We start from the raw sequence: 125560 nt of genomic DNA on the forward strand, positions 1-125560 counted from the left end.
ATCATCAAATTTCAACGTTCATTTGCCTGTTATGTGGATGTCCTATTCAAGTTCTGTTATTATATCATTATAGGTCAGGTACTTTAAAAACTGAAATAATAACAGAACTTTCACAGAACTTGAAAATTTGCTTTACAATTTGAGGAATTTTTCAAATTCTCTGAAACAATCCGTCCTAAATAAACACGACGATTTCACATTCGAAAAAATAATCTTTACTGAACCATACTCAAAGTAAGGCTTCCTTGAAAACGGAAACGGAACGCACAAACAAATTTACAAAAGGATGAAATGCAAAACGGTCGAGTTAAAACAGGACTTCGATAAAATATGATTTGAGATTTTCACGCCCAAAAGTATTTTTGTTAATTGTTTTTGGGGTGTTATGCCGTGTTGTCCAATACACTGCAATGCTGTCCGAAACGTTGGGTAAAGAAGGAGTTAGCGCAACACGGCATAACACCCCAAAAACAAATAACAAAAAAAAGGACTTCGCTAAGCTCAAATATGAATATGTGCCTCCCATCTCCCTTCAGAGAGGGAGAAGATCCTCGTATATAAGCCTGTTGATATCTTCTATAGATGCATTATTATTTCAATCAATATTTTTGTTATTCTTGTATTGTTTCCTTGTTCAGAGTATGTTTTTAGTTATGAATAAGAATCCGCAGTAATAATACTTTAGGTCCTTGTGGAGCATTTATTGTCGAATAAAATAATATATATGGAAATTAATTAGCATATTTTCATATAGTAGATATTTAATCTTCTGATTATACATTGTGATTTGTACAAATAAATTGGAAAGTTTTAGGAACCATGTCAAGTTTCAACATGAAAATGATTTGAAATATACATTTTTTTCGAAATCACTCAATGATTAGTTTACCAATCGCAATCAGCAGCTTGGCAATTACTTGCTGCACGCTGCACAAATATGTTAGCATGAATCTCATAAATTTCAAACATTTTCATCGCCAATGTCCTCACAAATCTCAAAAATATGAACCCGTAAACCGTGCAAACATTTATTAAAACTATTTAGAAAAATTTCCTTTGTTTCGCCCTTTGAAGATGAAAATATGAATAATAATTATGTTGGTTTTGAGATGAGTGATATAACATTTTCCTACAGCCCAGTAAATCCGCCCTTTCCCGGATTAATAAAATTCATTCAACACATTAAAATTGATCGCCCCCCTTATCGGGCAGGATAATAGCGCTATACATTGTAAACTACTTAAGAAAGTGCTTCGGCAATGGAGGTGATTATGAAAAAGGAAAAAGCTCCGGCCGTGAACAAACTTAAATAATAACTTTAGCATATCTTATATCCTGCGGTGAGGTGGATGGGAGATGAAGTATTGGTTCATTGGTTGGTAGACGGTACAATAGTACGAGGTTCACGCTGCAGACGCTTCCATTGCACAACCGAATCACGCGATTTGAGAACGCAAAAAGGTGAAAATAAAAGGGCGGAAAGGTGAGTTTGATACCGATAGGTACGAATACGCTTTGAAAACTACGACACATAGTAAAAAGATTCTTTCCGACGCAAACGAAACCAAAGATACACCTAAAGATGTATCGCACTCTTTTGAAAAACTTGAATTTGTTGATGGATCTTTGAGATCAGCGCTGGGTGCTGGTAAACAAAATGCACATTTAATATAAGGAATGAAGCACTTACAACGAGATTTTTATTGTGACATGATAGTGGAATGCCTTTTTTAACAACTCGGTAAGTATTGAACACCGGAATAATATGTGAAGATCATAACTTTCACCGGTCTGACCGCAGAGCAGACCTTGCATGAGGGATTTCAAGGACGTTGTTTTTGTATTGAAAGAAAATTCTCGTTCGTTCGTGAGTCCTGCGGTTTCTTCTGCTCTCCTGGATCTAGATCACATAATATTGATCATAGCAGGGAATATCGATAGTCAACAACAGCAATATTAATTATGCTTTAGTAGATAATTTAGGTATCATGTTACCACGATACCTGTTTATTGTCTTAACCTCCCCGTAAATATTTTCTTCACATTGAAAAATGACACGGACAACGATGACAAAGGACCGAGGGAAATTATATTTCTCAGGGTCTCCAGTGTTTTAATGTTAAAAAAAACTGATGAATAAGCAATTAAGTTACTCATTGTGAATAAGGATAAAATAATGAAATCTGTTATATTTATTTGGCCTTAATAAATAGCATAATATCTATCACATTTCTCTTAGCTTTACGTGATTATTTGATGGTTATATTCTAAAATAATAATTTTAATTATTTCGTGACATGTTATTAAAAAGGAAAAATGATGAATTGGTTGAAAAAAATATATTTTTTGAAATAACGAACAGCATATACGACTTAGCTTACGGAGATGAACTGGGAAAATTGTAACCTTGTTTTCCTTTATACTTACTTACTTTTTTTAATATCGCACAAGAGTCCCAACTGCTCCCAACCGCCTGGAGCTAGTTATACTATGGCATCCCAAATTGGGGTATGTTGTTTAGTTGAAGGTAGTATAAAGGATATGGGAAGAGGAAGGTGGGGAAGTACCTGGTTATTCAGATCTGGTCACCCAATCTGGAACGTGCCGTAATTGAGAATTAACACAAATTCATAAAATTAAATTTTCAATTCGACCTCCGTATTACTAGACTTGCCCCTTGATTACGGAAGCCGTCAAGGCAAAAAAAAATTATTTATGCAAGGGGTCGTTAAAGTGATACAATAAATACTTATGAAATCTCGTAAATCTAAAGCAGAAATCAGATTTTCTGATTAGCAGGTTTTCTATACACGCAACTATTATTTAGCGAATTCATTTCCATCGTGAGAACGTTCATCTGTAATTTTAGGAAGCAAAACATTAGCTGCTTATTCAACCATTTAATTTTCATCATAAAAGATGAAAATACTGTAGTAATCAAAGATAAGATAATACAAGGTAGGAATGTTTACGAAAGTGCGATTTTTAAACCCTGTTTGTGGTTTCCAGTCGCTTGAACACCTCACACCAACTCTGCTGCTTTGTTGTAATCTTAATTGGCGAATCTACCGAACATAATTATAATAATTAATAAAAATAGCTGTCACTCGTTATCGTCAGAAGATAAGCATTAAGTATTAAGTTATTTTTATAAATAAAAAGCTATGTCCGTATATGTGGGTCCTATAGATTCAAAAACTACTTGCCCGATTTCGTGGAAAATTTAAAAGTTTGTACTTATTAGTGACAAGAGTGTTTAGAGAGTGGTTCGAATGGCAGAAGAAGTCGGGGACGCCCGAGGAAGACATGAATCAAATAATTATTTGTAGAAAAATGAAGCGTATATGATGAACCAAGAAAGAGGTATTAGTAGTTGGGAAATGAGGTGTATGTCATGAATGAAGAAAGGGATGTAAGGAGAATGTATGACGTGGAATTAAATGATAGAAGAAGTCGAGGAAAACAGGCACGATCGAATGAAACAAATACTTTAAAAAAGTAAACTTAAAACTATTTACAAGTGGATGTAGGTACTCCGCAACCGTACTTCCAGAACTCGCAAGAGCATTCTCGAACTTTCCAGAACCTTCTAGACTCAAAGACACACTCCGCCAATCAGTTTTGTACCTTACAGAACCTTCTTGAACTTTCTCCTCCCAGAACCTTCTTCCAGAGCATTCGAGAACTTTCATGAACTTTCTGGAACCTTCCAGACTCTCAGGCACGTTCTGAAATAATCTGAAGCATTCGCGGCCTTCCCATAGCAAATACATTTTCGCCACCCATTCCCACCCACGCTCAGCCACCCTCACTAAATTCTTTTACTTTCGATGTGACACCAAGGACTATCTACCACCATAACCACCGGTGAGTGGCTTTGGCTGGTTGTGAAGAAAATTGGGCGGGTAGAGAAGCACGGGTTTCTTTTTAGAATATTAGATTAGATAATATTACTTCCATCTTAAAAATATACACACTTCGATTCACAACCTCGAAACTGGAGACCAAACAAATCATAACCTCAAGCAACGCCGGGAAAACGTCAGCTAGTCTGTTACACAGTTGATGTTTAACTTATTACCTCGATAACAAAGCAAACTCAATGCATAGTTAACTTTATCAGCGTAAATTAAAACCATAGAGCGTGCCACTCTGCAGTTCTACAGCCAATAATAATAAATTTAACTAACGTTGCATAGCTTTGCGTATCAACAAAATATTGCGGCCTTCCAAACAGCCTCGTCCGCCTAATTTTAGAATTTATTAGGTATTGTAACTGTTCCTGCATTAGTATGCCTTCCGCCTATTATTGCTAAATGCCTTACCATCGCACCAGGCACAAGTGGCAGTAAGCACCATGCAATCGGAACCTGCCTAAGTTGGGAGATTAAATACTCGCAGACAATCAACTTACCAAATAAATAAAATCGGAACATATTTATAGGCAGGGAACTCAGGGTTGTGCTTGTTATTTATTGGTTCACGAACTAATAATGTTCTCGAATAAACAAGTGGAAACCAAATAGATATTTCAAGTGTTTGGTTATCTGTAAGCATTATTACATTTAACTTATTCTGATTACAGGTGTATTATGCCAATAAGTGATATACTTGTAGTTCTCCGAACAGTCAACCTGGCGTCCAAAAAATATGTTTCTAATTTTCTCTTAGAAATCCTGTTAAAAAGGTGATTGAAATCCATTTCCTAGTAAAATATTAGTGTATTCAGAATATATCGGAATACGTGTCAATTCAGGTGTCCATTTTCTGATAAATATAATAACGAAACGATTATTTTATTGTGTTTATTCGCATTATGTTACGTAAAAATTCTAATACCAATATTTTTTCTGAATACGTGTTTCGACATTCTAATAACAATATTATATGTTTTTCTGAACACGTGTTCAGGCATTCTAATAATATATTCGTGTTTTATCGAAGGTTTTTTAGGAAACCTGTCAATTCATTCGTTAAAGGCCTGCAGTCCCATTTTTAACAAGAATACGAATAATTTGACCAGATTTTTAATAAATTAGTAATATTTTATATTAGTAAGTTTTCTCCGTGTATATAGGTACTTAAATATCCACCTAATTAATTATTATATACATATGGAAGTAATATAAATAGATTATCGGTAGGTATGTGGCTTCAGCTCTCAGCTTCAGGTTTGATAATGCCTTCGGAAGGCGTAAAAGCTGTCACCATTAATGATAAATACACAGCAAAACATGTTTATTAATAAGCTTGATAAAAATTTAAAAAAAAAACAAAATAAATTGTTTTACCAAATTCGCGATGATGAAATTCTTCAGACACGTAGGTACAATAATGCGAATAAACACGACGATTTTAGATTTGAAATAATATTTTTTACTAAACCATTAAAACTACCACCATATTGGTGAAACGGAAATGGAGCGTACAAACAACACTCAGACGAAATGCAAAACAGTCGAATTAAATCAGAAGAAAATAATGATGTACGCGCAAAATGTGATTAGATGAACGTTAGAACAAATAATCTTAACGTGTGAAATATTCTATTCTTTATCCCTCAGAGGGGCGAATCCTGTTCTACTTAAGGAAAAGGAATTGTCCTTAGACTTAAAATTATCGACTTTTTTCGCTCGACAGAATGGAATCGCAGTTAACGAACAAGTCGTTAATTTTAAGCTTGATGACAAATCCTTATCTAAAGTCGATAATTTTATTTCATTTTATTTATTTATTTCATTTTATTAACGCCTAGAAGGCTTTTACATATACATGTTATGGGTTTTGTTGTTCAGTAGCATTATAAAATATTTTAATTACATAGCATAATCAATTGAGTATGAACTTACATAACAATGTGTAGGGTTATTGTTATGGTGTTATTATTTTATAAACATAAGCAAGCAAAGTTTATTGTACAAAGTACGTCGGTTGAATATTTTACAGAACATAGGTTAAACTAATACATAAACTTGAGAAAAATATAACAGATATAGGTAGGTAGTTAAGTAGATACAATTCAAGTATATAGTTATTGGAATTTGGACAATGAGTTCGATAAGTTTATATAAATATAGTGTAGTTACAAGAGTACAATAATGTAAGTAGGTAATACACACAAGACAAGTAAGTTTGTTATTATTATTATAAAGATAAACACTACAGTTTGTTGTAAACCATCTTTGTAATCATCAATCTTTATTTTGCCCGATTGGGAATTTTACAAAACAAAGCTTAGTTAATGAAACAATAAAATATGCGTTTGAAAAAAAAAATTATGAATCTGTTACAAACATTCTAGTATACTGTATTTTAGTTTGTATACTGATTGGTGATGATAAACATCAATTGAGCTATACTTATTACCGAGTATGTGAAGTCTTTGAATAGGTGAGTTTTGAAAATAATTGTTAGCAGATATGGGAACATTATATAGAGCGGTCTGTCGAGTGTCGCGCGTAGGTACACGGAGCGATATAAGACTCGTCAAATCAATGGCGTCCAGTCTGCCATTCGAAATTTTGAAAAGAGATACTAAGTCGCACACTGTGCGTCTCAATGATAAATCGGTTAAATTTAGTAAGTTCATGAGGAAAGTGTAATTAAGATATTCGTTTGGAATTCCTAATTTATAATTAATAAATCGCAGAAATTTATGTTGCACTCTTTCAATTTTTAATTGGTGAATCTTATAAAATGGAGACCAGATTGTTGAGTTATACTCTAGATTACTTCTAACTAAACCAGTGAATAGCAGTTTGAAGGAATTTATTAATTTAAAATCTTTCGCTGTCCTTAATATAAAACCCAAACATTTCATGGCATTGTTGGTTATTTCGTTTATATGAGGAACAAATGTTAGTTGCCTGTCAAAAATAATACCAAGATCCTTAATATTCTCAACTCTTTTTAGGAAAATGTTGTTGATGCTATATTGATGCGTAATGGGATTTTTGATTCGGGCAAAAGTTATCGTTTGACATTTATCGATATTGAGAAATAGTTCATTGTGGGTGCACCACTCTTGTAGCCTCACAAGATTAAATTGTAGTACGTAACAGTCATGAATATTTGTAATGGTTTTATAAATTTTGAGATCATCTGCAAATAAGAGAATCATGACTCCATCAAAAACCGTAGTTATATCATTGATAAACAATAAAAATAGTACTGGTCCTAAATGAGACCCCTGTGGGACGCCGGTAAAGACTTCGAACTGGTGTGAATAGTGTGAGTTGAGTTTAACACATATTTTTCTTTTATGCAGATAACTCTCAAACCATCTCAAAATATTCCCTGTTATTCCAAGGGCACTAAGTTTATGTATGAGAATTTTATGTGAGACTTTGTCGAATGCCTTACTAAAGTCAGTATACACTACGTCTGTTTGAAGACGCTTTTGCATTGTATTAAATAGGTATTCCTGATAGATCATCAAGTTTGTAAAAGTAGATCTTTTTGCCATGAAACCATGTTGACGATGTGAAATAACTTTGTTAATCTCAGGCGAGAGTTTAGAAAGCAGAGCAGATTCAAATAGTTTAGGGATTGACGATTGGATACATATAGGTCTATAGTTAGAGATATCTGATCTATTTCCTTTCTTAAAGATTGGAAATAGAAAACTGGTTTTCCATTTTTGTGGAAAGGTACCAATTTTTAGAGACAAGTTAAAAAGTTTAGTTAGAGGTAATGTTAAAACTGATAAGCATTTTGATAAGAAAATTGGAGGAATGTTATCGGGACCAGCCGATTTATTAATATCAAGGGATTTTAATTTAGTTCTAATATCGCTTTCTTTGAATATACATTGGCTAAAATCGATCTTGTTGTCATTGTTAGCTGTAGTTGTATCGAATAATGGAGAGTTGTTTGCAGTATCATAGACTTTGCTGAAAAATTCAGCAAACAGATTGACGACTTCTTGGGGGGTATCGGCCATTTTATTATCTAAATACATGTTTGACGGAATACTAGAGTCATTATTATTGAGCATGTTCGCAAATTTATAAATGTTCTGAGGATTAGCTGCTGCCAACTCTTCGCAGTTTTCGATACACCTTTTGTAACATAACTTGGACATATTTTTAGTTGTCTTTCTTAGTTCACAAAATTTTACATAATCTTTAGGATCACGTGACGATTTATAAACTTTATGAGCAATTTTTTTGTCTCTAATTATTTTAATAAGGTCGTTGCTAAACCATTTTGGGTAGTTGTGCACAGTGATTTTAGTGACGGGTACAAACAATTCAATTGCATTATTTAAAATTAAGTAAAATTTGTCTACCATTACATTTAGGTTTTCTTCAAAGTCAAGAAAGTTCCAGTCAGTAGACAATAGAAGATTTGTGATTTGCTTAAAATCAGCTTTGAAAAAGTTTAATTTTGTTGATGGAGATGGATTTTTTTCTATTTTTGAACTGTAGCATTCGATCGTTAAAGGAGGGTGATACTTGTCGATTGGGAGAATATCTTCAGCAGATGCGGATACTTTTACAGAAGAAGAATTGGAAAACACTAGATCGAGAAGACGAGCGTTAACATTGTAGACGTAGTTTAACTGCCGGAGACTTAAAAAATTTGACATCTCGATTATATCATGGGAACCATGATTGATGTTGTCCGTGCATGAAGTTTTATTGTTTTCTGTGTCCCACGTTACATTAGGTAGATTGTAGTCTCCTGTTAATATCAAAGTGGCATCTGGAAATTTTCTTCGTATTGTTTCAGCTTCGAGGTAGTGGTCTTTGTATAATTGAGCATCAGAAGAAGGGGGTATATATAAGCAGCCAACAATAATTTTTTCCTTATTGGTAGACACCATGATGAATAGTTGTTCCAGATGAGTGTAGATGCATTTGAGTTTTCTTGAGTTGAATTTCTTATTTACGGATATTAACACACCACCTCCTCTAGTTTTATTGCTATTGCTTCTATCTTGTCTGTACACTGTGTGTTCAAAGAAACCCAATTCCGTAGTATCAATGTTTTTGTTCAGCCATGTCTCAGTGAAAGCGTAAGAATCGTAATCCAGAGTAGGTAAGGTTGATTTCAGGTCCTGTAATTTTGTTCTTAGTCCACGTACGTTTTGATAAAATATTTTTATTTTAGAATTTAGTTTTTTGGGTTCGATTTGACTATCGACGGATTATTATTTATGTATTTTATCGTGATATCCGTTTCACCAGAAGATTTTCTATTTTCCAATTCTTTTCTTAGGTCACTCAATTGTTTCCGCTGCATAAATGACTGATCTTGGTAAATACGTATATTATTTTTTAATGCGTGTTTCTTGCTTAATAGTACTTTCGGCCATTTAGCTTCCGGAAACTCGATTTTAATTCCTCTTGGTTTATCGGCACGCCTTTGACCCAATCTGTAGATTTTCAAGTCAAGATTTAATGTTGACATATCTAAATCTGAAATTATTTTTTTCACTGACACTATGTCGCTATTTATTGATTCAGTCTGAGATAACGATGTATTCTCCGGAATATTATGAATAATCAAATTTTTATCTCTGTAACTTTGTTCTTTGATTTCGGCGAGGATATCACAGACACTCTGAGTTTGTGAAACTGAGGGGGTGCACACATTAGGGGTTGCAGTTTTAAGAGCTGTTAATTCACCCTCAAGATTCGCCATTTTAACAGCCATTTGGCCAATTGTTCCTAATATGTCATTGGTTCTAGGAATAATTTTAGCGATATGTTCTTTCGTGAATTTATTATTGGGATCCATAATCATGTTGGTCAGTAAGTTCACTGCGTCCTTTGCGAGACAAATATATGCCTGAGCATCCATATTAAGAATGGTTTTTGGAAAGAAAAAGTTGTAATTATTTACTTGCAGATGTGGCTAATGGGACAGCCTAGATATCTCAGCGCACTCGGAACCAATATGTTAGTAGGTACTATACTGGCCAATACACTACTCACTGCGGCTTCGGTATAGGTAGATACCCACAAAGTTAACAATAAAAATACTAAATTGTTTGACACTTGGCGTATTCAAATATTAGTTTTGGATTATTATGAGTTGGTTAAGTGTGAATTAAATAATGCACAATGCAAGCTCTTACACTTCGCCACTTCGAGGTACCAAAATTTTACAGTGAATTTCGGTAAAACTCTTTAAATTTAAATATCTTTGTAATGACAATTTTTTGCGTCTGAACAGCAATAATATAAACTCCGATATTAATGACAGTTCCTTATTCTTACGTAAAACCGGAATCCCACTAACCAAATTGAAATAGGTAGAGGTACCAACAATAGCTTAAAATGACCCTTCGCACAATTCATCTACCTCAGATAATTCCCAAAAACTGAAGGTTCCAAAGTTTCACTTACTACGGGCAGTAAGGACTTTTGGGTGGTCTCGACCCACCAAAAAGCTGAGTGTTGTGACCCTCACCAAATCCGCATTCCCGGCATCCATACAATCTGAATTTTTATAAAAATGGGTCATTTTTCCAGGATTTGACACCATTCTAAATATGTCTTTCTTGGAGATTGCTTTCGGAGCATTGAGCAGTTTTGACTGACCAGTGAACAGACTGAACAACCCTGAGGACATTGCATTCGTAATGAAGTTGTTCAAAATAGACGGATGAGCACCACGGTGAGTCACCGCGCTGCACTGTACTGTCCACTGAACAGATATGCCGATAGAAGCGTGTTATAAGGAAGCTCAATTTTACCTTACTTCTGTAATTTTTTAAAAATAATATTATAAAATGAAATTATTACTCGACCAATAATTAGCTAATAACTTCACTGAAAATTCAAATCTTTATAGCCAAAATCATGGGACTTGTGTATATGCAGTACCTTTTAACTTCTCAGAACTTCCTCTCCTTCATATTCTTAAAAAAGACCCTCCACACAGCATCCCAAAAGATGACATAGAACCCTAGGGAAATTATAGCGTCTCGTGTGTTGGGGTTAATGTAAAAAAGTACCTCATTCCAAAACCAAATTGTTCCAAAGACAGATTACTTTTACAGCCCATAAAATGTACAATTTTACGTCTTACAACCTTTGAAGACAGACCATGTTGCGTCAAAACATTAACTCGTACAAAAATCTTGGCTAAAATACAATGATTTTGTCGTAACGGTATTTGTTCTTATAAATCTTTAGTCATCTGCAGTATTATTTATTTCATTACATTTTCTACCTTGTTTCCTTTTGTTTAAATTTTAACGATTGTTAATGCTTAATTTTTGAACGTCCAAATCGAACAGTTAATTTATTCAGTGTCAAATTTTTATGTTTTTACTTCGCTTATAACTTCTTTCCTTATCACTTTTCCTAGAAAATCGAGATACATAGTATGTTATCTTTAATTTTAAAATATTACATCATAGACACTCATGTTAAAAAATATTGTGGAATTTTATTGTTTTCACTTACTTTATATTACCTCGTATTTTTATACCTTGTATTTTATAATATAACGAAAACTTTCAATGAAAAAAATAACAGTAAATTAGTTTTATTGGCCCATCTGGCGCCCAGGAGTCGGAAGATCTGGTGGTATTAGATTTCTTTCAAATCGGAATATATGTATGACACTTCTTGGGATTGTGCATTCAGTGGTGCTTGGTGCTGGAGATCTCAACACTCAACAGAACAGAGTATAGACACTGCGCACTGCTTGTAAATAGCTCGCGTGGCTGACGTATCGGTCACCGAACACTTTTGATCTTTCAACTATTATTTCAAGATCTAAATAATAGTTGATTCTTATATTCTCCTGCATAACGTCAAATTTCAAAAAAAGATTTGTTTTCAGATCGTTCTTGTTAAAAAAAACCGTTATGTTTATACGAGTATCTTCGCATGATTGATTCAACTTGCACTTTGATGATTTTCTTGCTGAAGAAGTAATAATGTAATGAGACTATTATTCTCATTACAAGGTATTCAGAACCGGAGAAAATAGGAAACGTATCTCCTTTCTCTCCCGACTACCTTAAGCCTCATAACACTCAGAATGACATAGTCTCACTGGTTCTACTGCTGTTGGGATGCGGTATTCCCAAAAAGGTAACCTAGATCAAGTCTGCATTTGATTCATACTGTTGATATTTTTGTTTATGTATTATTATTATGTGTTTATGTAACTAGGCACATATCTACCTACTTCGTAGCATTTCTGGGATCAATGTCAATGCATAGTGCGTAAAAATTAAATATTTTTAAAAATACGATACATATTTTTCTGTCTATGTCAGCTTTGAGGATGCTGGGTGGAGCGTATTTTTGTAAAAAAGAAAAGGGCCTTAAAGAGACCCATGTCGTAGGAGGGAGGAATCACGGAGGCCACCAAACAGTTCCGTAGCCGAGCTGTTGAACTCAAGAACTAGAAACTACCCGTTCTTGTTCTATTGCCACACAGGTCAATCGTGTAAAAGTTTCTCCTGACCATGCACTGATGACGAAAGGATCAATGACGCTAGTTCCTCGGAGCTTCTTCCGGTGAAATACCGGCGGAACAGGGACAGCATCCCCACCTGACGCCTGAGCCCTAAAGATTGCAATCCGTTTGTTAAGATAGGAGAATCTCTCAAACGGACCATTTATAATAATTTAACAATCAACTACGAGCGAGTTCTTGAAAGCAACATGTATTTATTTAATCTGGAGACAAACAAGAAACGAGTTTTTGAAAACATTTTCCACTTGTCTTGCTATTTAAATACCATTATATAGTTCCACGGTGACAGGACGCAGGATGCTCCCATTACCCGTAATTCCAGGACATTTATTTAATGCCATTTGTAAAGTGATATGTGCATAAGTAATTTCTAAACCGGTTAAAGATAATGTCGTGAGGAATAATCATCGTGTATCACCATAACCATAACATATTTCATTGCACTATGAAACTTGTGTAACAATTCCAATGCTGAACTTTTTCGTGTTATACAGCATACCGTGCTTGTGTGAATGGTAGTCCCAGATGAAAAATCTTCCTTCTCGCACGCAGTGGCGTAGCTAGGTAACCAAGGGCCCTGGGGCAAATTAAAAAATGGGGCCCCACTGCTATGTGAACTGATTAGGTTAACAATATGAAATATACAAACACTTTAAAAATGCTGACCTACTTAAGCTATTTTTTGGGCACTGCAGACTGCAGGGCAGGTAATAAAAATATTAAACAGTAACAACATAAATTACAATTAAAACTTGGTGTAGGTTTGGCTAATAAAACGAAATAGAGAAGATTCAAGGGTTTATTATATAAAGGTCGGGCCTACCAACTGACTAAATAACAATTATATTTACAATTTTTTCCGAGCTTTAGTTTTCGCAAAAGTATCAATGACTTCGTTTAAATCCAGGCTTGATGCGAGTTTGTTTTCAATTGCTATTAGCGATAAATGTGTTTGGCCCATCTTATTTCTTAAACTATTTTTTATTATTTTTAATTTGCTAAATGACCTTTCAGCTGCTGCAGAAGTGACAGGAATTGTAAAGAATAATATCATTGCAGTAAATACTTCCGTTAGGTCGCATTCTAGCACTCCATATTTGCTCATTATTTCCTTACATAATTGGTGAACAGTCCATGCTTGAGTTAGTTGAGGTAAAACTAGATGGTAAATATGAATAAATTGAAGTGAAAAACTAGGGCCTATTATAACTGAATATTTTCTTTGGAATTCGTCACACTTTTGTAATAAAGTTGCTTTATAATAAAAATGTTGGTGTTAGAAAATCGAATATATGACAGACTGCACTCATACCAATAAAACGTGCATTTAATTGAGACATTACTGTGTCTAGTACATTATTGAAAATCTCAATTTTAAATATTTTTTCACGGTTTGGAAATCGGTGATCAGCAGCTAATTCATCAAAATTTTTTAAACTTTTCTTTGCCTTTTTTTCTTGAAAATGGGTATCAATACCATATTTTCTTACTGGCTTTGCACTTGAATAATTCGAAATCATTTCTCTAAATTTGCAACTTTGCTTTGGTCTCTGCTAAAACTTTACTCGCCTCGCCCAAATTGATTGAATGCATTTTTGTAAAGTTTTGGATGCATAATTGATGTCGTTCAATACACTGTGCATGAATTCGCAAAGCAACACGAACTCGAAATTTAGCATTTTTGTTTTAATACTCTCTGCTTCACTACGCTCATCTTTATTAGGACTCTTTAGAACTATTTCTGATAACGCTTTGATAATATCAAAATAACGAAGTTTTATTGCAGATATCGTATTGACCCTACTGGACCATCTAGTCGGATTTAGTTGTTTTAGAGTGGTGTCCGATTCGCCAGTGAATTTTGACAGTAGATACCAACGTTTGATGCTGTTTCCTGAATTTAGGGGAATTCCCTAGGCATAACTTTTGAATTTCTCTCAACTGAGTTGTCATGATTAAAGTGGGGTTGTAAGTTGCAACCTGTCATATTTATTTTGAAAATGGGAGAAATTTCCAAAAGTTCAGTTCGATCAAGATTTCTGGTAAGGATTCGAGGGCCCCCTGAGCTTGAGGGCCCCGGGGCACTGCCCCGCGTAGCCCCTAGGTAGCTACGCCGCTGCTCGCACGTTATACATGAAAACGAAAAAAACATTAGAAGATGACGTCCATGCGACCTCAACCTTATTCGGTATTACAATGGAAGATGCTCTGAGGAACTAGCGTCGTTGATCCCTTCTGCACCGGTGCGTAGTCGGGATACACGCCAAACGCGCGCCCAACATTTATACACGGTTGACTTTGTCACATGAGAACGGGTCGCTTCTACGATTCGTTCTTAAGTTCAACAGCTCGGCTGTGGAACGAACTGCCGGCCTCTGTGTTTCCTCCCTCCTACAACATGGGACTCTTCAAGACCCATGTTCACTTCTTCCTCTCCACAAAAAGACCCTCCACACAGCATCCCCAAAGATGACATAGGCCCTGAGGGAAATTATTTTCTTCAGGGCCTCCTGTGTGGAGTTAATATAAAAAAAACCTTATAAATTTTGTGAAAAAAAAACATGTTCGACCTTTGTTAATAACTTACTTTTGAATAAGTTTTATAATAAATTATAAGCCTTATTATGAAGGAGTTCTTCATATCTTTTATTTACTTTGGTTAGTAGAATAATTAGGAAAAAAACATTTAATTTTGCATTCTGTCATATCATTTGAAATGTTATATTATTTTGTAAAAAAAAATATTATTGCAATTAAACTATTGTTACAATATACTGCCAAATTACCCATCTGGTAACTAAAATACATATTTTTTCTTTCTTTTTGAAATATTTTGTGTTTGTGATTACTCTATGTTTTCTTCACTCAAATGTAAATTGTTAACCTCGATACAGGTTTAGTCCTAGTGAGGTTGATTTTTATAAGAAAAAACGTGATTTATGTATGGTGAAATGAAATAAATAAATAATCTTTTTGTGCTCTACCCAAAAAAGCAAAAATATTTAGGTAATGTTTATATTGTAATAATGACAAGTCACAAAGTAAATGTTTTTTAGAATAAATTATAATAATTATTACATTACAATAAATTGTTACCTGCTAATTGTCGCGCCAGGTCAAAGTGCAAAAAGTTGTCACGAACAATTTAGTTTTCAATCCGATACCTACCTCCACATCACGACTAGAGATAAACTCGTCGAATGGACGGACCAATCTATTGTAATTAAAGGCAATCCATTTCTCAGATTAAATAATCAGTCTGTTGGTATCAGGGATCACGCCCTCAGGGGGTTAGATGAGACCGGTCCAGCTTTATTTTATTTAACTTTGGGTCACGTTTTTAGTGGTCGTGCAAAAAATAAGTAACATTATGTGAATCGAAACTTTGATAGGATTTAAAAATAGCCTACATACGAAAAATAATTAAGAAAATCTGTATGGTATCTCATCTTAACTATACGCAGAAAATTTGTTCATTTTTTATTCCCCTAACTCTTGAATGGTGAGCTCTGGCGACATGAAATTTCAACAGATTTTCGATTTGGAATTTCTAGGTTAACGGTACACGGAGAAAACTTACTGATATAAAATGTTCGCGCCGCACAGTGGGCTGAAAATCGCCTTTCATAGACATAGAGACTTGAATTTTCAAGGGTATTTTTTGTCTAGAAATGGATTCTGCTGATCATTACTATGCTATAAAATTTCGTATGAAGCAATTGCGTGTACAAATGAAGGGGTTAACATTTTTTTAAGAAAAATTTGTATGGCACTGACATTAAAAATGAGGTTATCTCTGGAATCATAAGGTTGGCCATTATATCCTTACACACAGATATACTACTATTTATTTGACATAATTCGTATTGTGGCGCAATTGCGATTTTTTTTTTAAATCCTCAAAGTTGAAAAAAACACTTTTTAATGTTCATGATTCTTGAAAATTCAAGTGTTTATGTCTCTGAAAGGCGATTTTCAGCCCACTGTGCGCCGTTTACAGTTGGTTCGTTCATTTCCCATGATTCGTAGTTAGACAGATTAGTAACAGTTACAACGGACATCTCAGTGGCACGACCATGCCTACCCTAACCTTATATTTTATAGACCTAGTTTTTATCAAAATAATTAGATAGGACAGTGTATACCAAACAACCTAAACAAATAAAACTATAAAGGACTCCTTTATGAGAAGGGGACAACGGGGGAATACCTACGTTTCCTACCCGCATAGCCTGAACTTTAAAGCAAGCATCTTATGATTTATTTGACAGCCATAAACGAGTAATTGAAGTAATATAGTGTATAAGTTTATCATTTTTATCTTGGCCTGTTCACTCACAGATGAAACTTTAAACTGCCCTTTATTAACGATGATAAGCGGCGAGGCAGGCGATAAAGTATGGCCAATACTTGGCTTAGCGAGTTGGTGTGATGCAATTAATTAAGTTTCATACTTCGTTGTGCAAGTGGCGACAGGAAAGCTTAAATAACTATTATCCGTCAAGCTATCGCTGAAAGAATTTGTTTTAGGAAGGTACCTAATTTTAACGCGTATATTTTATGGCTATACCCCGCAACCATTCCCGCAACGCTTTGCTATGGCTCAGTCAGCCTGTGCAGATAGAGAAACAATAGCCCGTGTTGCTTTTACATCCAATAGATGGCGTAAAAAAACATACTTTTACCTGTCATTGGTAACATCTATATAATATAGGCTTTGATTATATAAATGTCTAGATAGAGTGTCGCACTGTTATTCCGAAAGAAAGAACAGGCCAGATTTGAAATACTTGTGTGCGTGTCACGCACACAATGTATGTATATTATAAACCAGGGGTCTCCAAACTACGGCCCGCGGGCCGTATCCGGCCCGCCAGTGTCTTCCATCCGGCCCGCGACATCTTATGACCAGTGTCATGAAGGACCCGCGACAGCTAATGGCTAAGACCTTGCTCAGAAGGGGCGAAAACTCCGCGATATTTTTAAATAAATATGCTCGTTGGCGAGGTACTTGGCACCAATACATTGCGTCAACAAGTATCGCGCGAATATATCAAGAGGATTTTTTTGAAAAATCTTTTTTTGATTCGCAACGATATCAAGGTCTGAGAAACGAGTATCAAAAATTATCTTCAAAGCTACGTTATCTAAAGCTATATTTTCATCCCTGAAAATTCTATTGTCTACCCCCCCCCCTCCCTAGGACCGAATATATGGGTGTCTAGAAATTAAAACGGTTTTGGCCCTCCGAACTCACTGGAGTAGTCAATGTGGCCCTCCAGCTGAAAAGTTTGGAGACCCCTGTTATAAACAATGGATCTTTGGAGAATGTACATCATTTTATAAACCAGCGGTTGGTGATAATACTGATGATGCATTATTTTTAATTATTAATGTTTATTAGTAACAACAACACGTAGGTAATAACTAATAACGCCAGTAACAATGACATAACTAATAATGCATCAGGGCTATTTGCAGAGTAATTAAGATATGGTGTGAAATGAAGTCATTGTAATGCGCTTGCAATGTGCAAAATTTTATTCTGTACAAACATAACATAATGATGCCGATTTATGAATAGATCTACAAATTTAGATCACTCGTTGAACGATTTGAGCGTTCAGTCCAGTTTCGCTACATAACTCAGAACTCACAGAAAATCCGCGCAATCAAATAATGAACCAGGAAGCAAATTTAATGAAATGAAACGAAATAAACTTCTCTTCGATTGTGATTTACTGATAATGAATAAGACTTGTGTTAAAATGCATAAATTGTTCCTGAATCAAAAAATACTGTGTGGGGTTATACTAAATTAACTTTAAAATTTGACGAATTATTTAAACTCTGTAAAACAATCCATCCTAAATGTACCTATTTTATTATATTTCAACATGCTAAATGAGGAACGACTTTCTGGATTTGCAGCCCTCATAAGAACCCGGGTGGAAGGATTAAGGGACAAGATACACAACTCTAAACTACACAAGATACAAGAAGACTCGAGAAAATTATTGCTCCATCAATTTCGAATAATGCTAGTCTTTTTTATTCCGCTTATTATATTACATTTTTATTTTTACTTGTATTTTTTTTTAAATTTATATTTATTTTTTATTTTAAACGCCCAAAGGTGCGGTACATCTTTTATGAAAAATTACAATGAAAATTTCATAGTTATAGTAAAATATAAGTAACACAGAATAAATAACAAGTAAAGGTAGAAAACATAAAAAAATTAAAAAAGTGACAAAGCGTATTGATAAAACGTACAAAATTGTTATTAAATATGTATAAAACAAAGTCACTATCCAAAATTCCCGGGTTACGAATAACCTGACAATATTTGAAAATCTCCTACTACTACCACAGTAAGCTGAAAATGTTGCTTGTGTTGTGATGGAGGACTTAGCCAGCCGAGGAATTGAACACACTACACCCGAGTGGGACCCAAGCGCGATGTCAACTCGGCCACCGACCGGTCATATTTTACCAAAAACCGGTGTATTTTTGTTTAAAAAGTAAGTTCAACAGGTTAGATTTTTACGTCGCTGATTCTCGTTCTGAGTAGCCTAAATAGCGATAAATCGCCTTCGTTGGCAACACTGGTGACCGCGCGCAAGCTGCATTGTTTGTTTTACCACGGGCCCGCGACACTTTTTCAAATTGGCGGGTTTTTTGAAAATGGTTCACGCGGGCCACTTATAATTCGGGTTGGGCAGCTTTGATTCTAAACTATGCAACGGAGTTTGATAGGGTTTTCACTATTATTTAGAGATTTTTTTCCGGACGGTTTACATATACAATACATGGTGATTATATTTATTGAAAGTAGAGAAAAGTCTAGCAACGCCGGGTACACGTCAGCTTGTTAACAATAATGTTAAAAATAGTTAGATCTAGTTTGCATATACGGCGTTTGAAGTTCAAATTATTGCCAAACACATCTGCATCGTTAAATATTTGTTACGAGGACTATGTAAACGTGTATTGGGGAATGCAAACTATAGTTGGGATAAGATGTATGTAAAATGTTATTGTTATTGTTTGTCTAGTAGTTCGTGTAGGTACATGCAGGAGTTCACAACGATCGACTTAAGAATTTAACAATTTTAGTAAAAAGGTTAGGTCGTTTAATTATATGTATTTTTTTCGTCACATTCCGGAAAAGAATAAATTATTATTATGAAATTAGGGTAGGTAAGTACTTGATTTTCCTGTATATTCTAAAGCAATGCAGGTTTTAAAGCTTACTAAAAATGTTTGAAAAAGGTTTTGTAAAAAGAAAATGGAGGGAAAATGCAGTTTAGGTCGTCTTACAGGCAAATCGAATAATAAAGCACAGCGCCTAGAGAGAAATGTATATATTTCGTAGGTATTACACTTTTCAAATACTAATTACCTATTTATTATTTTGAATCGTTTTCTCACTGGACGAGTAGGCAAGCTCGACCTTCGAACAAAACATAAATCGGTAGGTACTTATGTACCTCAGATCATAGATTTATAAATAATCGAGGTACTTAACTACTTTCATGATTGTGCTGCATCTTTCACCGGTGGGTAGGTACTCGTGTAAATACACTCGCCTATACAATAAAGTAGGACATTAATTTGTGAACATTTAAATGACTGCACAACACTATCGTTTAGGTAGGTATCTGCTTATCGGGCTGTCGCGGGCGAACAATGTAACACCTGCTGTTAAATGAATGGGCGTCGGAGTGTTAAATAACAAATAATAATAAATCTTCGGTTCTTTGAACCCAATTTATGCAGGTAGGTAGGTACCTAACTGCAGCATGACTCTTATTTACGTACTTTTTTTATTTACGCTTCCGTTCCATTTTCCATGGCTCTCGCAGTAATACCTACCGCTCTGTCCATGTCAACATTCAAAAGGCTGGACTGGCAACAAAATTCCATACAAAATCTGACAATACTTAGGTACCTACGTTGCCCTTATCCGCCCTTGTAACGGGCACAAATATAAGATATGGGTTCGAACTTTCAAAGCCGTTTTTCCAGGATCTATGGTTCTGAACAGATTGAAATTTTGGTTGAATCAGTAAGGAAATCTCGGTAATGTGGCATTTGTATAAAAATCATCATTCTAACGGGCCCAAATGCAAAACTTGGGTTCGATGTTTCAAAGCCCTTTTCTCAGGATCTATGGTGCCGAACGGATTGAAATTTCGGATTCGTACTTAGAATTATGTTGTGAAGGAGGGATCAGAGTAAATTTCGGAAATTTGGCGTTTTTAAAAAAAATCACCGTTCTAACTTGAACAAATGCAAGACTTGGGTTCGAACATTCAAAGCCGGTTACTTAGCATCTATAGTGCCGAACGGATTGAAATTTCGGATTCGTACTAATTATTATGTTGCGAAGAGGAATCATAAATTTACATAACATTGTTACTTCCTATAAGATATTCAGATTATTATTATTGGCACACATAATCTAAAATAACACTAAAAATCTACACGCTAATAAATAACAACTATTGATTGATAGTGATTACTAGTATAAAGTATTTCTACTTATGAGCCATGTTTTCAGCATATATCGGAATCTATTTGGGAATTTACAATTTTTTGTTACTTGGCAGCATGTTGAACATTTTGGGCACGTTATATTGTAGGGTTCGCTGTCCGTATTTATTGTTATATTTTGGAACAAACACGCCTTCATTCTTTGTGAACCTAGTGTTTTGTTCGTGTTCCAATTTATTTTTATATTCAAGTAAGTATTAATAACTTCATCATATGAAAATAAAGGCGTGAAGTTAGAAAATATCAATTTCAGATAGAACACTTTTTAAAATAATTTCTTTAGATTGGATTGGATTCCGTGCATTTTTACCCGCTAGGATAGGGAGGTTGGCGAGCGAGTATTGAGTAGGTAGGTAGGTACCTACCTACTGTACCTCTTTGAATCTACTTACTAACTCAGTAGATGGTAATAAGTAATAATTTTTCGTCGCCTTGGTCCATATTTTAATTGATGAAAACATTTGGATGTCACTTATAATATTCATTTCTTCAATCAACGCAATAAAAAGAGTAATGTCGGCTCTCCCGCCTCAGTCACGAAAGTAATAAATTATAAAGATGCCTTTCAATTTAACAACAAATGGTCTAGTCGTCGTGTTTGCAGGGGGATAATCAGATGACGTAATGAGCTATGATAAACCGCTCTTGGCCGAAATAACTTTTTTTAATTGGATAAGTACCGTGGAATTTGAGAATTAATACAATGAAAGCGTTGCGGAGATATATCATTATATCGCCTTTCTGAGAGTTAAAAAAAGCTATTCTGACATGGTATGTTTATTCTCCCTTCACACAGAAAAAAACAAGATACGACGATCTGTATCTTCTTGTTTTATCCCTTGTTACAGAGGTAAAACAATATAGGAAATATTGGCTTTGAATGGGTGTAGGTTTGGTCCCACCCAGAGCCGGCCCTGAGCCAAACGGCCGGCGCGGCGCCTGGCGCGAGTAAAAATTAGACGCTCCTTGTCAAAACCAATAGACGCCTAGGTAAGTGATCATTGTAATCAATAATATTTAGATGATTTGTTTTTTGTGCAACGCCAAAAAATAATCTCTAATTATTTGTGAAAAATAATCACAAAGGCGATGGATTAGGACTGTTAAGTATTATCAGCGCCTTGACAATGCGGCGCCCGGAGAGGACTGCTCCAATTGCGCCCGCATAGGGCCGGCCCTGGTCCCACCCACCAAACTACAAAACAATAAATAGTTGCATTATATTTAATTAATTACCTATCAAATCCTTCCTTACATTTTTACATCATATCTAAACGATAATTTTAATTACCAATAAAACATTTTCAGAGCCGATAATTTTTTAAGCTTCAGTCAGGGCCCTATGCGGGTGCAATTGGAGCAGTCCACTCCGACACAAGTAACAGTCCTAACACATCGCCCTTGAGATTATTTTTTACAAAAACAGCGCTAGACAAAACTACACATCATCCGAATATTTTTGATCACAGAGATCACCTACTTAGGCGTCTACTGATTTTGACAAGCGGCGCACAGTGGGCTGAAAATCGCCTTTCATAGACATAGAGACTTGAATTTTCAAAGGTATTTTTTTGGCTAGAAATGGATTCTGCTGATCATTACTATGCTATAAAATTTCGTACGAAGCAATTGCGTGTACAAATGAAGGAGTTATCATTTTTTAAGAAAAATTTGTATGGCACTGACATTAAAAATGAGGCTATCTCTGGAATCATAAGGTTGGCCATTCTATCCTTACACACAGATATACTACTATTTATTTGTATTTTTTTGACATACTTCGTATTATGGCGCAACTTGCGATTTTTTTTTTAAATCCTCAAAGTTGAAACAAACACTTTTTAATGTTGATGATTCATTTTAATGCTTAAATGCTTTTAGGCTTGCAGTGTAAATAAAATATTGTAAACTAGACAAAGCATACTCATATGTAAAGCATTTAAGCATTAAAACGAATCATCAACATAAAAAAGTTTTTTTTTCAACTTTGAGGATTTAAAAAAAAAAAATCACAATTTGGCCACAATACGAAGTATGCCAAAAAAATACAAATAAATAGTAGTATATCTGTGTGTAAGGATATAATGGTCAACCTTATGATTCTAGAGATAGTCTCATTTTTAATGTCAGTGCCATACAATTTTTTCTTAAAAAAATGATCACTCCTTCATTTGTACACGCAATTGCTTCATAAGAAATTTTATAGCATAGTAATTAATGATCAGCAGAATCCATTTCTAGCCAAAAAAATACCCTAGAAAAAGTCTCTATGTCTATGAAAGGCGATTTTCAGCCCACTGTGCGGCGTCAAAATTTACTCGCCCCAGGCGCCGTTGGGCTGGCCCTGGCTTCAGGTTCGGCGTCATCGTAGATTATTCTATATTCTTGTCAGTAGGACCAACCTGCCAATGGTTCTCCCGGTGGGGAGCAGTGTATTATTACTCCTGAACCCACGGCCCGGTCGCCGAATTGCCAAGGCGCTGATAACAACTCACACCTTAGAGTCTATATAAATAGGACAAACTTTCCGCAAGCCGAGCTGCGATTTACGGTAAAGGAACAAAGCAACTAGCAGGCGGGGTTTTTGCTTACAAGTTTTTTTTAAAGGCATTATAAAAGAGTATTGTTTTTATACATAAATATAATTCATTTACCTGGCGCAAAGCGCAATGGTGGTTGTTGGTTTAGTCAGTTCGTGAAATTCGAAACTTCTATTTCTTGTTATAATACCTAATTAATGAATTGAGTAAGAAAATAATTCAAAAGCTTCTTACAAATTACTTTCAAAGATCATTTAAAAACCACCAATTTCCTTTAAAAAATCTGAGCGGAATGGAGTGCAACTTCCTCCATCCTGGTTATGTAGAATATCTGACAGGAATGGGGTTCAACTTCCTCCATCCTGGTTATGTAGAATATCTGACAGGAATGGGGTTCAACTTCCTCCATCCTGGTTTTGTAGAAAATCTGACAGAGATCGGGTGCAACTTCCTCCATCCTGGTTATGTAGAATATCTGACAGGAATGGGGTTCAACTTCCTCCATCCTGGTTATGTAGAATATCTGACAGGAACGGGGTTCAACTTCCTCCATCCTGGTTATGTAGAATATCTGACAGGAATGGGGTTCAACTTCCTCCATCCTGGTTTTGTAGAAAATCTGACAGGAATTGGGTGCAAAGGAAAAAAAAACAAACAAACTTTTTATTACACATATAATTCATTTTATAACAAAATTTGCGCATTTTAACTTCAACGTGACGGACACTGGAAGAATCCAATACTTAGTAATATTCACAATGAAATTCTTTATTACATAAATTGAATATTAATCACGTTTTGTTCTTCAAAGAGGGCGTATAATTTTCAATTGGTCATTTTCAAAATCTCAATCCTTTATCGAAAATTATTTTAGAATATAAAAACATGTTCCCAAGGGTAGACATAAATTTAAATACCCTTTTAAAAAGGGTTATTTTTACACTTAAAATAAATTATTAAAAAATTCAAAACACAAGATAATTTTTTTAAATATATAAAATAAAGAGAATTTAGTATCCTTCTACATCATCTTGAGCTCATCCTTTTTATTAAATTTTATAAAAGAATAAGAGTTCTACACATTATAATTTTTTCTCTATTTAACAATTCTATTAACATTCATAATATTGACTATGATAATATTGAAGGTACCGAATGGAATTTTTTCTAACATTTTACAAAGCATAATATAATTTTTCAATACACATGATTTACCTATTGCAAACTGAAAATGTCTTTAGCCCATGAATATGTTCACTATGTTTAACAACAATAGATAAATATCAATAACTTGTGAATCTTAGTTACCATTTGATATAAAGAAAACATGATATGATTGAATTATTCACTTGATTTACAGGAATAAAAAAATACTTAGGTACATATTTTATAAAAGGTATATATAGGGTAGTTTCATATTGGTGACTCAGCGGCGGGATTTAGCAGCACAATTCAGCCACGTACATCGTTTTGTATGTAAATTGTATGCAGACAAAACAATGAATGCAGCTGAATCGTGTTGCTAAGTCACCAATGTGAAACTAACCTTATTTTACAGCAATCTGTAATGCCCTGTTCAGATTGGGAATAAAAGAGCTCATCTTTTTATATGCAGTGAAAATCACTATAAACGACACCACTGTTGCTAAAATACAATGAAAATTTTTTTACGGATTAAAAATGGTTAGATAAGATTCCTGGGAACTTTTTTAACCAAGGTTGAGTGTGGTGTAAGTAGAATTTGGTGTTATCTATTATTTTTTATTTCGATGGTGATCATCATAATAATTAATATATTGTGGTAAAAATGGCTGTCTTAAACTTTTGGCTAACTTGAGTTACGAAGCAGTTGAAACATGACATGATTACAGCAGCTCAACTTGATCCGAATATTATAGTTTACAGAAAGCAAAGGTTGAATAGTTAATCTGCAATCCAATACTTAAGAAATCTAGGTTTATTTTGTTTTGTAGTTTTGTCGAAACTCGTCATGTATTGCACATTCCTATTTATATATTTTTAATTATCAACATTAAAATTGCTATAATGTATGAATCTCAAAACAGAGTTTGGAGGTTAGTAACTTTTGCATGTCAGACAACAGTATAATCTTTATTAAAGCCAATAATCATCATCGTATTTTAGAATGAGATGAGTTGAGTTTTTAGAATGAGATTTTGTAAGCAGTAAAATGTGGAAAACAGGTATTAGGGTAACTTTATAAAAGGGACGCCCAACCTTTTTTTTATGAAAGCTACTTTTTACCCTAGTTTTCATGGGGATGGACTTCTAATAAGTAGCTTACAAATTTTTTGCTGTTACTTTTGTTTAGTTCTTCAAAAATTTTGACGATTATGCCGCTTCATTGACACATTTACTGCCAAATTTAGAGAAACTCTGCGCACGCCAATTGGTGTTGTTTTTATGCTGGCCCTGCGCTTGAATGAATCAAAAATCGTTGTTAGTGCGCGGTTTTTTACTACTTACACTAGTTTTTGACAGAGTTTACATGGTGAAGGCTCCAAGCCTTCGCGGGCTGTCCAAGGCTGGCAGTGAACATGTTAACAGATAAGCACGAATTCAACAAAACAAGTTGTAACACGACCAAGAAATAATTTTTTCATCCATTTTTGTGAATTTAAAACTTATGAAAATAATTATTATTTTTAAAATTCACAATATTTATTATCGAAATCGACCAAAATTAGCTTGATCAACCAAGTAGTAGGAAACCCCTGCTTTATGAGAATGAGTAGTTAAATGATATTTTAAAAACAGCGCAATATTTGGTTAATTTAAGGAAGGCTCTAGGCTAGTTAATTTCTTATAGTAATTAGGCCATTTTTTGGAACACAATTTTTTTTATTATAAAGTGACACTGGGTTTAAAACAATTATTTAAAAAAAACACGAGTCCTGCAAATACAAAAAAATAAGTTAGTAAAAGAAGTACCAAATTGGTGAAATATGTACCTACTTTTAATTGGTTACAAAAATAAAAGGAAGTACCTACACAATGCACCAAACTAAAATTATTTGATTCACCGATTCATCCACCTTAAAAATGTAAAATAATGTTTATATCAACTTAGTATAAATTGAGACTTGTACAGTCCGTTATATATTAACAGAATTAGATGAAAAATAAACCAAGGTAGTATGTCATTTTTTGACTAGATCATAAAGTACAAATCTGCGATCTCAAATAAATCATATTAAAATAAAATAACAGTAATACATCATAACTATTACATAATAATATGGATTAAATTAAAATGCCCATAACTCAAGCATAATATAAATGATAATTTCCAAATTAAAATGTTTAGTCAAATACAGAGGTAAATCTTTACATAATGAACATTGAAAAAATGCCATAGAAAAGCTGTTGAAGTTAGTGTAGGTAAGCTATGGTGATGCTATAAACTGAAAAATTATCAAATGACGTAATATGGGGTGACTTTTGAATTAGGGGCCACTTGATCATTGCAGATATCTGCATAATTTTCGCTTCCACTCAGAAATTACTCGCTTTTTACAATTCTTTTCTGGCAATGTGGGTACAATGACGCTTCGAAATTAATTTGGCACATTATGGCAAGCGATCGCTCAAGATGTTTTGCAAACATGCCAAAATTTACCAATGTCTATCGATATAGCATTTCATAACTTCTTGAATATCCAAACACAAATTTTTCGATTAGCTTATTGTTGTAATAAAATGCTTTTATTCACCCCTTTCCGAAAGGTGACTTTCAGCATTTTTTTTTTACATATTTTAACGGTACATCTAGTCAGTGTTCCCGAAGCTCCCGATTTTTCGGGAGATCTCCCGATCTACCGGAATGGCATCAATATCTCCCAATTTTTCAAAGCAAGCAGCGAATCGTCGTCACTCATCGATTTTTTGTTTATGGTCTGCTCAACAGGCAAAAAAAAAAAAATTCCCCCGAATAGGGTATTAACAAGAATAATTAGAGAATACTGATTATCTAAGCATATGTATGTATTAGACCTACACAAACCGATAATCTATGAATTTTACGAGCGAGAGTTTAGAATTTATTACGTCACGCCTCGATTAGCTTTTTTGGTTCTTCGTTCCTCGTACATATTATTTTTTTTTAACATGTCGAGTTCGAATTCAGATTCTGATCGCGGTGCAGGAACGAGTAGGAGCATGGGTGCTAAAAAAAATATTCGCAATATTATAAGAAAGAGTGGGAAAGTTTATCCAGTTATGAAGGCTGGCTCGCTCCCAGTAAAAAAACGCAACTTTTGCATTCTGCACAAGGATATAAATATTTGTTCAGGAAGAGATGCGTTGACAAGGCATTCGTCCTCTCAATCGCATATAAAAAGCAGGAGATCTCTTTTGTCTATGTTTACATGTGAAGCGTGATACGAAGAAAAAACTCTTGAGGTGATTGGATGGTTGCTTATTAAAATTGAAAATAAAAAGATTGTTTCGTTTCATTTAATCGTAGACACATCCCGACGACAAAAATCGTTACTTGTTTGAATGCCGCCCAATTTTAATGTACATAGATAGGTATTCAATAAATTTTGACGTCTCTTGAACTGACAGTTCAAATTTCACAAAAAATGTTCTGTGTTGACAGACGTAAAAATAAGTCTCCATCGAATGATACGGAAAATTGCGTCATTCCATGGGCAACATCTACAATTATGCTGCTTCTTGATTTTTTAGATCGTTGTTAATGGTCTGCTTCGGAAATAGTAAACGGGATTCGGATTGTTGACAAGGGAGAATTTTTATTATAATAGTTCTAGTCATCTCCCGATTTCTTCAAATTCCCGATTTTTAGGCGAAAATTCTCCCGATTTTGAATTTTTAGTTTCGGGAACACTGCATCTAGTACATATCCAATAAATATAACGTAAAATTTTCTGACACAAATGATTTTACAAAAAAGTTAATTAGTTTCAAAGCTAAAAATTGATCAGTCACCCCATTTTACGATACTTTTGAGAAGACATTGACAGTTTCGTGCAAATTTAAACAGTGTGCTAGTAATTGAACAAAGTAGTAAAGAACCAATATCACAAACATCTTTTATGGAGTTCTTTGAAACACCTTATATAGTCACCATCTTAGCTATACAACAATACTATGTAATAACAGCACTCTATTTCTATGTGTTCTTTTCGGTGTCGAATTACTGAGATAATTAGAGGTCAATCTGTTTACTGCAGGAGCCAATATCATTTATTCTGTACCGATGGTGTGGATGTTACAAGTTTCAAAGAGAAGTTCGATGTTTTTACTGAGCTTAATGCTACCTAAAATATACACATAAAGAATTAAACAATAAAGCCTTGAAATAAATAAAATATAATACAAATAGATCGTAACGCATAGGTAGTAGTTGATGGCACATACATTTGAAAGTAAATGTTAGCATCGCTCGATGACAAATAAAAAATTATCAGTTAAAAAAATATCAATCTATCAGATATTAAAGCGCCATCTGTTGGAACATTGTGAACCAACACAATGTGAGTATTTATGTACACTTTTCTTTACATTATACACAAGCTCATTTTAAAATACAATTGTCATATTTTATACAAGGTATAAAAATTAAATGAACATAGAAATTTGGAAGCATTAAATCATCTAAACAACTAACAATGCCGACGCTAGTACATATTCAGAATGAAGGACCAGTGGTTCCCAAATACGCTGCCTCCTATACAAATTCACTTTCTATAAACCAGCCTCTTGACGAACTCCCCTGTGCTTTTAGCAGCACTTGGGAATCAATTTTGGAACCACTAATCTTTGTTAAGGACATACTAAAAATAATTCATAATCTGCTCTTTCATAGATGGCGCTAATTAAATTATTTTAGGAAAAAACATCCTTTGCAAGTTATATGCTTTAAAATGTTAAGATGAATTATTTGTTTGCGCCCATACATACATAATACATATAAAATTTTTTTTGCATATACATACACACAATATTGTATCGGTGATTCAGTGCAATATTGTATTTGTATGCCTTTCTTGGAAAAATTGAGTTTGTACACGGACAAAACTATTTATTGTAAGGGTTCAAAGAAACAATTCATCTTAATACTTTAAAGTGTAACTTTCAAAAGGCGTTTTATCCTAAAATAATTTAATAACACCATCTATTAAAGAGCAGATCATGAATTTTTTTAAGTGTACCCTTAATTATAATATTTTGGCTTTTCTCTAATTCCCAATCTAATACAAGTTTGTTTTAAATATGTAAAAACAAGATGATAATTTCCAGAATCTGTGGTTTCAGTGCATGGGCAATGTTTGTTGGGGAATGTTGTGGTACAGAAGGAATGAGGGATGGGAAAGAGAAAGGATAGGGAAAGGCAGTGAAAACCTGTCTGTAAATAGGGTATTTTTTGCACTAGCAAGATCATTCAATACTTTAATAGTTGGTACAGAAGGAATGAGGGATGGGAAAGAGAAAGGTTAGGGAAAGGCAGTGAAAACCTGTCTGTAAATAGGTTATTTTTTGCACTAGCAAGATCATTCAATACTTTAATAGTTACATAGCACCAAAAATAAAAGTTTTCCAGTTGTTGGGATTGAATCACTTACATAACCACTAGAGCGATGGCTGCCTAAATTTAGGTAGACAATTTTATTGAATTTATTTTGTAATTCCCGCAAACAGCTCAGAATGTTCAGTCGCTAGTTAGATTCAGTTTCTACCGATTTTCGATAGATGGCAGCAGTTGTCCTTTCTTGTATTTATTCACAGATTTTAGTAAAAAAGACGGTAGCAAATGTCTAGAGTTAGAATTATTTTTTTAACTTCGGTTAAAGGTGACGTCGTTTAAAAGTACCGTGGATGTTTATTTCTCTAAAATTCTGTTATATAAAATAGATCAATGTGTTCGTTATTAATTTCCCTGTTTAGTTAAACTTAATTTAAAAGTCAGTGCCAATGTGTATTTTTGTTAGCTGCGTTTCTGTTTTTGGAGTGACAAGTATTTAAATTTATTTATTTGTACAATATTAACTCTAAATACGTTATCTGTGTTTAAATATTAATTCCGTTAAGAGTAATTCAAAACAAAGAGATTTAATTTTTATTATTCTGTGACAGTTTTTAGTCTGTTGTTTTCAATTGAAAAATGTAATGTCACAATGAAAAAAACTACATGAATTTTAACACTTTTTGTAAGTTTATTCTAAAATTTAAAAGTAAGAATAGTAATGTGTACTGTTATCACATGTCTTATTTTAAACCTTGTTTCTAGTTCTTTTACGAACCAATAAAACATGTTCTTAAATATCCAGTAATAAGTACAAGATTGGGCGATTTTTGTAAACTAACAAACAAAATTCACGCATTTATGAATTTTATGTTTAAATTTTTTTTTAAATTATTATACCTGTGGTATAAACAATAAAATATAGGCTTTAAACCACAGTAAGCAGTTTATTTGCTTCCATATTATTATTCGGAAATATGAATTTTTTAAATAGCGCAGGCGAATTTAAAACCGAATGCTCGGAAACCTCCATCGCTCGAGTCATATTTTTTTAAATACGTCATCGCTCAAGTGGTTATATGTTCCATTGAATGTATATTCATTTCATTTTTAAATTAATTGCTAATAAATATTTGCTAGTTCAAATAAACAAACCAACGCAAAACTTTGATTTTAGAATGGGAGTTAAAGCACCATTTACATGAACATTCTTAAAACAACCGCTTTAAAAATATACTTCTAACAACATTGTTCAGCATTTAGACGAAGATAAATACAGCTCAACTTGACTATAGAGATATCGATAGGTTAAAGACATTGTTAGCCTCAATATCGACTGTACTTTCCTCTTAAGAAATTTGCAAGCAACGAAGAATTTGTGACAACGTAACTGAGCTGACAAGATGCCCGCTATTTGGTTCCGTGACACGTGGTGAGCTATTGTACAAGTCAAGTTGTCGAGTGTTTGCGTCTAATGCGGGTCATTGCTGCTGACGCTGGCCAGGACGTGGACCTGCTGCGCCTTGCCACTGTGGTAGACCTGGCCGGGACAGAAGGGCTCCAGTCGGGGGTGGTGGGAGCTGCTCATCGTGTCGGCTTTGCGACCATCTGAAATTAATAAGTGATGCAGCTTGATTATTAACCCATTATTCATCACATTTGATCAGTTTGAAATGATTTCTGTGTATTTCATATATGCACTATACACATTTTTTTTTTTAATTTTCCCTAAAAACAAATACTGTTTTAGAAACTCGATAAAATTATCTTTCCAGTGTATGCATTTAAAATAAACATAATTATTTCTAAATAATAAAATTTTAATATCAACGTGAAAAATGTTGTCAAAAATGCTAACCACATTTTTACTTAATTTTTTACTCCAATCATAGAAAAATTGAAAGAACTCGATATTTCGAAAACACATTCATTTTGTTTGGAGAATTTTTAAGAAAACTGTATCTTCACTTTTATCTCGTTCATATAATAAAAGAAGTAATTTTTAAAGTTAAACTGATTGTTGCGATAGTGGCGTGAAATATGAATTATTCATTTTGGTTATTTTTAGGATTTTATTAATGGATTCCAGTATAAAATCCTTTAATAAAATCCTAAAAACAACCAAAATTTTAAAAGGAATAAATTATTAAATGGATTCCAGTATAAATATTTCAGGCAAACTGGAAAGAATTATTATTTCTCTTTCTAACGTCAAAAAAATTATGTATTATCGCATGATAGAAAAAAGATAAAAATACTTTTATAAAATATGGACACCTGGTCATATATGACCCTCAAGCGCTGGAAGGATTAATGGAAAACTTCAAAGCAAAACCAAGAAAAATATAAATAAATTGCACTGCCAAAAAATAACGTAATTTATGCAATTTTTTCAGCTATCTTTCCCTGGAAAATGGATTATTTATTGTCACCAAGTTTAATTTGTAGAACTCCATTTTAGTTTAAATTTTTTTTATTTTTTATACTCTTGATAGAGGTTTTTAACTTTTCAAGTGACAAAAGTACCCATCAGATACAATAAAATTATATCTGTTGGGTGCGGTGTATCCAACTGATACTATGAAAATAATAAGAACGGGTTACCTCAGTAAGGTCACATTCTTTTCGACTTTTTAAAAAATTATAAAAAAAATTATTTATATTAAAAAAAAAATTCTGTTTGTGGGAATTTACCATCGGCACACTACAGTAGGCACTTCGAAGGTTAATAATGCCTTCGGAAGGCGAAACAGCTGTCACGCTTGGTAATAATTACACAGCAGAACTTGTTTATAAATAATCTGATTTTTTATAAATTATTAAAAACAAATAGCTTAAAAAAAGTATTTCAAAAAAATGAAAATACATGCCGGTTTATATTATTTTTAATGGAGATGGGAGGAAAATGCACACAATAATTATAACACTGTTGTTTAATGGACATGGTAAATGGGCCAAGAACCTCAATATCATTTTGCAGCATTTATTTATTTATTCAAAAAACAGTTTTTATCATAAAAAACATACTCTGCACATCTCACTAGGGCATTCCTGAATCAATATTATTATATCCAGTGAAGGGTTATGAACTATTCAAATGCAAAATCAAAGTAACAGCTTTCATCCTACATATTTCTATGTAACAATGTGTCTTCAATACCAGCTGAAAAGCTGCAAGCCTACAGTGTTGCCAGGCTAGTCAAAAGGTGATATTTTGACAGTGAATTGTTGTCTCACGTCAGGGTGATACTGAGTCTATGTACGTAGGTACCTTTGATGGAAGTGGGTTGGCTGGCAGCGATGTATTTGGACAGCCGGACGGCCGGCAGCGGCAGATGGCCAGCGATGAGTGGCATCACGTCCAGGGTCACAGTCTGAGGTTCTGTGTTCTCCATTGTTATCACACCTGGATGAATAAACCATTTCAATCAACGTAAGACATATTAAGTTAGGATAAATAGATGCCTTTACAAAAGATAAGCAAAAAGGTTTTTAATAAAATACATTTCATCTCAAGAGCAAGTGACTTTAAAATACATAATAAAGTAAAATAATATCTTTAGGAGTGTTTAATTTACCCGCAGTTCTTCCACAAACGGCCCACATGGTTTGGTCTGCTAACACTTCATACATAAGGGAGTTGTGATCAGTCTCATTCACCTAAACAATAAACAGGAATATTATAATATACATGACTATGTAAGATGACATGTTTTATTATGATTATGTAAAGGTGGGTCTCCTGCAAAGCGTTTTCACAAGTATTACCACAAATACTGAACAAATGTATGTGCAAACATTAGAAATGGGGCATGTCTGTACACATTTTTGTATGCAGTTGCACAGGAGATCCGTCGCCTTAAGCAGAATAAATCATATTTATTTTAATTTTATTTTATATATATAAATTACAAACGATACAAAACAAAATGAACCTTTGTCTGTCCGACTGGGAAGGATTACCGTTTCAGGACAGCCAAATTGTGTATTTAGTACATAATATTCTTACAATGGAATGGCGATGCTGTCAAAACAAATTTTGAGAACATTGTTGATTGTATTTGGAGTGGCAGGATGGTTTCTTTATCCTTGAAAGAATCGCAAAGATGTAATTTATTACCAGGGTAAATTTGGATAACATTAGTAATTGCATTTAAAACAGATGAATGGTTTCTTTCGGGACATCACAAGTATGAGATTCTTTCTAGGGCATTTTGGAGAACATTTACAATTGTATAGTTAGAATTTCCACATTTATAAATTAGTATCAGACATATGAATCCTTTAGTACTATATTTTTAGAATTTCTTAGGTGATAGAAATTACACATTACATATACCTATGAAGAACAAGGAAGGAGTCCAGGAGACTTCAGCAGATATTTTCTGACATGCTTTATTTCATATTAATACGATATTAATTTTTATTCTATAAAAAATTAAAGAAAGAATTACGATAATGAAGGCATTTTCATTGTATTTTTCTGTTGAGGAAAAAAAACATTTATAATGATTTAAAATTTTTGATTTGCCGCCAAAATGACATGTACATTTTTCTTCGTGAATATGGCATCCAAATGACAAACATCCTAAACCGACTAACTTCGGTGACAATCATCTTACCAGCCATTAGCTTTTTCTACGTCATAATGATTTTGTAGCCTGTTGGAACCGTTTCGGAATGTGCGGTTTTAGATAATTTATTAAATCAAAAATTATAGATAGAAATAATAAAATTGAGGAGCTGAGGCAATAACAAGTTATGATGAATATTTTAGTTTTAAGTAAAACATGTTCAAAGTTTTTTGAAATGTGGAGAATTCATTTATAACTTGTAACTAGTGTTCAAACTTTTGCATGTAGCTCCGTCTGTATAAAACCTACAGAAGTAATATTTACACAAATGTGAAACTGCACAAGAGCCCCAACTGCTCCCCACCACCTGGAGTCAGTGAGAGTATGGCATCCCCAATTGGGGTATGTTGTGATGTTGAAGGTAGTTGCGAGGGAAAGGAGAAGGGGAAGAGGAAGGTGGGAAAGTACCTGGCTATTCAGATCTGGTCATCAAACACAGTCAAAGCCATTTCAAGCAATGTTTCAATTCTGAATGGTGGTCTTACACCGGGGCGACAATGAGAGTATCTCGCACTCTGGCACGTGCCGCATATATTCTACATTTTATTTTAAATGAGTAAATTGTGAAATAACACTCAATCAAATAAAACTTATTTGCGCATGCTGGGATTTGAACCCGAAACCTCCAGCTTGCTAGTCGAGAGCCTCACCCCTCGACCATGGAGGCCGTGGATTGGAGATACTAAAAGGCGATGGGAGCAAAGCACAGCTTGTATGCGTTTAACTTGTTATTGCATCTTTAGTAAGATCATCAGAATCAGAAAAATAAACTTAAAATCCTCCGCACATTCACATTCACAGTATTCATAGTCGAAAATACCCCCATTGTACAGAAAAATGCAATGGATAAGGAACCCAGATTATGGAATACAAGAGTTATTAGTTATTATGTAACATACCTTCTGCACCGACAGTTGCAAGAAGCACATCTGCGAGGCCCGGCAGAACTCGGATCCCTTGGTGGGCTCCACCCGGGACCTGACGAGGAACAGCGTGGTGTAGTCCTGCATCTCGAAGGGGCAGCGGTACTCCAGGGGGCTCTCTGCCTGCCCCCCCTCCACCTCCCCGCCAACCACCGAGTATGACATGGAGAACATGGACTTGATGGGCATTGGCTTCTCCAGCGGGTCCATCTGCAGTTCCCACATGAAGGAGACGGTGATGCCGCTGGCGCCCATTATCTGCGCATTGAATAATTTATTAGAACATAAGTGTGAGAAAACTGTTCAAATTTGTCTCAAATCATACTAAAGTAGAACCCCATTGACGTAGGCTGCATTGATTGTTGCTTTCTGATATTGAAATTGACTGCTTTTACTCGGTTTAAGTCGATTCATCGAATGAATCATCCGCAGTAAAGCAAGCAAGAGCGCGGTTTTGTCCCTCCTGAAGATTAATAAAAATGGTTCTTCTGCGGTACTGGACTTAAAGCACACACATTGTTAAAAAATGTCTGAAACATAAGTGACGCCATGTTTAAAGTCTCGACGATGCGAATGGGAACAATCTCGCTCGGTAGGTGGCGGGGATTAACGTCGCCAACAAGTTTATAAAATGTTGGCAACTTTTAAATATCAGAACCTCCGCGCAGATCTATGGCGGTAGTCGCCAAGATACCTGTGGAAGAACGGCGTAAGTATGCAGTTTTTTTTAAATTTTTTAAATTAAATTAAGATAGACAATTGGATTATCACTTCAGTGTCAGACAACTTCAAAATGATTACATAAAAATGACTATATTATATTACTATTGAATAAAATTAAATTACATTACAGCGCGGAGCAAATTTATTTAAAAAATTATTTTTATATGAAAATTAAAGTCTATTATTGTCACATTTAATAATATGTACTTATCCGATTCAATCAGTATACCTTACCGGCATAAAAAAAAGAGTATTTACTGATTCGGGAAACTCCAATCTATCACATACGTTGGTAGGGCAAACCTAGTCAATTTTTTTTTTTATATGAAAATTTCACAAGACTTCAGATAAGCAATTCTATAATATATTTATTTATCTATGTACATCTAAGAAAACAACAGCCTGATAATTCAAAAACAGTATCTTACAAGAAAAAGTAGAATTTATTTATACGTAAACATTAAAAAAACAAGTTACATATTTGCGTCCCCCCTTGGGGTTGAGATCCACCAGCGTGACGTTGGCCTGCGTCTGAAGACACGGATCGAACAGAGCGAGGGAGACCTGGTCACAAGTGGAGGAGGCCAGGGTCACATGCATTATCTTGCGCGTGTTGGAGGTCAGCAGTCTCCAGGAGGCAGTCAGTGGGGGCGCAAAGTGAAGAGTCACCACCACGGGGGTCTCCCACCAGGGGCATTGCAACCAAACCTGGAAAAATACATATATATTTACTATAATACATTTGTTCATTGAAGACAATACCACATGTTATTATTATCACAATATTAAAACAACCCGTCCTAAGAGATATGTATTGATATTTTCCATTGTACCCTTAAAAAGTTTAAAATCAAATTAACTTTACTTAAATCAAAACAATTATTTCTTAATTGTTCATCTTTTGTTTTCATTATTTTTTTTTACTTATAACTTTTATTATATACATACTTGCTTCCTAATCTGTAATCTCAAAAAAAATTGTAAATGGAACCTAAGTACTTTATTTTATATTCAATATATTAAATGGAAAAATTAATTCACTTGCATGTTCCCTAAATAAACTCAAATAATATATATTTTTGTATGCAGAAAGTAAATATGTAATTGTTTGAAATGCATGGGCAATCACCAATACCTATTGCATAATATGTATAGACATTTCTTCAACAATAATTTTAAAAAAATAAAGAAAAAACAAAATACTCTTTATTAGCATTATTTTTGGAATATTTACACAAGTGTTAATCTGATATCTGACTACATAGATAATATTACGCTTCATCACAAATAAATATTACATATAAGATCACTTCAAACTTCTAATGAAAAATCCAAACCTCATTTGTATGCACATCCATTTAAATGATCCAATAAAAATTTTAATTGAAATTTGAATAAGACCTAAAATATAAATCTATTTATCTAACAACACAGATTATTTCAAAATCAATGGAAAAACATAAAATATTTGAAAACGGCCAAAAATATTTCATATCAGAATATTGAGACATGTCGTAAAATTATTTCATTAATGTATTTATCGTAAAAAATTTATGACAATGACAATATGTGATAATTATTTGACATAAAATATTTATGATCATGATATGGACTGCTTTAGCTAAGCTAGTACATTTTTGCCATCTTCACACATGCCTCCATAGCTCAGTGGCAGAGCACTGGTCTTGTAAACCAGGGGTCGAGAGTTCAATTCTCTCTGGAGGCAACAATTTTTTTTTTAATTTACATTTTACTGAATTTATTATTTATTTTTTATAAGAAAAATAAATTTCACACCTAAAGTTGTTTAAAAAAAAAACTTTTTTCAGAATGGTGTGGATTTTGATGACTCAAAGAAAAGGTGTAATCGATATCCTTTTCACACACAGAATGCATTTTATGTACCTTAACTATAAAGATAATCTATATGAGTGTCCCAAAAGAAAATCTCAAATGGTGAGCATGGCATCATGAAATTTGGATGGCATTTTTTTATCTGGAATTTAGAGGCTGTCACAACTGTTTTTATCTTCTAACATTATTCCCATCAAGATCTATGAAACTATAAATCCAACCTGCAGTAGAACTATTTGATTAGGTGCACTAGGTAGTTAACACACTCCTTAGCAATAAGTGATAATTTTTACCATTGTATATTTTATTTTTTTTTATTTTTTTATTTAATATTTGTATGTTTTTTACAATAAATATACAATTATACATATTATACAGTGTTATCAAGGTAAATAATAATAGCTTTTCCTCACCATAAAGAGACAAGGCTCTTGTGTTTGGTGAGTGAATCCTAGCTCAATTATATGGAATCATGTAAGTAAGTAAATAATATATTTGCAAAACCAAAGGGATAAGTAAGAAATAGGCAAGATTTATCAATAATACATTTTCAAGATTTGAAGGAAATAATAATAAGAGTAAGGACTTTTATAGTAGTTTTAGGTAATTTTTTAATTTTATTTTAAATTCAAATAAGGCAATACAAGTGTTTTCTGGAAAATATGTACATATTAATTCTGCAGAAATTGATTACAGTCCTCTCTCAGTAATCCGTCGCTCGATTGTCCAATAACTACAGTAGAACCCCGTTAATTCGAACCCCGATAATTCGAAAAAACGCGTATTTCGAAAATTTCGCAGAAAATTTTTTTTATACAAATTTTTTTTTAATTCGAAATTCGTTAATTTGTAATTCGAAATTTATTTTTGTCTGCGCACGAAAATTTGTTCCTGTAATTCGAAAAATTTGATTTTTGCGAAAATAAATCATAATATTTCGTAAATCTGAATCTAAAAGTCAGCCTTGGCGGTAAAATGCCGAAAAATGTATTTTTACGTGGTTATACATCGTCCTAATTAGTATTATTATTTTGTAAATCTGAATCGATTTACACTGGAATGTTGTATTTTTTCAAATTATAATAAATATTTCGAATATCCGATTTTGAAGGGCCGAGAAAATACGTTTTACGCGGATATACGTCGTAGTTTTACGAGTTTACACCAAATATCTGAATTTAAAGGGTCGGCTGCGAAATTTCGATTTACGCGTAAATGTATCGTATATTTACAAATTTATTTTTAATATTTGAATTTAAATGGCCCGCTGCGACAGAAATCGGCCGCGAAATCTCGATTTACGTGTAAATATATCGTATTTTTACGAATTTATTTCGAATATCTGAATTTTAAAGGGCCCGCCGCGACGGAACTCGGACGCGAAATTTCAATTTACGCGGAAATATATCGTATTTTTACTAACTTTACTTCGAATATCCGAATTAAAAAAATACAGCGCGACGGAAATCGGCCGAAAAATTTCGATTCACGCCGAAATATGACATATTTTTACGAATTTACTTTAAATATCTGAACTTAAAAGGCCGGCCGCGACGAAAAACTGCCGATAAAATTCGATTTACGCGGAAATATTTCATATTTTTACGAATTAACATCAAATATCTTAATTTAAAGGGTCGGCCGCGACGGAAATCGGCCGCGCATTCTCGATTTACACGGAAACATATCGTATTTTTACGAATTTAAATTCAGATATTTGAAATAAAGGGCCGGCTGCGATGGAAAATTACCGCGAAATCTCGATTTACGCGGAAATATATCGTATTTTTACGAATATCTCAATTTAAAGGGTAGGCCACGACCGAAATCGGCAGCGAAATCTCGATTTACGAGTAAATATATAGCATTTTTACGAATTTATTGCGAATATCTGAATTTAAAGGGCCCGCCGCTACGGTAATCGGCCGCGAAAATAAAGAAATAATTGGTATTAATACGAATTTACAACTAAAATACCACCCGGATTTGAAGAGGCGGCCGAGAAAATCGATTTTCGGCGTATTTTTTCATAAAATTTCGAATTACGTGGGAATTCGTAACAACGTAAAACGAGGTTCTACTGTACTATAATCTGCCTCTTATTTTAATATTTGGAATGACAACATCAAGCTCTATAATTTGTCGGTACATAAAATTTAGTAGTCTGCAGCGTGCTTAGACTCGAGCGCTAAGCTTTGTACACCAACACGCGACGGGTTGGGTTAACTTACTCGTTAACTTGGGTTAGTCCTGGTTAGGGGTATTTTAGCTACTGTCGCATGAGTTTGTGTTCGTTTCTCAAAAAAATGGAAAGTTTACAAAAAATGGATAGCTGTATTTTTACAAAAGATTGATGGCTGTATTTTTTTTATGAAATACCTGTTTAATTTATTTTCAAATTTTGTATGTATGTACTATAATCCGCCGCATTCACTAATTTGCCCAGTTTTTGGGATAGTGGATTAGTAAGTGAGTAGTGTATTTACCTTATGTTCAATGGGTTTATCATCCCTCTTGGGGGGAAGGACGGCGAACACGGTGAGGGGGATGGACACAGTATTGAAGGGCTGACACGGGGGGATGTTGATCTCCAGTTCTCTCACCAAACTCTGGTATTTGGCATTTCTTTGCTTCACCGTGAGACCAAGGGACGTTCTCAGTTGAATTGTGCAGTTCTGAAAATAAGTTATTTTGCTACTAGAGTCCAATCTTGATAATCTTAACTTAACCACTCTGATCACATAGTTTTATATCTGTCACAACATGACATGTTTATAATTTTTTGGTAGATTCGAGATTCTGTCTTATGTGCACGCATTTTAAAACCCCTTGAGGCACAGGCTATGGTAATAAGATTTTTAGAAATTTGTTGTAACACTGTATAGCTAGAATGATAAAAAAAATTGCTAGGTTGGATAAATCGACCATCACGCTAAAGAGTTTCGCCAATGTATTGTGCAAATTTTTTTATGTTTCAAACAAAATGGCTTCACCCAAAGATATTAGAAGAACGAGATGTGCTATGAGCAGTTCATACTGTGTGGAATTGTTTTGCCCAGTGTCGCCGGTTTTGTTCACCAATACTACTGCACACCTTCGCTTACGCTAAGGACGTATCGTTTCAGTTGGCACTAATACATAGAACAGATTTCTGTGCGTACACGTCCCGATAGTATTCAAAGTACCCTAATTAGGTAGTACTCCGCCTACGGTCCGGCGGCCAACATAGCATATCTCGTTCTTCTAATATCTTTGGCTTCACCACTATAGCAAATGTTTAAATTAGAAACAAAACCATATTTTAACCTAGAATATTGTATCCTACAAACACCTACATAGTAGAAAGTGATTAAAAAGCTTACCTCAGTAATACTAGTACTCCCGCTCGTCACAACAAGTTCCATGGGGTGCTCCACTCCAGCCAGCAGATCCTTCTTGGGGTCCACCTTATTCAACGCCACATTAATACCTCTCGTTACCACCTCATAGCAAATCCTGCAGGCGGACAGAGCGTTGGACAGATACTCCAGCTTTTGCTCTACAACTAGGGAAATCTGGCTCAGTCTGAATAGGCCAGCTTGGTGTGCCACGGTTTCCAGAATGATGTCGTTCATTCCAGGTTTGATGGAGAAGTTGTCGTGGCTAATGCTGTGGGTGAAGTCGTTTCTGCGGGTGGCGGAGGGTTTGCGGTATTTGGCGCTGTCGGAGCGCTTGAGCTTGGTCTTGGTGTTGACGTTGCATTGCACGGAGGCGGTGTCCAGGGTCTTGTCTTCCTTCCAGTCAAGGTGCAGGGACATGTTCAGGGGGCGTAGTAAAGGGTTGGGGGGTTTTAGGTCATCTAATCTACAACTGAAATTGCATTAATTAATCAAATTATCAATATTTATGTACATACTTATATTTTAATTGATTTTCAAAGATTCCTTTTTAATAAAATTATAATTACCTACAGAAAAAAAAAAAAAAACTGTTTTTGTTAGTTTCCTTTCCCACTCGAGTGATGGCTACCCAAATTTAGGTAGTTGATTATTATGAATTTAACGATTTATAAACCCTAAAAACATGGGGTAAACGCTGAAATCTGAATCGGTGAAATGTGGATTGGTGAATGCATTGGCTGTTAACCGCGGTAAGCAGTTCACATGTTTCCATATTAATATTTGAAGGTGTGATGTTAATTAAATCCAATGGCTGAATCGAAAACCGAACACCTGGAAATCTACATCACTCGAGTGGTTACACTATTTCATAATACACTTAAATACACATATTGCATTAAAATAATATCAACTATTAAAAAAAAAAAAAAAAACAGCAAAACATATTTTCTTCCAATTAAAGAATCTTAAACAACAAGCCAGTGGCTGAGTTGTCACCGCGTTTGGGTCCCACCCAGGCGTAGTGTGTTCAATTCCTCCATCACGACACAAGCAACATTTTCCGCTTACTGTAGTGGTAGTAGGAGATTTTCAAATATTGTCAGGTTATTTGTAACCCGGGGGAATGTTTGTCTTTCTTTATAATATCTTAGCCAAGATAAAAAATTAAAAATCATTCTCTTGAGGTGTCAGTGACTGAAAGCCGTTCGCATTTAACCATTTTATTATTCTATGCAAAATTAAAGAATATGTTTAGTAGATGTATTAAATCTTTTACTGTCAGGACAATCATAGCTTATAGGTTATAGGGGTAGCTCAATTCCAAGCGTTTAGGGGAGAAATAAAAAAGATTGTAACTAACCTTGAAATATATTCTTCTTCAACAAGTTCTACGTTGTTCTGAACGATGGAGACGTTCCTCTTGACGGGTGAGGCTTGACTAACATTACTATTATTTACATTAGATGATTCAGTCTTATTGGTTTTTTCCTGGGGCCGCCTCTCCGGCCTCTTTGGATCCTGTTCCTCCAGACTGATGGAGGCCCTCTGGCAGACCACCTCCCGGGGGAAGAAGCTTTCGATGCACAGGACCACCTTCACCGGATAATCTTTAATGTGGTTTTCTCGCTCCGACGGCAGTACCTCCACCGCCACTACCTTGAAGCAGTCATTCAGTTCGGCCAGTATCATCTCGGTTGTGTCTTTCAAACGCGTTTTGATGGATTTCTGCATCTCATCGAAGTAGAAGTTTCGTACTAATATTTCCAGTTCTAGAGTGCAGGAAATTGTGGCGGACAGTTTTGTATACCTGGAATATAGAAATCACAACATTTAAAACAATAATAAAATTTAATATTCAATTAAAAATGCATAGAGGTGCCAATGACAATATTAAATACTGAAACAAAAATAGTTAACATCGTGAATGAATATTTTATGGTATTATATAGATTACGTATATAAACTTAAACGTTGAAGGTTGTTTTCTTGAACGTCGAAGCAGAAAATAAATCCTCAAAATGCCCCCGACTGTTGGCCGAGAATTTGAAGAAACTGTGTGAAAATTACCTTGATGAGTTTTGCTCAAATATTGGAATTATGCTTAAAAAAAAAACTTCCCTTGTTTTCTGTTTAGACAACTGACAAAAATATACCTATACGAATATTTAAACTGGTTTTACTATTTCTACATAAATTTGAATACATACCCTAAATGAAAAGCAGTAATCAAAAGGTGTTCTCGGAGATATAATACTCCATTGAAAATGAAAATATTTTCATTTTTGTTAAATGAAGGTCATTATTGATGGCCAACTCCTTATATGAGAGATGAGTTTATATCTTCCACAGTAAAATGTTAAAAAGAAGTAAATAAATAAGTACTTTTCGTGATCAGCCATTTTGTGATAGCAAGCGACCAGCTCCATCCTGGTCTGTGCAGCGAGGTCCTTCCATCCCTGCTCCTCGTAAGAGCGGAGAGCGTCCGAAAGGAACACGCACGCCTTGCTGGTCTCCCCCAGCTCGCTGTAGAAGGCGGCTAGGTCGCGCCCTATTATTCTAGCGCTCCTGCAAACAGAAAGGTTTTGTTTTTATTGAAATTCATAAAGAAGGTTCTGAGATTTCTCAAGGCTGAGCTCCCGCGATCTAATACCTCCGTAGTGTGCCGACGGTAAAAAATCCCCAAGCAGAAAGAATTGTAAACAGATTACCGATTGGATATGCCGGCACTCAACAGATACATTTTTTTTGTATCCAATGGGTAGTATTGGGGCTTGATTCAAACACTGTACTGTAATTGGTCATTTTTAGAATGAGAACACTTTGGAAGGAATGAGAATCTGGGCCTTTAAATACTGGGCAAGACCAAATAAAAATACATAACAATATAATATAAGCAGTTCTGATTAAGTGCAACTGCTCAGATACAAGTATTTTACAAGTGTTTTTCTGAAATATTTTCCAGGTTTACTAAATTTAAACATATACATATGTATATATATTTTTAATATAGCAACACTGAAACTTCCATTGACTTTGACGTTTTGCATTTGACACAATTTATTAGTTTACTTGTGTGTTGTTGTTTTACAAAATTAATAATAATCTTAAGATTTGAAAAATAGTTGAAATTGGTTTGGGTCAGTCTGATAATTTTCTGAGAATAGATTCATGATGACAATGGTTTTCCACAAAGAAACAATTGAATATATTTACTTATTTTTATTATCCCTGACCCTACAGAGGTTAAAGAATCCATGTTTAAACAATAAAACACAACGTAGAGTCTGCTACCTGTCAGAATTTCGACAGGTATTATGACATGATTTTTTTTCCTTTGGCTCCTAATTGATTTTTGGTTATTATTTACTTTATAAAAAAATTCTAGTTTGTAAAAAAATGGTCTGATTCCACATATTGAATTTTTCAAATATATGATTAAAAATAAATAATAATAAAAAAATCACAAAAATATATATATATATATATATATATATATATATATATAAATGTGATGCAAGTTGCTTATTTATCAAATTTCAATGTTAATTTACAATTCCTGTGAAAGTTCTGTTTTTATTCCACTATGGGCTAGTTTTTTCACAGTTCTTGAATAAAACAGAAATTAGAATTTAGAAAATTGAACTTTCACAGAACTTGAATATTAACATTGAAATTAGATGAAATGTTCAACTTCTGTGAATTAACTGGTCCTGAGACACATTCTGACGATGTCCATAGCAGGGTGAAAATTGTCCGTTCCAAAATAAATAAGTGGAACAGAATATTTGCGATAAAAAAGATCCTAGAATAATCAACTTACCTTAATCTGCCAATATGTTTATAGGTCCCCATGGCCAGTTCGGCCAGCTCCAAGTAGTGCGTCTGGAAGGCCTGCTTGCTCCCGAGGGACTCCTTGAGCCGGTCGATGGGGGTGCTGGAGACGAGGTTAGGTGTGGGTCCTCCCTGTCCTATCGCCACCGCCTCTGTGTCCCCCATGCCGGCGGAGAGCGTCACCACGAGGTGCAGCTGGGCGGAAGAGGGGTCCGGGGTGCCGGGAAGCAGGCCACAGAGCTTGCCCAGTTCGCAGAGCTGAAATTATACATTTTGAGGTTGAGTGACAGTATAGTTTACTGATAGACTGAGCTTAAATAAAATCTTCAATTTTAAGAATATTTACCAACTACTAAGATTGCTTACTTGAAGAAATTTATTTTAGTATTAGTAAATGTAAAATTTACAAAGTACAAAGTATTTATAAAAAAAATATTTGCCTTTTAAAATACGATCAGAAATTTTAATTCAAATGAAAATAGCTAGTGAAGTTGAAATATACGACATCTGTCAAAAATTTGAACAAAAAAAAATACACATTTCAAATACAGAATTATCAATGATAATTAATAAAATAATATTGGTACTAGATACCTACATTACAGCTTGTCTGAATCGTCCCGACAATCAGTTCCAATTTTGAAAATCAAAGCAAATCGCAGTTAAACTTAAATAAATTACGACATCTGTCAAAAAAATGTAATTAATAAAGTAATTTTGGTACCTACTTTATCGCTTGTCTGAATTTCGTTCCGACAATCAGTTTCAATTTTGAAAATCAAAGCAAATCCTAGTTCTAGTCTTGAACCGGAGTTACGCAGAGACCCCACCGAAATCATTATTTAACACTTTTTCCAATAAAATCTTTTGTTGTGTGACAGAATGCTACAACAATGAACAAAAAATAGATAATAATATATTCCCAAATAATACCAGTCCAATGGTAAGCGAATTAAAAAAAAAATACTACTTATTTGCTAAAACCAATGAATCGAGACAAGATCACGGTACATTGTAAGTGATTTGTTTATACAAACATCGTTAATTAAACTTTTTCTATTTAATTGTCAGCACAATCATGAAGCCTTTTTATCCGCCATTATCTTCCGACGCATCTTTAGTAGTACTAATTGCCAAGATGTTCCACTTGCCGCATCGATGGGTAATATGTAAGAGTATAAATTACAGCTATTCAATGATTATGGTTCTATAATTAACAACACACTACAAATGATTTCCTAGTACAATCTATGTTTGTATTGTTTGCATTCTTCGATATTAGATGAAAACATTTACAGCAGGAAATAAATCTAGTGGTTAACATCTGCATAGTTTCGATTAAAGTTAAATGTATTATTTTACTTTAATCCTTGTCCTTAGCTTAGTGCCACAGCAGGGCCTGCTGACAGTCAGCAGTGCCCAGCAAGCTAATGAACCTCGCTAACTGAAGCACCTAACCGACCTTATCCTTGGCATAGTGCCACAGTGGGGCCTGCTGCATGGCGCACTGCTCCACCAGCTGGTGTGTGGGATTGCTGGCGAGGCGCTCACAGGTCTGCAGCACCTCCAGGCAGGTCAGCAGCGCCCAGCAAGCGAAGGCGCCCACCGGCATCGTCATCTCCAGAAGCTGGAGTTCTTTCATGGTGTTGTGGATGACTGACAAACATCGGGATGCAATCTGGAATGTCAAAAGAAGATATTTGATCGAGCCTAAAGTGGGAATCAAACTAACATGTAATCAGTACGCTAATGTACACAGCAATAGCAGTGGTATATTTCAGCCAATTCAAGCTAATGTTTATCATATCCAAATGCATAAGTATTACGGTCAAACTAAAAAATGTTTTTTTCACACATCTTCTATTTAAATATAAATGTTTGTTTGTTCAAAATCATAAATCTCCAAAAGTTCTTCACTGATTGCTTTGAAATTTTGACACAACATTGCAATTGAATACATGTGTGTTTTTATATTATGTAGATGTCACCTGTGACAGGTAAAAATATGCTTTTTTATTAAAACCAGCACCATCTGTTGGACAAATATGCTTTATTTTTTTTAAACAGCGCCATCTGTTGGACGTAAAAGCAACATGCGCTATTGTTTCTCTATCTGCACAGACAGACTGAACCCCAGCAATGCATGGCGGGGTGCAGCTAGTGAAATGTAAATTTGAACGACATATTTGCCTGCAGGTTGTTACTCTTTAAATCTACGCAATGTATTCAAATGGCTGTGGGTGTATGTAAAATTTCACTTGCTGTAATATAGCAAGTGAAATTTGAAGATATTTTAATGTCTTTTCCGTTCACTTATTGGCATTAAAAAGGATTTTCAGCCTTAGTTTTGGGAACTGTTCTAGACGGCCTCCGTTATCGAGAGGACTAGCAATCTGGAGGTCGCAGGTTCAATTCCTGGAATGCGCAAGAAAATTTTATTAGATTAATTTGTGTTATTTCACAATTTATTCACTAAAAATAATACATAGTACATTTGCGGCACGTTTTAGGGTGAAAGATACTCTTTGTATTGCCCTGGTGTAAGACCACCAATCGGAATTAAAACTTTCCTCGACATGGCTTTAGCCGTGTTTGACCAGATCTGAATAGCCAGGAACTTCCCCACCTTCCTCTTCGCTATTTCCTTCCTCTCCAACTACCTTCGGCCTCACAACATACCGCAATTGGGGATGCCATAGTTTCACTGGCTCCAGATGGTTGGGAACAGTTGTAACACTTGTACGTTATTCACATAAAAAAGGACTCGACATTAACCTTTCCGGGAGTAAGTTACGTAATGCTGGCCGTGCTCTGGGGAGTGAGTTTTTTTTACAAAAATTAAAAAATAATTTTTTAATTTTTAAATTTTATGATAGTATGCAAAATAAATAACAGCCGATATCTCTGTCGATAATGATGTAAAATGTTTAAATTGGTGTAAAGTTACAGGAATATGCCCATAGATGTCAATATGATGCAATTTACAGAATATGCATCGAATATGAATATGCGACCCTGTCGTCCATAGCCGTCCATACTCCTTTGGCGAAATTGTGTACCGTCGTTCATTAGCGTCCACACTCCCGGAAAGGTTAAATTATTTCCCCAACTTCAAACATAAGTTGACAAACATTCATCACTTTAACATAGGTACAAAAAATTGTCTGAAGTGCACTTGTAGAATAGTGAATCAACCACTTCTTAAAAATAGGAATAACACCACTGATTAAGGCCATAGAAATACAGGTAAAGTACTTGAATAATCAAACAGTAATAACTGGCATAAATTGATAAGTCAACTGCTAATGATTGAGGTGATATCAATTGACACTATGTACATTCATTTGTGATCTATTGAATAAAGTCTATCATAATTTTGTAACAGACTGTAGGAAAGCTGAATAGTTGACGATTAGAGGATAAAAAAATATTATTTTGATGCTCAATTTAAACTGCACTTAAAAATGTATAAAACGACTAATGCAAAAACCATAATAATTATATAAACAAAACCTATTACTACCAAACTCAAAGCACATAGAGAACAAAACATTATTATCTTTTCATAACAAAATACATAAAGGATACTGACAATAGTGTTACATGTTTAAATTTAATTATTTTTGTTAGATACTAAAGTATCAAATTTCAGAATGTAGGGAACATGTTTTACAGTACAACTAAGAGACATAACAATGTTAAATTCCAATCAAAATTGATTACATTCTATTATTTTCGAGGTCAACCTCCCTAATGTGGATTGAATTCCATCAAAGTCACTCACCTCCCAGGGCCGGCAAGTCAACAGTAACATGGCGCTCTGTCTCTGGAATAAGTAGGTCCTGAAGTCGATCAGGGTGGCTTTGCCTTCCTTTAGCAGGTCGCGCCTCTTCAGGGGAATGTCGGGGGTCAGGCACACCCCTTGCCAGGTCTCTATGGGCTTCTGGAAGTTGGCCAGCCAGCCTGGGCTCTCTCCGATGCAGGAATTCAACACGAACTGCGTGAATAGCGCATCTAATTCGTCGTACTGCACCAACGCTTCATCGTATAAGCCAAGCATCTCAAATACCAAACCCAATTGCTCCTGAAAATAATGTATATATATAGATGGAGCCCTTATTGTAAATCATCCCTGTATGTATGCAAATGGATGAATTGAGAAAAAAAAAACTATGTAGTTTTCAACCCCCCATGCGGCTGGCTCACAGACATAGGAATTAATAGACGAGAAGATAATGGCGAGGGGTAAAATCAACTGTTGAAGAACGAAGGGAGTAAGGCTGACTGTGATTCGTCAATAAATCAATCTGACAGTAAATAGGCATCTCGCATTATAATATCACCATTTACTTCTTAAAAGTAAAATCTGCTTTTGAATGAATAGACATTTTTACATGGGAGCGCAAATTACTCACCACGTTATGAACAAATTTGCGAAGTCCAAATTCGCCAAAGTAAATTTCTTCTATTTTCAGAGTCGAATATTTCGTTTAAGTATTTAGTTAAGACACTTTTATAAATGTTCATAATTTACTTCCCAGCAACCAACCAGCTTTGTGTTTCGCGTCCAGACGTTTCTCGATGTGATAGTATATGTTTCTAAAACTGATCTATATTATACGATGTGAATATGCTTAAAATAAAGTAAAATAATGCTTATATATGGAATGTAATACGACAATTGGGTTTATTCTCTTTTTCAAATCTATTTTTACAAGTTTTCATAGTACAAGTCAACATTTTGCCGTGTTATTTCGTAAAATGAACCGATGATGCCTCGACCATAGTTTGCACAAGAATGATGACGTCACGTTTTCAAATTTCACTTGAGGCCATACGCGAGCACAGCCGGCTCCAATGGAACCGGTATGGGGAGTGGGGATAATACGCTTTTAATCACTTAGGGCAGGTCTACTAATATTCATATGTCTATGGGCTGGCTACATTTGTGGGCATTTGAAGTTATGACTTCCTTGAAGTGCACTGTAGTGCGCAGTTTGAAGAGCTATGTTTTAGAAGATTATAACGCATCTCATTACTGTCCATAAAAATTCCAAAAGTAAAAAGGCTAATTTTGTAGAAACGCATCTATTATTTCAAATCTAATAAATTTTGGTTTTGAGATATTTACAAGATTTTACCAGCCTCATGGGGGTTAAATAAGTTATCTGCAGGTTTATTTTCAGTGCCTATAATTATTTGTGCAATTTCTAGCAGTAAAAAGTTATTGGCCGACGATGATTATGATTGAAATTGTACATTATATTAAAAGGGTGATTAACATAAATGTGGATACGAGAATCAATTCTGTGATTTGTTTATTAAAATAAGCATTAGTCGGGAAAAATTTGAGGAAGAAAATAATACACTTTTAAGCCTTCTACAATGGAAGACTTTTTGAAAAGCATACAAAAATTTTCCATAGCTTTTAATTACGATTACTCAGCACTGAAAATGATTCTTTTTTATTTGCTTGCTGCAAATTAGTGTAATTTAATTAAATAATATACAACTTTTTATTATCTAACAAAAAAAAACAAAAACAATGGCTTTTTGTGAAAACTGTAAAGACGATTGAAAATGAGAGATTTTACTGCAGAGATTAAAATAAAAGGAACGCATTAAACACTACCATTTACATTCAAATGTACATTAAGTTCTTATCAAAAAGAGTATCACTCATTGTTTAATCCACTGATTTAATTCCAATATTAAGTTCAGGCACACCAATTAATAAGTATACTTGACAGAGTTCAAAACAGTTCTAACAATAAAATTTTACATTAAGAATATTTTGAAACTTACTTGTAATAAAAAATAATGACAGAAATTCCAGCCGGGTTCGTTTCTCCGTTCTCTCTGTTCCCTCATGTGTTCCTCGAATCTAATGAGTGTCTTATTGTAGGCGGTGAGAACGAGGTGGCGCACTCGAGACACCAGTCCGCGCCACGACTCCGCCGAGCGGGACTCTGACTTGATGGGGTTAATGACCGACAGGCACCGATCCCCGTGCTTTGAGGCAAACTCATTCCTGATTTTGTCCAACACCGTCGTCCGAGGTAGTAATTTGTTTGTCTTCCTAATATCGTATGTTTCTACCAACACTATCATCCATTCTGTAATGTTGTTCTGGGCCAGAACTTTGAACCAGGCCTCAATATCATCTCTAGTTGTGTTTTTGTATGATTCCACATCCTGTAAAGAATCGAGATGTTGTTAAGTTAATTGTGCAAATCTTAAAAGTAGATCACAGTATACAGTGGTTAGATAATATAAAATATAAAAAGAAGGTTTATAAACAAAATTAGGAACGCAAATAAGAAAGTACGCATCAACACTACTCACTGTGCAGTCAGTCCAATAGATATGAAATACGGGTTGTTTCAGTAAGTTCCAGTCATTCTCTCCAGGCAAAATTTCTTTAGAAAATTTCTCAAAAGTAGCTTCGATAAATACTGATTTAAAAACTCTCCCGTAAGACCTTCGCCACTCGGTGGAATCCTGGGGAATGGCAGCTACCAGCGGAGCTTCGAGACTACAAAATAAATTCCAATCTCCTGCACCTAAAAGTTGAATCGTATGTTTACAAATATTAATTGGGGATGTCAATAAGACATCGGGACGTATTTAAAAAGTTTAAACGGAAGGCTTTGGGAATGACACCTACATGTTATAATAGGTTTATGCGACATGCCGCTGTCTTGTTTACTAAATCTATCGTTGCCCTTCATTTTTCAAGAGCTGTCACAATTCCAAGTTTGGCAGACATGACCTATCGTCATACGTCATGGAAATACTATCACTTGTAAAAAGAATATATTTCACTGGAAACAATAATAAACACCACATAGCCGAGTTACACATTTGAAAAAAGACCTCTCCCCATAATTATAAACATTAAAGAGAAATCCAGCTATTTATGCATATTCAATAGGAATTGACAAATACACAGAAATTGACGGTTCGATTATTTATCGTAATAACATTATGTACTTGCTGCTCATGTTCATGATTGTACACATTGTGCCATTTGTGCACATTGGTACACTTTGTACACACTGTACACAGTGTGACTTGCCTACCCACATCCAGCAGAAAAGTATCAACAATCGCATGACGGCATTACTGAAACTTTTACTCTATATATTGACTGACATGCACCATCAGAGTGGTTTTTTTTTCAGAGACATAAATATTTATTACAGATACACCTATTTTAATATTTTTATACCTACCAACAAAAAAATCGAAAAATAGAAAGTAATCTTAAAACTCTAACAATCAGTTGTATGACTTTAAAATAAAAACGGTAATTGCTCAATCGTTCGAAAAGTGACTACAAGAAATAAACGAATTATTTTTTATCATTATGGGTAAATGGTATGTATCTACAAAAAGTGCATTACATAGTAAAGTTAACTGTATCATCATGTTTCTAATAAAATAAAGTTAAATCAGAAAACTTTGAAAAGTACTTGCTATGTTGAAGTGTTGTTAAATTACAAAAAAATTAAGAAAAAATGTATAGGGAAAAAATAAATAATGGCTAAAAACCTTAACGGATATATTTTTTAATTAATCAACAAAACAATAATTGTTTTAAAATTCAAAGATTTTTATCAGTATTTTGTAAAAAAAACTCTCAATTTAAAATTGCTGGCTGTGGGTGGGGCGATTAGTGAAAAAATGTAATTCATTATTGCTTGTTCCTTGTAAAGCTGGCTCTACACTCGCGCGCGAAGTCGCGCCGTGAATTCACGCCGTGAATATACGCCGCGATCCGCGCGTGAACTGTGTCCATCCACACTCGCAAAGCTTCAGTCTTGTTTGCGACTTTAAACCGCAAACCCTTTGTCGCGGGCCAAAAAACCGACAAAAATCGGGGAATGGGGCGAAGCGCGAATGCGAAGATTGCGAAGGCGTGAACAAGATCCACAGTCGCGTTTCGCGGCCTTCGCGGCCGTTCGCGCCGCGAGTGTAGAGCGTGCTTAAAAAGTAAAATGAAAATGTAAAATCATTTTGTCACATGACAACACCGGCAGATTGTTTTGATTTTTGTCAAAGGTGTCATGCTAAATGTAAAGAAAATTATAGTATATTGTATTTAGTTTATTACGGTGTTTATTGTATATTATCACATCATTGAAAATGCTTAGTAGATTTTCCGATGTTTTACAGACGGCGGCGGACGTGGTATGTTTCTCCAACTATTAACGCACTATTTTTCCAGAGGCATTTGACATATATTTACAACCTTAAATTTATTACACTGTTTAATCTGTGTTCATTATCAACAGTGCCCACTCGATTAGCACTAAGAACTATTTTAAACCATTTTTAATTTTCCACGCTAATTTAAATAAATTGTAAGAAACACAGCAAAAACATGGCCTTATGCAAGATCTATTAATTTTCTTATGCTTTGGGTGGGTCTCGAACCCATGACTTCATCGTTAAAACAAACAAATAAACAGTAAATTAATGAGTATCAAGAAATTATGCTAGCAGATATACTGCTTTAACTTTTTATCTTTTATTCCTATGGTGGTATATTTAGACAGCATCATTTTTTCATCTGTTTATTTATTTACCTTTCATATCACTTAAATTAAATGAAAACTTACAAAAAATAAATATGTTATCAGAATTTAAGAACTATATTTATCAATAAATTGTTTTCCAGTATTCTTTTTTAATAATTCATCCTAGAAATTATAGATAATACATCATGAACCATTTTTTATCGCGTAAATAAAGCTTTTTTTTATCTTCAATACGAGCTAGCTTTACTGAATTGACTCAGATTTTCCCTAAATAATACTGCTAAATTTACTGAACTCATTTTGAGGAAATTATTTTTTTTTGTAACACATCAATATCAATCAAGTCAAATATTCTGGTAACAATAGAGGGTGAATTTTATTTCCAGCTTGCTCCGCCCGCCAGCCGTCTTGTGGATTTCCAGTACCATTGGAAATTAATTCAGAACTTTTACATCAGCGATAGTTCTCCAAAGAATATTCACGTTGAGAACACGAAAATACCACTGCATCTACATCAAATGCTTCAGGTATACCAACAAAACCAACATATTATTTTTTAATATTAGTTTCTAGGTGTGTTAGTATTTTTACTATAAAGAATAACATTTGTTTGTCTGTCCCACCACTCTCAAATCACAATCTATTTCAAGCTTGCAACATCATTGACATTATGAGTTATAGATGTTTGTAATATCCAGACAAAAAAAGGCAAAGGACGCCATATTGCTTGATCAATATTTTTAATTTGTTCAATGAGAAAAATTCTGTTGAAAAAACTCTTCAAGATAAATAAAAATTTTGAAAGATTTTTAATAAAAATGTAATGTGTTATAGGTATCGCAGCGAATCTTGATGCGAACACAGTTCTCACACAGATGCATTGCTTGCATACATCATGTTTTACACTACTTACTATTCGATTTCAGAAAAGAAAATACCAGTGAAAATAAATTCAATTTTCATATTATACAAAGAACACACTGTAAAACTTTTCGAATAACTTTAACGTATAGATAAACTTGCTGTCCCTGCTTAAAACAATGGGTGGTTTTAAAGCGAGACAAAAGGCTGGTTCTCAGTGATGTTTGGCAAGGACATCACTGTTGGAAGTGATCAATACTGAGTGTGTGCTGCATCAACTCTTAACTGTGCAACCTGTACACCAGACCTATCACAGACTTACAAAGAAACTCTTTTTTGACCTTTATGCTTGTTTTATTTTAACTTTTCAGATAATGTTTCCAATGTTGCTAAAATGCATTTAATAATCAACACTATTTATCACAAAATGTGTAGCTGATATTAATTAACTTATAAAACATAAATATATAAAACTACATCTTATGTAATAGGTTTATAAACATTTGTATGGTGCTTTTTACATTAATTCTGCCATATAATCTTTTGGTGTGTTAACCAACCACAAAAATCAAAACTTGTGTACAAACATTACGTAAGTGATTTTGTTTTATATATTTACCTAGATTATATTAAATAGTAATACAAAAGTGGGCGTATTGCTAGATGATAATATATTCCAAACATCCGGTTTTGGATTTAGCCGCGCTCATTACAAAAATCATACCTCGGAATAAATACACAAACATATTTGAGTCGCTCAGCGGAAGAGTGACCGAACCAACAAAAATTCATAATCAGCGAAAAATTCAAATTGTCAAAGATTTTTGTCATATCTATGAAGCCACAGTGGCCTAATTTTAGTTTCACTGATTTCAAAAGATGGCGCTATATAATATTGTTCTTACATTACTAAATTAGTTACTTGTATTTAACCTCTCAGAAAAAGACTTTTATTTACTTTGTGTTCCTTTGCGAACTGTCAAAACGTGAAAATTTTTGTGTTATTCACGAGTTTTGTTAAAAGCTTCATAACTCACGTTTTGGGAAACGTAGCCTCATTCTAAAAAATGTTTTGGAAAGATTATGAAATTCACTATTGTATTGTTTTGTTATATGTAAATATTTGCGTTTCTAAATATAAATTTTCTGAAAACGTCAAAAATATGTAAAAATCGCTGACCATTATTTCAAAGCTGTTAAAAATGTACTTTTTTTCTGAGTATCATAAAGAAATAACACTTTATATATTGAATAAATATAATTAAAAACTATTAATCACCTCAAAATATTAACCGTCCAAACTAAAATATTTTTAATAAATTATTTAGAAACGCAATAAATTATTAACGAACAAGATGACAGATCCAATCGACTTAGATAATGCACGGATACATTCCATAGATATTCTTGAATACAGACGCGTAGCGTTATTCATTATCGATACTCTGTTTTTTAAATCATGGCAATCCGTATACTAGTGATGGAAATAAATCGATTTTTGTAAAATCTCGCGCGTTTACGTGAAAAGACGTTCTAATGTCTTGACCGCTATTATCATATTTACGTCTTTTGACATTCTAATGTTCTGAGTGGTTAACAATCTGATGTTTTCGCTGAATATTAATTTTTGTTGGTGGGACAACTTTTCCTTTAAGCGCCTCATTTATAAACTGTTTACTGTGGTTTAAAGCCAGTGAATCCACCTACATTTCACCGTTTATCGAATATTTTTAAGTGTTTTAGTTAAATAATCATAACATTTATAACTGCTTAAATTCAGGATGTTCAATTACCTACAGAAATTGCCCTAACTTAAACTTATTTGGGGCATTGAGTATTACTGTTCTTGTATGTTGTCTATGGTCTACTGTAAATGCCGATAGTCACAGATATTAAAAAAGAAATTTTTAACATATAAGCAGATATTTAATTATTAGAAAAGAATTTAAAATGACAAGTAGACTTCACAGTACAAAATATTACCTAAAATATTCATTGAGATGAAAACCTACCTAAATAAATTAAAAGTGGGAAATGGAAGGCAGTAAACTTACTTTAAAAAATATTGACTTTCAGTATCTCCTGGACGAAGAGCTGGAGAACCCCACGCAGATGGGGCCATGCCTGGAAGAGTTGGTGAGCGAGAGACTGGGCCTGCCCTCATGCCTGACGGCCCTGGCGCAGGGGGACCGGCCGCCCGGGCTGCGCGGGGCCGTGTTGGCCTGGTATACCGCACTGCTGCGGAGGGTCAAGCTGGTACCCGTTCAGGAGCCAGCGCTGCACGTTCCCATTCAGGTAGTGAGACTGTTTTACTTTAATAGGTGCTTTACTTAACTATAATCCAACTCGTGGGATACATAATAGTTCCAGCGAGAGCTTGTACGTACGTCATCAACGGACGTCCTCTTCATTCTCATGAGTCTTGTATTAAAACGAAAGAGACAGAATATACTAGATTGATGACATCACATACGACCTCTCGCTGGAATTAGTATACCTCTATCGCCGAGGTTCTCACTCCACTCTAGCCAGTGTCAAGTTATTGTTGGCGTGTTTTTACAGGGCGTCCGAGGGTAAAGTGCACTAACTTCGGAAGGTGATTCTACATGATGGTAGAAGTAAACAAGAATAATAACTTTCGAAATTCTGTTGTCTTTTTTCATACTAAAATATATTGAAGAATTTTTTTTTTCCATGCAAACAATTAACTTCTTTACTTGAAAACTACTTTTAAACGTTGAAATTAATTATTTTAGAAGTTCTTGAAAAAGATAAAACTCCCAATATCTTACAAAACACGCAAGATCACCCAACTGAAAATTAACGGACAAATTGATGGAAGATATAGTACAGGAAAATGTTTAACCTCATGGTTTGAAAACCTATGTGATTGGTACGAGCACATTTCCGCTTAAGTTATTTAGGCTGCAGCCTGCAGGTTGGAATTAGCAGGAACTGAATATAAGATTTTAATTTAATTTTTATAATTTTTATTTTTAATTATTTTTTTCGTGTTGTTGAGTTATTGAGTCGTGGTTCCTTCACTACATTTGTAATCCTTATTCAAACGTGAATTCATAATTAACTAAAGGCATAAAATATTATGTATGCAAATTAACAGTATTGATTGTTAATTTATTGAGGAATTATAAGTTTTGGAGAAATGAGATGAGTTGACCAGTGAAAATATAAGGACCTTCTGTCATCAAATAAATTGGTACATTGGCACTCGTTGTCGAACACAATCCATTCTATCAACGTTTGGTGGAAATCACGCACACATACTGACATATACGCATTTCTCTGAAATTCTACCACATTACAGCAATTAATATACGCAATGAAGGTCGGTCTTATCCAATCGGGGGTTGACTCCAGTTCCTGGTGAGGAGGGTTCAATCCTCAGTGAAACCATTTTATTATTTTAGTTTTAAATTACATTTGAAAATCGATGTATTATAGTAAAACTTTGTTTTTTTTTCCTTTTTTTTGCGCCATCTGATTCTATTTTCATCAGAACTGGCTTGTTTTTTTCGCAAAATGATTTATTTGTAAATTGTACCGTCTTGCCAGATAATGTATTTATAAAAATAGTTTATACATAGTTATATAGTATATAATTTACCATAAATATGTAGTTTCCCCAGAATAGCTCTTCAGAGAATATAATTCTAATATTTTTTTATTTTTTTCATTTATTACATTACATTAGATACATGTATATAGCAAAAATGACAAGATAATAATATTGCAATAACTGTGTAAGTATATTAAAAATATGTACAAGTGTTATTATGATTGTACAATTGTAGGTCGATATTAGTTCCTAGCTAGGCAGATTGCCCGTTCTAAGGAACCAAATGCTGTTAAAATTGCAAAAAATTTATTCTGTAAAATTAAAGTGTTGTTTTTTATTTTTATTTTTTTGAATATATGTTCATTCAAATATCAAATTATATTCAGAGAAATGATTTTTTAAACTGATGAAGAGATTAATCAAACTGCAATGTACTTACCCCAGCACATATATAACGTTTACATGCACCATATATTATTTAACTACATATTAACAAATTACTACTTTAATGTACACTCTTCCCTGCAAAAGAGAATGCTTCGAATGGAAGAGTATTATAAAATTTGAGATGTAAAAAAACTGTAATTTTGAACTTATTTTGTATGTGCCTAAAAGTTTCAAATAAAAATATAATATATATGTCTATTAGCACAGTGTTCTGCAAAGTGTGTCCCGCTCCAGAGTGGTTGTACCATGGTCATTAGTTGGTGTTGAATGCGAGCAATATATTATGGCAGTGAGGCGCTTCGTTGCGAGAGGATTGTGTGACAATGTAACATTGCGACGCTGCACCCAGTTAATCGTCATTCATTAGCGCTAGTTTGTGATTGTGTCAACGCGAACCTAATTGACTTTTTTAATTACAAATCAATAGCCCATACTACGTGTATATAATGGATAAATTCGTTAAACGTACCGCAAGTTTGTCAAGTGTAACTGATGAGTCAACGAAGAAAAAAACCTAAGCTTGTTTATCGAAAATATGATGAGAGCTATGTAAGTTATGGCTTTATATATTGCGGAGACAAATCATGCTCAATCCCAAAAGGTGGAGAAACTTTGATTAGTAATTCGATGGTGCCCAGTAAAATTTTATGACATTTAACTACTTAATTTAAACATCCATCGGTGGCTCAAAAAGACAAAGCCTTTTTTCAACGCATGAAAGACCAGTCTTAAAAATAGGTAACTCTCATGAGTTTGTCTTTCAAAACATCAAACAAAGCGCAAAAAGCAAGCTACGTGATCGCTAATATGCTAGTTAAATCCAAGAAGCCTTATTCTCTCGCTGAAACTTTAATTTTACCTGTCTGCAAAGAAGTTGTCAAGATTATGATTAGCCAGCAAGCCGCTAAGGAAATCTAAAAAATACCTGCGTCAGCAGGTACGATCTCACGTGGCATTAATGATATTTCTAGCGACATTGAATCAACATTAATTGAAAAATTAAGGCTTAGTGGAGTTTTTGCGCTACAAGTCGACGAGTCTACTGATATCAGTGGTCACGCGGATCTCATGTCAAATGTGAGGTAAAAGCAAAAATATAAAAGGAGAACGAGATATGCTATGTTAGCCGCCGGACCGTAGGCAGAGTACTACCTAATTTGGGTACTTTGAATGCTATCGGGACGTGTACGCACAGAAATCTGTTCTATGTATTAGTGCGGATACCTTAGCGTAAGCGAAGGTGTGCAGTAGTATTGGTGAACAAAACCGGCGACACTGGGCAAAACAATTCCACACAGTATGAACTGCTCATAGCACATCTTGTTCTTCTAATATCTTTGGATAAAAGGTAAAAGAGGACTTATTATTTTGTCTGCCACTATCTGGTTATACGACTGGAGAAGAAATATTCAAACCAACAAAGCAGTACTTCAGTGAGCATCATTTTTGAATGGCACAACTTCATAAGCATTTGCACAGACGGAGCAGCAGCTATGACGGGAAGAATTAGGGGATTTATAACCAGGGCTTCTGAAAAAAAACCTAGTATTAATGACGAAGTCTCTTGTGTCGAAGTATCTGCCTGATGGATTGTTGCCTGTCCTATAAGAAGTAGTTAAATTTGTCAATTACATCAAGTCGCGACCGCTGAACTCTCGTCTGTTTAATGCAGTGTGTCAGGAAAGTACAATGACATTCTCGCGGAAAGGTGCTTTCTCGGATTTACAAGCTATAAAATGAGACCCAGGGTTCAGATTTTGCTTCTATGTTTAAAAAAGAAGAATGGGTAGCGAAACTTGCATATCTGGTGGGCATCATAAGCTCGACAAAAAAAAGCAAGATAGGAATTCTAATATTTTAACGTCATCGGAAAAGATTGAAAGCTTTCGCGCTAATTTGGTGTTATGGATCAGCCACACTACCAATGGTAGTAATGAAATGTTCCCAAATGTCATGGCTGCCGAATCAGAAAAAAAGGTGCAGGCTTTGATAGTAAAGTGAGCTATTAGCAGAAAAAATAAACTAAATAATAAATATTTTTCTAAATATGACCTGCAACCTATGGACTGGGTAAGAAATCCATTCTCAGATAGCATTTCCCTTGGACACTTACCGATAAACGAGCAGGAAGAATTTATGGAGCTGAAAACTGATCGGACATTAAAACTAAAATTTTCTGAAAACAGAGCTAGCGCATTTCTGGCTGCATAAAAAAATGATTATCCAGTGCTCTCAAAGCATGCTATTACAATTCTCTTATCATTTGCCACGACCTGGGGTTTTCAACTCTCACTACGATTAAATCAAAAACAAGAGGACGACCGACGAAGAGATGAGAGTAGCACTATCAACGATTGCTCCAAATTTTGATCGCCTGTGGTCAGTTAAGCACGCTCACATTTCTCATTAAATATCTCTTCATATTATATTGATTTTAATAATAAATATTTGCTGAAAGCTGAACACTGTATTAGCATGTAGCCATGTCTATCAAATTGGCATGAATTTAAAAAATTCAATGACATTTCCATAATATATGTTACTCTATCCATTTATTTTTCAGTGTTTTGGCAAATGGTCAGTTTTGCATTGAAATAACATTAATGTGAATAATATAATCACAAAACAACCAGAACACAAACATTATAATATTGTGATTACATATTTCATTCACGATTAAACCATGGAAGTAAGATAAGGAGAACAGGAATAATAATGCTGCATTACTGTACTATTTGTAGCTGTTTAATCAGTGCTCTTATTTCTTTGCAAATTTTATGCTGTGATGACAATGCAAAGCATTGTTATTCATTTGTTTTAAGAGTTTTAATTCTCATTAGTTATCAAAATATAACAGAACAAGACACAGAAAAATAAAAAGATAACGGTCACATCTAGGAATTGAACCCAGGAGTGGTTTAAGACACCTGTCCCGGTAAGACAAGAGATCCTGGGTTCAATTCCTAGTTGTGACTGTTATACTTTTATTTTTCTGTGTCTCTTCCGTTTCATTTTTCGTTTAGATTTATTAGTATTCTCTTCTTTAATGATTTATTTATTTATTTATTCACGCCATAAAGGCTTTTACATGAATACATTGTTGTTAATAATACAGTTGTTCAGGAGTGCAATAATTCTTGTTATAAGTGTGAGTATATTAAATAACATAATAACCCGAGTATGAACAATATAAGCAGGTAGAATAAAAATTAAAAATAGATAGTTCTGTTATACAAAGGAGTTCAATAATTATATATATTAACAATAGTACAAGATAAGTATTTAAAGTAATACATATGAAAGTATGTAGTTATATAGCAATATGTATTAAGTATGAGTTTTATTTCCTCTCATTGAAACATTCTTTCATCTCAGGAACAGCATATATTGGTCACACCCTATCTATCCTATCCATATAATAATGCATGTTTAAAAATTATATTTGCAATAACTGTTTTTAAGATACGCAACAGATGATAATGTAAAAAGATACGTTAAAAAATATGGGGGGGCACTAGATTTTTTTTAAACTCAAAGTGGGGGGTGGTCGAAATAAGTTTGAGAACCTGCGCTCTAGACCTTGATTGTTTATTTTATTTATTTATAAAACCTTTAAATGAGGGATAAACAATGATATTTATAGGTGGATTAATTGGCTTTAAACCACAGTAAGCAAATTATATGTTTCGGTATTAATATTCAGAGTTATGTTTTTATAAATGAGCGCGGGTGTATCCAAAACCGAATGCCCGGAATCTTCCATCGCTCAAGGCTTTTTTTTTTTTTTTGTTAATACGACATCGCTCGATTGGTTTAACATACCTCCATTAATAATATTTGATGTGTTCAATTTCAGAAACTTCTCATTTCATGTCAAAATAACCACGCATCCCCTACAGAAAAGGAAGAGGTGGAACTCCTCCTGACGCTGTGTGGTCTGGTTCGCAAGCAGCCAGAGCTGGCGTACTACTTCCTGCCAAGGAACAGCTCAGACGACGTGTTCTATCCATCAATGCCTGTGTGCCCAATGAAGAAGCCAAAGAAAAACAAACTGTTTGACTACGACACCTTGCCAGTCCCGCCCAAGAAGGTCTACTCGCTCGTCTCCCAACCTTCGGCCGAACTCCCAAAGACTTCCTTGCAGAAAGAGTCCATTGAAGAAGACTCCACGTCTTCTACTTATGAAGACGATATGTTAGATAAGAATGGAGAAAATGGACTGCATGATAATGATTCTTTTTTACTCATGGATCTTCTCCTGTCCTATTTGATGAGTGCAGTGAGTATTTTTTGTTATTTTGTAGTTTGGTGTGCATAGTAGTCCTAGAGAGAGGTCGCACATACGTTATTGACGATCGTCCTCTTCCTTCTTACATCTCTTGTATGAAAACGAAAAAGGCAGAAGATACTAGAACGATGATGTCATCTGTGGCTTCTCTCTAGGACTATTTTAGGTATTTCACGATGTTTGATAGCCATCACAATATAATTACCGTAATTAGATAGCGACCACAGACAATATAATTCTCATTCGGAGCCTACCCCATTCACTATCCTAAAATATTATTTTAAAAATAAAAATGTTTGAATGTCAAAATGTTCCCTCACGACAACAGGGTTTTCATCTGACAAAGTACTGTCCTGCGAAAAAGAGCTTTAAAGTATCATTCTTTACAGCCCATTTACTTAGAACAGCGCTTTGTTATAAAAATATAATTGTCCTGTTGAAAAACAATCGAGCTGTCGTGGAAATTACTAGAAATTTTAATGAGCATTTTCAAATATTATTGTTCTTTTCTACAACAGTATCGAATTTAGACATTTCTCCATTTATAAAATAAAAATTAAAAACCCAGTTACGTGTTAAGTATTTTTATTTCAGCAAAACAATAAATAGATAACAGGTTAAATGAATCCTATAATTTCTATACCCGCTATATCCGATTTTTTGACAAAATGATCTGAGTATGACATCTTGTTCACATTTTTGCGAGCAACAAGAGGAGCCTAAAATTGAGTTTCAAAACCCTCCTTATCGCGACCAAAAACCATGTTTAACCCCTCCGACTTTTCGCGAACTTGAAGCTAAGATGTCTTTATTGAAATGTCAATTTCACGAAAACGTTGTGTTATTACCGCCTCACAATCAAAGCTCTATAAATGAAACATTACTGAACGGAGCCGAATAGTAAAAACTGTTTTAGAAAGGTTACAAAATAGGCTTTCAAATTGTTGTATCATAAATAAATATTAACATTTGTAAATATTTAAATTTAGAATGGAAACATGAAAAAATTGTAAAAATGACTCACCTGTAATGTTTTATGTAAAAACGATACTAAAATCACGGATAATGTAAAAAAAAAACACTTATTTCATCGTACAAATGTACAATAAACAATTCTGTCACTTCACTTTTTGACCATTTCATACAAAATATATTTTTAAAAAAATAATTAAACTTGCGAGGCGGGTCGGCACGTCAAACGGCTTTCTTGGCGTCGTTTTACGATTTGGCGGGTAAAATTTGCTTCCACTGAGTAGGTCTTTTTACGGGTTTCTATGGATAACTTTGAATAGAGATGTGAAGCTTCATTCAATACGAATATTCTACTTCTTGTTTTAGGGATGTCACTAGAAGAATAACGGAGTTATGACGATTTTTGTGGAAACACACGCGTTGACGTGTAAACACGCTTATTGTACTTGACTGCTATCGTTATTTTATCGTGTATATCTGCTTACGTTGCTGACCGGTTAAACTGCTAGTGAGAAACCAAATCCGCTATATCATACAGAAAGTTACTATCAAAACCCGCTATATCGGATTCAACGAATCACAAGCAGTTATTTTGCCAAAATACAATATGGCCGCCGCTCTGACGCCACGCTCGTGTGTCAAAATGATCTACGCGTGAGTTTCTAAACCCGCCATGTCGGCTCAGTTGACTTTCAAAATCACGAAGTGAGTATCAAAATCCGCTATATCCATTTTATTTATCGAAATTACTTAATTATTGCTAGACATATATAGAAAAATAAATGCTTTTCGAAATTTTATTACTCCAATTCATTATATAAAAAATTGTAATGCATTTACTTATGTACGCTAGAGATGTGACAGTTTTTTGCGGTTTTCTCCAAATCAATGAAAGTTGATATAGCGGGTATAGAAATTACACGACTCAAATCATTAATGAATAAGGTAAAATTATATTAATAGATGGAATTATACCTTGTATGATATAATACACACAATCCTGGCGGGAACACAGTCTAAAAAGAAAATAGATTCAATTCTAGCCTGTAATTTGTAATTTTTCTAGGACAATCACATAGTTCTCCGGGCATGCGAAGGCGTCATGATAGTAGCTTCCCTCCCTGATGATAAAATAGCCCACCTGATAGTCAGTACCAACATGCTCTCCGAAAGCCTTGTGGAAATATTGATAGACAAATACAAGGCCCTGCCGGCGGACACAGACCCCTGCGATATCGACCAGCTGAATATTACTTGGGGGTAAGAACTAATCAACTTAAATCTATGTACACTCTTCATTGAACTCCCTTTTTAATTCATACATACAGTCAAACTTGTTATAACGAGCACGAGGGGACCGACTAAATTTGCTCCTTATAGCCATTACTCGTTATATCCAAAATAGGTTTATAAGAATTTATATACATAAACCTACATAGTATAAAGCTCTCACAAAACATACATATGCATTATAAATCAAACACGTTAATTTTTTTTAAATATATGTAATATAGGTACTTACCCTAATATACAACGATTAAACTTACAACTACACTAATTATTATATGTAATAAATTGTACAAACACTTAACATTAAACAAAAGTTTTTAATTTACTCTAAATCATTTGTACTAAAAAAATTCATTATCGAGGATTGTTTTAATGTTTTCACTTTAATGTTTCTTATTTTCCCCCTCAAAACACTTAACGCATTAAAAGTTTCATCATCTGGTTCACTGCTACTGAAAAAACTCACTATTATCGCGAATTGAGAGACATTTCCTCTTGTTAGACATGGTTGTGGTTTACTTCTGACTGACTAATCACTAAAGATATGATTTTAATAAACTGTGTACGTAGGTACCTACTCATATCAGCCTACATAACATTACATTTATTGATTTTCGAACGAAATTGGGAAAACCGGATACAAATTTAGCATGAGTAGCAAAACGAAAGTAAAAAGGGAACCAAATTGGAAGCCCCAATATTCGTATGACTTAGGTTTTATATGACCCTTTTTACATAGTTCGCGATAGTACCTACCGAATAGAAATGTTTTGTAGAGCGGCAACTCAGGCTAAATGTCATAAAAGCTTGGGATAATCCGTCCCTAATGGTATTCTAGGGAAGTCCGAGCCGCCGGGCGGCATCCTTTTGTCTTGTTTATGACTGGTTTCGAGAATCGGGTTTTTTTTTCAAACGCAAATATGTATTTACCTATTTAGAAATCGTGTTGACAAAAATATTTGGACGTTACATCAATTATGAAACCTCGTTATAACAGCATACGATTGTATGAAAACAAGCACGAATTAAAATATCATTTTATAATTGCTCATTATAACCATGACCTCGCTATTTCCGTGATCGTTATAACCAAGTTTGACTGTAGTTGTATAATGTTGTCTTTCCTGAAATGATATTTATTAAACTCATTGGGAATAATGTATTATCATTTAAATAAATAAAAATGTATTTCTTTGGCTCTATTGGATGGTCTCATTACCATGGTGAATTGGTCACAAATATGTCAATTGACTATAGCCAGCCATCTTCCTTTTATCCCAATATTGTGTTGCAGGGTTCTTTCGTTTGACTTCTTTGTATATTACCCCTGAATAATTAAATATGTGTGTTTATAAAACTTTTATTCACTTCCTCACTAATAATTAGATTGGTTATGTCCAACAGGTACGCGAGTCAGGAATTTGCTGACCGATGCACAAAATCAATTGGATTAAGGGAGACTACGGGATTTCTTTCCTGGCTGGATTACTGCGATACTCTGGCTAAGGAATGCCACACGGTTATAGCGATGGGCTTAGCAAGAACACTACGGTAACCACAATAAAGGATTCCTATTATTTGAAATTATAGGAATCATATTTTATTATGTTATATCATAATAATATTATTTGTAACAGAAACTTATATTAAGTAGGTACTTTATTTCAGTATATTTCTTAAGTTCCTACCTTCATTAGATGGTAATGGTGTGTGATTCTTATTTCAAATTTTTAATCCTTTGCAGCAGGAGGCAAAAATAATTCTTGGTGTTTTTTTTTCACAATTTGACAGTTGTATTACATATTTATGTATTTTTTATAATATTCGTTTTATTATTTTTCAAGATCCCTATATTAAATCACATTGTATAATTAGATTGTAAGTTGTACTTTTGTTTAAAGGTGGCATTTCTTAGCTGCAGAACTAGAGCTTGGATTGGCCGGAAGACATCACGCTGTATTGGTGACTGCCGTTGTTGGAAAATGTTTGAAATCCATCGATTCAACTGAACTTCTTAATGGTAAGGTTACAATAAATAAATTATTGATGGACATAATCCAAACTGAGTCTGAATGTTTAAAAAAAAAGTTCTGTACAGATGGAATTGAACTATTTGAGGCAAAGTCGTTACAATATAATATATAGACATGCTTTAGAAATCGCAAAGTGGCAAGCCAAAAGCAAGACAATTATATTCAAAATTCAAAAAAATATTTATTGCACAAAAAGAGTACAAAGGGTATAACTTATAGGTTACATCCTATTTCTTCCAGCTAACCCAACAAATACAGATTATATCACATAACCCAACAATTACATGTTAACAAATAAATAAAAATAAATAACAATAAATAAAAAATATAAATAAAACAGAGGTATTTAATTCATGTAAGGTATTTCAAGGTGTAGTGACATTTGTTTAAAAGAAATGTTTTTAGTGTTGATTTAAATTTAAGTGTGTCGGTTATTTGTTTGATGCTACGTGGAAGGTTGTTATATATTTTAATGGCCATGTAGTGTGGTACTTTTTGAAAAATAGTTTTGGTTGCTTTTGGGATTAATAGGTTTTCTGTGAACCTTGTACCGTGTTTATGTGTTGAGTTTTTTTGTGGGAACTTTTCTGGAGATGATCGTACTAACTATTGCTTTCGATTTCATAGTTTTGTGCTACCTTTTTTAACAATATCGTTTACATATCCTCCGGCAACTAGCTCAGAATTATATGTATTTAAATATATTGCTGTTTTATACTTACCTCTCCTGCCTCCTTAACAATTCGGGTCGCTTGTGTGGGGACTAGGGAGGTGAATTTAATTAAGAACATCTATTAATTATGAGTCTCGATTTTAATTGGGTTTGTCAAGCTTTAATACTAAATCTAAATTATAATTAGATTTACTTACATCTATAACTTATCTAGTTGTCATATGGTTTGGGTTGCTTCTTCACTATTCCAATAGTCATTGTTCACTGTAACTACACTGTTGTCGCTGAGTTGGTTCTGTGCGTTGGCCTTAGTAAGGCGAAGTCCTAGGTGGCAGCTTCTGCAGTTTTGCAAATCAGGCCCTCCCGGCCGCTTCTGGTCACCGCACTTCGCCTCACGCCCAGCATTACGTCGCCGGGCGGAGGATAACGTATCTTGAAAATCACTTTCTCTAACTCAACTGTAACTTCTTCATCCACCGCCCAGCATCACACCGCTGGGAGGGGAACGCGTACTTCACCACCACTCCTGTCTCGGTCTCCTCTCTCCCCTGCCTCGGTGTTGACTGTCTTCCTCCCTGAGCTCGTAGGACCTGTCGCTCTACCCCGCACTTCTCACTTCTTTCCTTACAACCCACGTCTGTCAACACTTTCTTTGTCTTTGGGCGCACATTGCGGGACACACTCATTTTAACATTCAAATTTATTTATGACGAAATTTGATTCGTCACACTTTAAGTAAATTGCATAAAAAAAGTGACAAAATGCCCTTGTGGGTGAAGAGAACTTGTTTTCATTACTCAGAAAAACACTATTAAAAGCCGAGAAATAAGATTTTGTTCCTAAATACACACAACTTATTTTATTGTTATAAATTTTTTTATTTTTTTTTATTGTTTAACTTATAACATTGTTACATTGTACATAAAATTAGGTAATAATAGGTAATAGTGAAAAACATATGTTATTGAATTTCTACTCCAATGAAGAGTGCTAGCTCTTGAGCTTGGCGTAGGAGTTATTTCACAATTATTTCATGTTTATATCAGTAATTAACATAAATACAGTACAATAAATATAAACTTAAAAGAGGATTGTGACGTTAATTTTGGTTGTAACATGAATTAAGAAGAAAAATTAAATTTTTTTTTAAAGATAAATTTGACCTTCTTTTTGAATAAAATGAAATCTGGTATTTTTTTCACTTCTTCGGGAAGACTATTAAAATATCTTATGCCTTTGTAAATGTAATTATTGTGCATTTGTTGTGTTGAAAATAGAGGAATTTGGATGTTAAAATTATGCCTTAAGGATGAGTTAAATTTAAGTTTTTTTATTACAGTTTCTTTATATATTTGTAATATTGCATCTTTTTTATAGAGGTCTTCAATTTTTGGTACTTCGAAAATTTTGAACAATGATGCTGAAGAGAATGTTGGTTTTTTTTTCAAAATTACTTTTATAATTAGTTTTTGTACCACTTTTACAGAGCTTAAAATTTTTTCATATGCACCTCCCCACCCAATGATTCCATTCTGAAGTAACGATTGGACTAGTGCGTAGTAGACTTTTTTTCAGGTTGTTTAGCTTGAGAACATTTCTTAATCTAATGAATATACAGGGTGTATCGGCACTAACCCGACAAACTTTAACCAGCTATTCCTTAGCACATTTGGAGTAAAAAATGTTATGTGCACTTTGCTGTCCGGTAACGTTTTTTTTTAATAAAAAATTAATTAAACATATTTTCACCACATGTCACCACTGTTTTATCCTTTGTCAAAATTTGAAAGCAACATCGCAACTCTCGCGTGTTGCTGCGAACGAAGCCCGTATTACATAATCCAGTACCAGAAAAGAAATATTTTATTTAACAATAATGATTATTCACATTTTTCGTATGCGAATCACTGATTGTCTTCTTGTATTGTACACATCAGTTTTATTTTTGTATCTAAATTGTTTCACCTCTGGAATGCTTTGGTTTCACCTCTTACGCGTTTCACGTATTAAATAGTCTAATTTTGAAACTAAGAAACTAATTAGTAGATTTCCTGAATTTATAATCGAAGTCCAATAATTCTGAGCACTTTTAAAAACAATTTTCCTCACTTAGGTACTTATCAATAATAATAATTGGATTATTTGAACAGCGCCGTTGTTTTTTAAATCACCGTAAGTGCTCTGTCAAAATGTTACTTGCTAGGCTATCCTACAACGTATATTTTTTAATAAATTTAGTTATTTACAACTTCGCGGAATGTGATTTATGAATATTATTGCTTATGTTAAAAGCCTTCCAGAATTACCGGAATATAACGAGCAGCTTGACACACTTAAGTTTATTTCCACTAATTTGAAGGTACAAAGAATGTATAGTTTTAAAAACAATCCCGATGAATCAAAAAACGGTTCATATAAAACTGCTGCGCAACACACTGAGACAAAGGAAAGCACTCACACAAACGTCATGACTGCATTGGATTGACCACCTGCAAATGAATGCTGCCAGATTGCTAATTTATTTAAACAATAATTATTAAATTTTATTTAAAATATCGCAATTTTTTTAAAAAATCGACAATAAATTACAACTATAATTTAAAAAAAATATTCTTAACCCCACGCTTTTTCGTAATTGATTAATTAATTCAGAATTTAAACGTTGCTTGAAATGACTAGCCGTATTTGGTGACCAGATCTGAATATCCAGGTTCAGAATTTAAACGTTGCTTGAAATGACTAGCCGTATTTGGTGACCAGATCTGAATATCCAGGTTTAGAATTTAAACGTTGCTTGAAATGACTAGCCGTATTTGGTGACCAGATCTGAATATCCAGGTTCAGAATTTAAACGTTGCTTGAAATGACTAGCCGTATTTGGTGACCAGATCTGAATATCCAGGTTTAGAATTTAAACGTTGCTTGAAATGACTAGCCGTATTTGGTGACCAGATCTGAATATCCAGGTTCAGAATTTAAACGTTGCTTGAAATGACTAGCCGTATTTGGTGACCAGATCTGAATATCCAGGTTTAGAATTTAAACGTTACTTGAAATGACTAGCCGTATTTGGTGACCAGATCTGAATATCCAGGTTCAGAATTTAAACGTTGCTTGAAATGACTAGCCGTATTTGGTGACCAGATCTGAATATCCAGGTTTAGAATTTAAACGTTGCTTGAAATGACTAGCCGTATTTGGTGACCAGATCTGAATATCCAGGTACTTCCTCACCTTCCACTCCTTCCCTTAGCCATAAAACTTACCCCAATTCAACATAAAAATTGTTTAAATTATCGGATGTAATGAAATGCATAATAATTAGACCCCAAAATACTTAATTATTCAGGGAAATAAACCCCTGAGTCATCAGTTGGAAATACCAACGACATTAAGTGAAATTAACAATGCAATAATCCTATTATTGCATTGTTTAAAATTTCACTTAATTATTAGCATTAGCAAATAATATTGGGATTAGCAAATAATAATTTACGACAATTTACTCGGAAATCAATAAAGCCAGAATAATAAAAAAAGAAAGTTATCACTTACGTCGTCTGTAAGTGGCTTTACCAAAGTTTGATAATGCCGTCAGAAGGTGAAACAGCTGTCACGCGTAATAATAATTACAACTAGCAGAACTTGTTTATAAACACACTGTTTTTATAAATTTTTTAATAAGACTGTTAAAATAAAAAAAATCTCTAAATTGAAATGGAGTTCTACAAACTAAACTTAAAATCAAATAAATTTATTGCGAAGGTTCAAAGTACTGTACTGTAATATTATATTAAATAATTTTTACGTGTTTAATTATTGTTTAAAGTCAGATTAAAGCGATTAAAAAACCCACCTGGCAATTCTTATTCGAGTTTCGTTGTTTTTACGTATTGGCGCGCTTACAAGCATCAGTCGTCTCATTTTTAACCATTAATATTTAGTGTGTAGGAAAGAGAGAAGACGCTTTTCGACACACTTGTCGAAAAACTTGTTGAATGCCGACGGGCATACTCTTCTACAGATTTTATTAAATATTGATATGTAGGTAATATTGATGTGTAAATGAATGACATTGTGAGAATTTTACCAATAAATAATAAATGAAAATGCGGACATGTAGTTTATGTTAATTTTTTTATTGGAGCATTTGTTCGAAGTGACTACCATTATTTTCGATGCAAGCGTGTAGTCTTGTTATATTTTGATTATTTAAGTTTGCAGGATTTGCTTTAATTTCTGCAGCGGCTTCCATCACTCGTTCGAGCAGTTGCTCTCTTGAGGCTATTGGCTTAGCATACACTTTTTCCTTGAGAGCCCCCCACAGGTAGTAATCCAGGGGGGTCAGGTCGGGTGATCTTGGTGGCCAAGCAATGGCCGGACTTCCACGGCCTATCCAACGACCAGGAAACTCGACATCCAAGTAGTTCCGCACGGCAATCGAATAGTGTGGTGGGGCTCCATCGTGCTGGAACCACATTCTCCGTAGTAATTCGAGGTTCACATCTTCCAGAATCTCGCCCAGTTGCACTTGTAAGAACTCCAAATACATCGGTCCATTTAGTCTGGGAGGCAACTCGATTGGACCGAGTATTTGATTTCCCAGGATTCCTGCCCACATGTTGATGGAAAATCTGTCCTGGCTCGACGACTCCCGAACAAGCTTGGGGTTTTGTTCAGCCCAATGGTGCAAGTTGTGCACATTTAGCACTCCTGTTTTAGTGAACTGTGCTTCGTCGGTAAACAATATGTTTTTCATGAAGTCTGCATCTCTTATGACATTATGCAGCATTCTTCTGCAGTACACGACTCTGGAAAAGTGGTCATTCTCCATGAGGCCTTGGCAGCGCCTATAGTGAAAAGGTTTGAGCCCGTGCTTCTTCAGAACTCTCCATACCGCCATGTGTTCCCTGTGTCCTATCATCAGAGCGACCCGACGCACGGACAGCGTGGGGTCTTCGGTAATTAAGTTCAGGATTCTCTCCTCAACTGCCACAGGAACGATGTTGTGTCCTCCGCCGGCGCCTTCAATCCGTCCGATGCCACAGTCACGCAATTGTTGATACATCTGAAACAAAACAACAAATAACAACTGCTTTTATTATTCAGCTCAGTAATAATGTCAAATAAACAATCGCGGGCTTTTTCACTCATTTTATTTTTAAAGAACACTTATTTTAGGCACATATCAGAAAACTTACGTTTTCTCTTCATTTATTTCATTTTTTTATAGTAAAATGTATAACAAAGTGTTTTAAATTATAATTTTCTTAACTAGGTACGGTTGATATCTTGGATTCACAGGGGTGAAATTGAATTCAAGTAATTTAAATAATCCCATGGTGAGAAAGGGAGTGAATTCAATTGCAGTGAATGATGCATTTATTAGAGATTAAAATTAATTAACTTTTTAAAACGCCGTTTAGTGACCACTGAACACAAATCACCTAAAGTACAATTTACATTTTTAAAGTTGGTGGCCCCTTGTTATGTTTTTAATGTTCCCAGTTTAAATTTCAAAAGCGCTTTTTGGCATTATCAATGAATGTAAATAGTTTCAATAAACAATTGATAGGGTACAAACCTGGACAAAGGTAGCATGGTGTGGGACGCGTCTTCCAGGAAACCTCATGCGATACTCCCTTACGGCTGCTCGTGAATTTCCATTGCAAAATCCATAAACAAAAACAATATCTGCTTGCTCGGCAGGTGGATAATTGAGGGGCATATTTCAACAGTAAAAACTTAGATAACAAAACAAAAACGAAACTAGAAACTTGATGACATGCGAACTCCCAAAACAGCACTGACCACTGATACGAGACGGGGTGGCGGGAACCACACGGGACTTGAGACAGAATATGTGTGAAAGAGATGACAGTAGCGCGGCGTTGCCAATTATTTTACCCCTATACTGTGGGCAGTAGCGGAGTGTGGAAATTTTATTTATTTTTTGTTTTTAAAAGAAAAAAAATGTTACCGGACAGCAAAGTGTACATAACATTTTTTACTCCAAATGTGCTAAGGAATAGCTGGTTAAAGTTTGTCGGGTTAGTGCCGATACACCCTGTATAGATACATTTTCTAATGCGCTTGACAAGTTCACATATGTGTCTGTTCCATTTCATATGTTGGTCTACAATTACACCGAGGTACTTTACTTCAGTTGTTTGGTTTAGTATGGTACATGATTTATTACAAACATCTTTGTTACATTTTTTGTTGTGTATTATTATATGAATGTTGGGGTAAGTTTTGAATTTATTTATTGTGAATGGTATATAAATTGTTTTTTTTTGCGTTAATTGTAAGTAGATTTATATCGAACCAGTTTTTTAGGATTTGGATGTCATTATTTGCATTTTCATTTACAATTTTCCAGTCATTACCCTTAATTATGATAATTGTATCATCTGCGTAAGATATAACTGTTCCACTGAGGTTTTGTTTAAAAATGTCATTTACGTACATGATAAAAAGTAATGGACCCAAAATAGTACCTTGTGGTATCCCAAAATCACTTGTGAGTGGGAGACTAGATGCGTGATTAATTTTTACAACTTGTGTTCTTTGATGAAGATAACTTTTTAGCCAACTTAATGCTGTGTCATTAAAACCCACGATCTTTAATTTTTGTATTAGTTTGACATGAGATATGCTGTCGAAGGCTTTTTGGAGATCAACAAAAATACCAACACATTTTAATGATTTGTCTAAAGCGTCTTGTATGGTACTAGATAATTTAGCAATGGCGTCTTTTGTGCTTTTGTTTTCCACGAATCCAAACTGGTTTTCGTGAATTATATTATTAATCATTATTAAATTTTTTTTTTTTTTTTTTGGCAATTTTTTCAAATATTTTTGCAATGTTTGATAGTAAAGAAATATGGCGGTAATTGGTTGGTTCTTCCGGATTGCCGGTTTTAAATATTGGTATAATTACAGATTGTTTGTACATCGATGGAAAAACTCCGCTTTGAAAACTTGTATTGATTATATGAGTCAATGGTTTTAAAACTTGTGATTTTATACATTTCAGTGTTTGTATTGTGACCCCATCAAAACCAGGGGCAGAACCTCCTTTCATACCTGTAATAATTTGTTCAATTTCTTCTGGTGTTGTTGGTTGAAATAATTCAAATTTATGCTCATTATTTACTGTAGTATTTGGGTCATTTGGGGTAAGGCCTTGTTGGATTTTTTTAGCGAGGTTTTTTCCTACATTAGCAAAAAAATTGTTAAATACATTTGCGGCTTCTAGAGGTTTATCTTTACAGCAGATTTTTGAATCATTATGGTCTACATTGTTGATTGTTTTATTTTTTAAATGTTTTTTATCGACAATTTCATTTATGATGGACCAAATCCTTTTACTGTCATTTCCAGATAATTTAGGTTTTTGTTTGTAGTAGTCATCCTTTGTGTTTTTTATTAGATATGTAAGTTTTTTTTTATAAGCTTTAAAATGTTTTTGTAATGTTATATTTTCCGGAGGTTGTTTTGTATATTGTTTGTAGAGTGTTTCTCTGTGTCTAATTGAGATGATTAATCCGTGAGTTATCCATGGTTTGATTGGCTTTAGTTTTGAAGATGTTTTGTTAGATGTAATATTTCTACAAGCATTTATGTGAAAACTCAGTTTTTTATCAAATATTTTTCAGCATTCTTCTACATCGTTACATTGATATATTTCTTGCCATTCTTTTTCGTTACTTAATATTTTAGTGAGAGAATTTATATTAATACTATAGTTGTATTTATCAGTATTATTAACAGCCGTTGTGGTTGGTAATGAGAGGTTTTGATGTTTGTAGTCATATTTAAATATACATGCAAAATGATCCGTTACAGCTGTTTTAATTACCGCAGATGATATATTTTGTATATCTTTGGTGTTTGTGAATATGTGATCGATACAAGATGGTCATTGTCCGATAATGTTTCTGGTGTATGAATTTATACATGAAATGTAATTTAATTCTGCTAACATATTTAAATAGTTATCTTTATCGTCAGAGGAGTAGTCATTAGCGATATTTACGTTAATATCTCCGATGAGTATTGTTTTTTTTTTTCTATGATGTTGTAATATTTTTTTTAATTCTTCTATGTATGTGGTTATAGCAGAAGAGTGTGTCCGATAAATAGCAATGATTATATAACAATACAATTATTTCCCAAAGAATTTCAGCGCCGTTAGAGAAAGTGAGATAGCGAATGTAGCAACACATAAGTATAGCAGCAGGTCTCTAATACCGCGTTCCGTGTTCGTCTTATAGTGTAAGCGAGTAAGCATTTGTTGTTATCTCAGTCACCCTCGTGATATAGAATGTGATATTCAACGCAAATACGAAAACGCCAGCCACTATAGTTTATTTTGTTCGTATGCACATATTCTATGAATGTCTATCTTAGTTACACATAAACAACGTTTGAATTAAGAATTTACTGGAAACATAAGAGTGTTCTTACTTGCCACATTTTGTCTTGAGTTTGTGAGACAATAACAAGTCAAGATGTATTGTAATGTCATTGAGTTGAGGCAATTAAATGTTATTTTTTTTATTTCAGGAAGTTTAACAAGCAAGTATCTTTGACTAGTAATAATTTGTCTTGTTCTTCTGTTTAGAAATAAGTCGCTGGCTCGTGGGCGACTGTGCGAGTGTGACGGTGAGGCCCGCCAGCCCTGTTCTGCAAACCCTAATAGAGAACTGCTTGGAAGGCGGCCAGCACTTGTGTCTGGAAACCTTGAGGTTATTTGAGGTTAGTTCTCAAGTATGATTTGTGTTAACTGTTTCAGAGACAGTCTTCAATCAAGGCTGCTCCCATATCTGACCTTTGACTAATATATTTGGTTATTTGACCTTTCAGACAATGCTGGAGAAGAGTTCAGAGCACATCCTGCACTGCCTGGTGCTGGGCTTCCTTGAGGGGCGCAGCTACCACTCGCCGCAGCGCCAGTGCTACCACCCCGAGGACGAGGAGAGGGATCGCCTAAATGCGCAGTCGCTGCAGCATGAACGCGAAAGCAATAGGTACTAGCTGAATTGTTACACTAACAACTGGTCATCGAGTTACAGTTTTGGTAGCCGGTAAACTAGTAGTTCTAGTAGACTTTGCCTCTAAAAAATTATGTTTCCAATTTTCTTCCATTCAATAAATCAAAACCAACATTTTCTCTGAAATCATAAGATTTGTAAGTAGATACTTAAATATAGATACCTACTTAATTGTAAACCGTATATGTAATATTTTATGTAACATTTTTTTAATTTCAAATAAGGAATTATACAATTTTTCTAAAGAAAAACTACTATCTCAATTAAAAATTCTTTTTCTTCAGGCAGGTAGGTACCATAATATTGAAAAGCTTAGTCAAAGGTAGCGGCAGGTGGTATAACTCCGATCGAATATTGGAACCGAAATATTGTGACGTCATATGATTGACTGTATCCACCAATGAAAAACTCTGAAAGTCTATGGAGTAAACTTTCATAGTTTTTCATCAGAGTATAGTATAATAAGTAGGCTCCGAATAAGAATTGTAACTGTCTATATATTGGTATATCTATGTTTTTAGGACCAATTTGTTCATACAAAAAGCCTAAAGATATCGATCTAGTGAGTTGTTTATTTATAGCCGTCTAGTCAAAGTATGGCTTGCTTAAATAATAATGTGGATGCAGCAAATTTTCAATACGAAAATGAAACTTACAAACAAATTTCCCGGCAGATGAAAAGCCAAACGGTCGAGTTAAAACAGAACTACGCTCAGTCTATAATACAATTTAATGATGTTTATTTATGTTGCAGACAAACATTGAAGAAAGTTTGTGAGGGACGCATAGATGATACATTTGCCCACTGGCCGGAAGCAGCTCAGCCCATGTCCCTCAGTAATATCCACAAGGTTATTAACAGGTAACTTCACTACCAAATTATTTTTAATTGAATAAAAATAGTAAAAGAAAAATGTGTATTTTCTTTTCGTATTTGAATATTATTGTTGGGTTTTGTTTTCCAGCTTCCTCCTTCTGCTGCCAAGAAGTTTGCTCTCAGATCCTGGAGGTGTGGGCTACGAGCAATACATGCAGGATGCTCATAGGCACTACTTGGTAACTAAAACAATATATATGTACATTTTTCCTATTTGCATTTGAACAAGGTGATGTATTATGCACATTTAATAACTCAGTGGTTTTTGTGGTTCTTACGAAATTTAAGTACCTTCGAAATATGTTTTTAATCTTTATTGATGATGCTTTTTTCCAGGGTTGGCTGGAGGCGACATCCACTTTCAACTGGCCAACTGAGGCTGTGTGGAGCGACCCCACCTCCAGTTCCACCCACAGCTGTGACAGCCGCCCTGAAGCCGACCTCCACAACAACTGCTCCCCGTGCAGAGCCTACGAAAGATACAAAAACCCCCCAGAAACCAGATCCGTCGGAATATCTGTCAATCTATATGACAAAGAAGGAAAACCAAATGGCAATTCTGATGACAGCTGCTTTGCAGAAAATAGTAACACAAACTGCAAAACTAGAAAGAAAGAAAGTTTAGGACTCAAAAGCACAGAAACAAAAGTAAATGTAAAGGATGCAGAGACATTTGAATTAGATAAAGAATTAGGAATTATAAATCCACAAGAAGTATTTTCGAATTCCTTCCACCAACAGTTAGTTTTAAGTCCACGAGATCGCTGCAGCTTGAGCGAAATGGCCGAAGACGAGGAAATAGTTTTTGACGAAGGTCCCTTTTTCCGGGCTCTCTTCAAACTGCTGTCCAACATGCACAATCAGCCCTATCAAATAAATCTCCAATTAACGGCCATCTTTTCTAAGCTGGCCATGATGCCCCATCCCTACCTTCACGAGTACCTGTTGAACCCGGTGTTGCCGACGGGAAAGAACGTGCCGACTCTGTTCAAGTCACTGCAGAAACTGGCTAAAGTCTTTTTGGCACAAATACCCAAAGTGAAGAATTTTGAAACAATCATCGAACAAACCAGGCAGAGGTTACTTGGTGATAATTCTAGTGAAGAAAAGTAAGTTCATAAGCAATGTTAGAACAATTATCTTAACACATGTTAATTAGATAAATAAATTACATTTTCTTCCATGTTTGTAATTTCTTTTTTTTTTCAGTGAGAAAAGCGAGCCAGTGTTTGAGAGTCTCATCGTAGTGGAGGAATTCTGCAAGGAGCTCGCCGCTATATCATTTGTCAAATATCATCACTCCTGCCAATCTGTGCCTTCCGGGGTCTGATTGTGTCTGTACTGTCTTTTCAATCAAAGACCGGATCTTTAAAACTAAACTCTACTTATTGATAGCTTCAAGTTCTTCTGTGAAGTCAACGCCAAGCAAAGGTTCAAGAATCGTAAATAACTGACCGTGAAGATTTACCGTGCGTTGATTCAATTTAGTTGAAATGAGTAAATAATATGTATACATTATAGAAGATTTGTGGCTTACTTAGCATTAAATTTAAATCCGTTTATATAGGTGGAGCATATTGGCACTGATGATTTGATAATTAATTAATTTTATTATAAAATATCTCCCACTTGAATGAAGATAGTAAAATTGTCATTTTCTGCTCACATTTTGAACTTTTATAATTTATATTTTAAGATATTGCCATCAACTTATGCATACTATAATTTTGTCAATTTTATTAGAATATCTTGAATATTTTTCATTTATAATATAATGAAATGTGAATAATGTACATTTTAAGAAGTCTGTTGGTCATAAATTAAACAGTATGAGGCTGCCTTTACACACATAAGTTTTTTCTTGTAAATCGCTTACGTAAATGACTTATGGCAAAATTACCGGACACAATACCATAAGTCACTTATTGTAATTTATAGCAAGTAATAGAAGTCGTAAGAGGTGTAAGTTTTTGACAGGTCTATTCGCGTCCATGTGAACTTACAGTTTGATAAGTTTAGACGCTTACCATATGAAATGGTACCTAAATGTGCCGATGCGAGATGCCAAAAATTAAAAGACAGGTTTTTGAAAGGTTTTAATTCTTATAAAAAATATATTTTATTATTTGAACTAAAATCTGATTAGGATAATTGGATAAAAAAATTTATCATCTCCCGAAAACAATATGAAAAATAACACTACATAAAATTATAATAAGCACTTTAAAAATGAATGTAAACGGAAAGAAAATTTTCTGATTCCGAAAACTGAACATATATTATCATTTATTTTTCAAGCTTTGTGAAAACGAGCATCTTCTTTTTAATTAGCGGTCCAATCCTTTCTAATCTCAATGTATCTATTTCTAACATGACGTATTTGAATTCAAAGTCGGTTGCTGTCATTCTGATAAAATTAAATAACTTAAAGAATTGGTCCTCCATTCAATTCCGCCGTTAACGGAACAAAAGTGTGGATTCGTTTCTCTCAAGCCAACTTCTATTCCAACACTTTATTTGAGCCCTTTATTGACAAAATTGCATAAGTTAGACAACAGCAAATCGTTGTTAACAGGAAGTCATCTTAACACAAATAAACTTACAGATGTATCGGTCGCTGTGAGCACTTACATAAGTTAAAATTGAGTGAGCATTAATTACCATAAGTTAGATGCCTATGTAAAGGCACTTGTGAGTAACTTACGTAAGTTGTAATTTTTACTTATAATTTTATTTTACGATAAAAACTGAACACTAAGGACGAGTTGTTTCGGAGAATTTGAACAATTCATCAAATTTCAACGTTCATTTTTGAGTTCTGTGCAAGTCCTATTCAAGTTCTGTTATTATATCATTGCAGGCTAGTTGCTTGACAGAACTGAAATAAAAACAGAACTTGACAAAGTCAGTGGTTGCATGATGCTCAGAATTACCTAGGACCGAGGAACCTGTGCAGAGGCCATCACAAGACAAGAGAAGATGTATGAAAAAGAACTGTTACTAACGAATATTCAAGCTTGATTCAGCTGCAACACATCTCCATTCCAGGCCAAAGCCTCGAAAAGTCCGGGTTAATGATGTTACCCAACCTCCAACAGATGTGAAACACGAAGAAAAAACCAGTGTAACAGTACTTACAGCCAGAAACTCATGACTTTCTTTATACATACATAACAATAGATTTACAAACCTGTTTTAATCCACATCCCTAAATTACATATTTATGGAAATTATATTAATTTGAATATTTCATTTTTTTAATCATATAATTTTGTGTGTCGAAATAAGTATTTTTGGCCCGATAGTCACATTTTAATATTGTGTGTGTTCTTTATTTGGATATGTATTATGTTTAGTACAATCCAACTTTTGGTGACAAAAAGTAACTCCCAACGGTACAGTTGCAAAACCCGCTCTGGAATTTTTTACTGGTTTTGATTTTACCAAAAAGTGTATGAAATATGTACATAATTAAATATGTACATAACATAATATAACTTGCTAAATTTAAAATCAAAACATTAATTTATTATTATTTATATTTTAGCATAAAATTTTAATTTATATTCAAAGAGTTCCAGATTTCTCTTACCTATTATGCATATTAATACATAATTACATTTATTATTTGTATTTGTTACATTTAAAGTAAATCTTGTGTAATGATTATGTACAAATGTTTTAGATCATTCTACATGCATTATTTGTGGATTAAATGGAAAATAATTTTGTGGGAAATTCCAAGATCTGATTTCAAGTTCAAACACATTTTCTAAATACCTACATATAATTAAGTCACTTTATCTTTTCTAAGGTACGATTTTGCAGACTCTAGTGACGCAATAACGTCTTGACACTATATGATTTTTACTTTAATATATATTTACTCCAGTTGATATGTTCTGCAGTCTACTTCTAGATAAAGTCATCAGGTAGTTTAATTAAGCATTTAATTGTTAATATTTTATGAAATTCATAGTAGTCTAATGATACGTAGATCACCATAGCTGAGTTTCATGAAATATAAAAAGGTATTATTTTATATAAGAATGTTAATTTATTTTAAACAAAGCGATACATACCAGAATGATTGATTGATATTGAGCAGTGGGTCAAGCGCGGTCCACAACACCAATACCCCCTCTTCACAATGTCCCATCACATTGATAGGCTATCGATTGGCCATTGTGTAATAGCCCCGCCACTAAGGCCATCCCATACCATCGCACCACCATCATAAGCCATCTGCGGCCACTAAGTGGCAAGCAAGGCGTGCAACTGGCTGAGCAAAATGTACAATATTTACACTGACTAGGCCACAACTCGTGAATCACCGCAACTGAAATAGAACACGCGAAGGTCTTTTATAAACCAAAAAATCACTTGATTAGAGCAAAAGCTCAATCTTTATTTAATAACAAAATTGTAAAATGTTATGAACAAAATACTGCTTATAAACATAATTAAAAAATTTAATATGCATACAAGTACTCATTGGATAAATAACACATTTCTAAAAATCTTGCCAATTTGATATTCAGGTAAAATAAAAATGTACTTAATTTTTTTTATTCCACCTACTCGAATGAGATATAATTATGTATTATATAAAAGATTATTGTATGCCTTATAAACTCGTACTATTGATAGTAGACAGTTGAAAAACCTAGAAAGGCAGTTGGATAGAAGTTACTTCCTTTTCACCACTATAAATAATAACTACATTACAAATTTTAGGGTTTATAATTTTTTTTTAACAAATAAAATCTTTAGAGTTAAGACCATTCACCATTGATACATGAATGCAAAATGATCCCTTAGATTTCTAAAATGAATCCTGTAATCATAGTTTGTATTACAGTCAAGTCCACGCTTCTTCAGTCCTGTTTTGTGCAATCTGAGATCCATAAGATATGGATCATTTAGATATTATTACCGCCTTTCAATATGTACTTGTTTTTATTTCTTATATTTTTATCGATTTTTACCATTCCATTATTAAGCTTGTGTATTAAAAATAATTATTATTATTGTGATATTTATATGAATGTAGTAATTTACCATCTAGTCTGTTATTTCGCCTTGCCTCGGTTAATAAATGTATCTGTTTTAAACCATTTATCTTTTATTTATGATAAGCAGAGGTGGCCTGTGACCGAAATTGAGTGCTTTTCACTTAGAAAATGTACCCAGTACGCAGGTATGTTATAGGTTTTATCCTTGTATTAAATTAATTAAGGGTACTGCAATTCACTCACTCTTTTATTAAGTTGCATTTGTTAAATTATTATAAAAATGATACTGCTCTGTCAGCATTTGCAAAATCATCTCAAGAGTAGTGTTTTTTAAAATCACTGAAAATCTTGTGAAATCAAAATGTGTTCAACTGCACAAGTTACAAGAAGGCTATAAATAATAGCAAATCTCTTTCAAATCACTTGTAGGTTCTACAATTTGTATTAGCTAAATTTACTTCACAATCAATGATACAGTATTTAACCGCTTGTTTGCCGGAATATCCTTATGGTTACAAAATTTGTACCTGTTGAATGCCGACTTATCCATTAATACATCTTGTTTCTGGGATTTTTTCCATGGGCACACATATTACAGGTTCTTCTTCTTCTTCTTTCGTATGGTGATATTACAGGTTAATAATACTCCATATTATGCAGTAATGAAACAAGTTAAAATGTGCATAAACCTAATTTATTTTGTAAATTTTAAGAAAACTAACAAAGTCAATAAGTTGACTATCCATTTTAAACATTATTTCCAAGTGTGAATACAATAATTCAAAGTAATATACAAAAAAGGATAAATGAATATGTACATACATTGTGAGGTTATTAGAAGTTAATAATGTAAGGGAAGTAATCATGCAGTCTTCAATTCATTCTCGCTTGCCAACGGATAACGATGCATAATAAATTCTTGCTTGAAAGCAAATACATGTAATGTTTTTACAAGATTAGTTTAATTGGTTTAAAAACATTCCTTTGATTAAATAAGAATTTGTTAAAGGATAAGTAAAGTATGTACTTAAAACCTATCTACTTATGAATTATTGTTATTTCATTCTTCATGTCAAAATGGTTCACCAACATTCACAAGCCTTTCTGATCATTCTCTTTTATCAATTTGTTTATATTTCCACATTGTTCCCTGTCCCTCCTAATAAGAGTAGCTTCTTCAATAATTATCCAACTTCAATATTCCATTCAACTCCTAGTAAAATTTATCAACCTGGTCTTTTTTATTCAAAATGAAATTCACCCACATAAGAGAGAAACTTAAAAATTTCATTAAGTGCAAAGTTTTATATTAATCAAGCAATGCAATAAAAAGATTATTTATAAAATAAATTACAATATATTAATTCACCATCAAAATATACAAAACATAGTGTGAATTTAAATACAAATATTATCGTATCATCTTCTTTATTCAGAAAATAATACTAAAATTTCATAAATTCATGTACAAAAGAATTTACCAAAACAGAAACATAAATGTTACCTGTTATAATAACTAACCTAATTCCATTAAACATCATTTTTTTGGTTGCTTTTCTTACCCTATGTAAAATAGACACAAAATATTTTAATTTGACTTAAAAGGTGACATTATATTCTAGGAAAGCCAATTATTCCTGAAATAAAAATAATATAATTTATAAATAAGTTTGATATGTGGCAATATGTTTTCATTTGTGTTTGAGTAGAATATTGTGACAACAGATTAATTGTGGACGAATAATTCATTTATTTGGCACTTTACGTGAGAAATGTTTATGGTATTTTATATGTGAAAAAAAAAAACCAGCATATATTTTTACCTACTACAATGATAAACATTGACAGTAAAGAAACAGCCGAATGGGTAATTTAATTTATTGCAAAATAATGAAAACCAATTGAGAAATATCAATTCAACATAACACAATTCAATTTTTTTTTGTTTCTTCAGTACATACATAACATACATTTTTTTGATAAAAATAAAACACTTATTTTGTGTAAAACCACGAGTTTTAAATTAATTTATTTACCGACCGGTTTTTTTTTGCTCAAGCATCATCAGGGTATAAATTAATACTATAAATATTAATTACTATTATTTCTCGAGCATTAAGCACCTTATGATGCTTGATCAAAGCGAAGCCGGTCGGTAAATAAATTAATTTAAAACTTGTGGTTTTACACATAAGAGGTGTTTTATTTTTGTTACATATGACAAACCACATAGTGATTGCTTTTTACTTAAATGATTCTTGTTTTGTTAAAGGACGTTTTAATGTAATCTCATTAAAAGACGTGGCAAACCAGTTTGATCGTAACATCTGAAGACAATAAGTTGACTAGTCCAAGCCACTAAATAATATTTCAAACATAATTAGATATTTTCTTAAAGTTACTACATACATATTCTTAAAGGTAAAAGAAACAGAAATTAAGGTTAATTATTTACTGAAGGGAATGTACTACATATATAATATTTTACATACAATATGTATTATGTATATAATTTACACATCATAAAACATACAGAGTTTGCAATATGTTAAGGAAGTTAGGATTGTTGAATTTGAAAAATGCACACATATTTTATGGATATATAAAATTTTATAAAGTGTACAAATGATTTATATTTATAATATTATAATAAAAATGATATCTGAATTAATGTAAGTCTGCCAAAGGCACCTTATTCTAATGTCATGAAAACAAAACTAAATTCAATAAAGCCAAAATTTACACAGATGAGTTTTAAAAATATTAATTCTAGTTTTTTTTTTTAATTTGTCTCTAATAAATCAAATGGCTTCATGATACAACATAAATACAGGACAACCTGGTCACGTAAATATCACAATTTGTTTATACATATTTAAGGTTTATGCGATCATGCTGTTCCCTTTAGGGATAGCAAAGATGAACACAAAGCGTATATCAATTCTGCATCCGCTAATGGTGTGAAGACGTGGTGCTCAAATTTAATAATATGCATCACATGGTTCATTACTTGGCTGGGGATCCATAACCGAGTATAACATATTACCAAGTCTTTCTAAAAAGCCATTTTTTGGTGATAAAAGTACTACATCAGCACGGTGACATTACAATACACTAGACCCGTTATGGCAATGTGGCAAGCAACAAACACTCTTGTTTCCAGTAAATTCTTAATTTAAACGTTGTTCACATATGACAAAGATAGACATCCAAAGAACATATGTGTACGAACGAAATAGATATAGGATTGGGTGGCGTTTTCGTATTTAAAAGTTGCGGTGAATATTACATTCTACATCACGGTGCGATTGATATGATGAGATACACCTACTCGCTTACACTAATACAAATAGGGAAGGCTGTATGAGACGACCTTATGTCAGTAGGTTGACATTTTTATACTTGTGTGTTGCTACATTCACTATCTCGCTTTCTGTAAATTGATGTTTTAAATCTTCAGGAAACGATTTATCGAAATAATTGCACTATTTATAAAATTAAGTAATTTGCATGCATTTAAAAATGATATGCTATTCCCTAGCTCATCACACACGAGGGGGCATTTTGGCACTCATTTATGTAATTTGGTTAAAGATAGCAACATCACACGACGCATGAGAGTTTAGTACAAAAACCACTAAATCAAAAGTACAACAATTACTGTGTATTTCACTTGCCACTTTTGAAATGTCTACAACATGTCTATAGATTGTAATGTCATTGCATCAGCAGTAATAAAATCAGGTTTTTACAATAAATGAGAATTGTACAACAATAATTATAATTTGGCATGACTAAATCCTTCAATGTGTGAAATTATCACATTTCGCATTTCTAGATAGTGGCCAATTTACTAAATTCTTTAATTTATCTTTATAAATAAGTGAAAAATATTATTGTTGAGAATTTAACCCGGCAAACAAATCACAACGGAAGTATGAACCATACAATTGTTTTAATTTAATTTGTGTAAATCAAGATGTTGAAATTTAGACCTATGTAAGTAATAATTGTGTTTTAATTGTATTGTTAACCCATTCATGACGAAGGTGCCATATGGACCTCGAAAAAGTGTTGGACCTCAATTAGTCACATCATGCCGATATATTAAAATGGCGATGCGAAATTCAGTTTTATGTAGTCTACAAGCATGTACGAACACGTTTGTCTTAGAGGCGCTCAGTTCGTTTGCATGTGCCGGCGTGGACAGACGTGTATAAACGGAGTTTGAAAAAAAGTGCAAATTTTTCAAAATGTCAAAGCGAGTGAAGTAAGTAATCCAATAAACTTATGTGTAGATTTGATTTTTTTTTTCCAAAACCGTTTATGATCCGTAAAGAATGAAATTTACTAACTATTTATAGACATATTGTTACAAAAATAATCCTTATTGTATCAAAGAGAGTACTTTGAATTGAAGGTTTTGATTTTTGGCTCCATATGGACCTTTCGGCAGATCTCACTATACATAAATTGTAATTTTTCGCAGATTTCATTGTTTTTTCGTGTTTTTTAGGGGTCTGACTGTTGAAGAAGTGATGTTACTGCTTGAAGAACAATCGGATACGAATTTGGAGGATGATGAGGTAGTGGATGTGGATGTGTATGTGGAGCCGCCAAATGAGAGTGATTTGTCCGGAGCAGATTCAGCTGATGAAGATGACGGTGGAATAATTGCCAATATTTCTCGAGCGCAATTGTTTTCTAATTGCCAAATCGTAAATCGCCGTCGACACAAAAAGGGACAAGATACGCCCGATTATGATTCAGATCAAGAGAACCCTAATCTAGAGCATTTCGGAGACGAGCGTTTGGATTCAACTTTCAGTGACTTCGACATAAATTTATTCGACGCTTCAGCATCACACGGTCAAGCGTCTGCAAGCACTTCTTTCGAGCCTCCTTTGAAACGATGCCGTATTAGTACTGGAGACATAGTGAATGATCCCCCTGAACCACCTTATCGCATTCCAAAACGTATGCCTGGTCCGAAAACTATATTTCAATGGAAGTCTAACGATGTGACGCCAATTGTTTGTAGCATATTTCCCGAAGGAAATTATACCGACGTAGCTGCTTTATCACCGGTGGAATTATTTGAACTAAATTTTGACAACGAAATGTACGAATTCATCGTTACAGAATCCAACAAATATCAGACCAAGCAAGACCCTGAAAATAGTCATAAAGTATCACCTTTAACTGTCGGGGATATCAAAGCGTACATGGGTATACTTATAACATCGGGATTATGCCCGATTCCATCAACTCGATTGTACTGGAGCAGCTCTCGCCCTTTCTACAATAAGCAGATTGCGTCCACCATGTCTCGTGATAGATTTGAACAGATACACAAAATGATACACTTTGCTTCACCAAATCAGTTCAATAGTGCAGACCGGATGTGGAAGTTACGTCCATTTACAGATAGGCTTATTGAACGGTTTATGCGAAACTTCCACCCAGAAGAAAATTTAAGTTATGATGAATCGATGATTCCATACTATGGCCGCCATGGATGTAAGCAATACATAAAAGGCAAACCCATTCGATTCGGATATAAAGTGTGGAGCCTAAATACACCCTCCGGTTACTTGATCAATTTTGAGATCTACCAAGGCAGCAATCCCCGGATTCCAAAGGAGTATGGTGTTGTAGGCTTGAATGCTTCACCACTACTTATGTTGGTCGATCAATTGCCAGTGGAAAAGCGCGAATTGCCATATCACTTCTACTTTGATAATCTTTTTACGGGTATGCCATTGCTGTACTATTTGCATTTTTATGGATACAATGGCACATGTACAATTCGAGACAATCGGATTCCCAGTTCATCTCCTATCCCCAAGAAGAAGGCAACGATAACGCTGTTTGTTCTGTAGCTTCAACAAAATACGGAAAGAATCCATTGGATCTAGCAAGCCGTTACTCACGGAAGGAGCAAAAAAAGATCAGTATACAGAGGCCATATGCAATTCATCAATATAACACGAATATGAACTAACAGAATGGACCAAAACGTTGCATGTTATCGCATTACTGTTCGCCAACAGAAATGGTGGTGGTCCATTTTTACCTGGGCCATTGATGTAACCATTCAGAATTGCTGGCTTCTGAAGTGCAAAGCCACGGGCAATTTTAAATTGGGGCAGTTAGAATTCCGTGAAGAAATATCAAAGCATTACTGCGAGAAGTATTCTATCAAGAAATACTTCAAGGCACCCGACAAACTCACCAAAATAGGTCAAACGGCGATGCAGTATGATACCTCCGTCCCCCATTATCCTGGGCCAATACCGATAACTGAGACTAATAAGGGAGGAAAACTGTCTTGTGCATCTTGTAAAAGCAAGCAGCGCATCCGTTGCATCACATGTAAGGTCGGACTATGCGTGAAATGCTTCGAGGGCTATCACACTAAATAATGTTGTTGAAAATGACACTTTTTGAACAATAAAGATGAAAAAATGAAATTTCTGACTAGTTGTTTGCCGAAAGATCCATATGGACCTCATCCTTCTCGAGGCTCCTGGGGGATGAGGAGACGATTTTTTCAAATTCCGAAAAAAACGTTCTTATTCTACTTTCAAAACCAACCACTCTGTGAATTTTCTGCGCGAAATTCGAAAAAAAAATAGTTCGTCATGAATGGGTTAAATTATATTTTGCAATGTCACTAGCGTTCTGAGATAGATCTAATAATTATGAATTTTATACGTTGCACGGCCAACAGTGTTTATTTTTATGTAAGTTAGTGCACTAATTACTTCATTAAGCTTTAATAACTCTATTTTCAACTAAGTTAAAGCTTTAGCAAAAGTGATAGTCTAAACTTATGTGTGTTTTGAACAGAATTTATGTTACTAAATATAATGCATTTTATTTTATAGACACATAGGGAAGATCTGACAATATTTTGCACAGCACTGCGTTATGATAATTATAAAACAAACATTTTAAAAGGAAATTTATGAATGGTTTGGTTCAAATTGTGTCATAGGTGGGCATACCCTGAGGGGTAGAATCAGGACCTTCTTAAATAAATGTCTAAACATCGACAGGACTTATAGCGGCAAATGCACTAGTATCTTGTTAAGAAGGTGTTCGTGGGAATCACCAATCAATCAAACCAAAGGGAATTTACCAATCAAAGATTGCTTCACCGAAAGTTTCACAGTAACAATAATTCTAAAGGCGTTGTCAGTTCAAGTCAAAAAGCCAGAATTCCCATCTTTAGTTCCCATAACCCATGATATTTTTAACTTTTCACCGAGTTCCCAATGTACATAAACAGAATGTCCACAGCATTATTTTCAGTAGTCATTTAATTTTAAAACTAATGCACAAGATGTTTCTGGACGCCTTTAGATAAAGTTCTATCTGTTGCTATCACAGAGTGAAATTTAAAACTCCAGCCAACTAACTAGATTTACACATTTATTTATAATTAATTAATGGTAAACAGTGTGAATTACGTTAATCAAAAAATATCACATAAATTACATTTACAGTGCTAGGTCTAATGCCATTTTTAAGTGCATTCATTTTGAGAAGCATTTGGCGCACAATGCATCTGGCCATTGAGAAATAAACAAGGTATACTATGTTAGATTAGGACAGTGACATAGTCATTTAAATTTCACATAATGCTTCCCGTGGTGAAATGGACTATTGTACCTAACTTATAAAACTCCACACCCAGCCGTAAGTTTTTTGTGTTTTGTCAAATAAAAGAGTTTGGTGGTGCTTATTGTATATGAAAATAATTGGCAATATCTCCAAAAGAGTTCAGCTTTTTTTATTATCCATCAAACAAATTTTAATAGAATTAAAATCATACTGCCTGCAATATAATTATATTTATACAGACTATTAACATAGGTACTAGGATGACCTTTTACAAGCAGAGATCATTCTTTAAATGTTAAAGTATTTCAGTAGCGGGAATTCAATTTTAAATTATTTTATTAGTGAAATTATTATCAATGTACATAAAAGGATAAACTCTAAATAATATACATTAAATTAAATTGAAGCGGTGTTCATTATAATTAAATATAATCATTACAAATTGAATCTTTAGAAAAAAAAACGGATGTGATGAAATGCTGAAGAGGGTTGACCTGAAAAATTAATATGTTTTAAAATGTTTCTACTGTAACAAAAAGGGGGTCAGAATTTCATCAAAAGGTTATAAGACGAAATACAGTAGAACCTCGTTAATTCAAAATCCACGGGATATCAAAAATCAAATTTCGAATTAACAAATACCCACATAATTCGAAATTTTATAAAAAATAAAAAAAAGACTCCTTAGATCGAGTTTGAGTAGTATATTTGGAGTAAATCTGTAAAAATACCATGTATTTATGTAAATTGGAATTTCACGGCCGGTCCTACAAGTTCAGTTATTCAAAGTAATTTCATAAAAATACAATATATTTCTACGTAAATCGAAAATTCGCAGCCGATCCTAACTCAGATATTCAAAGAAAATTCGTAAAAATTTCGAATTACGCGTCTTTTCGAATTATCGGGGTTCTACTGTATATGTGGAGATCTGCAAAGAATGCACGGCTGGAATGAGTAAGACTAAGAAAGGGACCCTCAGATGATTTGGGCATATAGCGTTAATGAACGAGGAAAGAAGTGTAAGGAGAATATTTGATGCAAATGTGAATGACAGAAGAAGTCGGGGAAACCCGAGGAAGCATGGCACAATCAAGTGAATCATAGTCGGGTCATGTCAAGAGTCAGAATAATAGAAGAGTATGTGTGAATGAGGCAAGGAGTGTGTGCTAAGACAGAGTTGTTTGGCGGTCCGTCCTCTCTGCCTACCTCTGCGGAAATGGCATGATGGTTAGTTAGTTAGTTAGAGTTTTTTTCATTTTTTAAGTTAAAAATAAACGAAAGCAAAGCAGTTTTTTCAATAGATGAAAAATGGAGGGAAAACATAAAATTGGAAGGGCAAGAGAGAGGTTAGAAAAGTTTGTTGGAGGTTTGAGTAATGTATGTAAATTATGTAGTTTGAGAATACAGTAGAACCTCGTTAATTCGAAATCCAGCGGACATCAAAAATCAAATTTCGAATTAACGAATTCCCACGTAATTCGAAATTTTATGAAAAAAAAAAAAAAAAAATACGCCGAAAATCGATTTTCTCAGCCGCCTCTTCAAATCCGGGTGGTATTTTAGCTGTAAATTCGTATTAATACCAATTATTTCTTTATTTTCGCGTTTTCGATTACCGGCCGGCCCTGTAAATTCAGATATTCGCAATAAATTCGTAAAAATGCTATATATTTACGCGTAAATCGAGATTTTGCTGCCGTTTTCGGTCGCGGCCTACCCTTTAAATTGAGATATTCGTAAAAATACGATATATTTCCGCGTAAATCGAGATTTCGCGGTAATTTTCTGTCGCGGCCGGACCTTTATTTCAAATATCTGAATTTGAATTCGTAAAAATACGATACATTTCCGCGTAAAACGAGAATTCGCGGCCGTATTCCGTCGCGCCGGCTCTTCAAATTCAGATATTCAAAATAAATTCGTAAAAATATGATATATTTCGACGTAAATCGAATTTTGTCGGCAGTTTTTCGTCGCGGCCGGCCTTTTAAGTTCAGATATTTGAAGTAAATTAAAATTAAAAATATGTCATATTTCGGCATGGATCGAAATTTTTCGGCCGATTTCCGTCGCGCCGTATTTTTTCAACGCGGATATTCGAAGTAAAGTTAGTAAAAATACGATATATTTACGCGTAAATCGAAATTACGCGGCCGAGTTTCGTCGCGGCTAACCCTTTAAATGCAGATATTTGGCGTGAACTCGTAAAACTACGACATATATCCGCGTAAAATGTATTTTCTCGGCCCTTTAAACTCGGATATTCGAAATAAATTTGAAAAAATATGACATTCCAGTGTAAATTGATTCAGATTTACAAAATAATAATACTAATTAGGACGATGTATAACCACGTAAAAATACATTTTTCGGCGTTTTACCGCCACGGCTGACTTTTAGATTCAGATTTACGAAATATTATGATTTATTTTCGCAAAAATCAAATTTTTTCGAATTACACGAACAAATTATCGTGCGCGGACAAAAATAAATTTCGAATTACGAATTAACGAATTTCGAATTAAAAAAAAAATTGTATGAAAAAATTTTTAGCGGAAATTTTTTTTGCGAAAATTTCGAATTACGCGTTTTTTCGAATTATCGGGGTTCGAATTAACGGGGTTCTACTGTAATAAACATAAAGGAAAATTATACACAAAAATCAATTATTTTAATTTTTTAAATGTGTAGCCAATCAGGAAAAAAAATGTATTCTGCATTTCCAAATGGCAATACTATAATATTACATTCATTTATTATAAGTGACGAAACCTTATTTTCAATGTTAAAGCCCAGCAAGTGGATTTGACTTTTTTTTTTGGATTCATAAAATGTGAGTTTATAATCATAGACAACAATGGAAATACGTAGAATTTTAGGTTATCTTTGAACAAGATCATTTTTTTAGATTTGAAAATTGAATATGCAAGATAAAGTGGTCAAATGGCCAATGGGGCAGGTTTTCCTAATAGCTTAAATATATATTATGTACCTATCTAAACACATAATCTCTAATCAGATGTTAATCAGAAAGAAAGCGAAATGTTCTTACTTAATATTAACACCAAGAGAAGAATGGGCTTTTGTTTTGGAAGCGTTGTGTGAAGGTGTCACTGAATGAGAAAAATCGTGGAGCAGCCACGTTGCCTTTTGATCTGAAATTAAAAAAAAAAAGATGAACATTAAATAAAGAAATAAAAACTGATTATCTATGACTCCAGTGCATTTTGTATATAACTAATACATATGTAGATAATAAAACTCAGTTATGGCTGAACATGGCAACATTAACCAGGCAGGAAATAACACATTTCCCATAAAATTCACCGGTTCCAAAATACACAACATGTCGGCAATACATTTTTTGTGGACTCAATTGTGCCAATCTATGCAAGAAAAAATAAATAAAAACAACTTTCGCCGGTGTCACTGAAAGCAATGTTTTACCTTCCAGACAATCTAATGCTGCAAAACATGCCAAATATGTAGCTTATCAAGAAAACAGAATCTGCAGCACACCAGTGCCTGTAGTGCCCAAGTGCTAGGAGGCTGGTCAAGTTCAACCAGCCTCCTGGTAGGTTAGTTTCATGAGCTTTCTGCACTAATTGTTGGCTTCTATGGCAAAATAAGTAAACATTAATTTAATGTTCTGCGTAACACGATAACCGGCGATAAAGTACCTACCTATCATAGACATTCAAATTAATAGGTGAGCCATTGGAAAGGGGCACAAACCAACTTACGTGGGGGGCGGGAGGATGAATCTGACAGTATACAGGCAACTCCCATCGCAATGTCACCATTCTGTCCTCAAAAGTTAAATATGCCTAAGAATTACTAGTCATTTTTACAATGGCGTGCAAATTTCTGGCTGCGTAAAACTACATATCGCAAATCGGGTAAACAAGGGTTTGGGTTTGTTTACAAAATTTAATATTTTGTTACACTAATTAGTTAAGACACTTTTACAAATGTGTTATAATTTGGTCACCATACTCAATTTTTGGGTGGCTACGCTAGACGATTTCATTTAAGAACTAACATTCAGATCCTGCGCAGAAAAGTCCCACAATGGTCAGTGCTGCAAACCTTTGCCTTACTTTAGCGAACTTTACGTTTCTGCGCATTGTGTATTTCAATGCACGCTCTATGGTTATCAATGTAAGACTGATGTCATAGTTTATTCAAAGCACTCTTGAACCCTCCTAGTGCCAAAAATATGGTAACGTGGTTTGACTCCAGCTCGCCGCAATGATACCCAGTCTTCATGTTAGGACAAGTCTATTAATTTGAATGTCTATGCTACCTATGACATAATATTTCAGAAAATTATTTACAGAAATTGGAACAAGACAATTCTGTGATTTTTCATGCGATTGCGCTAGTTGTGTAATAATATAACATCATTCTGTTTGCTTGGAAACTACACAAACACACAATACAAACTGTTCTAAAGTTAAATGTTTACTAAACTGCTGGCTTTGGAGGAGTGACAGATATTTTAGTGAGGTGTTCAAAGCTGGATGCCAGAGGACTGATAAAGAAAAAGCTACGGGCAAACATAAAACTAACCTCTCCACTATGACAGCCGGCATCTGCACCAGCTGCACAGGGCTCTTGCCGTCCTTCAGGGCCTGCGTCAGGTTGAGGATCTGCCCCCTCATTACCGACATCTGCTTCTCAAACAGGCGCTTGTCGAAGCCCTTATCTTGCTGCAAATCAAAGGGAGAAAGATGATGAATACATGTTTAAATGAGACAATCATTTTAAATGTTTAAATGAGACAATCATTTTAAATGTTTAAATGAGACAATCATTTTAAATGTTTAAATGAGACAATCACTTTAAATGTTTAAATGAGACAATCATTTTAAATGTTTAAATGAGACAATCATTTTAAATGTTTAAATGAGACAATTACTTTAAATGTTTAAATGAGACAATCATTTTAAATGTTTAAATGAGACAATCATTTTAAATGTTTAAATGAGACAATCATTTTAAATGTTTAAATGAGACAATCATTTTAAATGTTTAAATGAGACAATCATTTTAATAAATGAAGATTTTAACCCATCTCACCTGAAGTTATTTTGCTTGCACATAGGAGTTGAGTGGGGTGGAACAGAAATAGATATTCGAATTGGGTTTAATGGTCATAAAAACCCTCATTCCAACAATTGAATTATTACAATAACAAATAATATATACATAATATCCTTTTGTGGCAATACCGATGTAAACGAAAGGGACGAAGATAAGTATAAAAAGAAGACTTGCATTAGGATTCGATAATTATGTACATATAGTTGGGACCTTTACAAAGAGTTTGGTATATAATATTCATACAAAAGCACTGAATAATTCCGTCTTTTCTGCCACTGAAATGAGGCCGGCGCAAATGGCAGAACTACCCTTCCCAGTGTTAAGCATCAATCGACCGAATGGGTAGATCTACCTTTCCCGGCCAAAATACATTTAAAAAAAAATAAGAGTGAATAATGAATTCTTAGATAGACAATATTAACCGTTCTCAGAAGAAAGAAAACGATTCGGTCACATCTGGGAATCAGGATCTCTGCCTTGCCGGAGCATTGCTCTGACCACTGAGCTAATTTTACCATATCCATCAGTGTAACTGTATCTTATCAATAACTACCAACATTAATTAATTATGTATGATTGCTAGATTCTACCCTTATTAAATTGCTGAGTTCAAACAGATTATTCTGAAAGAAATTTTTTTTTTTTTTTTTTTTTATTTATTCACATTTAAACCCGCTAAACTACTTATGTAGTTTGTCAGCAGGGACATAGAGACAACATTTATACATTCATAAGATACAATTTGAACGGTACATAATTACATAAATTGGTTACATTGCAGAAAAGTTTAAATAGCAGCATAAAAGCCTTATATAATAAGCAAGTAAAAATAAATGTATGAACAAATTAGTATTATCAACATAAAACATAAAAGCCTTATAAAATAAGCAAGTAAAAATAAATGTATGAACAAATTAGTATTATCAACAAGTACATCAATAGTTTCATAAATAGAGGTAGGTAGTCAGGTATTACAAAATAATTGTTTTTTCCATTTTCTAAGAATATGAATTCCATTTCAGGGGCATCAGTATAGATCATTATTATCCAATAACCATTTCCTTAGATTATATTTAACATTAGCAGTATACATGTTATTATTTTTAATTGTCATTGGTAAAAAGTTAAACATTTTGGGTACTATATAGTTTAAAGTTCTTTCACCATATTTATTAGTACATATCGGAACTACCAGTCCTTCATTTTGAGTGAATCTTGTGTTATGTTTATGGCAAACTCTTTCCCTATACAATGAATCAGACAATATAACATGTTGACTTACAATATTATAAAACAATAATCCTCTGACAGGTAAAATATTCAGAGACTTGTATATTAATTTAATGTTACTTCTGTGTTGATTGTCATATTTATGGATTAACAATTTTATAATGGAGTTTTGTAATGTTTGTATATAGCTTATATTAGTTTTACAAGAATGTCCCCAAGAAGTAATTCCATAACGTATAGTGGATTCAGCCAGAGATAAGTAGATTAACTTTAAAGTACTCATAGGCACGAAATATTTTATTTTATAAATCCTACCCACAATAGCTCGTAGACGTTTACAAACATTAGCAATTTGTACATCCCATTTCATGTAGCAGTCAATAGTAACACCCAAATATACATAACTTTTGACAAAATCAATGGTTTCACATGAACAGGGCTGTGCAACATTTTTATGTATGCAGTCAAATGTGTGTGTATATAATGAAGGAATTACATTACATCTGGCGTGTGGAGATCTGATGTGCATAATTTTAGTTTTTTTGGCGTTTATAAAGAGGCCTGCATCATGCGACCATTTCAGTAGGGCAATAAAATCATGTTGCATAAGGTTCATTGCAGTAACCAGATCTTCGTGCGATATTACGAGCGCCGTATCGTCTGCATATACAAAATGTTTAACAAATGAAAACAATTTTCTCATAATTGAGACATAAATAATATAAAGGGTTGGCCCTAGAATTGACCCCTGTGCAACACCTGTTGAGATATATTTTCTTTTGCTAAATTTTTTAAGAATTTTTACTCTTATTTGTCGATCAGTTAGTAAATTTTTTAATAAAACTAGCAGCTTTCCTCTAATTCCTATTGCCTCCAGTGTTTCTAATAGTTTATTTGTATCAATGGTATCAAATGCCTTAGAGTTATCTATGAATAAAACCAAAACTTGTTTTTTTAGATTTAATTCATAATTTATGTGATTTGAAAATTCCTGAAGCAGCATTTCCGTACTTTTTTTCTTTTGAAATCCATATTGGTTGGGATCCAACAAAGAGAAAGATTCTAGATATTTATTAAGTTTTATGGAAATGTATTTTTCAAGTATTTTTTCTAGTGCTGGCAATATGCTTATTGGCCTATAATTTTGAATATCTGTATGTTTGCCCCCTTTGTAAATTGGCCTAATGATGCTACTTTTTAGTTCATCTGGTATTACTGCTTGCGATAAAATTAAATTGATAAAGTGTGTTATAACAGGCCCTAAAATATTAATATGTGTCTTAATGTCAAACATTCGAATGTTGTCAATCCCTGGTGACTTTGAATTGTTTAATTTGCTAACAATAATATTGATTTCTTGGCAGGTAGCTCTGGGTAGGTACATACTATGTTGCACTTCATTTGGCCTGACGGTCGATGCTAAATAATCACATTTATGTATCATAGAGCTAACACTATTTGTAAAATATTCAACAAACTTATCTGCTACGGTTTCTTCATTATTCGTATTTAACATATATTTCGAGATTATTTCATCACAACTACTTTTGGACTTGCGTCCTAATAATTTATTTATTTCATCCCAAGTTTTTTTTGTATTTCCAAAATAATTTTTGAATTTATTGTTAAAAAAGGTAGACTTACATTTAATAATTTCTTTTGTCACCTTATTTCTGAAAGTTTTATATTCCAATTCAAAGAATTGATTGCTAGGAAAATTCTTCCACCTTCTGTACAATGAATCTTTTTTTTTAATGTTTTCTAAGATATTAGAAGTTATCCAAGGTTTTATTGACAGAGGTCTTTTTTGGGTTTATAATTCATAACGATTTTACTCTGTTCATACAAATTCTTAAAGTTGTTTTTAATTTTACTATATAGTATATTGCAATCTTGTTCCTCAAGCAAGGAGTGCCACTTAAAATTATGAATGTTTTTGTCGATTTTGTTTTGCGATAAAAACGAAATTCTTTCCCCGTGTTCTGGGGCTTCTTTCCTTGCACTATATTTAATATTAACTGCAGTTAAAAAGTGATCCGCTATAGTAATATTATTACATACACATGAGGAAAGAGAATCGCTTTGTTTACATCCACTGTTAAATCGGACAAATATGTGGTCTAAACAAGTACGAGTAACTTTTCCTGCTAAAACTGCTTCTCTAGTTACGTCACAAATACATTTGATTAAATAATTATCCGACATTATATTTTCATATGCCATAATAATAGGGTTTTGACAATTTAACAAGTCTAGATTAATATCTCCTATAAGTAAAACATTTTCTTTGGGGCTTATAGTATGCAGAATGGCAGATATTTCATTAAGAAATTGTGGTTGGCTAGAGTTGGGGGGGCGGTATATTGCTATGATGTTTAAAATACTCTTGTTTGGAAGTGTCATAGAGCCAAGCACACATTCAAAATGATTTGTTTCTATTGTTTTCTGTTGAAATGTGAATTCATTTCGAACATATAGCAATATACCTCCTCCAGATTTTTTAGTTCGGCAATAGTTGTAACAATTAAATCCAGGAATATTATACAGACAGACAAGATTCGGTGTTATAGCCGTTTCACATAACATTAACACATGAATATGCTTCCAACAAGTATTTAAGTAGACATTCAAAGTATCCCAGTATTTATAAATCGATCTAACATTCAACTGAACAATATTAATATTTTCCATATTGTAGTTGCTATGAAACTTTAGCCAATCACAGAAATTATGAGTATTTTCGTAATCTACCTCGTCATCTTCTTCAATGTAATTAGACGCCATAATCAATAGTTGCAAAGTCCTTGGCAAGGGCAGCCTTGTAGGCCGGGCAGGAGTCCTTGTCTCCAGTCGGATGTGCAGCGGGCTTCCCAAATCTTGTACAGGTGGCGCAGACAGGCTCGGCGGCGGCTTTTGGGCAGTTTATCCGGGCGTGACCTTCGCCTGCGCAGTGTCCACATCTTTGCTGGTCCTTGCAAAACTTGAAGGAATGTCCGATCATTTGGCACTTGGAGCACACTGTAAGTCCAATGAAGTCACGAACACGGCACACATTCCAGTCCACAAAGACTTTCCCCTGCTCCACCAGCACGTGACGAATGTGGGCAGGAACCTCGAAGACCCGGTGGCAAGTTGATCCAGTTCGAGCGCCAGCAAGGTGACTTAGCTTGCAACTTTTTACTGCGAAATCTAGGCCTGCTTTGTCCTGGGCTCCTGCTAAGGCATTTTTTAGGAAGCACTCGTCCGTTAGGTCACGAGGAACGTTGAAGAAAATCACCCTTGGAAGCCGTTTTGTTGGTAATCGAGCGCTTAGAGTGTCCGAGTTTGCTATACATGGGGTTTTCAGTATTTTATCCTGATCTTCTTGTGTTGCAGTATGGATTACAACGCCTTTGTTTCTGATTCTCCTAATACCCGTCACACGGATTCCAAGTTCTGATGGTCGTAATGTATCTTTTAGTAGCTGTTTCGTATCGTCGCTATCTTTTGTAGAATCCAGCTTTGGGAAGATGCATACAGCAGGTTTGGGGGTCCCAACGTTAAGTCCTGAGCGGTTGATTGATGGTATCATCTTCTGTGGGCCATTTTTCACAATATCGGCAAACGATAGGCTTGCTTCCGTGGCATCGGCTACTCTACGCATCACTGGTCCTAGATCTGACTCCAACTGCAATATTTTTTCTAACCTGTGTTGGTTTTCTGCTTTTTCAATCGCGATCTCTCCCTTTGCCACTATTAATTTGGCATTGACTGTTGCCAGATCAGCTTTGAAACCCTCTCGTTCCAATAACAGCTGTGAAACTGATCTGAATACAGCGGATACATATGCGCTTATCCGCAGTTGTTGATCCTTTGAGACTCTTGACTGCTTTTCAGCAAGGACATCTTGGAGTGCTCTTAGACTTGCTTCAGTGTCGTTCAGTATCTGGACTGAGGACACTGGGATTTCACTATCATTTTCAGACACGTCGGAATAGTCCGATGCTCCGTCAGATTCCTCATCTTCAACCACTGGAGAAATCATTCCCGAGGCCTTTTTTTGTGATGGGGACGTCATCTTATCCAGCATTCTTTTTTTACGCCGATGGCAGCATTCATCAGGCATCGGTGGGATGGACATTTCAATGAGAACAAACCACAATCTTAGGTTGTTTTAAAACTTTCGATAAAAATGTTTAGAATCCGCTAGAATAGTATTATTTTATTACTGTTTTATCAAATAAACTTTTTTGGCACTTAAATTTTCCATATAAATACTGTTTGCACACGAATTCGGAGGTTTTTTTTAGTTTTTTTGCAAGAGCAAAGTGTAAACACGAACTGCTGTCACTGCGATTATTGTTGGATGTCGATATGGTCGAATTAGTTTAACTCCCAGATGTAACCGAATCTTTTTCTGTTTCATATTTTCCGTTGAGGGGATAATTTTGTCTTCAATGTTTAAATATATAATTTGAGGTTTTACTCGATAAGTTATTCCACCATAAAAATATAGAACAATTATTTACCTTGAATAGAAGAAACAGTTCATCGCACAGTTCTTGAACAAAGTTCATATCCGATAGTAATGGGAGGACTAGTTCTCTGGAAAAAAAAAAAAAATTCTATAAGAAGTTTTGTTTGTACGACTCCCTTTAATCAACACCATTAATTTTGACAATAAAAAGTTAGGTTAATATAGAAAAAAATATGTGCATATTTTCAATTAGGTACATTATAAAAGCAGTTTTGAAGTTTTGAGATTCTATTATACAGGTGGGGCAGAAGTAACGACCCGTTTTTGAGGAGGTAAATAAACTAATAAACTTAGAGACTTAAAACTTTTTTTATTATAATCTGTATATAATCGCTTTTTTTTTTCATTAGAAAACCACTTCAGCAGCAATACATTTATCGGTCTATTTCTGAAGTTTTGGGCTGCTTTTCTTGCAGCAACAAATTGCAACAATTGAGTGATGAAACTAATCTGGGAGATCTGTGGTTCCAACAAGATGGGGCTGCAGCGCTCGAGTGTATTGCAGCTGAAGGCCGCCATCCTGCTGAAGTGGTAGTCAAAACTTAATGAAAAAAATGAGATTATATCAGATATTAATAAAAAAACGTTTTAAGTCACCAAGTTTATAAGTTTTTTTTCCTCCTCAAAAGTCATTACTTCTGCCCCACTCTGTAGTTAGGAAACTTAGGTGAAAAATGAGAAATAATTACGTGCTTGAATATGATTGCGTACCTTGTATCATTACTAAAGGGTTTCTTAGCTTGTGGCAGCCACGCCCAGTGGTAGGGGTATGCCCGCCAGGAGTCGGGATGTTTGAAGGGGAACGCCAGGCCGTTGTCTATGGCGGCTATGCAGATCTCCGGCAGCTGAACTAGATTCCAATCCTGAAATATTATATCATCAATAAGTTGAAGACACTCACACAAACTCAACATTGGTCCAAATTTAGGGTAATTTTTTTTAACGCATGTTTAACATGTTTAGTCACTAGCTTGATTAAGTTAATATCGAATACCCAAAGATGTCACTAAAATTCCTGTCATGAAATATTCTAGATAATGTATTGTATCTACATATTATTCCTCCACGGTTCTATCATGTAGTCTGCATTTTAACTTAAATTTAAATTGTTTTCTAAAAATTGAACATCTGTTTACATGTTGAAATTTTTATTTTTGTGACTACATAAATTTCCAGTACATCATAGACAATAGACAGAAATAGTAATAAATATTAAATATTGCTCTTAATAAAATAATTAATTGGTAGCATTGTAAGTTTCATCTTTTCTTAGACTTATTAACCAACTAGCTGGCGTGTACCCGGCGTTGCTCGGGTTTGTGTACCCGGGGTTGCTCGGGTTTGTGTACCCGGCGTTGCTCGGGTTTGTGTACCCGGCGTTGCTCGGGTTTGTGTACCCGGGGTTGCTCGGGTTTGTGTACCCGGCGTTGCTCGGGTTTGTGTACCCGGGGTTGCTCGGGTTTGTGTACCCGGCGTTGCTCGGGTTTGTGTACCCGGCGTTGCTCGGGTTTGTGTACCCGGGGTTGCTCGGGTTTGTGTACCCGGCGTTGCTCGGGTTTGTGTACCCGGGGTTGCTCGGGTTTGTGTACCCGGCGTTGCTCGGGTTTGTGTACCCGGCGTTGCTCGGGTTTGTGTACCCGGGGTTGCTCGGGTTTGTGTACCCGGCGTTGCTCGGGTTTGTGTACCCGGGGTTGCTCGGGTTTGTGTACCCGGCGTTGCTCGGGTTTGTGTACCCGGCGTTGCTCGGGTTTGTGTACCCGGCGTTGCTCGGGTTTGTGTACCCGGCGTTGCTCGGGTTTGTGTACCCGGGGTTGCTCGGGTTTGTGTACCCGGCGTTGCTCGGGTTTGTGTACCCGGCGTTGCTCGGGTTTGTGTACCCGGGGTTGCTCGGGTTTGTGTACCCGGCGTTGCTCGGGTTTGTGTACCCGGCGTTGCTCGGGTTTGTGTACCCGGCGTTGCTCGGGTTTGTGTACCCGGCGTTGCTCGGGTTTGTGTACCCGGCGTTGCTCGGGTTTGTGTACCCGGGGTTGCTCGGGTTTGTGTACCCGGCGTTGCTCGGGTTTGTGTACCCGGCGTTGCTCGGGTTTGTGTACCCGGCGTTGCTCGGGTTTGTGTACCCGGCGTTGCTCGGGTTTGTGTACCCGGGGTTGCTCGGGTTTGTGTACCCGGCGTTGCTCGGGTTTGTGTACCCGGCGTTGCTCGGGTTTGTGTACCCGGCGTTGCTCGGGTTTGTGTACCCGGCGTTGCTCGGGTTTGTGTACCCGGGGTTGCTCGGGTTTGTGTACCCGGCGTTGCTCGGGTTTGTGTACCCGGCGTTGCTCGGGTTTGTGTACCCGGGGTTGCTCGGGTTTGTGTACCCGGCGTTGCTCGGGTTTGTGTACCCGGCGTTGCTCGGGTTTGTGTACCCGGCGTTGCTCGGGTTTGTGTACCCGGCGTTGCTCGGGTTTGTGTACCCGGCGTTGCTCGGGTTTGTGTACCCGGGGTTGCTCGGGTTTGTGTACCCGGCGTTGCTCGGGTTTGTGTACCCGGCGTTGCTCGGGTTTGTGTACCCGGGGTTGCTCGGGTTTGTGTACCCGGCGTTGCTCGGGTTTGTGTACCCGGCGTTGCTCGGGTTTGTGTACCCGGCGTTGCTCGGGTTTGTGTACCCGGCGTTGCTCGGGTTTGTGTACCCGGCGTTGCTCGGGTTTGTGAATGATTTGGAATAAAGTTTTGAGGTTTTGAATTCTATGATAAATATCGAATTTTCTCTACTTTATATAAACATAATATGCATGTCTTTTATATATTAACTTTCCGGAAGAAAATATCTACATTATAGTGAAAACCCAATAAAAATTTGTTGCTTAGTTTAGAAGAACTAAGCGCCCAAACAAACAGACGCGGATAGCGACTTCATTTTATACTATTTAGAGATATGCCGCTAAGCGCATGAAATTGATTATGTTGTAAACCAAAAAAAAAGAATAGTCTGTGCCCCCAGCCCAACTAAACGTGTTTACATTTTCATAGAAAGTGTCGCATGGAAGAAGCATACCGTAGTTTCCGTCATCTCAACCCTCGCTATACTGTTGGACAGCTGCCCGGTCCCATTCTGCTGGTTGAGAACGCTGGGCTGCTGGTACTTGATGAGCCAGTTGTCGTTGCCGCGGTCCGTGTTGCGGATGATGTAGTCCAGGATGACTAGCCGCTCAAACTGCAGCTGGAACTTCAGGGCCATGCGTGTAGGTGGTGGCTCCTGCTCGAAGCGGCGCAGCCAGTAGTCCGCGTCCTTGAACCCATCCACAAACAGTTGGAAGGATCCCGCCTGGAAGAAAAACAACTCATTTTAATGTGTACCTAAACTAGTAGTTCTGTCAACAGAATACCTTCAAACGTACCTTTTCTATCTAGTTTTTGGACTGTTAATTCGTGGTGGAATTCCATTGTATTAGAATTGAAATTTAAACAACTAAGTGCAAAAGTTGATAAAATTTCAATTCTAGTACCTTTTGTATGTTTCTAATTTTATTTTATTTATAAATCTAAATCTAAATTTCCTCTGCAATCGTAAGATTTCATCGTTGTGCTTGCAAAAATGGCTATGTGCCCAATTTCAGCAAAACGTTAACACCAGCAAATTTTTTTTTTTTACAAATATCGATTTCACAGTTAAAAAAATTTAAAATCTATACATATTATAGAACATTCAAAAGAAAATATGTAAATTATATAAAACATTCATTTTTCTATGAAAAATCATAAATGCCACTGGTACTTGGTAATAGAGAAGAAAATTGATAACATGTTTATAAATCCCATTGCGAAATTTACTACCGGGAAGTAAACATTCATTTCAAAGAATTATGACTCACGTGTTTCTGAGTAATTTATTCAATTAATGAGGTTTATGGCCTCATTCAATTTGTACATAACCAACCACTCAGACTAATTTGTTCACTTTTGGGAACAGCTCATATGGTCTGATCGAAATCGTTACATCTCCCTTACTGTCATGGTGAGAAATATGATCTAAACGATGTTAAATAGAGAAAACCTCCCGCTTTATGTTCAGATGTAAAAGCCTTTTTTAAATTTTCATTGTAGTCTATAGATACTTATAGAAGTTAACCATGGAAGAATTAAAAGGTACATGACCGGTCGGTGGCCGAGTTGACATCGCGCTTGGGTCCCACTCAGGCGTAGTGTGTTCAATTCCTCGGCTGGCTAAGTCCTCCATCACAACACAAGCAACGTTTTCAGCTTACTGTGGTGGTAGTAGGAGATTTTTAAATATTGTCAGGTTATTCGTAACCCGGGAATGTTTGTCTTTCTTTAATAATTAAAAAAATAAAATAAAATCTCTATGAAATCAAAGGTTCCGACAGCAATTTGAAAAAAAATTATCGCAATTTTTTAATTAATTATTTTTATATGAAGCAACAAAAAAATCGAGGTATTAATAATATTTGTTTAACAAAATGTAAGGTGTAAGTTGCATTAAAAAAATTATATTTCAAAAACAGTTTTAGTTTTCAAATACATTAAAATATTCCACTTATTTGAATTTTATCACAAAGCGGAAATACTCAGATCTTCTGACAGAATATGCCAGAGGCCTAGGGGGTTAGTACTTCAATATCAGTAAAATAAAAAAAATAAATTGATTCATGCTTCATCAATGAATATATTGTTCTTATCTAGCAAACATACAAACTAGTTGTAGTGTTAACCTCTGTAAAACCGTTCATGCGCTGCTGGCATTGGAATTTCACCCTAGCTGGAATTTTTTGATATGCAATTTAAACCTGTATGCAATGAGAAAGTGCATAAATTTTTTAACAAAATCGCTTGCACTTAGAACACTTTAGAGTTCACTTTGGATTCCATTTTTGATTTCACTCAAAAGGTGTTCCAAAGGTTAAGGTACGTATTCCATTGTGCTGGGTAAATAATGTCTTTCAGCTCCTTTGGCGTAATCAATTCCATAGAGACAAGAAACTTGTGATAAGTGGATAGTTGACTTATAATTAGGTAAGAACTTGCATGTAGTGAAGAAACTAAATTTAAATAACCAATGGTTAAGTGTGTCACTGACTTGTAGATAGGAATCCCGCTTGAAACTTTTAACATGAATATTAATGATGAGCGTAACAGGTTTATTAAAAGGAAAGATAAACAACTTTAAAAGTAGCAGAAGCACTTATGTAAACTATTACTCAAGCGATCAATCTATATGTATTAAGTGTAGCAATTATACACTATTATGGAACATACTATCTATTACCAGGTACAAAGATCATCACTTTTCGATTTTTAATGATTGTCCAACAATAAACTTTAACTATGCATGATTAGATTTGAGTCACAAACAAAGAGGGATAAATATAATGTTAATTCATGTGAAGAATGCAAGGAATGTGTCACAATTGAGTTTGTGGTATTCTATTCTCTCTGCCTAACCCTGCAGTAATTAGTTAGTTACCTTTGGTGGAAGTCCCATTCTGTTAAAGCGGAGCCGCATGTTTGGAAACTGTTCAATGATGGCTCTTTTCATTCTGGCTTTTTGTCTGTCGAGCCTTGTGTAATTGAATGTTTCCGAGACTAATTTTACCACCTGAAAATAATAATAAAAACATTGCATTATCATTATTTCAAATCAAACATAACCGAAAACAGCACAACACGGACATATAGATTCGGATTTCAGATAATACAAAACCTTCAGTTCTGGAAAGTGAAAAACATTGGAAACAAAGTAACATTGGATTATTCACACAGGCACTGAAAAAAAAGTCTCTCAGGGCCTATGTCATCTTGGGGATGCTGTGTGAAAGGGTCTTTTTAGGGAAATGAAAGAGAGGATGATTTTGGAAGGAAACCGTATGTATATCCAGTAGTGACGAATGTATGAATACATCCTTCCCACCACGGTGCGAGTCCGGCTGGAAACATCAAAAGGTCTCCCTTAACCAGTCTCTCATGATCCGACACACCCACCACACAGTAAGTGGGCATACACATCCGTCGCTAGGATCTCGACAAACCTCAACCCCATGAACCCGGTCACCCCTGCTAAGTCACCAAACGTAGCAAACAACTTGGGGTGGCTGATGGCAATCTACTATAGTATAATAAATCCTTTAACCCCAACAACATTTTGAAAAAGAAAGGAGCCCCAGATAATGTGATACTCAGTTATAATGTCACAAATAATATCATGTTCCTTTCAATATTATGTACATAATACGTACATCTATATCATACTGTAAATATAATACACTTGCATTCATTAGCAATATGTATTTGTAAATAGTAAAATACAATCTACACAAAAGATTTGGCAAGAAATCAAGCAACAGCTGGTACACAAATAAAACTTGTCATCAAAGTACACAATATGTCATGTACATATTTACAGATTTTTATCAGAGAAATAGAAACAACTTGGCAACTCGAGGCAAGCATATTTGTAAAATCAAATATGTTCAGAAAATATTAATTATTATTATCTGCTTATTTTTTTGTCATCTGTATTAAGCACTTGAACCCAAGATGCGTTATTAGATGTCATGTTGCTACAGTGCTGATTTTTTTGACGCTGAACTATAGAATTGAACATTTGCAGCATATATGTTATTGTGGGAAAGCAACGGACATTATTTACAAACAGAAACAATTTGTACAGCGCTGTTTTTTGTGAAAAGTTACCTTTAGGGCGCTGAATTCTTATCATACTTCAACATGTCATAGCACAAATCACGTTAATTATTATTTCTTGCTATTATTTATTTATTTATTAATGCCCTTTTTCGGGCCCTTTTTTTTACAAGAGAATATTAAGAAATATACAATATTTATTGTACATAACTGAATTGCTTCAACAACATTTTATATTTGTTTAAAGATAAATTGAAGATGTCCACTGACTTGGTATAATTGTTTCCCTCCATTAGTATTAAGCCCTTATTAGAGATTTCTGTTATGTGGTTAACAAATGAAAGATTTGATTGAAAAGTGATGCCTAAGTCTTTGATTTGTGTTAATGTCTCAAGAGCATTGTTATCAATGTTGTAATCAAAAATCACTGTATTATTTATTTGATAAAATCCAACTATTTGACATTTTGAGATATTTAACACTGATAAAGAAATTCCCTTTAAACAATTTTTCCGTTAGCAACGTTTGATTGACCTCAGTGATCAAGGAAAATATTGGTCTCATTCTATGTAAACTTATATAGAATATATTGGTTTAATAAGTAATATTTTGGTCAATATCTTGCAAAAATATCAATATATACAGTACTCTCTCAGTAATGCACCGCTTGAATAACCAACAACTACTATAATCAGCCGTTATTTTTACCACTTAAAAGCATAAAATTAAGCTCTTTAAATCGTCAGTATTCGTAATACTTGTCACCAGAGTTGGTTGTTGATTTAGGACATTTCTTTTAGTCCTTTTGTGTATTTTAGCAACTGTCGCATGTGTTTCTGTTTGTTTCGTTTTTCAAACATTTTTGTTTGATTACGTTTACAAAATGGAATGTTCTTACAAGCACGAACATTACTCTCTAAATTTAAACAAAAAAATGGAAACTTTACCAAAGATCGATAGCAGTGTTTGTTTTTACATATATTTTGTATGTATGGGCAATAATCTGTCGTTTTTATTAATTGGACACTTGCCTGGTTTTTGGGGTGGCGGAATAATGAGAGAGACTGTACTTGCAAAAGCAGAAAGACTGAAAATAAAAATAAAAAAACTGACTCTGGTTTTCGGCACCACCTTCAGACCCAATCTGGCATCCACCAGACTGGCCCCGGCCTCGGAGAGGTAGCCCTGGTTGGGGATGAGGCAGGCGCGGCCAAAGCAACACGGGCAGCATAGTTTGTGCATCCACTTGGTCCATTTCGGGTTCAGGCGGCCGTACGGCTCCTCATCCTTTGGTTTGAACACCCCTACAATTTTCTGGAAATATAAAAAACATAGGATTATTTTTTTAAATTTTACAGAGATAATAATTTATTGAGGGCAATAATTCAATTGCATATTATTTTTAAAAGTTTAAATGAAGCTACCTAGGATATGTAAAAAAATTAACAGCCTTAATCATCGTGTAGTTTATAATGACCTACTTTGGAGGAAAACAATTTATTAGTGTACATTGTACCTCGTACATATTAATTAATTTTATCATTTTACATATTATTATTATATAACTAGCGCAGACCCATTAAAAATCAAGGGATATTATAATTGCAGGTTTTGTGAAGCTGAAAATTTATGTAAAGAGCACAGGAAAGCCAGGACAATTGCTGAAATGACACTTAAATTCAAAGCAAATCTGAGTTCCAGAGTTCATTGAATCAGAGATACGCAGAACAGACACACAAACGAAATTAGTATTTTTGATGATAATCTATATCTGTCAATAAAGTTAGTATGTAATAAATTTTTAAATTAAAGGTTCACTTCCATTTACACGGTCTTCACTTTATTTCAGCTTCACATTTCCCAAATTGGAGAAAAACTCCATATCTTATTAAGGTGCACAGATATAGCGTTAAGTATTCCTCGGGTGTCCCCGACCTCTTCTACCATTCAAACCACTCTCTAAAACACTCCTGGCACTAATAAGAACAAACTATGAAATTTTCAGCGATATCGGTAAACTACTTTTCGAGTTTTGCGAGCACAAACAAACGCAGGCTGAATTTTTTATATTTTAAGATATTATTTGTCGTGAATTAAAATTATTCTTTAAATAAGATTATCAGAAAGTGAGAAAATTGTATGAATAATAATTGAGTTAAAAAGCATGACTCTGAATCTGCAAATTCCTCAAGAATATACCTAACACATACTATGGCTTCTTACCTCTTACTCAGTATATATATGACTCTATTAGTAATTAGCACGAGAAATATTCAAATCCGGACAATGTATATAAGTGTACATATACATAATTTATATACCAACCTTATAGCAGATTAAAATCGAACATTAAACATAAACAGATTTTTTAAGTCTTATGAAATAATTTATCTGATAAATTCCTACTGCAGCCAGCAGAAACAGGAAATTTAATTTATCAATGTTCCTTATAACTGTAAAACTACAAATCTATTTGAATTTGGAATTTGTTTTCTCGATTGAATGAATAAATTAATGAACGGAAATTAAGGACGGGTTGTTTCGGAGAATTTGAACAATTCATCAAATTTCAACATTCATTTACGGGTTCTGTGAAAGTCCTATTCAAATTCTGTTATTATATCATTATAGGCTAGTTGCTTGACAGAACTGAAATAAAAACAGAACTTGAAAAAATCTTTCACAGAACCTGAAAATGAACGTTGAAATTTGATGAATTGTTCAAATTCTCCGACACAACCCGTCCTAACTAATTAATTAATTGGAAGTGGAAATTAACCCACTTCCGACATCCGATAGAGCTGAAACTAGGCAAATAGATTAGTTGATGACAATGCATTCCATCAACCTTTGGTGGCACTCATGCACACACAAGCATTTTTCTGAAATTGAATGACATTATATTTAAAAAATTAAAGCAGTTAATATATGAAATAAATGTCAGTACTATCCAATTAGGATTTGACTTAGGTGTTGGTGGTGTTGACTCCAGTCCCTGTGGAGGAGGGTTTAATTCTCAGTTCAACCAAGTTGTTTTTTTTTTTTAAATTGGCTTCATAGGCGGCCCACGAGGATGCGCAACTAGGTTGAATATTGAAAATAGATGTAGATATTATATTATAGTAATTGATTTTAACAAGTTCAATTTAATAGAATCTGCAAACCAAATGTCTAAAAATCAACTGCAAATGTCTTTTAACATCAAATGCATCATTATGTTGTGGAAGTTTTCATTTAAGATAAAGTGATATATTTCATTAATGTCATTTTTGAAATTATTTACAAAATACAGGGTTTTCCAATAAGAGGTGTTATTTTGATATTCAATCGTAAAAGATCAATGGTTTCGTTGCTTGTGTGGCACGTAGCGCCGTCTTGTTGAAAGTAAACGTTGTCCAGATCAATACCATCCAATTCCGGCCATAAAAAATCATTAATCATCTCTCGATAGCGCAATCCATTCACCGTAACTGTTGCTCCAGCCTCATTTTCGAAAAAAGGGTCCAATGACTCCGCCGGACCATAAACCGCACCAAACAGTCACATGTTAAGGATAGACAGGCTTTTCAACAATAACTCTTGGGTTCGAGCCCCAGATGTGACAATTTTGCTTGCTGACGAAGCCACCGAGGTGGAAATGGGCCTCATCACTCAAGATGATTTGCATTTGATTCACTCAAGTGAATTTTAATAATTTCAATGCGTTGTTGAAGCGTGTATCGTTCCATTTTTATTAATGGCGTAGTTTCTACTTGTCAAATGTCAAAAAATGACATATTAAAAGTAATATCTACCGAAATAGCGGGCTATTCAAAATAACACCTCTTATTGGAAAACCCTGTAGATTATTTAGTACTGCCGCAGATCCGTGAAATATCATGGGGTACGCAATTTAAATAAGTTTAATTTTTTTAATAAAAAAAATTGCCACAGACGAGAATCGAATCCCGATTAATCTCCTTAACCCTTAGAGTCCGACCAACTACAATAGCAGTGAAATCATGACTACCTTGAAGTGCACTGCAATGTGCAGTTTGTAGGGCTAGGTTTTACAAGTTTTGAACGCATTTCAACACTATCCATGAAATAAAGTAAAACGTTGACATTTCAAATATAATTTTCAATATTATATTTGGCTTTGAGATATTTACAAAATATTACCCGTTTTCTTAGGGTTAAAGGCAACTACGCTGGCCATTACAAATATTATAAAATAATTATGTACTGAAAATATAACAATTATGTATGTATTTTATAATGTAACGTACATCGTAAAATCGAAATTATATTGTTTATTATTATTATTGTAATCCCATAAGTCATTTAGAACTCAATATGGACATTTCATAATCATCATTATTTAAGATTAAAATTTACATTTTATCAAAATATAATATTGTTATCTAGATTAATTCCACCTATAAACAAATAAAAAAAACACTTATGTATAATAGAACAACATAAATTTTGAAAAGTTGTCAAAATATACAGTGATAAATGATATTTGCTGAAATTTTTATGTGCGTACACATTTAAATGTTGCATACGTCATGAAAGCGTAAATAATATATTGTTTGGTGTGCACCAAGTTTACCATCAGATGTCTTTAAAATTGTAAATCCCCGCACACCTGAGTAAGTATTAATATATGCTCATACACAGTCTGCCTTAGCTATGCTTTAAACTATGCAGTGCGATTTAGAGCAATCAAAAACCATGCAAGGTCATGCAAACAAACAATAAGAGCCATATACACAGTGTCCAGAAATTCGCAGTACAAGCGGGAAACTGGTATCTACATCACATTTGGAGTCGATTTTGTAGTATAACTTTTTTTGATTTGTTCTTTCATTTTCAAAGTTGGAATTTTTTGAGGTCAAGTTAAAAAAAAAATCACTCATCACTCGCTAGAGGGTTAATATCAGCCGATTAAAGTGTTTGAATTCAAACGATTGAACCGGCTCCAAAAGTTTTTCAATCCTTTTGTTGTCGATACAAAAAAGTAAAAAAAAACAATGAAATGCTAAAATAGAAAAAAAAAAAGTTTTTCGGGTTTTCTGTGATGTAGATTCACCAGTTTCCCCCTTGCACAACAAGTTTCCGGACACTGTGTTTAGGGTAGGTATTTTATCATACTTGTCTTAGACTTCTTTATTAAAATGAACTGGAATTGTCACCATATCTACTATTTTTAAGCAATTATATTGGACCTTTATTATTGAATGTTGAATGAACAATAATCCTCTAATAATATGTCAATAGTTTTTTCAAGAATTTCACCCTCTACAGTTAATAATCTAATCAAGTAATAAACCAATAATATTAAATATGTGAAGACTGTAGAAAAATTCTTCCATATCAGCGCGTATAATCATTATTTAATATTACGTTGCATTGGATTTACACTTTTCATTTGTGCATTGTAATGTTTTTATAAAACAACCATTGTGGAATAACTGTTTAAAAAATGAAAATTTCGATTTTATATACATATGCTGTAAATAAGAGTTAACAGAGATATGATTTAAGATTTTCTTCGCCAAAACTATTATTGTGATTTTTTTTACGGTATTATGCGGACAGATGTCACTGTAATGCTGTCTGAAATGTTGACTAGAAGAAGAAGTGCAATATGGCATAATACCCCAAATATAAATCACAGATTTAACAGAATTCCATTTATTAACGTTAGATTTAAAAGGAATCCGAGGATAAAGTGCACTAACATCAAGAGGTGATTGATTATATATTTCCAAACAAAATAATGAATTCGTCTTAACATTGAGAAAAGAATATGATTCTTATTAAATACATTTGTATAAATGTAGATTCATTGTAATAAACTTAGGTTAGGTTAACATTAAAGAATACCAAATAATACCAAGTCAACTGCTTATTAATATTGAAACTTTAGCACATAAACTCCTTCCGGTCAGGGACCCCAGTTTTTGCAAAAATAATTATTACGCTTACATATTTGATTGAGGCCACAGACATAGGAATTAATAGACGAGAAGATAATGGCGAGGGGTAAAATCAACTGTTGAAGAACGAAGGGGGTTAAGCTGACTGTGATTCGTCAATAAATCAATCTGACAGTAAATAGGCATCTCGCATTATAATATCACCATTTAGTTCTTAAAAGTAAAATCTGCTTTTGAATGAATAGACATTTTTACACAAATTACAAATTACTCGCCACGTTATGAACTAATTTGCGAAGTCCAAATTCGGCAAAGTAAATTTCTTCTGTTTGCAGAGTCGTAGTTAGTTTCAGAGTATTTAGTTAAGACACTTTTACAAATGTTTCATAATTTACTTACCCCAGTAAACAACGATGAGCACACTTGAGAATCGCTACATTGTGATGTGATAGTATATGTTTCTAAAACTGATCCATATAATACGGTGTGAATAAGCTTAAAATAAAAAAAAATAATGCTTACTTATGGAATGTAATACGACAATTGGGTTTATTCTCTTTTTCACATCTATTTTTACAAGTTTTCATATCACAAGTCAACATTTTGCCGTGTTATTTCGTAAAATGAACCGATGATGCCTCGACCATAGTTCGCACAAGAATGATGACGTCACGTTTTCAAATTTCACTTGAGGCCATACGCGAACCCAGCCGGCTCCAATGGAACCGGTATGGGGAGTGGGGATAATACGCTTTTAATCACTTAGGGCAGGTCTACTAATATTCATATGTCTATGATTGAGGCTAATTTCCTTTAGTCTAATCTTTTATCAAACTTTTACCCCAAAATTTGAGGTAAAAATGAACATAATCGTGCAAAATTTCAATTGAGTTATTAGTATAACTGCGCATAAAAATGCCCTAAAACGCTCACCATTGCCGGTTGAATTTGGGCAGCCGTTGAAACAATATCTCTTCGGCTGTAATGCTTTTGAAATATTTCTTTTTAAAAACTTAATAATATGGAATATATGAGGTACCGCCTAAGATAATATTTAAAATTAAGATATGTATAAAAATTGCTTAAATTCGATCTTTTAGTTGGGTCTGGAAGTCCCAATCAACGCTGCTTGTGTTGTTTTTTACCCTCCGGGTTTTATGAGTTAATCAGCTGTTGCACTAGTGGAACTACATTGTATTTTAACATTTTCATCCTACAAGAGAAATAAATTCCAACTTTATTAATGCGGAAAAAATTAATAATAAACGATGGAACTTACACCAGCTGGGTTCTTAACAAAATATGAACCACTGGACCCCTGGTAAATTCTCTCAGGATAGATGCCATTGTCAATGGCGATCTCGGCTTGCCAGACTAGTTCACTGAATTCCGGGTCATCTGAAAATAATTATAAACCATTTAATTTAACATTCAATCAATTTAATTTTTTTTAAAGATATTCAAAAATTCTCGGGTTACGAATAATCTAACAATATTCGAAAATATTCTTCTACCGTCACAGTAAACGAAAAATGTTGCTTGTGTCGTGTGATGGAGGACTTAGCCAGCCGAGGAATTGAACTCATGACGCCTGGGTGGGAACCAGACACCATGCCAACTCAGCCACTGACCGGTCAAAATTTATCATGTATTATATCTATTGAATATTCATTTGGGGCGGTATTTACTATCAGAATAACACATAAACTGATTTAGAATACTAATTTTCATGTAGAAACTTCCAAAAACAGGAAATGTGTTGTAACTAAATATTCTGCGGAAAAGAGAGATTGAGCATATTATAAGCAGTTAAATTAACGAATTACATAGATGATAAAATAAAAAAATTTCATGTTCTTTTTCATGTCTTCATCTAAAATAACAAAAGCTTGAAGAAAATGCATGCACTGTTTTTTTCACTTGCTTTACTTAAATAGAAGCAAGAAATATTACCCGTCTAAAAGTATTTTCCGAATCCATTAAGATTAAAAAAAAAAAAAAAATCTCCACCTAAACACCTGACGTAAAACCAATATTTATTCCAATCAAACATATTTCTGTCAGGTTTAAGGCCCTACTTCCATAGGGATAAGCAAGTATCCGATACTCAACGATTTAAGTATCTTGGCGAATACCGCCATACATCTGCGCGGAGGTTTGTAAACAGGCACACATTTTGTACACTCGTCGGTGACGTCAGTCTCTTGCGACCAGTCGGTCGAAGTCATTACCACTCACATCGAGACTATTAACATGACTGAGCAATTAATATTATTGTCTAGCAAAAACGATGGTCTCATCGTCATCTGTGTCGGACATATTGTAACAATGCGTGCGCTTTAGATCAATGCTAAGAACAAAACAGAAAAAAAATGACAACTACAGCAGTTGTGAGAGAAGTTATGAAAGTTAGTTGCAACGAGTTTTCGTGATATCAATAGTGTCCTGTACGGATTGTGTGCGACAAGTTGGTTGCGACGTGAATACACAACATCAGTAACGGATACTTGCGTATTTCTGTCTCGTATGTCACATCGACTATGAATTTAGTATGATAATGTGAATTTTCTTCTGAATGAATTAATATTTATTTGCTTAAAACTCGTAAAAAGTATTGTGCAGTTCAGATGAGAAAATAAAGATGTCAATGCGTTCCTTTAGAAAAGTGAAAAACATTCATTTGCCATAAAATGCCGGGAAGCAAATTATTATTATTGAGCAAATATCTAAAGTTCAAAGAGAAATATAAAGGCCTAAATTATATTACGAGTACATAGTCCATTAAGTTTTTCTACATGGTTAATCAATGAGGAGCGCCTGAGTTTGTTGTGTTTTAGTAGCATTTGTTATAATAAATGTTGCAGCATTACGGACCGAATATTTCCACAATATTCTGGCAATCGAGCCTTCTGACAACTCTGCTTGTGTTACCAAGCTTTAGCGCCACACAGGAAAAATAATAAATTAGGGGAAAACGAATGAAGTGTTCTCTTATCATGCAAAACTTAATTATTTAGATAATGGAACAACGCTGAACAGCAGAGGGTAACATGGCCAGCGGCTTTGTGACTTGATTTCGTTTCAATTAGCACTCTCAAGTGCTTGTAATACATACAATCGTTGCGTTGGCAAACCCGGCCATTCAAACGAACTTTGCAATTGTGTTAAATACCATTAATTTCAAAACCTCCATTTGATTTGTATGAAACAAGTATAAGTATAATCGTAATGTGAAATATTATATTATTTAAAAAAAAATGGAAAGTCACTTTCATCTGATTAATGAACATTGCTAATAAAGTTTAAAGTATTTAAAATACATGAATAAAGTTATTACATGACACACAATGCTAAACCAGTACAAGTTGGATTATATTTAATAAGACGTCTGGCATTATGAGTCAAAGCCACAAGGTTTTTTGTGTTTGGAGTTAAGTTGTAACTGCCACGACACTCAGATTAGGAAATATTATGGTAAATTCACTAAAGAGAAAACTATTGTGACAGACTAATTCTGTTTTTAGAATGTGTATTTCAAGAAAAGGCATTTTAAAACAAATAATAGCATAGGTATATGGCACAGAAAAACTGTCAGCAGATTATTATTGGAAACTACGCAATGGTAAAATAGAAAACGAAAAGAAGTGCACCGCTATTTAGAAATGTTTTCCAAGAATTCTTGTAGAGTTGGCACTGCGAGATATTTATTATTAATTAACACCAATATTGCAACAATACGTTATTTTAAGCACAGTTTACCTTTGAAGTCAGAAATGGGATTTAAGTACTCATTGTCAAAAATGCAAATGGGATCAGTGATGCCTTGAGGACTGGATGCTTCTCCATCATCACCGCGACTGTGCAGTATGTTTAGATCTAGCTGCAGTTTATCCATATTGAATCATATTATTTTAATGTCAAAGGCAAACCCGATGCAAAATGCATTCACCCCCTCGTTATAACACATGAACAGGTTTTTTATTATCAATATTTACATTGGCAGGGTACAACAGTGCACTACTTCGCGATTCGCGAGCTCAGCGTAAACCGCACTAGCGGAAATTTGCGGTAATCGGCGTTACAGATTTTTTTGATCGTAGAAAGTAAGAAGCCTTACGATTGCGTTACCGACACGGCGCTATGTTGTGTTGTGCAGTTAGCAGTATCGGAGTAATAATGTAATGATCGCCCGTACATGTGTTGTCAGTGGTAGGTACGCAGTTGTAGATAAGAACACCTGTCAGACATAGGGTGACCTAGGCTATGGGAGGTAGCTAGTACCTAGGAACTGGTTGTAGGAAACGTCCAGGTCGCCGCGGCCCCCCAGGAGGGGCTCGGACTCCCGGTCCACGCCCGGAGAATCCACGGCGCCGTCGAAACCGACGTCTGGCACCAGGCAGATCTCCTCCGTGCTGCTGGACAAGGACACCACGCTGTCATCAACTCGCGTTGTGGGGAACGAGGGATTCGTGTCTGTCTCTAGGCTCAGCAGCGTCTCTTCCGTACTCATTAGGATTCAAGGGACGCACAGTTCGAGACTTCATTTAACAATTATCACTTATTTTGATGAACCGTACAAAACACATCACACAAAAAATGACTCTCGATTATCAACCCACAAAACAAACGTAGTGCACAAGACAAGCAGACTGTCATTTATAATTTTTTAGAAGATTTCTTATCTTTGTCTCTTTCGGTTCACCTAATCTCAGAGTGAATCGAATGAATACACTATTGTTTTATCCTAATGGCGATATTTTTCTTGAAAAAACCTCGTAGCGCTAGTTCTTTCCTTTGTTCATTGTTTAAATGCGTACGAGGGTGACAGGAACATGCTCTTTATTCTGTATGCGTCATGGATGGTCACCAAAAGACAGCTGATTCGCTAAATACAATGATAAGGCAGATTTCTGAATAGCTCGACTCATTGAAACGATTCCTGTTTTACCATCAAACTTGGCGCACTTGTTCAAATAATTTCACTTTGTTATCGTTCGCATGATTCTGTTTGAAATAAAGTATCTGTATTTTTGACAAGTTTATAATAATATAGTTCCTGCCACAATCCTCCACGAGCAAGCGATAAATATACAATAATATTCTAAAGACCAAAACCATAATACATAATAAATTATCAACATTTTGTATCAACAGTGATAATAAAACTGATAGTACTACGTGCCCACTACCAGCTATGCGATTAGATAAACAACATGTTTTTGTGGAAGTACCTTCCTAGGCGCTAAGGTGATTGATTTTCATTATTAACTGAATAATTTACTTTACTTACGTGCTTACCTCTTGTCTAGAAGTGAAGATACTTTCAGTTTGAGATATTTCAGAACTGAAATATTTTTACGGCTTGTTTTAAATAAATTTAGCTTTGAATATGCACTTCATTTAATTATTTATTATATTTATATTATCTTGCTCATTACAGGGAATATTTTTTTAATCGATAGAAGTGTATTGTAGGCATTTCAGTGTCAGGGGTGGATCTAAGACTCAAAAGGCAGTCAACAAACACGATCAAGGAGTCCTTGGAGGCTTGGAGGGGAGTCTATTATGAATGTGATTTTTATGCAAAAAAACCACAGATGAACATCCAAAACATACCAAATTTTCATACAAAACATAATTTTGGATTTGAGGCCAAAATAGCCATGGGCACACTGAACTGAATACAAGAAAACTTCATAATGTTTGTTTATTCTAATTGAAGTGGTAGGGCTAGATAAGATAGTACTATGACACCGAATCGTAATTTGGAGATATATGTATAAGCCTTAAAATAAATATATATAGGTCCCGCTGGATTTATTGCGTCAAATCCGTCTTTGGGCGTCTAGCACTTCTAGTTATTTTTTTTAGATTGTTTTTGTAAATATTGCACTATGTGTTGCTCACAATAATCGCTAATATTATATTTTTTTAATATTCATTATAATGCAGGTTTTGATGTTTATTATACTTTCATACATTTCTTGCGTCACTTACATACTCACGTCCGGGTGTATATTTTTTGTATATTGAAGGTTCCTTTTAATAAAGGTTTCACCTCCTTTCACTCTAATTTAATTTTTACGTCTTCCGTATATTGCTAACTCTTCTAATAAAGGTTTCACGTCCTTACTGAATAATTTATTTTGGCCTCCGAGTTATGCAGTTCGCTCCATTGCTGAGGGCGGTCGGACATTTTTAGGTCGGGACATCAATTTACCGTCCGCTGTAAACCATCTTACAAAAATGTCCACCCGCGTAGGGCGCTTTTTAGTTCCGAGTCCCAGGTGGCATCGTTGTAAATGAACTGAATGTTGCCAAATCTGGCGATTTGCTTCACCAAATCTGGCGATTTGCTTCACCTTCAGGGCTCAAACAATACATAACAATGTATATATTCGCGATTGACCACGGGGACGCAATACTATCGACGTGATGCGCGGACGCAGCACGACGTCGTTACGTATTCAATATAATAATATATGTTTTTATTTTTAACTTAATTAGTTAAACCTCAAATTGTAATATTTTAACTAATGAGTTAAACTTATTATTATCATTATATCATATAAAAATATTTATTTTTATTTTTGGTTGAAAAATCTTTATTTTTATAATATTTACAACATAATATTATACGATATTTCAATAACTTTTCTAATAAATCAGATGCTTGTGCTTAGGAGAGGACAACTACATATTTTTACATATATTTATATTACAAAAACTATTAGTAACCTTACAAGAAAATGAATGATAAGCAGAAACATAATATATGGAGTTACGAAACAGAATTGATTTCAAAGTACCTACACGGCACACACGCTCATGTAATATATTTAAAGAAAAACACTGTAAAACCAATTCAAATAAAAATGCTTGTCTTAGAAGAATATGTTCAACATATGTATAATAACATGTTCTCTGATGTAGATATCTTCACTGTAACCAAAATAAATATAAAAAACACAATTAAAAATGTATTTTAACTGTATTAAACGTGTACCGAACTGCTTAAAATGTAATAATATATTATGTGACGACATAATATATTATGTAATAATAATATTCTGTTGTAAAAATCTCCAGTTATAATAATCTCCCCTTGACGTTAACCCCTATGGGCATGAGTCTCGGGGCACCCTCAGGCCGGAGGCCCTGGGCTCGTGCTCGAACTGCCAGGGGGGCCCGGTCCGTTAGATCCGCTCCTGGTCAGTGTGCCCGAAGTAGATTTAATTTATGCTTACTTCTGGTGAAACTGATAAAACCTTTCCAAATATTTAAATAATGTCTTGAACACATAATCAACAGAACATGTAAATCAAATTTAATAATATTATTATAAAGTTCTGCAAGTATTTTTTGGTATTTTTTTATTGTTACAGCTCTTTCGACTTTCAATGCCATTTTCAAACTGTGGTTATAACCACATTTAGACGACTTATTTATATGATTCTATTTTATCCCCTCCCAATTTAAAACAATTTATTACCGGTTAAACCGATTTACTGATAAAACAATTGTGATAATAGATTTCATATTCTGTGGGGTTATTTTGAAGTCTGTTTTCCCAAAATTAATGTTATCTTTATTGTTTAATTATGATGTGGCTGCTATTAATTTATTTAAATGTGTTATATTGTTTCAAACTTATGGTAATTTTCTGTTCAGTGTTTTCGGACAACTTTGAATGTAATAACAACAACTAAGTCACGTACAGCTATATCTGTCACCAAATGACAAGTCCTCATAAAACTTATTCTATCTCACTTTCATTATAATATAAACAGATTTCGAAAGAAAGAACACTAAGGACACCGAAACAACCCGTCCTAAGGACGGGTTGTTTCGGAGAATCTGAACAATTCATCAAATTTCAACGTTCATTTTCAAATTCTGTGAAAGACTTTTTCAAGTTCTGTTTTTATTTCAGTTTTGTCAAGCAACTAGCCTACAATAATATAAAAACAGAACTTGAATAAATCTTTCACAGAACCCGAAAATGAACGTTGAAATTTGATGAATTGTTCAAATTTTCCGAAACAACCCGTCCTAAGCTTTTTCTTTAAATGAAAATAAAAAATAAAAAAACAAACGACGGCTCCATGGTAAGGCTCTCGACTAGCAAGCTGGAGATCTCAGGTTTAAATCACGGCGTGCGCAAGTAAATTTTATTTGATTAATTTGTATTATTTTACAAATTATTAATTTAAAATGATATATAGTATATTTGAGGTACGTTCCAGATTGGAAGATACTCTCAGTATCGCCCTGGTGTAAGACCACTATTCCGAAATGAAATGTTGCTTGAAATGGCTTTGACCGTATTTGGTGACCAGATCTGAATAGCCAGGTACTTTCCCACCTTCCTCTTTCCCATCTCCTTCCCCTTCCCACAACTTTCAGCCAGACGGTTGGGAGCAGTTAGGACTCTTGTCCGTTAAAAAATAATGAAAAGCGATAAATTAGTGGTAATTTAAGATTACAAGAAAAAAACTATGAAAACTTAAATTATGTTTGCGTTCAAAATGTTAACATTTTTAATTGCACATGTCCGTTTGTTATATTAAAATCTGAAAGAGCCTGTCATCTGCTTTCAAAGACAGTATTTCATTTTGGGACGCATTCAAAAACAGCGAATCTACTTTAAATTGAATGTTAAGCGGGAATATTTGATGACACGATATCTTTGTCTTGATCCGAGGGTTTAATAAAGTATGAGAGTGGGGAGTTTGTAGGACCATCGGCTGTGACCTGTACTTAACTTACTTCGTATAATTTGCCAATAATTTGGTAATCGATTTACAAATAATACAGAATAAAGTTATAAAAAAACTCTTCAATTATAACCCACGTAAAAACTTTACCAAGAAATGAACGTATCGAAAATTGTATGAATGTAATGGTACGTATACATTTGCGAACATAAACGCAATCCGTTGAGGTTCAGTTCGGCAGTTCGGCTCGCGTAGCATTAGATATGTACAAAATACATAATGGACTTATACACAAGAATACAACGTTTATAAAAACGTAAGTACACGAACACTACACAAGACAATGCAAAAATAGATTGAAAGTTTTAAAAGAAACATAGGCCATGAGCAAGGTTCGTAGAAAACGTATTTACACGTTTTCTACGAACCTTGGGCAGTGAGGGCATACACAATTACAATCTCCTTCTTGATAGCCTCAAAACAAAGAATCCAATATATACATCTAAAAACAACTGTTCAATCTGTATTTTAAGTCAAGATATTGTGTATTATTTTTTTATTAATTTATTACATAGTTTCGAATCAGCTTAGCGGAGAAAACAGCCGGCGCCGCTTGTCCTCAATAATTGTTTTCCGATTTGTGTTCTAAGCAGTAACTTCAGATTCGTTCTAATTACGCTCGGTTTTGTGTTTTGTTTTTGTAACTTGTCTAACGTCAATTATTATTCTAATTGACTGCATAATAATTTACTACGAGAGGAGACTCTGTGTAATTTGATACAATACTTACATTTTATTATAATATATGTGAATATCGCACTAGAGTTCCTACTGCTCGCAACCGTCGCGGTCGGGAGCCAGAGAAACGCTGAGGTATGACGTGAGGCTGAGGGTAGTGGAGAGGGGTAGAAGGTTGGAAGATGAAGGTGGGTAAGTATCTGACTATTCAGATCTGGTCACCAAACCTGGTGGTATTTCACCACGGCGACAATGAGAGTATCTTATACTCTCGAACTTGTCGCAAATATAACATTATTTTATTTTATTTTAAACTAGCTAGTCCCGGACGTTGCCCGGGCTTTACACATTTTTTTTCAAAATCAGATGTAGACGGTAATTTACATTTTATTTTGAAGTCAAGTCTGCAAAATTAAAAAAAGAAGTATCATAATTCTGTTTTAAGCGGTGGGTGTTGTGGGTGCTTTAGTTGCATGTAAATGTTCGTTTGCTCAAAATATTAAATTTTCGAAAGTTCTTCACGGATTGCTTTGAAATTTTCACAAAACGTTGCATTCTAATACGTGTATGTTTTTATATACCTATATTATATTAATGTCATCTGTGACAGGTGAAAGCATGCTTTTTTGAAAAACAACGCCATCTGTTGGATGTAATAGCACCAAGTGCTATTGTTTCTCTATCTGCACAGACAGACTGAGGCAAAACGCGTGGCGGGATAAAGCTAGTATTAAATAACAGAACAGTACGTGTTTTAAATAATTTCCGAAGCTTACTTTGCGAGTTTTTTTATATCAAGGAAATTTCATATAATTAACGCTTCGGCATAACAAATCTATAGATATTATCTTCAAAAATAACTTTGTTTTGGAACTTAAAAACTAAAAGCGTTAACTATAAACTTGTTATAAATGGGTAGAAATTGGGTAAGCGGGGGCTTAAGGTAGTAATATAATGTAGCTGTATAATAAGTGAAGATAAAAATGCGCAAACGGAAAATAGGGAAAACTGTCATCGACTAAAGCCGCGTTTACACCAAAGTTGACAACTAAAAGTTGACAAAACTGAAAGTTGCTCTTCTCAAATTTAGAACAACAAATGGAAAACTTGTTGCCAAAGAATTGGCGCGAAAGGCAGTAGTGTCAAGAATTAGGCATTAGTGTAGCTGATCTCCGAGAAGATGACATCAATCCGTTGAGTGGTGAGCTAAGGTGCGACGGGAGTGTCAAAAACTGCACTGAGAATGACCAGTAGTGACTTTGAGTATTTGATTTCAATGATCGGACATAAACTCAAGAAACGTGACACAAACTAGAGGAAAGCAGTACCTGTCCAAGAAAAGTTAGCAGTTACATTACGTTTTTTGGCTACTGGTGATTCGTACACAGGTCTAGGTTATTTGTTTAAAATCTCAAAATCAACCATTTCACTGTTTGTTATTGAAGTTTGTAAGTTTGCGTGGACGGGGAACAGTTCTCCACTAGTTTCCTACAAGTTGCTAGCGCAAAGCGCGCAGCAACAAATCTTCCACTTTTAGTCGTCAACTTTCTTTGATCTTTACCGACACTCCGCGGGAAACCAAAATTTAGTGGAAGATTTGTCTCTCCACAAGTGGAAGACAGAAAAAGTTGCTGTATTTTGTAGAAAAGCAACAAATTGCCGCAACTTGTGGAAAACTTAGTGGAAGACTTTGGTGTAAACGCAGCTTAACCCTTTCACACCCGCATTATTGTTTACACACATATAAAATATGTAATGCTTGATAATACCTCAGAAAATTATTTGAAAATTTTTGGCATTTAATTTTTTATTTTTATTTTGTAAATTTTCTATTTTAATTTGGATTAACATTGGGCGTCAGAGGGTACTTTTTAAATAGTAACCTAAAATAAACATAACACAAAAGTAATACAAATAACTGTTTCATCTCAAAAATGCACATTGTGACAATGTAGTGATAATCTCTAAGGTACAAACAAATAACATTTTAACTTAAATTCATTCATAATCAAAGAAATAATCTAGGA

At 34.4% G+C, this 125560-nt stretch overlaps 3 protein-coding genes and 1 non-coding gene across 7 annotated transcripts; 2 read left to right on the forward strand and 2 right to left on the reverse strand.

Moving 5' to 3' along the window:
• Positions 1-28672: 28672 nt before the first annotated feature.
• SIDL (SIDL trafficking protein particle complex subunit 10) lies at positions 28673-52395 on the reverse strand. Of its 2 annotated transcripts, XR_016303252.1 has the most exons (16): positions 52067-52395; positions 51745-51962; positions 51205-51594; positions 49184-49483; positions 46862-47077; positions 45389-45657; positions 43951-44133; positions 42929-43375; positions 41551-42037; positions 40675-40863; positions 36812-37042; positions 35588-35869; positions 33633-33714; positions 33326-33460; positions 30047-31662; positions 28673-29933 (listed from the first exon to the last, which is right to left on the reverse strand). XR_016303252.1 is itself a non-coding variant. In XM_089639993.1 (15 exons), the coding sequence occupies exons 1-15, from the start codon at positions 52128-52130 to the stop codon at positions 31526-31528; spliced, it is 3630 nt and encodes a 1209-aa protein (XP_089496119.1). In that variant the 5' UTR covers positions 52131-52395; the 3' UTR covers positions 28673-31525. The 2 variants fall into 2 exon arrangements, 1 of the variants encoding a protein (XP_089496119.1); XM_089639993.1 differs by having other exon boundaries at positions 28673-31662.
• TRNAT-UGU (transfer RNA threonine (anticodon UGU)) lies at positions 37989-38060 on the forward strand. Its single transcript has one exon. It is a non-coding gene; the product is annotated as a tRNA-Thr (tRNA).
• A 1061-nt stretch (positions 52396-53456) lies between the features above and the next one.
• Positions 53457-87061, forward strand: LOC149417367 (FHF complex subunit HOOK interacting protein 2A-like). The gene is made up of 13 exons (XM_089640246.1): positions 53457-53592; positions 54329-54469; positions 56880-57098; positions 62684-63106; positions 65154-65347; positions 66782-66928; positions 67279-67397; positions 76713-76846; positions 76955-77118; positions 77897-78004; positions 78108-78198; positions 78356-79128; positions 79229-87061. The coding sequence occupies exons 1-13, from the start codon at positions 53548-53550 to the stop codon at positions 79347-79349; spliced, it is 2679 nt and encodes an 892-aa protein (XP_089496372.1). The 5' UTR covers positions 53457-53547; the 3' UTR covers positions 79350-87061.
• Positions 87062-91059: 3998 nt separating this feature from the next.
• Pi4KIIalpha (phosphatidylinositol 4-kinase II alpha) lies at positions 91060-119175 on the reverse strand. 3 transcript variants are annotated; one of them, XM_089640247.1, is made up of 10 exons: positions 118360-118965; positions 115358-115476; positions 109268-109468; positions 106980-107111; positions 104553-104822; positions 102230-102381; positions 101511-101586; positions 95239-95378; positions 93719-93821; positions 91060-91157 (listed from the first exon to the last, which is right to left on the reverse strand). In XM_089640247.1, exons 1-9 carry the CDS (start codon positions 118586-118588, stop codon positions 93725-93727), a joined length of 1416 nt encoding a protein of 471 aa, XP_089496373.1. In that variant the 5' UTR covers positions 118589-118965; the 3' UTR covers positions 91060-91157; positions 93719-93724. The 3 variants fall into 3 exon arrangements, with proteins under 3 accessions (XP_089496373.1, XP_089496374.1, XP_089496375.1); XM_089640248.1 differs by lacking the exon at positions 118360-118965 and adding an exon at positions 117838-118067; XM_089640249.1 differs by lacking the exon at positions 104553-104822 and having other exon boundaries at positions 118360-119175.
• Between the last annotated feature and the right edge of the window lie 6385 nt (positions 119176-125560).

This window comes from Hesperophylax consimilis, chromosome 15 (assembly GCF_061612785.1).
Source record: "Hesperophylax consimilis isolate HC1 chromosome 15, BYU_Hcon_1.0, whole genome shotgun sequence".
NCBI classification, from domain to species: domain Eukaryota; kingdom Metazoa; phylum Arthropoda; class Insecta; order Trichoptera; family Limnephilidae; genus Hesperophylax; species Hesperophylax consimilis.

Excerpts from the sequence above, each read along its gene's own strand:
- SIDL (XM_089639993.1), bottom strand. The coding sequence starts at position 52,130 with ATGAAGGGCAACGATAGATTTAGTAAACAAGACAGCGGCATGTCGCAT. Across the intron at positions 51,595-51,744 it reads TCTATTGGACTGACTGCACA|GATGTGGAATCATACAAAAA; the intron begins GTGAGTAGTGTT and ends GATTCTTTACAG. Across the intron at positions 40,864-41,550 it reads GGAGTACTAGTATTACTGAG|AACTGCACAATTCAACTGAG; the intron begins GTAAGCTTTTTA and ends ACTTATTTTCAG.
- LOC149417367 (XM_089640246.1), top strand. The coding sequence starts at position 53,548 with ATGCTTAGTAGATTTTCCGATGTTTTACAGACGGCGGCGGACGTG. Across the intron at positions 53,593-54,328 it reads TACAGACGGCGGCGGACGTG|CTTGCTCCGCCCGCCAGCCG; the intron begins GTATGTTTCTCC and ends TTTTATTTCCAG. Across the intron at positions 79,129-79,228 it reads GATAATTCTAGTGAAGAAAA|TGAGAAAAGCGAGCCAGTGT; the intron begins GTAAGTTCATAA and ends TTTTTTTTTCAG.
- Pi4KIIalpha (XM_089640247.1), bottom strand. The coding sequence starts at position 118,588 with ATGAGTACGGAAGAGACGCTGCTGAGCCTAGAGACAGACACGAATCCC. Across the intron at positions 104,823-106,979 it reads GAATGGGACTTCCACCAAAG|GCGGGATCCTTCCAACTGTT; the intron begins GTAACTAACTAA and ends TTTTTCTTCCAG. Across the intron at positions 93,822-95,238 it reads CCGGCTGTCATAGTGGAGAG|ATCAAAAGGCAACGTGGCTG; the intron begins GTTAGTTTTATG and ends TTTTAATTTCAG.